The 128847-nt window shown below is 42.6% G+C and overlaps 1 protein-coding gene across 5 annotated transcripts; it reads left to right on the top strand.

Annotated features, from left to right (window-relative positions):
- The first annotated feature begins 11124 nt into the window (after window positions 1–11124).
- On the top strand, window positions 11125–99248 carry GAB3 (GRB2 associated binding protein 3). 5 transcript variants are annotated; one of them, XM_089323682.1, is made up of 11 exons: window positions 11204–11306; window positions 12358–12443; window positions 46477–46780; window positions 50209–50428; window positions 50940–51421; window positions 61921–61976; window positions 62638–62857; window positions 65123–65204; window positions 66220–66322; window positions 95124–95240; window positions 96155–99248. In XM_089323682.1, the coding sequence occupies exons 3-11, from the start codon at window positions 46516–46518 to the stop codon at window positions 96269–96271; spliced, it is 1662 nt and encodes a 553-aa protein (XP_089179808.1). In that variant the 5' UTR covers window positions 11204–11306; window positions 12358–12443; window positions 46477–46515; the 3' UTR covers window positions 96272–99248. The 5 variants fall into 5 exon arrangements, with proteins under 5 accessions (XP_008247681.1, XP_089179808.1, XP_089179810.1 ...); XM_089323684.1 differs by having other exon boundaries at window positions 11207–11306; window positions 50212–50428; XM_008249459.5 differs by lacking the exon at window positions 12358–12443 and having other exon boundaries at window positions 11125–11306.
- The last annotated feature ends 29599 nt before the right edge of the window (window positions 99249–128847 follow it).

Below are 128847 nucleotides of genomic sequence, written 5' to 3'. Positions count from 1 at the left end.
TCAGCACAGCTCCAACTGTTGTGGCCAATTGGGGAGTGAACCAGCAGATGGAAAACCTCTCTCTCTCTCTCTCTGCCTCTCCTTCTTTCTGTGTAACTCTTTCAAATAAATAAATCTTTAAAAAAACATTTCATTATGCTAACAGGTTCTTCAGGTTAGAAATTCATATGGGGGCATAGTGAGAATGGTTTCTCTCTGCTCCATGAGAGAAAGCTTGGTTGAGCTGACTTGATGGCTACAGGTGAATGACTGGGATGGCTGGAAGGCTGGATTCCACTGGAACTGGAGCACCTTGCACTTTGTACCACAATGGCAGCCTTAGAGTAGTCCTATTTTGTACTTGGTGGCTTAGGCCTCCAACAGCAAGTGTTAAAGTGAATAAAATATAAGGCCTGGGGCCAACGTTGTAGCATAGTGTGTTAAGCTGCCACCTGCAATTCCAGCACCCCATATGGGCACCGGTTCGAGACCCAGATGAAGCTCCTGGCTCTTGGCTTCAGCCTGGACTAGCCCCAGCCGTTGTGGCCATGGAAGACCCCTCTCTCTCTCTCTCTTTCTCTCTCTCTCTCTCTCTCTCTCTCTCTCTCTGTGTGTGTGTGTGTGTTTCCCTCTCTGTAACTCTGCCTTTCAAGTAAATAAAAATAAATCTTAAACAAACCATAAGCCTCATCACCTTTTATGATTTCACCTTAGATGTCTCACAGGATCATTTTTGCCATATTCTGTGCTAATGGGATATTCACTCCATCTGTCAATAAATTTGGAACCCTGATTTAAAGCTACCACATTCACCAGGACCTAACCACCTGATGTGCAAGCCAAACTGGTAAGCTCAATATGGAAATCTGCTGTTTTGTTTTTCAATTTTAGCCAGTATGAGGGGATAGGTAGTGATATCTCACCATGATTTCTTCCTTCCTTCCTTCCTTCCTTCCTTCCTTCCTTCCTTCCTTCCTTCCTTCCTTCCTTTCTTTCTTTCTTTCTTTCTTTCTTCTTTTTTTTAAAATAGCAGTTCCTTTTAAAATGTTCACTTTAGTTGAAAGGCAAAGAGGGAGACAGAGAAGGATCTTCTATATGCTTTTTTCACTCCCTAAATATCCTCAATATCCAGGGCTGGGCCAGGAATTCAGAACTCAATCCAAATCTCCCACATGCATGTCAGGGACCCAACAACTTGAGCCATCTTCTGCCTCCCAGGGTGGACATTAGAAGAAAGATATCTTTCTTATATTGTGAACAAAGTATTTAGTAAAGCAAAAGTTTTAATTTTGATGAAGCTCAACCTACCATTTTTTCTTTTATAGATTATAGTTTTGATGTCATGTCCAAGAACACATCACCAGATCCTAGATCCCAAAGATTTTCTCCTATGTTTTGTTCTAAAAGTTTTATGATTTACATTAAAGCTAGCATCCATTCTGAGTTAACTTTTACATAAGATGTAAGGTTTGGGTTGAACTTTTTTTCTTTTTCTTTTCTTTTTTTCTTTCTTTCTTTCTTTTTTTTTTTTTTTTTTGCCTATGAGGGTCCACTCGATTATTGTAGCTTTGTAGTAAGCCTTAGCATTGTATAAAGAGGTTTATGTGTTGCTCTTGTATTCTACAATTTTGCAAAGCTCACTTATTAGTTATGAGTGGTTTTTGTAGATTCCTTGAGATTTTCTATGAAGACATCAGCAAATTGAGACTATTTTTTAATCTCTCTAATCTATATACCCTTTGTTTTTTTTTTTTCTTACCTTCTTGCACTGGCTAGAACTTTCAGCACTGTGTTGGAGAAGATTGGTGAGAGTGCATATCCTTGCCTGTTCCCAGTCCTATGAGGAAACTGTCCAGTTTGTCACTATTAGATGTCAGTCATAGGTCTTCTGTAGATGTTCTTTAACATGTTGCATCCCAAGTTTACCAAGAGTTATTGTCATTATTTGATATAGTAGTATATCAAATGCTTGTTTTCCATCAACTGATATAATCATGTGACTTTTTTCTTTTTCTTGTGAATATAATTGGTTTTCAAATATTGAATGTGCCTATTATCTCTGAGATAAACACCAGTTTATCACAGTATGTAATTATTAAGTATTTGTGAATTCTATTTGCTAGCATTTTGCTAAAGATTTGTGTGTTCACAGAGCATCTTGGTCTGTATTTTCTTTTTTGTTTAACTGCCTTTTTGTGGTTTTGCTACAGAGTAATACTGACTTCATAGAATATATTGAGAAATGTTTGATTTGGGCTTGTGGCAACAATTTCATGTGACTTTTAAAGAAAACAATAGTGGATATGACATCAGAAACTTTTCATGAGCTATGAGGAAGAGTATCATTGATAATAATAATGAAGTACTTATAAAGTCAAATTTCATATTTTAGATGGAAATTAGGTAGCCTTCAGTCTTGGAGTAGCACTTCATAGGCATTCAAGGCCTTTAATTCACATGCTTCATGTATCTATTAGAATAAAAGGTGAGTGGGAGGTAGGAGATATAGGCAGGTATAGCTCTTTCCCCTCATTATTGGCCCTCACACACATGTATAGCTCTCTCACCCCATATCTGTGAATGATCCAGAAGTTTCTTTTCAGGTTTTCTTCTGGAATAATATTTTCCATGTTCATTTTCTTTTTGAATTCCCCCTCTTTTCATAGCAAATATGTTATTTGCATAGCCACCTTGCCTATCATGACATAATTGTAATAGAAACTTCTATAATGGTGGACATTTATTTTTACAAATCCTAGCTATAAGATTTACAGCACCGGGGTTGGTGCTGTGGAGTAGTAGGCTAGGCCTCCACCTGCAGCACTGGCATTGAATCCTGTCTGCTACACTTCTGATCCAGTTCCCTGCTATTAGCCTGGGAGGGTAGTGGAGGATGGTCCAAGTGCTTGGGCCCTTGCACCCATGTGGAAGGCCTGGAGGAAGCTCCAGCTCCTGACTTTGGATTTGTCCAGCTCCAGCCATTGTGGCCAATTGGGGAGTGAACCAGCCAACAGAAGACCTCTCTCTCTCTCCCTTTGTCTGTAACTCTTCCTATCAAATAAATAAATAAATCTAAAAAGACCCACTTGCTATTCAAATTCTCTCCTCCCCCCAATCTGGAGGGCAAAGAAGCCAGGGTGAGAATCAATGAAGGGAAAATAAAATGAAAGCTGCAATGCAAAGGAGGTTGTCTCTTTGTAGAAACTTAGCAAGAGTAACCACACAGAAGCAATATGGATTCATCTTACAGAGAGAACAGAACACTCTGAAAGATACAATAATGATTACTCATATTACACTTTTATTTAACTTCTCTTGTTAGCCTGGAGATGCATGATTCACTGTAAAATTAGTAAGGTTGTGACTTGCACTGAACCTGCTATTCCAGATGTTTTCCAATAACAAATCCATACATCCCCCGGCACCTGGTATGTTCTTTAGTTTCAGTTATCAGAGACTGTGAGAAATACCTTGCTTTCATCTGGTAGGAACACAGAGTAACCTCCAGACTATGTCATAATCTAGGACGATTAGAACTTGACAATTATGAAAATCATGCTGGTCCATTGCACTGATGACATTATGCTTCCTGAACCTGGTGATCAAGGGGTGCACAGACTCATTAAGACACATAAGACACTTTATTAAGATACGTGTTACAGAGTAACAGATAAATCCAATGAAATGCAAGAGCCTCTTTCTGAGTGAAAATTTTAGATGGTCTGGACTGTATTAGGTATTCAACAAGTTATGGTACTTCATACCACCTACCACACAGCATTTATTGTGGTTCTTTGAATTTTGTAAACAACATATACTATAATTGTGTTGTACTGACACATTCAATAAATAATCTATAGGGTTATGTGTTTCCTGGGGATCCAGAGCAAGCAAATGCTCTGTGATTGGTCCTGATCACCTGACCCTTATGGCCATGAAGATCCAATATTCACAGAGCCTTTGGCAGCCTAGGGGTCCATCATATATTTTCCCACTGGTACTTGCCAGTGGCTCTATGTAGCCTCCCAATGTGCCACATAATCTCAGCTGCCCTGGATAAACTGGGTGCTACTTAATCATCCATTGGCCATGTAATTTTCAAAAAAGATTTATCTATATATTTTGAAAGTCAGAGTTACAGAGAGAGAGGGAGAGACAGAGAGAGGAAGAAAGAGATCTTTCATCTGCTGGTTCACCCCCAAGGTGGCTACAACAGCCAGGGCTGGACCAGGCTGAAGCCAGGAGCCAGGAGATTCTTCCAGGTCTCCCATGTGGGAGGCAGGGGCCCAAACTCTTGAGCCATCTTCTATTGCTTTTCTCAGGCATTTATTGGGGAGCAGGATTGGAAGTGGAACAGCTGGGACACAAACCAGTACCCATATGGGATACTGGCATCCCAGGCAACAGCTTTATCCACTATGCCACAATGCTGGCCCTGGCTGTCTAATATTTGATACTAGCATCAAGCAGGTCTTGAAGGTACAGGAAAGTTGCTTTAGCAGGTGACTCCCATCTCTGTTGTCCCCACTGTCACATGACAACCTTTTCCTTTATTCACACTTGTAACATCATAGGAAGTGTCCCATGACCAAGTATACTGCTCAAGGTCTTGGAAGGAAGCAAATGGGAGACTCAATGGGTTGAAATGAGGGCTCTGTAAAAAAATCTCTTTGATACTTTCTTAAAGGTTAAGACAATCAGCAATGAAATAATGAGGCTCCCAGGGACTAGCAACAGTTAAGCATCCTGTGCCACAAGTTTCCTCCTAATGCACTTGGGAAAGCAGCAGAAGATGGCTCAAGTGCTTGGGCCCCTGTCATCCATGTGGAGACCTGGATGGAGCTCCTGGCTCCTGGCTTTTTATCTGACCCAGACCTTGCTGTTACAGTCATTTGGGGAGTAAACCAGTGGATGGAAGATCTCTTTCTTCCTGTCTCTCCCTCTCTCTATCACTTTGCCTTTCAAATGAATCTTTAAAAAAAAAAAAAGAGTTGAAGGCCGGCGCCACGGCTCAGTAGGCTAATCCTTCGCCTTTCGGCGCCGGCACACCAGGTTCTAGTCCCGGTAGGGTAGGGGCACCGGATTCTGTCCCGGTTGCCCCTCTTCCAAGCCAGCTCTCTGCTGTGGCCAGGGAGTGCAGTGGAGGATGGCCCAAGTACTTGGGCCCTGCACCCCATGGGATACCAGGAGAAGCACCTGGCTCATGCCTTCGGATAGGCGCAGTGCGCCGCCCACAGCGCACTGGCCGCGACGGCCATTGGAGGGTGAACCAACGGCAAAGGAAGACCTTTCTCTCTGTCTCTCTCTCTCACTGTTCACTCTGCCTGTCAAAAAAAAAAAAAAGAGTTGATATGTCCACAGGTACTACTAACTTCTCAGGCTTCACCACAACAGAGACTAACACTGAGTGCCCAATGTGGCAACATTCCCTGGAGGTATCAGTCAGACACCTGGTGACAGACTGATGAAATTGGACTACATCCATCTGGTAGGGGTGCCAATTTGTTTACCCTTGAATAGGCATTTATTTTGTTTGTGGACTTTGGTTTATTTTCCTTCTCCTCCCCCTCATATTTAAAAAATTTTTTCATCACACTCCTCAAACTACTTTTTAAAAAAGATTTATTTTATTTTAATTTAAAGGCAGAGTTACATCGAGAGAGGGGAAGAGACAGAGAGAGGGTGTATATGAGATATTTTCCATCTGCTGGTTCACTCCTTAAATGGCTGCAACAGCTAGGGCATGCCCAGGCCGAAGCCAGGAGCCAGGAGCTTCTTCTAGGTCTCCCACATGGGTACAGGGGCCCAGGAACTTGGTGCATCCTCTGCTACTTTCCCAGGTGCATTAGCAGGGAGCTGCATCGGAAGTGGAGCAGCCAGGACTCAAACTAGCATCCATATGGGATGCAAACATCTCAGGCACTGGCTTTACCCACTATGCCACAGCACTGTCCCCATAAACCAATTTTTTTTAAATTAGGGCTTTAAGCCAAATTTCAGGTAAGGTTACATGCTAAGGCAGCTCAGAACTTGATTCATAAAGCTTACACCTAGTTCCATGCGTACAATGCACTCATCTAGCATGTTCATTCCAATCTTTCTTTAGTGTTATATTATGATTCTTATTAGTAGCCCCCTCAAAGCTACCAGGACAGTTTTCAGGGATCACTGTGATATTCAATTTCTAGGCATACCATAAGGATGATGCTGACGGTTCAAGGTCTATTCTACCTAGGATGTAGATGTGTCTAGAAGAAAGATGAGAGTTAAATACCTACTAAAATATTTTAAACCTAAGCAGCCACCAGGACATTCCTTTGATCATGGGCTCAGAATGGGATGCATAGAACATCTCATTGCAACCTGTGCAAGCCAAGGGATGCACCACTGGTTTTGAGTGAGCATCAGCATTATCTCTCCCCAAGTTTTTTTCCACCTCTTTAACTCTCCCCTTTGGTAACATGAGAATAATTTGATGTATTTTAGACGGTGCATTTCCCCATTTCTGGATATTTTCTTACTTTCTTTTTTCTTTCTTGAAAACAAGGATATTAATATCACAAAATGAGGGATTCATGACAATAATCAAAACATGGTGAAAGAAGAGTTGCCATGTACATGGTATGATTCAGTGAAGCAATGTTTATAACTATAAACCCAATGATATGGCACTCACAATTTTTAAAGATTTATTTATTTATTTGAAAGAGTTACAGAGGGAAGGAGGGAAGAGAGAGAGAGAGAGAAAGAGAGAGAGAGAGAGAGAGAGAGAGAGAGAGAGAATGAGAATCTTCCATCTGCTGGTTCACTCCCCAAATGGCCACAATGGCAGGGGCTGGGCCAGACCGAAGCCAGGAGCCAGGAGCTTCTTCCAGGTCTCCCATGTGGATGCAGGGGCCCAAGCACTTGGGCCAAATTACACTGCTTTCCCAGATAACATTAGCAGGGAGCTGGATCAAAAGCAGAGCAGCCAGGACTCAAACTGATGCCGTTCACTCAAACTGGCCCCATTCACACAATTTTTATACTCTTATATATTAGATTCCACAAATACGAGAAAACATTATTTTTGCCTTTCTGGGTCTGGCTTATTTCACTCGGAATAAAATCTCCAGTTCTGTCTAATCTGCAAATATCAGGCTTTCATTCATTTTTTATGGCTGAGTAGTATTCCATTGTGAGTATACAGCACCTTTTCTTTAGCCAGTATCAGCTGATGGACATCTAGGTTGATTCCATACCCTTGCTGTTGTGAATTGAGCTGCTATAAACATGGGGATGCAGGTAACTCTTTAGTGTGCTGATTTCACTTTTTTTTCTTTTGGATATATTCCCAGGAGTGGGATAGCTGGGTCATGTGGCAAATCTATCTTTAGTTTCCAGAGGAATCACCATACTGTTTTCCATAATGGTTCTACTAGTTTGCATTCCTCTCCACAGTGTATTAGAGTACCCATTTCTCCACAGCCTTGCCAGCATTTGTTATTTTTTGATTTTTGGATAATAGCCACTCTACCAGGAGTGAGGTGATACCTCACTATGGTTTTTATTTGCATTTCTCTGATAGCTGATGATCCTGAGCATTTTTTCATGTTTATTGGCCATTTGTATTTCTTCCTTTGAAAAATATCTATCTAAAAATAAATAAAAAAGAAAAATACCTGTTCATATCCTTTATCCATTTCTAAACTGGATCATTAGTTTTGTTATTGTTGAGTATCTTAAGATCTTTATAGATTCTGGATATTAATCCTTTATCAGTTGCATAGTTTCAAATGTTTTCTCTCATTCAGTCTGTTGTCTCTTCACTTTATTGAATGTTTCCTTTGCTATGGAAAAGCTTCTTAGCTTGATGTAATCCCATTTCTCTACTTTTGCTGTTATTGTCTATGTTTATGGGGGTCTTTTTCAAGAAGTCTTTGCCTATGCCAATGTCTTGCAGAGCTTTCCAGATATTTTCCTCTAGAAATGTGATGGTTTCAGGTCATAGATTTAGATCCTTGATCCATTTTGAGTTGATTTTTGTAGAAGGTGTAAGGCAGGGGTCTTGTTTCATACTTCTGCATGCAGAGATTCAGTTTTCCCAGCACCATTTGTTGAAGAGACTGTCCTTTCTCTAGAGATTGATTTTAGCTCCTTTGTCAAAGATTAGTTGTTTGAAGGTGTGTGGATTAATTTCTGGATTTTTATTCTGTTCCATTGTTCTACTTGTCCATTTTTGTGCCAGTTCCAGACTGTTTTGATTACAACTGCCCTGTAGTATGTCTTAAAATCTGGTATTGTGATGCCTCTGGCTTTGTTCTTGTTGTTCAAGATCACTTTAACTATTCAATCTCTTGTGTTTCCAAATAAATTTTAGGAATATTTTTCTAGTCCTGTGAACAATGTCCTTGGAATTTTGATGGGGATCACATTGAATCTGTAAATTGCTTTGGGAAGAATGGACATTTTGATAACATTAATTCTTCTGATTCATAAACATTAAAGCTTTTTCCATTTTTTGTCTTCTATTTCCTTAATGTTTTGTGATTTTCAGGGTAGAGATCTTTCACATCCTTGGTTAAATTTATCCCAAGATATTTAAATTTTTTGTAGCTATTGTGAATGGGACTGATCTTATAAGTTATTTCTCAGTCATAGCTGTATTAATAGATACATATGCTATTGATTTTTGTATGTTGCTTTTATATCCTGCAACTTTGCTGAATTCCCTTATCAATCTATTAGTGGAGTTTTTTGGTTCCCCTATATATAGGATCATGTCATCTGCAAACAGAGATAATTTGACCTCTTCCTTTCTAGTTTGTATCCTTTTAATTTCTTTTTGTTGCTTAGTGGCTCTGGCTAAAACTTCCAGAAATATATGGAATAAAAAGGCGAGAACAAACATATTTTTCTGGTTCTAGATATTAGTGTGAATTCTTGGACTTGTATTATTTTGAGGTTTATTTATTTTAAAGGCAGAGTGACACAAAGAGAGAGAAAGTGAGGAGAGAGAAAGGTGAAAAAGATGCTGAAAGGCAGAGGTTCTGTCTTACAGGCTAAGGTAAATACTTTGATCCTGTGATCACTATATGATGCTGTTTCTCCACAGCCAGAATTATTCATGGGTCCTAGAATCAAGAGATAGAACTTGGAACCTAATAATTCACTCTCAAAGTGTTTCTTCCCATCCCCGCTGGTTGGGAGGTGTTTGTTCCCAAGCGAGGGATGCAAACCATGGGTCCTATTGAAGTGGTTCAGGTGGGCATTGTTGATTACCAATTGTAAGTTATAAATACCAATTCTGGTCTCATGACAGTTCATAAAAGTAAGGAATGTGATAGGTGTATGTGTGTGTAAACTTCTCCATCTTTCTTTTCTGTCTATCTTGTTTGGCTTTATATATTTTTCCTTTAGGTTATAGGGTATTGATGTGGGTTGGTACCTGAACTAGAAGAGGAATGATTCTGTTCTAGAGATGGCTACAGTAGCTAATGGAACTTTTGGTCTTATAGAGGGTGTTATTCAGTTTGTAGGAAGGAGAGTAGCACTGTTTAAGTGTCAATAAGTTGTTGTTGCAATGGAAGGGTTTTTTTTTTTTTTTTTTGACAGGCAGAGTTAGACAACAAGAGAGAGACAGAGAGAAAGGTCTTCCTTCCGTTGGTTCACCCCACCAAATGGCCACTATGGCCAGAGCTATGCTGATCTGAAGCCAGGAGCCAGGTGCTTCCTCCGGGTCTCCCATGTGGGTGCAGGGCCCAAGCACTTGGGCCATCCTCCACTGCCCTGCCGGCCACAGCAGAGAGCTGGACTGGAAGAGGAGCAACCGGGACGGAATCCAGCACCCCGACTGGGACTAGAACCAGGGGTGCCGGTGCCGCCGGCAGAGGATTAGCCTAGTGAGCCGCAGCTCCAGCTGGAAGGTTTGTTTTGTAGATAAGGGTGTGTGTGGATATGGAATAGCAATGGAATAGATATGGAATTAGCACTGGTAATGGTTTTGTTAGTACTAACAAAATTTCCTAAATTAAATCATTTTCTGCTAGAAACACCTTAGAATACATTCTGTTCTCTCCATTGAACCCTGACTGATTATAAACTAGCAAATGAACTGTGCTGTACAAAGCAATTACCTTTCCCTGGATATTTTGGATGTTTAGCAGTAAGCTGAGAAGTCCCTCTGTAAAGCCATTTGTTTCTTCCAACTGTCACTTCCAAGGGAAAAGAGCAATGTAGATCATGGAGTTGCTTGGCCTGATAGTACCAAACATCATATGGACGGGGCCCCCAAAGAGTGGAAAATGGTGCTTCAGAGGGCAGTCTCTTGAGACTGATGGTCATAGATGTCTATAAATGTGTGGCTCTAGACCAATGACATTATCATCCTGCTTGTTTTATTTATTTATTTATTTATCATTCTGCTTGATGATAATAAGGTCCACTTGATGCAGTTTTTGTGCGGATCTGAGGAGCTAATACTTGTAAAGTGCTTACTTAGCACTGAGGAAGGTCACAATAAATGTTAGGTGTTTGTTATTGATATCATTTTGAGTGCTCAGCACACCGTGTACCCAATCAATATTAGATCCATCTTTGCAAGTCTTGGAGTTCAAGAGACCGCATTTGAATTTGGATCATGTGAATTCATTAGGACATCGAAGAGTTGTGCCAGTAGAGCTGATCACTAGACACAATGCTCTTTGGGGGAAGGGCATACAGAGTACTCTGCAAACAATTGAGTGAAACAGGGAAGTCAAAGAGGAGTCTTGCTTTTCTTCCTCCCTGAACTATGCAGTACATGGCTGATGTGGGTGGTATGTGGGCTTTGGCTCTCTTATTCATCTGCCGATCACTGATAGAGATGAGTACAGCAGATCCCGTGCTGTGCTCCCATTAGGTGGTGCCCCTTTTGAGCTCTCTGTTTCATGACCCCTCCACCCGCCTATGCGGGGCTTCAGCTTGGCGATTGGGCCTCTGGGACAGCAGGGCAGAGCGCTCTGTCTGGAGTGCTTGGGTGGTACAGTACTTGCTTGAAGGGGCTTCCCGAGCTTCGAGCTTCGCTGCTTGCTTTTCTCACCCTCTGAAGCCACTGACGGCGGCGCCCATCCTTTCCCCGGGGGCTGCGGCAGACAGAGGCGGGGGTCGCAGCGGCCTCACGGGGCGGCGCTGGGCCAGTGGGCAGGCGCTGGGCCCGCCCCGCCGGCATCCCTGGCCCGACTTCCTCCTGCCGCGGGCGGCCGGCCCAGCTGGAGGAAGCGGCGGCGGCGGCCACGATGAGCGCGGGCGACGCCGTGTGCACTGGTTGGCTTGTCAAGTCGCCCCCTGAGAGGAAGCTGCAGCGCTATGTGAGTAGGGGCTCCCTCGCTCGCCGCCCCTCGCGTCCTCCAGTCCCCGGCGGCAGGGTGGCCCCAGGGAGCCCCGGGACTCTGGGCGCCCCAGGCGCAGCCGCTCCCAGCTCCCGGGGGTGCAGGCGCGGCCGATGGACGGAAAGTGAAATCGCACGTCGAGTCAGGGTCGTTGCTGTTCCCGGCAGCCGGCAGGGAGTCCGGAGCTCTTGCCAGCGGGGCTCAGTGGCTCCAGAAAGCTGTTGACCCTGATGGAGGGGCTGCTCTCTGTGCAGGAGGGGCGAAAAAGCCACCCCGAAACTGCCCCTATCCCTGGCGGGAAGTAGACCTGAGTCTCATCTTTCAGCGAGGGGGGCAGGGCAGGGGAGAGGGACACGGCCCGTGGGAGGGGATGTGCGTGGGCCAGCCGGGCAGGAGGCTGTTGCCTTGCTCCCGCACTGCAAGGCAGACTGTCGAGTAGCTGTCATGGGAAGTTGGTCTCCGGAGCCTTGTACACTAGTGTAACTCATTTCTCATCGCGGAGCTTCTCCACCTTGGCTTTATGCTGACACCGCACTTTTCCAGTGTTAGCGAGAACCGCTGACTTTTTCTACTATGAACTCAGGGACAGTTGGAAGAGCACCTTTTCCTATACATGCCTTTACCGTTTTTAATGTACTGCCCGCAGAACATGCATTCAATAATGTATTGCATGCAGAGCATGCATTCAGTAACTCAAAGTTCTTCTGAAAGACTCTTTCTTGGAGCTACTGAGCGTTCTTCAGCCATTAGAAAGAAAAAAAAAAAACTTCAGTCCCTAGAGAGTTGCATATAAATAGGATTACTTGTTATTTTAAGACATAGAATAGTTTGATGGATCCATCTTGTTCCTAATTCCTTATTTCTGAGCACTCCGGAGCAAGATGGTGCAAAGAAATGCTCTGATTACTACGACCCGCATAGGAAGCAGCCCACCCGCAAGGTGATTGAGCACGTTGCTTACAGCATGCTCTCAAACTGCTGTCCCTGTTGTGGCCAAATTTGACCAATCTTTTCTTGCCCAAATTTCTAGACGTACCATATAGATCTTGAGGAGGACGGATTATAAGAATGTTCTACTGAACAGCATTTTCCAGGGGCTGTTGTTCTACTCAGCAGGTATATATATGAAATGCAGAAAAGTCTCTAGCACTGGGTCTCTACATCAGTGGGTGTTTTTTTGTTTTGTTTTGTTTTGTTTTGTTTTGTTTTTGTTTATTTTTTGTTTTTGGAATCACCAAATTCATAAGCAGGCTCCAGTACCTCTCAGCAAGTGGCACTTGTGTTCCACATTCAGTCTCCTTGTTGCTCTATGAAATACAACAGTTTCACAATACTACTCACTTTCTAGTATGATTCAGAAAAATAGGGAATTTACAGGACAAAGTTTATTGAATATTTTACCCCGATTGGTTTTGCATATTGTCCTACTGGTTCAGGAAAGCGAAGCTGTGTATATCTATGTTCATGAGTGCTTTGTTCTTTCTTAAGTCTCCTCCAGCAACACACATCATCACATTTTTTTGGAAAGTCAGGATACTTTTTGCTGTGAGGCATCTGTTGGGAGAACAGACTTCAAAAAGAAGTCTCTTTTCTGTCATAACTAACCTCTGCAGGAATCCGTTTTGCCACTAGATGGTGATCATAGGTCACTTGTGTAGGGCCTGCATACAAGGTTGCAGCTGCTTTAATTCAGCAGTAATTTCCTTCCATTGACTGTACACAAATTCTGAACAAAGTCCCGGATTAGGCGCTGGGAATATACAGAAAAAAGACTCAATCCCAGTCCTCAAGAAATTCACACTCTAACATCTATAACTCGATAACATAACAGAACTAGTTAGTAGCACAACCATGACAGTAACTCAGTTCTTGGTACTGCTGGGCCCACAAGCAGCACGCCATCAGTGTTTACTGTTACAAATAGAAGCTCATTCTGATTTTAGTCACTTCTTACAATAGTTCATGTTTATTAAATATTTCTATGTGCTGGATACTGTACTGTTTTAATCTCTGGAGACAAGTTCTTTTTTGGAGCTATAACTTGCAAATATTTTTGACCAATCTGTAGTTTTTTTCATGGTATTTATAGTATCTTTTGTAAAATTCTGAAATCCAAAATATCATTTTTTCTTTAGCAGATCATGATTTTAGTAACAAATCTAGAAATTATTCACCTAGTCTAAAATCTCTCCTGTTTTTTTTCTAACATTTTTATAATTTTACATTTTTTAGTTTTGTAAAAGTTGTGAGGTTTATGTCACAGTTCATTTTCTTGCATATGTATTCCATTTGCTATAGTACTACTTATTGAGTACACTGTCTTCGCCATTGGCTTATTTTAACAACTTTGTCAAAAATAAATTCACTGTATTTATGCAGATTTATTTTTATATTCTCTAGTCTGGTTCATTGATCTATTTGTTCATCTTTATTCTGTTTTTCTTTTTCACAATTGTTTTGGCTATTCTATGTCCTCTGCTTTTTAATGTAAATTTTAGAATTACTTTCTCAATTGACTTTATTGACTTTGTATATTCTAGCTTTGCCAAATCCATTTATTAGTTTCAGTACTCTTGTTTATCGTTGGAACCTACAGCACAATAAAATGTTATAGAAATGCTAAAACAATACATACTCGACATTCTCTTGATTTTAGGGGGAAGCCTTCAGTTTTTCACCATTTAAATATGTTAGCTGTAGACTTTTTGTAGGTGCCTTTTACCAAATTGAGGAACTTCTCTTGTGTTGCTAGTTTGCTGAGACTTTTTACAATAAATTGGATTTTGTTCAATGTTTTCCTGAATTTATAAAAAATTTATTATAAATTAAACAGATTTTAGTCTGTTACTATGGTGAATTATACTGATTGAGTTTTGAATGTTGAGTCAGACTTGAATTCCTGGGATAAACCTACTTGGTTGTGATGCATTATTCTTTTCATATATTGCTAGATTTGTTTGGCTGATATTTTGCTTAGGATACTTAGGTATCTGTTCATGTGACATATTGGTCTTTTGTACTCTTTGTCTAGTTTTTATACTGGCATAATGCTGGCCTCATTAAATAAAATGGGAAGTGTTCCCTCCTATCGCATTTTCTGAAATATGTTGTGTTCATTTGGTATTCCTTTGTCTTTAAATTTTTGGTAGAATTCACTACTGAAACTATCTTTGCCTGGACTTTTCTTCATGGGAAGGTTATTAACTACAAATTGTGTTTCATTAATCATTCAGGTAGCTCATGTTTTCTTCAATAAGCTTTGGCAATTTGTGTCTTTCATGAATTTTTAAAATTTCACCTCTATTTCTGAAATTTATTGACATAAGTTTTCTCATTATATTCTCTTATTATCCTTTAAATATGTGTAGGGTTTGTAGTGATGCCTCCTTTTTCACCTCCTTTTTTCACATATGTTTCTGTAATTTATATCTTCTCTGCTTTTTTTTCCTGATCAGGCTGGCTTGAATGTCATGTTTTCTAAGAAAAATGGTTGGTTTCATTGGTCTTTGGTTTCATTTGTCTTGTCTATTCTTTTTCTGCTTTCAATTTTATTGATTTTTTTTCTCTTATCTCCTTCCTTCTGATTGTATTTGGTTTGGTTTTATCACTTTTTTTTTTTTGACAGGCAGAGTGGATAGTGAGAGAGAGAGAGAGACAGAAAGAAAAGTCTTCCTTTTGCCGTTGGTTCACCCTCCAATGGCCGCCATGGCTGGCGCGCTGCAGCCGGCACACCGCGCTGATCCGATGGCAGGAGCCAGGTGCTTCTCCTGGTCTCCCATGGGGTGCAGGGCCCAAGCACTTGGGCCATCCTCCACTGCCTTCCCGGGCCACAGCAGAGAGCTGGCCTGGAAGAGGGGCAACCGGGAAAGAATCTGGCGCCCTGACCGGGACTAGAACCCGGTGTGCCAGCGCTGCTAGGTGGAGGATTAGCCTATTGAGCCACGGCACCAGCCTGGTTTTATTACTTCTTTATCTACTTCTTAAGGTAGAAGCTTAGATTACTGATTTAAGATTTTTTTATTCTTTAATATAAGTGTTTAGTGCTACAGACTTTCTTCTAAGCAATTCCTTAGACACAGCACACAGAATTGGAGATGCTGTGTTTTCATTTTCACTCTTCAAAATATTATTTAATTTCCCCTTGTGATTTCCTCTTTGACCCAAGAGTGGTCCATAAATTTTATGTTTAATTTCCAGATATTGGAGGATTTTCTAGATTTCTTTCTGTTATTTACTTGTTGTTAAATTCCATTATGAGTTAACAACAATTTCTATATGATTTTTTAAAGAGGTATTTATTTTTTTGAAAGTCTCAGTTACACAGGAAGGGAGGGAGGGAGGGAGAGAGAGAGAGAATCCTCCATCCACCTGTTAACTCCCCAGATGGTTGCAATGGCTGGGGCTGGGCCAGGCTGAAGCCAGGAACCAGGAGCGTCTTTCAGATCTCTGCCATGGGTTGCAGGGGCCATCTTCTGCTCCTCTCCAGGTGCATTAGCTTGGAGCTAGATCTGAAGTCGAGCATCTGGGACACGAACTGGCAACTATATGGGATGCTGGTGTCATAGGCAGTGATTTAACCTGCTATACCACGCCAGCCTTTCAGTTTTTCATTTCTAACCTATCAGTGTGCTTATATTTAACATGGGTTCCTTGTATACAGCATATAGTTGTCCTTGCTTTTTTGATATTCTTACCTTCTTTGTTTTAATTAGAATATTTATTTCATTCAGAGTGTGATTTTTAAAAAAGATTTATTTATTTATTTATTTGAAAGTTAGAGTTACACAGAGAGAGAAGAGATGCAGAGAGAGAGGTCTTCCATCCACTGTCTTCCAATTGGCTGCAAAGGCTGGAGCTGCACTGATCCAAAGCCAGGAGCCAGGAGCTGCTGCTGCTGCTGCTGCTTCTTCTTCTTCTTCTTCTTCTTCTTCTTCTTCTTCTTCTTCTTCTTCTTTTTTTACAGGCAGAGTGGATAGTGAGAGAGAGAGACAAAGAGAAAGGTCTTCCTTTGCCATTGGTTCACCCCCCTCTAATGGCCGCCGTGGCCGGCGGGCTGCGGCCGCGCACCGTGCTGATCCGAAGGCAGGAGCCAGTTACTTATCCTGGTCTCCCATGGGGTGCAGGGCCCAAGCACTTGGCCATCCTCCACTGCACTCCCTGGCCACAGCAGAGAGCTGGCCTGGAAGAGGGGCAACCGGGACAGAATCTGGCGCCTCCACCGGGACTAGAACCCGGTGTGCTGGCGCCACAGGCAGAGGATTAGCCTATTGAGCTGTGGCGCCGGCCATCCAGGAGCTTCTTTTGAGTCTCCCATGCAGGTGCAGGGGCTCAAGGACTTGGCCATCTTGTATTGCTTTCCCAGGCCACAGCAGAGAGCTGGATCGAAAGTGGAACAGCTGGGACTCGAACTGGCACCCGTATGAGATGCCAGCACTGCAGGTGGCAATTTTACCCGCTTTGCCACAGCGCCAGCCCTGAGTATGATTATTGAAATGTTTGCATTAAAACGTTAAAATCTGTTATCTTCTAGCTGTTTTCAATTTATTCTGTTACTTGTTTCTTTTGCCCTCTGTTTCTGCCTTCTCATGGCTTAAGTGAGCCCTCCTTATTATTCCATTTCTCTCTATTATTAACTTACCATTCATAACTTTTTTTGTTTGAGTAGTTGCTTTAGAGTGTAAAGTATACATCTTTATTGAGTTTGAGACTTCTTTTATATGGAAGTATATTCTCAATTCCATCCTTATATCCTATATGTTATATATTTTATACTTTCTGCCATACATTTTACTTGTATGTATGTGATAAAAATATAATACATTGCTACTAATTTTTGCTTTATACAATCATTTTTCTTTCTAAGCAATTAAAAATAGGGAGAAAAAACTCATTTATGTATTCCATTTCCAGCGCTCTTCACTTCTGTCTTCAAATTTCTGCTGTCATATTTCTTGCATCTGATGAACTTTATTTACTATTTCATATAGTTTGGATCTGCTGGCAATGACTTCTCTGTTTTGTTTTGTATGAGAATTACCATGTCTCACTCATTTTGAAAAACGTTTTCATTGGACCTAGAATTCTGAGTGAATAGATTTTTAAAAATTTTTTATTTATTTTTTTTTCTTTCAGCACTTTTAAAATACCACTCCATTGACTTCTGGCTTCAGATTCCTCCTAAGAGAATATGATTCTTTCTTTTTAAAAAAGATTTATTTACTTATTTGAAATAGCTTGATTCTTTCTTTTTAAAAAAGATTTATTTATTTATTTGAAATAGCTAGAGAGAGAGAAAGGAGGGGGGAGAGAGAAAGAGAGAGAGGGAGGGAGGGAGGGAGGGAGGGAGGGAGGGAGGGAGAGAGAGAAATCTTTCATCTGCTGCTTCGTTCTCCAAATGGCTGTGACACCCAGGGTGAGCCATGCCAAAGCCTGGAGCCTGGAGCCTCATCCAGGTCTCCCAAGTGGATGCAGGGGTCCAGGGACTTGGGCTATCTTCTTCTTTTTTTAAAGAAAGCTTTTATTTAATGAATACGAATTTCATAGGTACAGCTTAGGAATATAGTAGCTCTTCCCCCCATACCCGCCCTTCCTCACCCTCTCGCATCCCACCTCCTACTCCCTCTCCCATCCCATTCTTATTAAGATTTGTTTTTAATTAACTTTATGTACAGAAGACCAACTCTATACTAAGTAAAGATTTCCACAGTTTGCACCCACACAGACACACGAAGTATAAAGTACTAGTTGAAAACAAGTTTTACAGTTAATTCTCATAGTACAACACATTAAGGACAGAGATCCTACATGGGGAGCAAGTGCACAATGACTTCTGTTGTTGATTTAACAATTGACACTGTTATTTATGACGTCAGTAATCACTCGAGGCTCTTGACATGAGCTGCCTAGGCTATGGAAGGCTTTTGAATCAACAAACTCTGTCAGTATTTAGACAAGGCCATAATCAAAGTGGAAGTTCTTTCCTCCCTTCAGAGAAAAGTACATTCTTCTTTGATGGCCCCTTCTTTCCACTGGGGTCTCACAGAGATCTTTTATGCAGAACCATTTTTGCCACTATGTTTTGTCTTTCCATGCCTGAAATATGCTCATGGGATTTTCAGTCAGATCTGAATGCCTTAGGGGCTGATTCTGAGGTCAGAGTGCTGGTTAGGGTATTTGTCATTCTATGAGTCTGCTGTGTGGCCAGCTTCCCATGTTGGAACATTCTCTCCTTTATAATTCTATGTATTGTTATTACCAAACACTTGGTTCTATTCATGTGATCCCTTTGATACTTAATCCTATCTATATGATAAATTAAACACTTAATATGATCACTTTAACATATAAGATAGAATTAGTACCACACAGCTTAATGGGATTTGGAGTCCCATGGCAAGTTTTTAACTTTACCCTTAGGGGTAAGTCCGTGGGAATGCGTACCGAACTGTGCAGCTCCTTCCTCTCTTATTCCCACTCATATTTTTTACTATCTATTTTCAATTGGATTTATACACCTATGAATAATTCTATGTTAAGTAAAGAGTTTGACCAATGGTATTAAGTAGAAGAAGAACATAATAAAAAAATAAGCTGTTCCTCGACAATAAAAGACAAGGGCTATAGAAGTCATTGCTTCTCATAGTGTCAATTTCATTTCTACATGTTTCCTTTTAGGTGCTCTGTTAGTTGTCATAGATCAGGAAGGACATATGGTATTTGTCCCTTTGGGACTGGCTTATTTCACTCAGCATGATGTTTTCCAGATTCCTCCATTTTGTTGCAAAGGACAAGATTTCTTTTTTTTTATTGCTGTATAGTATTCTATAGAGTACATACCCCATAATTTCTTTATCCAGTCTTCTGCTGATGGGCATTTAGGTTGATTCCATGTCTTAGCTATTGTGAATTGAGCTGCAATAAACATTTAGGTACAGACAGCTCGTTTGTTTGCCAATTTAATTTCCTTTGGGTAAATTCTGAGGAGTGGGATGGCTAGGTCATGTGGTAGGGCTATATTCAGATTTCTAAGGAATCTCCAAACTGACTTCCACAGTGGCTTTACAGTTTGCATTCCCACCAACAGTGGATTAGTGTGCCTTTTCCCCCACATCCTCGCCAGCAGCTGTTGTTGGTAGATTTCTGTATGTGAGCCATTCTAACTGGTGTGAGGTGAAACCTCACTGTGGTTTTGATTTGCATTTCCCTGATGGCTAGTGATCCTGAACATTATTTCATGTGTCTGTTGGCCCTTTGGATTTCCTTTTTTGAAAAATATCTGTTTAAGACCATGGTTGTGCCATCTTCTGATGCTTTCCCAGGCCATCAGCAGGAAACAGGATTGGAAGTGGGACAGCTGGAGCTAGAACCAGTGCCCATATGGGATACTGGTACTGCAGGGTGCAGCTTCACACTCTGAGCCACAGCACAGGCCCTGAGAGTCTGTTCCTTGCAGCCTTTTCTCCCTCCCTCCTCTCCCCAACATTTGTTGGTCACTCCACCACACCTGTAAACCTGATGAACAGTTGCCCATAGATTTAGAGATTTCTTTGCAAACTCAGGTCCTTTATGGTTATGTTTATTTGGTGAGTTGATCCCTATATTATTATGAAGTGAATTCTTAATTTTCTTTGCTTTGAAATCTATATTGTCTCATACTGTTGTATTTTAATTATTTAATTTTAATTTTTTCAGTGTTCCACCCTTAAAGTAGTTTTCTTACCAACTATGGTTGATCTTGCTTTTTATTAAAAAAATCTAACCTGACAATCTTTTTCATTTGGGTTAGGTCATTCATATTTAATATGCTTATTAATATTATCAATTTTCAATCTACTACCTTACTATTTGTTTCATTTGTTCTGTTTTCTTTTTTGTCTTTCCTGTTTTGGATTATTTCTTAGGATTCCATTTAATCTACTTTGGGGCTGTACCTTTTTATGTTTGTTTTTTATTACAGTGATTGCACTAGGCCTTTAGTTTAACTTAGAAGAGTATACTTCCATTTACCCTATTACAGAGTTTGTACTGCTGTTTGTACAACATATGTTATACACCCCGCACTACCTTTTGCCAGTTATCTTTTAAAAGGAAAAATGTGGGGCCGGCATGTGATGTAGTGAGTTAAGGACTACTTGGGACACATACATGCTTTGTGAGAGTTCCTGGGATGTAGTCTAAGTTCCTCCATTTCCAATACAATGTCCTACTAATGTGCTCCCTGGGAATGCAGAAGAAGATAATCCAATTTCTTGGGCCCTGCCACCCACATGGGAGAAGCATATGGGGTTCCAGGCTCCTGGCTTCTGCCTGGTCCAGCCCTGGATATTACAGGCATTTAAGAACTGAACCAGCAGATGGAAGATCTCCCTCTTTTTTCTGCCCTTCTCTCTCTGCAATTGTGTCTTTTAAATAAATAAATACTTTTTGAAAAATAGGAAAATCTTTTTAATTGACCATTAAAGTTACAATATCCAGTGCTCTTTGTTTCTTGCTGTACATTCTTGTCTCTGTCTGATACTACTTTGTGGTATTTGGCAAATTTTAAGTGTTGAATTTCCATTTTTAAGTTTATTTGTTTATAAATATTTGAAAGGCAGAGAGAGAGAGAGAGAGAGATCTTTTATCCACTGGTTCACTCCCCAAATGCATATGATAGCCAGGACTGGGCAGAAGCCATCAGCCAGGAACTCCATCTGGGTCTCTCAGGTGGGTAGCAGGGATACAAGTACTTGTGCCACCATATGCTGCCTTCCCAGATGCATTAGCAGGAAACTGGATGTTAAGTGGAGGTGGAAACTTGAATAAGCTACCACTGTGCCGCAACGTCTGCCCCTCAGGTTTTCATTTTAAAAAAAATATTTATTTTATTTATTTGAAATACAGAATGATAGAGGGAGAGACAGAGACAGAATCTTCTATCCACTGTTTTCATTTTTATTCATTTCCAGATATTTTCTAATTTCATTTGTGATTTATTTGTAACTTAGGTGTTATTTAGAAGTGTGGGGCCGGCGCCGCGGCTCACTAGGCTAATCCTCCGCCTAGTGGCGCCGGCACACCGGGTTCTAGTCCCAGTTGGGGCGCCGGATTCTGTCCCGGTTGCCCCTCTTCCAGGCCAGCTCTCTGCTGTGGCCAGGGAGTGCAGTGGAGGATGGCCCAGGTGCTTGGGCCCTGCACCCCATGGGAGACCAGGAAAAGCACCTGGCTCCTGGCTCCTGCCATCGGATCAGCGCGGTGCGCCTGCTGCAGCGCGCCCGCCGCGGCAGCCATTGGAGGGTGAACCAACGGCAAAGGAAGACCTTTCTCTCTGTCTCTCTCTCTCACTGTCCACTCTGCCTGTCAAAAAAAAAAAAAAAAAAAGAAGTGTGTTACTTAATATCCAAATATTTGGCTCCAAATGTCAGTGGTCCCAAGAGTGAACCAGCGGATGAAGACCTCTCTCTCTCTCCTCTCTCTCTCTCTCTCTCTCTCTGCCTCTCTGTGTAACTCTGCCTTTCAAATAAATAAATAGATCTTAAAAAAGAAATTGTAGCATTCTATACTTTCTATATTTGCTATTTTGTAGACTCTTTTCTTAATAATTTATTTTGGAATTGATCCACATCAGCACATAGAGATATTTCTGATTATTTTTAAACAATTTCATAGTATTGCCCTGTGTGGAACTACCATGAGAGCCTTTTTCTTGTTTCCAGTCTATAAACAATACTGCGTTGAATACCTTTGTATATATTGGTCTTTGTGGTCATGTGTTATTATGTTTGCAAAAATAAATTCTTAGAAGTGGAATTGCTGAGTCAAAGCGCATTTGAATGTAAAATGTCAACAGATATGAAACTACTGTCTTAGGTGGATATAATTTTCACTCTCAGGAATTGTGCATGAAAGTGCTTAGTCCCCTGTACCCTATTCAGTCAAGTGTATTATCAGGTCTTTTGATCTTTGCGAAGTTGACAGGTGATAAATGGTATCTTGTTTTAATTGAATTTCTTAATGAGTCATGCTGAGTATCCTTTCATATGTAAAAGGCATCTGTATTTCTCTTTCTAGAAAATTACCTTAAATGCAACCTAAATTTCAAATCCTTCCTTAGGTCTATTTTGGGGGCAATTTTGTTGATATTCCTGTCAATCCTTAGACTTTTAAAAATGATTTTATTATTTATTTTATTTGAAAGGCAGAGTTACAGAGAAGCTGAGGCAGAGAGAGAGAGAGAGTTCTTCATCCTCTGGTTCACTCCCCAAATGGCTGCAGCGGTTGGAACTATGCTGATCTGAGGCCAGGAGCCACGAGCTTCTTCCAGGTCTCCAACACAGGTGCAGGAGCCCAAGGACTTGGGCATCTTCCACTGCTTTCCCAGGCCATAGCAGAGAGCGAGATGGGAAGTGGAGCAGCCAGGACTTGAGCTGGTGCCCATATGGAATGCTGGCACTGCAGGTGGCAGCTTTACCCAATATGCAACAGTGCCAGCCCCAATCCTTAGACTTTTATCTCAGTCTTTACATTGATATTGATTAGTCAGTATAGGGGCCGGCACTGTGGTGTAGCAAGTTAAGCTTCCACCTGCAGTGCCAGCATCCCATATGGGCGCTAGTTCAAGTCCTGGCTGCTCCACTTCTGATCCAGCTCTCTGCTATGGCCTGGGAAAGCAGTGGAAGATGGCCCAAGTTCTTGGGTCCCTGCCCCCATGTGGGAGACCTGGAAGAAGTTCCTGGCTCCTGGCTTCAGATCAGCACAGTTCCAGCCATTGTGGCCAACTGGGGAGTGAACCAGAGGATGGAAGACCTCTCTCTCTGCCTCTCCTCTCTGTGTGTAACTCTGACTTTCAAATAAATAAATAAATCTTTAAAAGAAGTCAATATATTCAGATGTTTCAAAAATTTAAAATACACATTAAGAAATCTCACTTTCATCTCTGTGTTCATGTACCCCTTCACCTTCACCCGTCAAGTAACAATTTTATTAGTTTTCCCCTCCACCCTTCCAGCATTTATTTATGTAAATACAAAGAAATACATATATAATTCCTCATTCATTCATTCATTCATTCATATACGATAGCTTACTCTACTCGGTATGACATTTTGTTCTTATGCAGTTAGACTCACAGAGCAGGGGTTACTGGGTCTTTGAATATATATATATTTAGTCAATGTTACTGAATATTCCATTTTACATTCCTACCAGCAATGTAAAACAGAATTGTTTTACAGTTGTTTTGTGTTGACACGCATTGGGATTTTATCATCTAATCAGTGAGAAATGATATTTCTATGTAATTTTAGTTTTCAGTTCTTTTATTCAAAAGGAGTTTGAACATTTCTTTATATATATTCATTTTCCATTGTTGGTCTTTTCCTATTTTTCGGAGGTACTTATCCTTTGTCATTTGTGCTTTGACTTATTTTATTTTCTGTGTGTGTGCAAAATTTTTTTGTCAATTTATTTTTTTTCTATCATAATTGAAATCCTTGGTATATCTCTCCCTGAGTCAGTTTTGGCAAATTATATTTTCCTTTGGGACTTTTTTAAAAGATTTATTTGAAGGTCAGAGTTACACAGAGATGAGAGGCAGAGAGAGAGAGAGAGAGAGAGAGAGAGAGAGGTCTTCCATCCTCTGGTTCACTCCCCAATTGGCCACAACAGCTGGAGCTGAGACAATCAGAATCCAGGATCCAGGAGTCTCTTCTGGGTCTCCCATGGAAGTACAGGGACCCAAGCACTTGGGCCATATTCTGCTTTCCCAGACCATAGCAGAGAGCTGGATCAGAAGTGGAGCAGCTGGGACTCGAACCAGCGCCCATATGGCATACGGGCATTGCAGACAGCAGCTTTACCCACTACACCACAGTGCTGGCCCCGGCAAATTATATTTTCCTAGAAAAACATCTATTTGACCCTGATTATCAGTTCTTCTACCTATAATTTTTTTTACTCTTTCCTGGTCATTATGCTTTTCTGCTCTGTCCCCTTTTCTTCCATTGATTTGATTTTTTTTGTTTTCTGTATTTATTGAGTTTTATTTTTCCAGCATACCCCACTTCTTGTTTGTTCTAATTTTAAAAAGGTTTTGAATCCTTCAGTTGTCCTTTTATATTTATTAATTCTTGTCTTCTACTTTGATGTATTTTAGCTGTGAAGAAACTTGCACTGACCACAGAGTCCATATCAGTGTTGTAGCAGTCAGGGTTTTAATTTGAAAGCAGGCTGCTCCTGACTGATTTAAGCAGAAGAGATGCTCACAGAATGTTAAGAGGGTTATAGAGCTAGCTTTGAGGTTAAACAGCCAGGAAAAAACACCCCAGACCACAACTTAGAATGAGTGCTGGTGAGCAGCCTGCTATCACTACTGCCTCCCTGTTCCTTCCCTCTGTGTCAAAATGGGTGGGACGAAATAATGGCACTTTTCTCTAATATTGTCACAAGACTACATGAGTCTGTAAGACTGTGAATTAGAAAAAGACTGATAAATTTATGTGAAATCTATAGGACATCAGCTTGATTGGGATGGTATCCATTTTCCTACTGTTTCCTGGACAGGGGAATTAGTATTCATGTGAATGCAGCAGAAGGGAAACATACGAGAAGATTTTACAGAAATAATTAATGGAATGTGTTGATTGCTTAATTGTAAGGTGTGTGTGTGTGTGTGTGAGAGAGAGAGAGAGAGAGAGAGGAAGAAAAAAAGATTTTGAGCTTGACAGGAGTGTGGATGTTAGCCATGTGACTGACCAACGCCATTTGTTATCTGGACACTTCCAGCGACAGGAAACCAGTTACACAACGGATCATGTGATAACTGCGACTGTGAGAAACTGCTCATGGTGTTACCTCTTTAGAATATGCCGGACACATGAAATTCTTTTTGCTTTGGATGTGGCAGGTTTTTGAGTTCTCCACGTAGTCCTGTATGTCTCTTCTGAACTCCTCCAGACTGCGACTGTGTTTAGGGAGGAGGAGAGGAGAGAAGGATGGTCACTCCTCATCTGCACACTGTGCTCCTGACAAGGCAGCTGCACATTCCATTAGCTTTGTTCTGGCAGCCACACTACACCGTTGACTCACCCTGAGCTTCCTGTCAATGAACTTAGTTTTCCTCTGTGCTTTTCTAAGTTATCTTTTCTCCAGTCCATTCTTGTGCTCTTGGTGTTTTGTTTAAATAATAATGGAAGGAACAGGAGCTTATATTATTATTGTTAATTTTCTTCTTCTTTTTGTAATTGGTCCTTCATGCTGGTCCATCAAGATCTTTTTGGACACTGATTATATTATGTAGGTGCTGTGAGAGGGAGCATGGGAGAAAAGACCTAGTTTCAAGGCAAATCTGTGATACTGATATGTTAGGCTGGAGCACATTGGGTTTTAAATAACTGTGGGACATGCAGAAACCCTTGGCAAAATTTTTTTCAGAGCTCAGCAGAGGGAACTGGGCATGACATGGAGTTTTTGTGATCACTGGGATGTAGGTAGCAATTGAATTCATGGAGGTGGATGAGATTATCCAAGGAGGCTGTGAGTAATAAAAAGGAAAAGTAGCTAGGACAGAGTTCTAGGAGAGACCCACAGTTAGAGAGTAAAGAGGAAAAGCCACAGCAAAGCTGTGAGAGATAAGAAGAGAACTACAGAGAGCCATGGGAGGATGTGCTCCTCTCCCCGACCTTGCTTCCAACAGCTGTCACCTGCAGCTGCCATTTGAGAGACAGCTCTTGGCCTACTAGAGACATTTTTGCTTACACTTCAGGGAGCTGAAAGCTTCTGGGGATTTGCAGGCCCCACCCCTTAATCAGAGCCTCTGAAATAGGAACACACCTGCAATCTTCAGGAGCACTGGGCTTGGCTGGAATAAATGAGGTCAGTGTGGTGATGGGAGGGGGTGGAGATCTTGTGCAGAGCCTTGTAGGGTTTTTTTTTTTCCTAAGACAGAGAGAGAAGCACTGCAGGGTTCTGAGCACAGAAATGGTTTGACATGAATTGTAACATGATCACTCTGGCAGCTGTAGTGACTTTAGGGACTAGGGGCTGCAAGTTGGGGGGCTACTGCAGTGACCCAGGTGAGAGGCAATGGCAGCTCCAACCAGGGAAGGGGCAGTGGGAGGGATGCTTTCTGAAGATAGAGCCAGCAGAATTTTCTGATGGATTGGTTATTCTGTGTGAGAGAAAGAAAAGAATCACAAATTCCAGGTGTTTTGGCCTGAACACTGAGAAGCTACCTTCTGGAAAGATGCACTGTGAATATTAACTGCTCAGTTTCTTCAAAATGTGCTTGTATTATGGACTTGTCATCTTTCCTCTTCATTTCACTCAGAGTTGTAAATGGATTAAGGGAAATAAAACTTGAAGCAGCCTAACAATTGAAAGCATTGAGACTTCCCAGGAACAGTATGTGTGTGTTTTGCTCATGTGTACCATAATTTATCCAACCATTGATTGATGTTTAGCTTCTTCCTGGTTTCTACCATTATAAAAATGACATTAGCATCCACTATGCACATATTTGAATTTTTTTTTACAATGTTACAGTCAAAGAAATCTTTTTTTTTTTTTGACAGGCAGAGTGGACAGTGAGAGAGAGAGAGACAGAGAGAAAGGTCTTCCTTTGCCGTTGGTTCACCCTCCAATGGCCGCCGCGGCCGGCGCACCGCGCTAATCCGATGGCAGGAGCCAGGTACTTCTCCTGGTCTCCCATGGGGTGCAGGGCCCAAGGACTTGGGCCATCCTCCACTGCCTTCCCGGGCCACAGCAGAGAGCTGGCCTGGAAGAGGGGCAACCGGGACAGAATCCGGCGCCCTGACCGGGATTAGAACCCGGTGTGCCGGCGCCGCAAGGCGGAGGATTAGCCTAGTGAGCCGCGTCGCCGGCCTAGAAATCTTGTTTTTAACTAGCAATGCTTAGGTATATGGTTTGGGGCCATTTCTGTTTATTTTTCTATGAAATGCTTAATCATGTCTTTTACCAATTTTCTTTTTCTATGAGATATTCTTTACTTTTAGTAAAGTCAATCTTAAAAGCTACTCTTACAATTTTTCTTGACTGGTTTGGCATCTCAAAATTATTCTCATGCAATAACTAAGCATACAAAATGAAAGGAAAATCTTTTTATAGTCTTGGAGTGGGGAAACTCTCCATATTTGTGGACATTTCCCCCACTTCAGTCAGGCTGGGTATGCCCAAAGCATGCTGGGAAGCCCTGGCTGGGGTGGCTCCAGATCTGCCCTCTCTGTAGACAAGGGCGGTGTTGGAGTGGAAACAGGGATCAAAGTTAGCTTCCTGCCCTTGCAGAGCAGCCCCTCTGTTTACTTGTCTGTCTTGCTGCCTGACCTATCTGCCTGCGAGCACAGGGGCTGTACTGCAGACTCGCTCAGCACTCTCTCCCCAGGACCTGGAGCAAACGACGTCAAAGGAGGGCTTCTTTCTCTTGTAGGTCATGCTCAATCCCTGCAAACACACTGTCCTCCTGCCAAGTAGGGCCTCAGAAGAACGTCCCTCTGACCTGCAGAGTGTGGGGGCGAAACCCTTCCCATCCTGCCCTCCCAGCCCTGGACTTCCCACTTTGACAACATGTGTAACTATTGTGTGACTCACTCAGATCTGGAGCCCCAGTGCTTTGCAAAACCCTTCACTGGAGACACTGTAGCCAACTAATTCAGTTGAGCTTGCCTTCTTGGCAGATAAGAATGGTATCTTGCTGTACACCTAGATGCAGCCCTTGCTACTTTACCAAAAGGCAGCTGCAGTGAAATGACAGTGAGGCCCCCGAAAGGGGGGGGGCAGATGCCTCTTTTTTTGTAGTTATTTCAGTTCATCATCACTGAGTCATGACTTCCTGTCAGAGGTTTCCAGTCCTGGCAGTACTTGGTTCCTATTTCACAAGAAGCTAGCCTGTTATGTTGTGGCTTTCAGTGCTGACAAGAACTTGGTGGTTTGGGGTCTTAGGCCACGAGAACGGTGTAATTATAAATTGAACTGAGGTTTAAATAGCAATTTAACTGCCCCCCCCAACCCCGTGAGCCAGATTTTCACACCAAATGAGGATGCTAATATCACCTTGTCAAAAAGAAAGGTGCGTGATGCAAACTCCTAGCCTCCACAGTGCTTTCCTAACAGAATCTTGACTCCGAAAGCTTTACTATTTGGTCTGTTTTGAACCTTTAGGAACAAATAAAAGCCATGCTCTTGAAACTATTTGTATTTTGACTCAGAAAAAGATGCAGACTTCTTCAATGCATTGTATGAAGTTATGTGACTTTGGTGCAAAATCAGATAAGCAGATTATAGTATAAAAATAAAACTATAGATCAATCCCATTATATATATACACACATATAAAATATATATGAGAAATGAATTCCAGATGTGTCATATTTAACTGTAAAGAAAAGGACAGAACATATTACTAGAAGAGAACATTGTAGAATCTCAATCTAATCTTGGGGTGGAAAAACTGAAGGAAGTGATTTGGATTTTTGCTTTGTGAAAATGGAGCATTTGGGGGCTGGTGTTGTGGCATACCAGATTAGGCCACCATCTGCAGTGCTGGCACTCCATATGGGCCCCCAGTTCGAGTTCCAGCTGCTCCAATCCCAATCCGGCTCTCTGCTAATATGCCTAGGAAAACAGCAGAAGATGGCCCAAATGCTTGGGCCCCTGCACCCATGTCGGAGACTTGGAAGAAACTTCTGGCTCCTGGCTTCTGCATAGCCTGGCCTGGACATTGTGGCCATGTGGGGAGTAAACAAGCAGATGGAAGATCTCTCTCTCTCTCTCTTTTTCTGTGTCTCTCTTCCTTTACCTCCCCTTTCTCTCTCCCTCTCTGTCTCTCTCTCTGTAACTCTGATTTTCAAATAAATAAATATTTTTAAAATGGAACATTTTTATTTATTCATTCATCCAGTCGGTCCTTCAGCAAATATTTAGTGAGCCTCTCCTGTATTCTGAGCACTACATATTTTGAGTACTTCAAAAATAACATAACCTTATAAGGCACATGACAAAATGTGAAATTTTTTTTGTGTACCATGCTTAACAAGCAAAGAGTTCACATCCTTCACCTCTATGGATAATCCTTGTCAGTCATTAGAAAAAGATAAGCATCACAATTGAAAAGCATCAGACAATCTTGTTTGGCCTATGTGACTGCCAGAACTTAAAAACAGGTTTCTGAGAAAGTAATGCGAGAGATTCCAGAGTACCTGTTTGAGTAACTTTCCTCCTTGAAAGTCATTAGGAGGAATGAAAGGAATCTAAAATTGAGAAGGAAAATCCAGCCAACTTATGGAAAAACCCTACATTATATATCCCATTTCCCCTTGCAGATGGCACACTTTTGCTAGAATAAGAGAAGGATTTCTGAAAGATTCCAATGAAAAACCCTGATCTTGGAGAAAGACTGTGGCATGGGGCAATTCTTTGTCCTGGAGGAGAGAGGTAATGATGGAAGAAGAGGCTAAATATGTGCATCTGGGACAGGGAGTGAGGGTAGGGACCAGGCAGCACATAGATGAAATTGAAAGTAAGGCTGGTTAGTTTCCTTGCACCTGAGCATGCCTGTTGATATATTCTGGATCAGTGCTTATTGATTTACTCAGCCAAAGTTTTCTAAATCCTGACTTGCACATGTGTTCTTGGGAGGAAAGGAAGGACATTTGGGTCAACAGCAAAGAAGCCAAGGGATTTTGCCTGGAATCATAAACAAGAAAGGTTTCTTCCTTCTAGAAGATGTGCTTTGAGCCAAGTGAGTAATGAAATCAAGTTGAAATTGAGAAACATTGTTTTCCTCCCCAAGTACCTGGGGATAAGCGTGCAAACAGGCGCCTATGATGAGACAGGAGCTACAGTAGACACTGGTGCCATGTGATCAGTCTCCTGGGCAGAACAGCTTCTGTTGTTTCATGGTTATGTGTTGGCCAGAGACTCAAAGTGATTTTGGCAGCTTCCTCCAGTCAAAGGAGTATTTCATAGTGATGAACCATCGACCCTATAGAAATCCAAGTACGGCTGCAGCTGGCTGCTGGGTTTCCACTGGCCCTGAAGTGTTGGCATCCCTTTCAGGACAGATCATTCCTTCAGCTGTCATCCCTTTTCTTCCCTCCCACCAGAATCACAAGCAACACTTAGGTGTTTGAAACATAGCCATCTCTATTTTTTTCAATATTGTCATAGCTTCTTTAAGAAAATGTGAATCTTAAATCCAGGCAGAATTTATTTTGATTATATGTAGAGTGAGATCAAGATTCATTCGACATGATTTACTGAGCCTTACTTAGGTATAGGCACTGTGGGGACATTTGAGAAGGATTTCCCTTGATATCAAACCTCAGATACCTTATATCTAATAACACAAGAGACCAGATTTTCTCTCAAGGCTTTCCAAATTCATGTATTTTAGGGAAAAATGGGAGGACCTCTTGCTATACTATGAGCTCATTTTTACAAAATGGTGCTGTGTTTTTCTCCTCTCCTGCCAATTCTACTAACTCCTTTCTTTCTGGGAAACTAGGTTCCTTTCTGACTCCTCATGCACTGCCTCACTCTTCTAGCTCTAACCTACATAGCTCTAGTCTATTGGTGGGAGTAACTTGATATCTCACATGAACCAGGCTGAGTTCAAAACCACCTCTGCCCTATATTAGCTCACACTCTTAGGCTGGTTGTTTCACCTCTCTGCACCTCAGTTTCTGCGTATGTACAGAATGCTATAAAATAATATGTACCTTATGTAGGGTCTGTGGTTGGGGGGGATCAGATGATTCCATTTAATCCATCTAAAAGCACTTAGAGAATCTGTTAGTTACTGTCACTAATGCATATTTTGAAGGATCTGTCTTACTTCAAGAGACAGTCCCAGAAGCCCTCACACCTGTGCACTCAGCTTGGGCAGTAGGAGATATTCCTAGAATCCACCCAGGTGTGTAAAGTTAATAGTTTCTCATTTTTGTTGGGGCAAATAGATGTAAGATGGAATATTTTTTAAAAGTTTTTTTTTTATTTGAAAGGCAGGGTGAGAGTGAGGGTGAACGTGAGGGCGAGGGCGAGGGCGAGGGAGAGGGAGAGGGAGAGGGAGGGATACCATGTGCTGGTTCACTCTCCAAATGGCTACAGCAGCTGGAACTGGGACATGCCAAAGCCAGGAGCCTGGGACTCCATCCGTGTCTCCCATATGGGTGCAGGAACCCAAGGAATTGGGCCTTCTGCTGCTGCTTTTCCAAGATTATTAGCAGAAAATTGGATCAGAAGTATAGCAGTGGGGACTCAAACTGGTGCCCTTATGGGATGCCAGCATCGCAGGTGGCAGTTTCACTGACTACATCACAATGCCAGCCCCAAGATGGACCATTTTTAACCATTTGTAAGTATATAGTTCATTGGCATTAAATATCTTCCTGGTGCTGTGCAACTGTCACCACTCTTTTTTTTTTTAATTTGACAGGTAGAGTTATAGACAGTGAGAAAGAGAGAGACAGAAAGGTCTTCCTTCCGTTGGTTCGCCCCCTAAATGGCCGCTACAGCTAGCACTGTGCTAGTCTGAAGCCAGGAACCAAGTGCTTCTTCCTGGTCTCCCGTGCAAGTTCAGGGTCCCAAGCACTTGGGCCATCCTCTACTGCCCTCCCAGGCCACAGCAGAGAGCTGCACTGGAAGAGGAGCAGCCAGGACTAGAACCCGGCGCCCATATGGGATGCCAGCGCCACAGGCGGAAGATTAGCCAAGTGAGCCATGGCGCCAGCCCCTGTCACCACTCTTTATACCTAACACTTTGGTATAAGGGTGGTTTTAGAAAACTTCTCATGCCTTTGCAAGTGCCTCTGCTTACAGGAGCCTCCCCTCAAATATTTTGGTTGCTTGATCTCAGCTCTGTTGTTACTTCCTCTGTGCAGCTTTTTTGAATGTTCATCCAGACTTCATGACCTCCTTTGTGTTTCCATTGTGCTTTAGCCTCCTAGTCTATCACAGAACTTACTGGAGTTTAAAATAACTGTTTATTCCTGAGTTGGTTATACCCATTGTTCCAACCCACCGTTTTGCATCCTGATCACGCTACCCTAATGGATTGGTGACCCTGCCAGGTTTGTCACACCTGTAAATTTGATTATCTGATCTTAATGACCTCTTAAGTTCTGCCACACAAGAAATAATGAGAAGCTAGCCAGGACGTACAGTGGCACTCAGGTTAACGATGCACAAGGTCAGGTCCATGTCATGTAGTGTGTGTCTGTGCTTGAACACGACTGTCTTGGTACACTTATCTCTGCTGAACATTTTTTTTATTTTTAACTTTTATTTAATTAATATAAATTTCCAAAGTACAGCTTATGGATTACAATGGCTTCCCCCCATAACATCCCTCCCACCTGCAACCCTCCCCTTTCCCACTCCCTCTCCCCTTCCATTCACATCAAGATTCATTTTCGATTCTCTTTATATACAGAAGATCTGTTTAGCATACATTAAGTAAAGATTTCAACAGTTTGCACCCACATAGAAACACAAAGTGAAAAATGCTGTTTGAGTACTAGTTATAGCATTAAATCACAATGTACAGCACATTAAGGACAGAGATCCTACATGAGGAGTAAGTGCACAGTGACTCCTGTTGTTGACTTAACAAATTGACACTCTTGTTTATGGCATCAGTAATCACCCTAGGCTCTTGTCATGAGCTTCCAAGGCTATGGAAGCCCCCTGAGTTCACCGACTCTGATCATATTTAGACAAGGCCATGGTCAAAGTGGAAGTTCTGTCCTCCCTTCAGAGAAAGGTACCTCCTTCTTTGATGACCCGTTCTTTCCACTGGGATCTCACCCGTGGAGATCTTTCATTTAGGTTTTTTTTTTTTTTTTCAGAGTGTCTTGGCTTTCCATGCCTGAAATACTCTCATGGGCTTTTCAGCCGGATCCGCATGCCTTAAGGGCTGATTCTGAGGCCAGAGTGCTGTTTAGGACATCTGCCATTCTATGGGTCTGCTGTGTATCTCACTTCCCATGTTGGATTGTTCTCTCCCTTTTTTATTCTATCAGCTAGTATTTGCAGACACTAGTCTTGTTTATGGGATCCCTTTGGTTCTTAGTCCTATCATTACGATCAATTGTGAACAGAAATTGATCACTGGGACTAGTGAGATGGCATTGGTACATGCCACCTTGATGGGATTGAATTGAAATCCCCTGGTATGTTTCTAACTCTACCGTTTGAGGTAAGTCAGCTTGAGCATGTCCCAAATTGCACATCTCTTCCCTCTCTTATTCCCACTCTTATATTTAACAGCGATCACTTTTCAGTTAAGTTTCAGCACTTAAGAATCATTGTGTATTGATTACAGTATTCAACCAAAAGTATTAGGTAGAACAAACAAAAAAAATACTAAGAGGGATAACATATTAAGTTGTTCATCAACAGTCAGGGCAAGGGCTTATCAAGTCACTGTTTCTTATAGTGTTCATTTCACTTTAACAGGTTTCCTTTTTGGTGCTCAGTTAGTTGTCACCTATCAGGGAGAACATATGGTATTTGTCCCTTTGGGATTGGCTTATTTCACTCTCTGCTGAACATTTATGCTAAGGATTCTTCTTCCCAAAGAACATCCCACTACATAGAGACAGGGATTTTTTGCTTCTGTTGACAAGCCATGGAAGCAGATCCTGTGGGCCAGGCCATCTCCAGGACAATCACAGGAAGTTATTCCATGACTGGGACAAATCCCAACTCTGTCTGGCAGAGAGCAGAAGGTTACAGGCCATCAGGCTGAAGGGTCACCAGCTAGTGGCACTGAGCCAGGACAGAGAGGAGCAGTGTAACCTCTTGCCCTTTATGGTCCCTCTTGGCAAGGAAGCAGAAGGTGGAGGGAAAGGGTCCTCTTGAGTAAAGTTCAGCAGAAAATAGAATGATAACAAGAATCCTGTTTCTTCAGTGATTTTTCACCTTTTTAAACACCTAAATGCACCCCAAACTGCCTGAAGGTATCCATAGTGTAACTACTAGGAAGAGTACAGGAGCTCAGCTTAGAGAAACAGCTCTTAGGAGGTCACTAAAAATCTCATAGTTGTTACTGAATGCTTTCTTTTATTTCACGTTCCAGGATCACATCCAAGATTCCTGGGGACTTACAAATGGCAGTCGGTAACTCAGTTGTTAGGTTTTCTAAACACGAACATTTACTAAGAATGTCAATAGTAGTGCAAGAACAAGAAAAACACAGTAGGGGAAACTTGTTTAGAGTCAGAGGAACATGGATGAGGAAGGAAATGAAAAAGTCAGTAAATCAGACGAGAGCAAGTCTTATTCCTCTTTCTTTTTTTTTCTCCCTGTCTTCTAGACTCCAAAGAAGAATGTTTGTACATGAAGGGGATAAAAATAATCCACTTTTAGATGCAGAGCTAAATCTAGGGAAATAGCTTTTATAGTTCCCTGTGACAGAGCAGTCTTTGCTGAAAGTGCTCTAATACATGACTTTGAAGGTAGCAGGCTCTGTCACTCTGTTTTCTCCAGGTAGTTGCCAGAGAACTTCAGGGTATGGCAGGAGCATCCAGCTTGAAACCCTGCCTGGGGGAGTCATAAGCCATTTTGAAGGGTCACCAACCAACTTAAATGGGTGCATACCATATTCCTATGGTGGCTCTGTATTCTCTCTTATTTTTTCAATTCCTTTGGAAAGCCATGAGACTTGTGAGCCAATTAGCAAGTTACTTCATCTGTCTTAGTACCAGTTTCTTTTTCTGGAAAATTCTGATAGTAGCTGCCTTAACTACTTTCTAAGATTATGAATGCAAATTGATACACTCTTAAGGGAAAAAAAAAGCCGTAAGTGAAAGTTCATTTGCCCTTGTTCCACGCAGGGGACTCTGAGCCCTTGATAACACATTACATGGCAACAGTATCTGCCAATCACAAACCAGAAGCTTGTGGTTTAGCCTAGACTCCTTCCTCTCCCTCATGGCCCACATGCAGTTGGTGACTCAGTCCAACCAATTTTACCCCCAACTTGTCTTCCATCATTTGGTCACTGCCAACTCTCTAGCTTCATTGTCTGTCACTCCAGTCCATGTAGCACACTTGTGACAGCAGTTGGCTCGTTGTCCCACTGTGACCATTGTAAGAGAAAGGCCTGGGTGGTATTCATTGCACACATACCACGGTCCGCAGTAAGCATTTGACAGATGTTTTCCCACCTGAACATTCAGTCCATTTACATTTACATTTAAAGTAATTATGGATGCATTTGGGTTGAAACCAAGCATCTTACTTTGTGCTTTTTTATTTGTCCCACCTTTTCTAGATTTCTTTTTCTATAAATTTAAAATGCCTTTTAGAATAAGTATATTTTTATAAACACTATTTTGAAATCACTAGATTGGCAGGAAGTTGTAAAAAATGTCCAGGAGACCAGTGCACCCTTTCCTCAGTTCCCTGTGTCAGCTTCTTGCATGAATCTGGTTCAGTCTCATAACCAGATAATTATGTTGATACAATCAAAAAACTGTTGGTGGTGTCTCCTGCTGTACATGTACTTGTGTGTGTGTCTATGTGTGTATGTACATGCAAGTGTAACTCTGTAGTTTCCTCACTTGTGTAGACTCATATAACTACCCTCTTACAGTCACAGCAGCTTCACTCATTCAATGAACAACCATGCATTGAGTATATAGTATACACCAATACTATTAAAGATACAAGAGACCAAGACAGGTGACAATCCTGCCAACACAGAGTATGAAGTCTTGATCACAAGTTGGAGCTAGCAGCTGGTCATTGGCTGTAGCTTGGTTTCTCTGGCTCTGGCATTCTGCCGGAGACTCTGGATGCTCCCCAAACTAGTTCTTCCAGCTTTACACCTCTCTTCATACGTTATACGAAGAAATCCTCTATGACATCCATTCACCTTCATCTTGAAAGCTTTTCACAATTGGTTCTTAGAAACATTTTTTTTTCTTCTGGTTATCTTCTAATCTGAGGCATTTCCTGCAGCTTGGCCAATAAGACCACTGGAAAAGCAGCTCAAAAAGGAGATCAACACCTGTAAGTAATCAGAACCTTCAGAATGTGAACATTGAAATCCTGGAGCTCTAGATGCTCTCCATCAGGATGATATGGAGCACAGCCATGGGTTAGAAGGGGAACAGGCCCACACAATTTCTGTTGGCAGGTTAAATCAAAATCTGCCATTGCCAAAAAGACAGGATCAAAACCTGGAGTTCCAAATGCAGATAGATGTCAGTTTGCTCCCTCAGCCTGAGTTGGAAAAGCCTGGCAGTGGAGGCAGGTTGCTGACCCGTCCTGTGCACATGCAAAGGAAATGATTTCATAGCTTAGGGATTTCACCACTGCAGAAGGGGCAGGGGGCCAATTCCGCTGAAACAAAGGGACAGTAATCACTCTTGCCAGAAAAGCAGTTTAAGTCAGAGGTGTCTCTTTACAGCCTCAGAGACTTTCAGGATGTTTCTCAGTTCATTTCAGTGTCTTTCAACAATGAATACAATCCAGGCGGGCCACTTCAGTTTTATTGGATTGAATTCTGCAGCCAAAGAAGTGAAACTTGCTATAACCTAGCCAGGTTTATTTTACTGTGCACATGGAATTGAACACAGTAAATAAATAAGCCCATCTTATTAATTGATAAATGTTCATTGTAGATATGCTCTGGAAAGTTATTAGTGGATCACTGTCACATCCCAGTTTAATCCCAAACAACCCATTACAATTTCTAGATAAAGTACTTGCTAGTTTTGAGTGGAAAGATTGGTGGATGGCCTACATTCCTGCTTAGAGACCATGTTGATCTGGTTCACCGTTATACTTCCAAATTCCTAGCACATCAATTTGTGAAGAGTAAATACTGATGATTACATTTGTTATAAACTTACAAAAGTAATTATGCTTCTCAACAGCAGTGTTTTAAACTCAAATGTATGACATAGGGAAGCCATGTATGGAATTCGGTCATTCAAAAAGTATTTACTGAACCACTGTTCTGTGCACTGCTAGGCCCAGGGAATAAAGCAGTGATACAGACAAGGTTTTTGCTGCCCAGGAATTCGTCAACTGCCAAGAAACAAACAAGAAAAATATCAAGAAAGGTATCAAGATATGGTGGAGAATTAAATAAGGTGACATGGTAGAGAATGACTGTGGGGTTGGATACTTTAATTTGGGTGATCAGAAAAGGTCTCTCTGAAGAGGTGTTGATTACATTCAGGAAGCTGAGATCTGAATGACAGACATGCCAAGATCTGGCGAAAGAGGATCCTGAAAAGAAGGAACAAGTAGGGCAAAGGCTCCAAGATGGTGATGAGATTTTTATATATGCTCGGGAACAACAAGATGACCAGTATGGAAGAGCAAGAGAGTGGTTGCAATGGAATGGGAGAGATGGGAAGGGCCAATTTGTGTGAATTTCTAGGCTAAGCATTTTGCATTTTATGACTTAATGTATTGGGAGACCGTCAGGGACTGCTAACCAAGGTAGCAATTTATGATTGTCAAAGGTCCTTGACTTCTTTGTGAATTCATTGGGTGGGTAAGGGTGCTTGTTGAGAGTGGATGTGGGAAGACAAGAAGCTGTTTGAATTGCCCTTGCAAGAGACAATGGTGGCTTGGATGAGGCTGGTTATGGAGTGGGGTGGTGCATAGAGAGAAGTGGATTGATTTGAAATGTTTGGAGATTTGAATAGACAGAACTTACTAATTATTTGGATTTGGAGCATAGACGCAAGAATCACTCCAAAGATTTTGTGTTTAGAAAATGGATGGATGGTGGTCCCATTTACTGAGATATTGGAAGACTGGGAGAAGAGTGGGTTTGGAGTACATACAATCAAAAGCTTCATTTGGCCCTGTTAACTCTGACAGACTTCTTAGACATATAAGTGGGGATGTCAATAAGATGATTGATTATATGGGTGTGAAGTTCCTTGAAAGCATCCCAGTTGGAAAAATAATTTTGTAAATCATCATCAAATGAATAGTAGTTAAGGAAAATGAGACTGGATGAAGCCAGTGAAGGAGAGTGTGTTTAGTTCAGTAAGGGAAGGAGATCCAGAACAGTTTCTATGTGTGCATGTTTCTGATGAGAGAAGGTCCATGTATTTCAGGATGTCCTCTCAGGGGCTCATAGCCCTTAACACATAGAAATTCATTGCTAAAATAGTCCACTTTGAGGAGTGGGCATTTCACCTAACAGTTAAGATACCAATATCCCATATTGGAGTACTGGTTCAGTTCCTAACTCTGGCTCCTGACTCCAGCTTCCTGCTAGTGTAGACCCTAAGAAGCAGTGGTGATGGCTCAAGTAATTGGGTTCCTGCCACACATGTGGGAAACTTGGAATGAGTTCCTGGCTCCCGACCCATTCCCAGATGTTTGGGAAGTGAACCAGTGGATGGGAATCCTCTCTCTCTCCTTCCCTCCCTCCCTCAAATAAATAAATAATAAATTAAAACAATAGTCCACTTGAGACTGTTGTTCTGAGATAGATGTATTTCTCTCATTTTTTAAAAATATCTATTTTACTTATTTGAAAGGCAGAATGACAGAGAGATACAAGACAGGACTGGGCCAGGCTGAGGCTAGGAGCCTGGAACTCCATCTGGGTCTCCCACATGGGTGACAGGGTTCCAAGTAGTTGGACCATCTTCCAGGCTCAATAGCCGTCATTGCAAGCAGCAGATTAACCTGCTGTGCCACATACAGCTCCTCACCTATTTGAATAATAAGCGTATTTTGAGGTATAAACAGCAGGTTGAGAGGTGTTTCATGAAACAACTTTTGATCTCTATTTACCCGAGGCCTCAGACAAACTTGCTATCCAGAATGCTCTTCCTCATCACAGCACCATTACTTCTATCTCCTCATCATCGCTTTCCACCTCATCCTTTCTTATCACACTTTTAGTCGTCATCACTATCTGCAGAAGTACTTGTTAAAAATGCATATGGGAAAAATGCAGAGCCGTGGGCCCCAAGCCAGGCCTGGTGAATGAGGATCTCTGGAGGTGAGGTCCAAGAATGTGCATTTTTAACAGCTCCCTAGGTAATTCTAGCCACACACCCCCCACCCCTGCCTTTTATCTCTGTGCTTCAGATTTACCAATCACTTCTTCAGTGTCTAAGATGTTGTTATGTCCATCCAGTGCATTTTTCCATTTTTATTGTCTATCTCTGTCATTATGTACATGTTTTCCTTTAAGTCTCAAACATTTTAATAGCTGTTCTGAAGTGTTTGTCTCCTTATTACATCATCTCTGTTTTGGGGTCTCTATATTGATTTTCCTTTTAATTATAGATCACATTTTTATGCTTCTTTGCATTTTAGTAGTTTTTTTTGATGCTGTACATTGTAAGTATTACATTTTCAAGTATCTGGATTTTGTTATCGTCCCTTAAGAATTGCTGCAGCTTGATCATGCCTAGGCTTCTATTTAACCTTTCACTGCATGTCTAGGGTAGCCTATCCTCCAAGACTACTTCTACTTCTGAGTTTTTTAAAAGATTTATTTTATTTATTTGAAAGATAGAGTTACAGAGAGAAGGCGAGAGAGAGAGAGAGCCAGTTAGAAGCCAGGAGTCAGGAGCTTCTTCTGGCTTCTTCCTGGTCTCCCACGTGGGTGCTGGGGCCCAAGGACTAGGGCCATCCTCCGCTGCCTCTCTGTACATTAGCTGGGAGCTGGATCAGTAGTGGGGCAGCCAGGACTTGAACTGGCGCTCATATGGTATGTTGACGCTGCAGGCTGGGGCTTTAACCAGCTGCTCCACAGCACCAGCCCCTGAGGTTTGCTTTCTAGAGTCTCTGTTGAATGCTTCAGATCTGTCCATTTTGGCTGACTGGACTTCAAGAATATTCTAGACTCATGTGAGCTCTGGTGGTTATTACCCTTGTGAGTCTCTAGTAGTTATTTTGAATTTACCTCATGGGCTTTCATATTACATGTGTACATTCTAGAATTCAGCCTTAGTGTTATGTGGGTTTCCCTATGTAGATTTTTTTCAACTTTTCTCTACATAGCTCCCTTCTCTGTGGTGGTTTTTTGGCCAACTCAACCACCCAAAATTTTTATCTCAACTTTGCAAGATTTCTGTGGTCCCGAAAATACCTAGAGGCTGAAAGCCACGATAGGCATAGGGTTCACCTCTGTTTTTCCTCTTGTAATAGAGGTAACACAGGGGAAAAATGTGTTGCAGACGTTTTCCTCTGAAGTATTGGGGTATAGGACCTCACCATAGGAAATTGGTGAAAGGGATACAATTCAACCCACAATGGGGGAGTTCAAATTCAAGTCTCAGTCCCTCTTCCCCAGATACTGTGTCCTGTCTCTGTCTGCTGTTTCAGAGGACTCAGGTCAGCTTTTACTTTAACAATTTCATAAAAAAAGAACAGGCCTATGACCTAGACACACCTTCCTGGGGGAGTTCAGTTTTAGCCTCCCTCAGATTTTATAAATGAGTTTTAGTTGGGAAAGCTTGTTTGATCCATCCTGACTTCTGCCCTGACCTGTTGACTTCACAGTTTTCCAACTTAGCTTTCCAAGTTGCTTATGATGTGCACAACAGAGAAGGCCTGAGGGCAGAAGGTCCTCACCTCTTCACCCCCTCTAGTCTGAAGTGTTTGCCTCCATCCTTTGCCCTCTCTACCTCCTGACTCACCTCTGAACTTCTCAGGTCCAGAGCCCTCTGCTCATCTCCCATTTATGCCCCATTGTTCCCTCCTCACCCCTTGTACTTCATGTTGGACCTGAGGTGTGGACTTCTGCCTCTCCTTCTCAGTGGCCCTTTTCCTTACATACACAGGCCTAGCACTCAGTAAATATTGACTGCATGAATTCATGAAGATGCCAACAGAAGAAAGCATCAATTCTGGAAACCACATAAAACAAATGTATGGCTTAATGAGTCACTGTTATGTGAACCCTTTGTGACCACCAACCAGTAGAAAAATAGACCTTTGCCACTCACCCCCCGCCAATGTCCCTGAAGGTGCCCTTTGCTATCACAGCCTTGTGTTGTACTGTAGATCTCTAGACTTTTTCACCTCCCACATTTTATCTCCTTGCCAGCCCCTGATAACCACATTTTATTCTCTGTCTTTGTATATTTGAAGTTTTATGTCCCACATAAAAGTGAGATAATGCAATATTTGTCTTTTCTGTGCCTTGCTTATTTAACTTGGTACAATGTCCTCCAGGTCCATTCATGTTGTAGCAAATGGTGTGGTCTCCTTATTTTTCATGGCTAAATAATACTCTTTTAAAAATGTATGCTGGAGGTAATTACTGTTTTTTTTAAAAGATTTGTTTATTTATTTGAAAGACCAAATTACAGAGAGGGAGAGAGAGACATAGACACACACATACACAGAGGGGGGGGAGGAGAGAGGGAGAGAGGAACAGAGAGAGAGGAAGAGGGAGAGAGAGATCATCCATCAGCTCATTCACTACCCATATGGCTGCAATGACCAGGACTGCACCAGGCTGAAATCAGGAACCTGGAACTCTATCTGGGTCTCCCATGTGGGCGGCAGGGGCCCCAGTACTTGGGCCATTTTCTGCTAATTTCCAAGGCACAGTAACAAGAACCTGGATTGGGAGAGGAACAGCTGGGACTCAAACCAGTGCCCATACAGGATGCTGGCATCATAGGTAGTGGATTAACCTGTGGCACCACAATGCTGGCCTCAGACTGATTCTATCTATCTATCTATCTATCTATCTATCTATCTATCTATCTATCTCTATTTAGAGATAGATTACATTCTCTTTATCCATTCCTTCATTGATGGGCTCTTAGGTTGCTTCCATATCTTGGCTATTGTGAATAATGCTGTCAATACCTTATGACATGGTGATTTTATCTTCTTTGGGTACTAAACCTAGAACAGAGATTTCTGGATTATATGATAGTTCTATTTTCAATGTTTTGAGGAATCTCTGTACCATTTTCTATAATGGCTGTACCCATTTACATTCCCATAACCAGTATGCAGGAGTTCTCTTTTTCTCCACATCCTCACCAACAATTGTTACCTTTTGCTTTTTGACAATAGCCAATCTAACTGGAGTGAAGTGATTTCTCATTGTGGTTTTAATTTGCATTGGCCAATGTTGAGCATCCTTTCATGTACCTGTTCGTCATTTGTACGTTTTCTTTTTAGAATTATCTATTCAGATTCTTTTATTTAATGAATATAAATTTCCAAAGTACAGCTTATGGATTACAATGGCTTCCCCCCCATAACTTCCCTCCCACCCTCCGCTCGCTCTCCCCGTCCAATCACATCAAGATTCATTTTCAATTCTCTTTATATACAGAAGATCTGTTTAGTATATATTAAGTAAAGATTTCAACAGTTTGCACCCACATAGAAACAAAAAGTGAAAAATACTGTTTGAGTACTAGTTATAGCATTAAATCACAATGTACAGCACATTAAGGACAGAGATCCTACATGAGGAGTAAGTGCACAGTGACTCCTGTTGTTGACTTTACAAATTGACACTCTTGTTTATGGCATCAGTAATCACCCTAGGCTCTTGTCATGAGTTGCCAAGGCTATGGAAGCCATTTGAGTTCGCTGACTCTGATCATATTTGGACAAGGTCATAGTCAAAATGGAAGCTCTCTCCTCCCTTCAGAGAATGGTACCTCCTTCTTTGATAATCTGTTCTTTCCACTGGGATCTCACTCGCGGAGATCTTTCATTTAGGTCATTTTTTTTTTGCCAGAGTATCTTGGCTTTCCATGCCTGAAATACTCTCATGGGCTTTTCAGCCAGATCCGCATGCCTTAAGGGCTGATTCTGAGGCCAGAGTCTTTGCACATTTTTTGAAGATTTATTTATTTATTTGAAAGTCAGAGTTACACAAAGAGAGATGAGAAGCAGCGAGAGAGAGAGAGAGAGAGAGAGAGGTCTTCCATCTGCTGGTTCACTCCTCAGATGGCTGCAATGGCCAGAGCTGCACTGATCTGAAGTCAGGAGCCAGGAGCCTCCTCCAGGTCTCCCACGTGGGTGCAGGGGCCCAAGGACTTGGCCCATCTTCTACTGCTTTCCCAGGCCATAGCAGAGAGCTGGATTGGAAGTGGAGCAGCCGGGTCTTGAACCAGCGCCCATATGGGATGCTGGAACTGCAGGCCGCAGCTTTATCTGCTGTACCACAGCGCCAGGCCCCTCTTTGCACATTTTAAATTGGGTTATTTGCTTTCTTGCTATTGAGTTGTTTGGACTCCTTATATATTTTAGATATTAATCTCTTATCAGATGAATAGTTTGTATTTTCTCACATTCTGCGGGTTATCTCTTCACTTTGTTAATCATTTCCTTTGCTGCACAAAAGCTTTATCTTATCATTTATCCATTGAAGAAACTGGGCCTTTGACCTATTTAGCAAAGAGCTCTAAGGCGACATTATTTCTGCTTTTGTATAATCATAACTCTTAGGTAAGGATCTTTAAAACTAAGAGAAGCCAGGCTGGCAATTTTGGATGACTTATCATGAAGACTCTGCTCCACCCTGTTCAAGTTGCTGTGTGACTGTTCTTTTTCTCTTCCATTTTCATGGCTGCCTTCCAGCCTTGCTGAACTACTCATACAACCCTTCATGCCTTTTCCATCTTGATGCCTTTACACTTGCCACTTCCTCTGCCCTGCTTCAGCCTCAGCTTAGCCACGACTTCTTCCTGGAAGCCTCCCCAGACCACGGATCTGACAGAAATGTCTCTCTTGGGTGTTCACAGCATCTTGGTTTTCCCTTATCTTAGCACTTATCTCACTGACTCCACATGCCAGTTTATCCATCTGCCTACTTCCCCTGCTACCCATGGCGTGGAGAGAGGCAGGGCCTGTGGCCAGCTCTCCCAGCTTCCCTAGTTATCTGCACAGTGGCATACATATTTGTGTTTGTTGAATGAATTAACATGGAACTTCTTTCTGTGTTCATTTCGATTTCCTCTTTTAGAATCAATTTTGGGAACTGGAACAAAGTTCCTCTTCACATTTCCCCACAAAAGTGGCTTTTGGAAAGTTTGGGGTATCCCGGGTACCCCATGAAAACTTTTCTTAGCAAACACAAATGGTTTAGGGGCAGGCATTTGGCATAGAGGTTAAGCTGCTACTTGGGATGCCCTCATCCCATATCAGAGTGCCTAAATTTGAGTCCTGGCTCTATTCCTAAATCCAGCTTCCTGCTTATGCACACTCTGAGAGGCAGCAGATGATGGCTCAAGTATTTGGGCCCCTGCCACCCACTTGGGAGGCCTAGGTGGATTTCCTGGCCCCTGCCTTCAGTTTGACTTAGTCCTGGGCATCACAGTCATTTGGGAAGTGAACTGGCAGGTGGAAGCTCTCTGTGTCTTTGTTTGTCTCTATCAGTCTCTCTCTCTCCCTCTCTGTCTCTACCTCTCTGTTTCTCTGCCTTTCAAATGAACATCTTTTTTTAAAGAATGGACTTAATCACACTGCTTTGTCTGTCTCCAGAGTGGCCCAACGTCTTCTCAAAGGCAGAATTAAACCAAGTTTCACAAGCCCCAAGCTGACATGGAGTGACTGCCCTCATTCTGCTTGCTGCTCTTGCCACAGCCTAGAAAGAAGTTGTTGTCATGGGTTATTTGTGACCACTGGCCTTTGCCTGTTCTTTTCAACTCTTTGGGTTCTCTATGACCTCAGATCTCACATTCTGTGAGTAGGGAGAAAGCTGAGGACACTCCAAATTGTGGCTTTTCTTTTTTTCCTCGCCTCTGGTCAAAACTGGTGAGCTTATACAGTTTTGGGCATAAATGAAGCTAGAGATACAAAAGACTTCCTGTTCCAGCGGTCACCATGCTTCCTGGCAGATCCCTGCACTTTCCTGCTGTCACACAAGCCACTGCATGGGAGAGAAAACCATAGAGCTATAAATCTCTCCACTTGCATTTGACAACTAACACTGAGCATCTCCCATCGAAGAAAGACTTGCTATAATCATATCACCTTTCTCTATAGTCAGTTCCCTTTAGCAGAAAGTAAGGACCCGTTGGGGCCAGCTCTGTGGTGTAGCAGGTGGAACTGCCACCTGCAGTGCTGGCATCCCTGGCTGCCTGTTTGAGTCCTGGCTGCTCTACTTTCGATCCAGCTCTCTGCTGTGGCCTGGGAAAGCAGTAGAAGATGGCCCAGGTGCTTGGGCCCCTGCATCCACATGGGAGACCTGGAAGAAACTCCTGGATCCCGGCTTTGGATTGGCACAGCTCTGGCCAGTGTGGCCAATTGGGGAGTGAACTAGCAGATGGAAGACCTCTCTCTGCCTCTCCTTCTCTCTGTGTGTGACTTTCAAATAAATAAACAAATCTCTAAATAAAAAAGAAAGTAAGGGCCTGCTATCCATGTGGCCAAGATGTTGGCATGCAATGAGCAAAGGAAGATAGAAAACTTGAAGAGGTGCCCCACTTCCTTCTCTCAGGCTTCAGGAGGTGGCAGAGAAGTTTACAGATCCAGAGGGTTCTTGGGGCATATGATCAATTGCAGTTAACTTTCCCAAGCCTGGAATCTACAGCCCTTCTTTGTACTGGGCCAACAGACTGTACTGTCTACAGCAAACATTCTAGGTCAAGGGTAGGTGAGATGCCAAGGAACTTCTCAGTAGTTCTCAGTGGCACTGGTTTCTGTGGAATATCAATCTCTTTTCTTTCCTGAGCATGGACTAAGCTTTGCTTGCTCATCTTACCTTGAAATTTAGCTCCTTCCAAGTTTCTGGTTCTATTAAGGAAAGCTTAATGCTGACAATTCCTGCCACTGCTACCACCACCCGCCCCTGCCTTTATGACAAACAAAACCATCCCTGATTGAGAAACACTGTGATTAGGGGGGTGAATGCTGCAGTGTCTGCCATCTTAAAACATTTTCTTAACTCCAAAGCTCAGAGGTATTTTAAAGCATGAATATGCACTAAATTTGTGCTAAGTCTGGACCTTAAGACTATGGGTGTGAACACCATGACTACACTTCCCAATACTGATCCATCTTTAAAAGTATGCACCAGAGCAGATTTGAAAGTGGTGCACGAGTCCTTTAATTCAAAGTATTTCATCATGCAGATGGCTGGTTTTCTTCTTTCCTGCTCTCTTTGTCATGATATGTTCTTAGCAGAGCCTGAGAAACAAGAGCAATTGGTCTGTTAACTCCTTGTTGAATCGCTTCCATGCAGGCCTGGCGCAAGCGCTGGTTTGTCCTCCGGCGAGGCCGTATGAGTGGCAACCCTGACGTCTTGGAGTACTACAGGAGCAAGCACTCCAGCAAGCCCATCCGTGTGATAGACCTCAGTGAGTGCACCGTGTGGAAACATGCAGGTCCCAGCTTTGTTCGCAAGGAATTTCAGAATAATTTTGTGTTCATTGTCAAGACCACTTCCCGTACATTCTATCTTGTGGCCAAGACGGAGGAGGAAATGCAGGTGTGGGTGCACAGCATCAGTCAGGTCTGCAACCTTGGCCACCTGGAAGACCATGCAGGTAAGAGTGGAAGTGGAACTCCCATGTGCTAAAAGGTGGTTTGTACTGAAGAGCTACTTCAATCAAACAGTTCAAGGAGCCGAGACTGCTCATCTGTGTCAGAGCTGTTCACTCCAAATGCAGTACCAGAAATTGTAGCTTCACATGTGGGAAGACAGAATCCATCTATACACTGAGCATTGCAAGTGATCTTGCTGGCTTCAAAGCCCCTTCGTGTCTTTGCTTTCACTCAGCCACAGAGGATACATACAGTGAAAGTTATGATGATTCACATGCTTCTCTAGAAATATCAACTATAACCATATTCCAGAGATTCATGAAACTCCAGCTTTTCTGGTGTTTATTGAGGTGTTCATTAACAAAGGGTAGAAAGGAAGAACTTAGTTACTTATCAAAGGCAGGAAATAATTACTCATATCTCCAACTGCCTCAAGGTCTCTGCAAGGGAAATAGCTATAAGTTTGCTCTCGGCCATTTATGGTCGGGGTGGGGGGGAACAATTGAACCATTAGAAGGCACGTGCTTACTCACTCTCTCTTTTAGTCTCTCTCTCTCTCATAGACACACGCGCGCACACACACACACACACACACATCCATTGCTATACCAGGTATATTGTAACCTTCACTTCCCTTCATAGATTTTTGTTGTTGAGACCCTGGAACTATTTCACCATTCCCTTATCCTCAAAACATGGGATTCTGAATATGGTTTCTTTAAACTTTTTAGTATAATACACAAAACCTTATCTAAATCCCATGGCCTACATTGAATGTCATTGACATATCCCACATTATAACACTAGATGGCAATGGAGAGTCAGGGTTATTTCTTAACTTGAGCCCAAACTAGGTATGTATTCATGGATCATGTTAGCTGTTTCTTTCCTTATCCAGGAGTTATACCATACTATATATATTTACATAATACATTGCCAAGTAACCTAAGGGTAACAGGAATGAGTGAGGCACCACCACTCCTTTCATTTCTTGTAGTTGCCTGCCAACCCCCCCCACTCCCACCCCCAGAAATAAGGGCAGGATCTTCTTCAGCTGAGAATTGAACCTTAAGTACTTTCCTGTGGCTTTTAACATACAATAGTCCACCCTTTATCTGGTGGGAATATGTTCCAAAGCCCTCCCCCCAGGCCCCCTGCAGCAGATTCCTACAGCTGTAGGTAGTTCTAAACCATATGATCACTTTCTTTTTTTTTTTTTTTTTTTTGGACAGGCAGAGTGGACAGTGAGAGAGAGAGACAGAGAGAAAGAGAGACAGAGAGAAAGGTCTTCCTTTGCCGTTGGTTCACCCTCCAATGGCCGCCGCGGCCGGCGCGCTGCGGCCGGCGCACCGCGCTGATCCGATGGCAGGAGCCAGGAGCCAGGTGCTTTTCCTGGTCTCCCATGGGGTGCAGGGCCCAAGCACCTGGGCCATCCTCCGCTGCACTCCCTGGCCACAGCAGAGGGCTGGCCTGGAAGAGGGGCAACCGGGACAGAATCCGGCGCCCCGACCGGGACTAGAACCCGGTGTGCCGGCGCCGCTAGGCGGAGGATTAGCCTAGTGAGCCGCGGCGCCGGCCAACCATATGATCACTTTCTACAACTGTAACTTTGCAATTTGAAGTACAACAGCACACATAGCAGAAATGTCTTTTTCCTTCTTAAAATTTTATGGATGGAAGATTTGTTTGTTGCTACTGTATTTGTTGCAACCTCAGTGTATGCCCTTTTTTCTTTTTGTGTGAAATTAAGAGCTTTCACTCCTCTGCTGAAAGGAAGCTCTTTGAGGTTTCTCTTTGACGTACCTGAATTTGTTGCACTTTGGAGCCATTGTTAAGTACAATAAGGGTTTCTTGAACACAAGCACTGTGATACTACAGCAATAGGTCTGTTAACAAAGCCAGACACTAAATGTCAAATGAGATGCACTGAACAAGGGATGATTCAGAATGCCCTGAGCAGGATGGAGCAAGACAGCAGATTTCATACAACTACTCAGAATGATGGGCAATTATAAGCTGATGACATGTTTATTTATTTCTGTTTTCCATTTAATAGTTTCAAACTGCAGTTTGCCACAGATAACTGCAACCTCCTACAGTGTAGGCACAGATGCATCAAAAAAATTTTTATAGAGTTGAGTCTCCAGCAATGATAGAGTAGTGACTATATTGCATGTGTCTGGCCAGAAGCTCCACTTTTGCATATTAACTCATCTTATCCCCAAACTGGTTCTATGGGATATTTGCTATCACTACCTTCAGTTTACAGAGAAGAAAATTTGGAGAAGGTAGGTGAGTTACTTGGCCAAGTTCACTGTGGTTAGGTAGCAGAGCCTGGAATTGAACCCAGGAAGTCTAGGTCACATTGACTCAGGAATCCTGAACTGCCAACTCTGTTTAAAAGGGAAATAAAATCAGGCTTCCCATTGGCCTTTTCTGACCTAGAGTTGTCATTGGTTCCAGATCCAAATACATTTTTTATTTAAAGATTTATTTATTTTATTTGAAAAGAAGTATTACAGAGAGGGAGGGAGGGAGGGAGAGAGAGAGAGAGAGAGAGAGAGAGAGGTTTTCCATCTGCTGGTTCACTCCCCAAATGGCCGCAAAGGCTGGAGCTGCGTTGATCCAAAGCCAGGAGCCAAGAGCTTCTTCCAGGTCTCCTACACAGGTGCAGGGGACCAAGGACTTGGGCCATCTTCCACTGCTTTCCCAGACCACAGCAGAGAGTTGGATTGGAGGTGGAGCAGCCAGGACTTGAACCGGTACCTATATGGGATGCCAGCACTGCAGGCAGCAATTTTACCCGCTACGCCACAATGCCAGCACCACCAAATACATTTTGAGAGCCATCACAACACCATGTTTCCTTCCTTCCCTTTATTTACACCAGTTGTTAACAGGATTCTTTAATTTGTGTCCTCTGCTAGCATATAAACACTGATAAGGGCAAAGTCTTTGTCTTGGCTGCATCATTGGGATTAGAACAGTTTTGCACATATACTAGATGCAATATTGTGTTGTTTTATATAGAAAAACATAGATATGTATATATATCAGTATATACATAATCCTAAGTGTATATATATATGTATATATATATATATATATATATATATATATTAGGTGAATAAATAATGGTGCAGGGCTGCTGAAAGGCCTTGAAGAAGCTATGTGTAGACAATCTAACTGCAGATTTTTAGGCCAAGAATGCTTGTTTTTTTTAACTCTTAATTGATTCAACACTTCACTCTTGGAACATTGGCCTTCTTTCCCAGACATTGTTTATAGCTTGGGGAAATGGTCTCCTCCATCAGTACAAACACCAGCTGCGATTTGCATCTTCTATTTGGCTTTATAGATGCTGTTTAAGACGTTTGGAGTGAGTGTTATAGTCATTGTTACAGCATTAACCTGGAAATGATTTCTCCAGCAGATTCCATGGAGAGCCTCTCTCACACACCCTCCTCCCTGCAGCCATCCCCTGCCAGCTCCCTTCCAACCGCCTCTGCTGCCAGCTCCTCCTTGCCAAGAGATGACCCAAACACTAATACCATAGCCACTGAGGAAACCAGAAGTGAGTCAGAGTTTCCCTTTCTTCCTGATTATCTGGTTCTGTCCAACTGTGAGACTGGAAGACTGCACCATGCCAGGTATGCTTACACTCAGCCTTCTGTGTGACCTGGGCCTCCTAGCATGCTATCCTCTGTTCACATAACCCATCACCTCCTCTTGCAGAGTCCATTGCTGAGATACACTCAAGGTGATTGACCAAATCAGTCTATTTAGTGGTAGCCTATTCTAGTGGGCTTGTCTGCTCTCACCTCTCTTCCTGCCACCTCCAAGGCAAGGACAGATCACTATCAACCACTATGAAAGATGAAGCATGCACCATACTAAACAAATTGAGTCATGTTTCTCAGCAGTGTGGCTTTCATTTCTAACTTTGTGTCTTCATTTCAATCTGATGCTTATAGTGTGAAAAAAAGCCACAAACCATTTTTTCCCCTGCACCAAGGTGTTGGTGTAACATGGCTGTAGAGGGAATGTGGTATATGAATCGTACAAAAGTGGAAATGGAGGGATGAGAATCAGGCCAGCATGGGCTTTGTGGTGGGTCGATGGCTACATTTCGGTCAAACATACCTATTTCTTTTCCTTCAGTCTACCTACCAGATGTGATAGCTGGTCAAACTCAGACCGCTCATTGGAACAGACTTCATTCGACGATGTTTTTGTTGACTGCCTGCAACCACCACCCTCCAGTAACTTGGTCCACCCCTCACGCCATGGGAATGGATCTCAGGAAGTGCCTTCCACGAGGCCTCATGCTGCTCTTTTCTGGAGTAGAGAAATAAATGGGCCATCCAGGGACCACTTGTCTTCTTCATCACTATTGGAAACTTCTCTAAATTCCACCATTCAGATAGATAGGAACCAAGGTTCTTTGCCCTGTGGGGCAAAAGAACTAGACATTATGTCCAACACCCCTCCTCCACGGCCCCCTAAGCCAAGCCATCTATCTGAGCGGCGCCAAGAAGAGCAGGTCCTGTGGAGGGGGCACAGCAGCAGCAAGAACTCAGAATGCACTACGGCTCCAAGAAGAATCTCTCTATCTGGTTTGGACCATGTGAGGTCATGGAGAGGTAAGTGTCAGATGCTAAGTTTCACATGCAGACAGAGCTTATGCTGATCCTTGGGGGCCTGGCATGCTCAGAGCTTGCAGAGAAGAGGCTGGTGGGTTTGCTGAAAAATAGAAGAAAGGAGCTGGAGTCTGTAGTCTCAGAGTTCCTTGTGCATGTGAGAGAAGTAAAGAAGAGAATGGAATTGAGCTGAGACAAAAGACATCATGTTCTGTCCCCAGTGGGTTCCCAAATCACTCCAGACACTAACAGCTCAGTCTCAGGTGGGAAGCCCACCACAAAGGCAAGGACTGATGTGGGCAAGCCTATAACAAGGGACCAAGACTAAGTAGACTGGAAATGATAGGCAGGCAGCTGGACATAGAAGTGTGCAGTTTGGGGAACAGTCAGGGATGGTGACAGATGTTTGGGAGTCCATGTATGGCATTGAAAGCCCTGAGCCTGGATGAGTTCTCAATGGCAGGCCATGGTGGGTGCCCAGGGAGAGATTTCACATATTCACAAATTGATCTATTACATGATGCTTTTGAAGAGGTCAACTTGTAATTTAATTGACAAAGATCGTATATATTCAACATTTACAACATGATGATTTTGTATGTGTCTGAATTGTGTAATGACTATCCCAATTGAATTAGTTAACATCATCCATTCTGTATATTGGATCCCCGCACTGACTAGTCCCCGTCAGCCATTTGTTTACCTTCTATGAGTTTGACATTTTTAGATTCCACATGTAAATGAATTCATATGATTTTCCATGTTTGATGTATTTCACTTAGAAAAATGTAATAAATGTAATAAATTAATCCTTCATGTACTTACCATTTTTGTGACCAAAACATGTTATGATCATATGATATTTACCTTGATATTATGAAGAAGTTTATTGTTTTATTTTTGAATGCTAAACCAATCTCACATTCCTGGAATTAACACAACTTTATCATGACGAAGCAGCCTTTTTATAAGTCACTACCTTTGTTTTACTCATATTTTGTTTTAAACTTTTTAAAATTAGTGTTCATTAGGGAGAGTTAGCCTATAATATTTTTCTCATAATGTCTATCTGGTTTTGGCAAAAATGTTATTCTGACCTCATAAAGCAAACTATAAAGCTTTTCCTCTTTTTTAATTCTCTGGAAAAGCATATATGTAATTGGTATTATTTCTATCTTAAGTAATTGGTACAACTTACCAGAAAAACCTGCTGAGCTTGAAGTTTGCTTTGTGGAAAGATTTTTCAATTAAGAATTCATCCTCTTTAGTTGGATTTTCTATTCCTTGTTGTGTACCTTTTGATAAACTATATTTTTTCAATGAATTTGTTCATTTCACTTAATTTTCTAATTTATTTCTTGGATTTTCCAGAATATACAGTTGTAATTGTATAGGATGTAACCCTTTCTGATTGGTTTATTTCAGTTAGAACTATGCATTTAAGCTTCCTCTGTATCTTTTTATGGCTTGATAGCTCATTTATTTTTACCACTGAATAATATTCTGTTGTCTGGATATACCATATTATATTCACCTACTGGTAGAAGACACTTAGTTGCTTCCAGGTCTGGTAATTATGATAGAGCTGCTGTAAACATTCATGTGTAGGCTTTTATCTTGAGGTAAGTTTTCAAATCCTTGACATACATACTAAGAAACACATCTGTTGAAATGAGAATTCCTATTGCTCCACCTCCTCCCCAGCATTTGGTGGTGTCAGTGCTCTGGGTTTGGGCCATTCTAGTAGTTGTATAGCAGTAGCTCATTGTTTCACTTTGCATTTCCCTGATGACATATGATTTGCAGCATCTTTTCATACGCTTGACTGCCATCTGTATGTCTTCTTTTGGGTGGTGTCTTTTAAGGTTTGCAGGCCATTTTTAATAAGGTTGTTTTCTTTCTTATTGCTGAATTTAAAGAGTTTCTTGGGGTTGGTGTTGTGGCGTAGTGGGTTAAGCTGCTGCTTGGGATACTCACATCCAATATTAGAGCACTGGTTTGAATCCTAGAAACTCTGCTTCTGATCCAGTGACCTGCTAATTCACCTGGGAAGCAGGGCATGATGACTCAAGTACTTGAGTCCCTGCCACCTGTGTGGAGTTCCTGACTCCAGGCATTGGCCTAGTCCAGTCCCAGCAGTTGGAGCCATTTGAGGAGTGATCCAGCAGATGAAAGATCAATCTCTGTCTCCCTTCCAAATTAACTAATTAATTAATTGATCTTTAAAAAAGACTTTCTTGTATATTTCTGGTAACAATCTTTTGCAAATATTTTCTCCTAGTCTGGCTTATCTTTTCATTCTCCTAACAGTGTCTTCCATACAACAGAATTTTTAATTTTAAGGAAGTCTAACTCATCAATTTTTTTTTTCATGGATTATACCTTTGGTGTTGTATCTAAAAAGGCATCACCAAACGAAATGTCATCTAGATATTTTCCTATGTTATTATCTAGGAGTTTTACAGTTTCTCATTTTATATTTAGGCTTATGATCAATTTTGAGTTAACTTTGTGAAGAGTATAAGGTCTGTGCCTAGATTCATTTTTCTTTGTTTTTACGTGTGGATATCCAACTGTTCCAAGCACCATTTGCTGAAAAGATTACCTTTGCTTCATTGAATTGTCAAAGATTAGTTGACTGTTTTTTATGTGGGTCTATTTCTTGGCTGTCTGTTCTGTTCCATTGATCTGTTTTTTTTTTCCCCCACCAATACCACAGTCTTGATATCTGTAACTTTATACATAGTAAGTCTTGAAATCAGATAGTGTCAGTCCTCCAAAGTGGTTCTCCTTTAATATTGTGTGAAGCATTCTGGGTCATTTGCCTCTCCATACAAACCTTAGAATCAATTTGTCAATTACACAAAATAATTTGCTGGGATTTTGATTGAAATTGCATTGAATCTATAGATCAAACTGGAAAGAATTGACATCTTGACAATATTGAGGATCCTATCCACTTACATGGAATACCTCCATTTATGTAGTTTTTTTGATTTACCATATTTCATCAGAGTTTTGTAGTTTTCCTTAAAAATTTTGTGCATATTTTGTTATATTTATACCTAGGTATACCATTTTGGAAAGTGCTGATATAATGCTACTCTCATTTTAATTTCAAACTCCACTACTTCATAACTGGTATATAGGAAAGTACAAAGGTACTTCAAAGTTCTTGGAAAGATAGAATTAAAAGGTACTGGTAGAAACTCAAAGTATCTACTGATATGATCATATGATTTTTCTTCTTTAGTCTGGTTGATATGAATTACATTGACTGATCTTAAAATGTTGACTGAGGCTTGCATACCTGGAATAAATTCATTTGGCATAAAAATAACTTTATTTTAATGTAATTTTTAAAAGATTTATTTATTTGTTTTGAAAGGCAGAGTTACAGAGAGGCAGAGGCAGAGAGAGAGAAAGAAAGAGAGAGAGAGAGAGAGAGAGAGAGAATCTTCACCCGCTGGTTCACTCCCCAAGTGACCGCAATGGCTGCAACTGTGCTGATCCAAAGCCAGGAGCCACGAGCTTCTTCCAGGTCTCCCCTGCAGGTGCAGGAGCCCAGGAACTTGGACCATCTCCTACTTCTTTCCCAAGCCATAGCTGGATCCAAGCTGGATTGGAAGTGGAGCAGTTCGAACTGATGCCCATATGGGATGCCAGCACTGAAGGCAGCAGCTTTACCTGCTATGCCACAGCACCGGCCCCAACCATGCATATTTTTAAAAAATATACATTTTCCATGAACTTTTTAAAGATCCATCATAGACCATCATGTCATCTGTGAACATATGCATATTTTTATTTATTTTTATTTTGTTTCATTAACTAGTAATTCCAGTCCAATGTGAAAAGCATTGATGGGAGGGATATTCTTGCTTTGTTCCTGATTTTAAGGGGAAAGCTTTGAGTTTCTCACCATTTAGTACATTAGCTGTAGGGTTTTTTTGTAGGTATTATTTATCAAGCTGGGGGAATTTCTTCTATTTCTAGTTTATTAAGAGTTTTTATTTGGATTAGGTGTTGGATTTTGCAAAATGATTTTTCTGTACATATTGATATTGTTATGTGATTTTTCTTTTTTAGACTATTGATGTGATAAATTACATTAATTGATTTTCAAATAGTGAACCAGCCTTATATACCTGAAAAAAAATCCGACTTGACAAAAATCCTCAACAAAATGCTAGAAAAATCAAATCCAACACCACATTGAAAAGATGACCATGGTGCAGTGGGATTTGGGCCAGTGTTGTGGTATAGCAGGTTAAGCTGCCACATGTGATGCTGGCATCCCATATCACAGGGCTGTTTCAAGTCCCAGCTACTCTGGTTCCAATATAGCATCCAGCTAATGCCATGTGGAATATGGTCCAAATAGTTAGGCCCCTGCCACTCATGTGAGAGACCAGGATGTAGTTTCTAGCACAGAACTGGCTGTTGCAGCCATTTGGGGAATGAACCAGTAGATGAAAGATGTTGGGGGGGGGGTGGAAGGGTGGGTGTGTGTGTCCCTCTCTCTGTCTGTCACTCTGCTTTTCAACTAAATAAATAATTTTTTTAAAAATGAGATTCATCCTAGGGATTCAAGGATGGTTTGACATACACAAATCAATAAACATAAAGCACCACATCAACAGAACAGAGAACAAAAACCATATGGTCATCTCAATAGATGCAGAAAAGGTATTTGATAAAATTCAACATCCCTTCCTGATAAGAATTCTGAACTATTTAGGTATAGAAGGAATGTATCACAGGGCTGGCACTGTGGCTTAGCAGGTAAAGCCTCCACCTACCGTGCCAGCATCCCATATGGGTGCCGGTTCAAGTCCCGAGTGCTCCGCTTCTGATCCAGCTCTCTGTTGTGGTCTGGAAAAGCAGTAGAAGATGGCCCAAGTCCTGGGGCCCTGCACTCATATGGGAGACCGGAGGAAGCACCTGGCTCCTGGCTTCAGATTGGCACAGCTCTGGCCGTTGTGGCCAGTTGGGGAGTGAAGCAGTGGATGGAAGACTCTCTCTCTCTCTCTCTCTCTCCCCCTTCCTCCCTCCCTCCCTCCCTCTCTTTCTCTCTCTGTATAACTTTGACTTTCAAATAAATAAATAAATCTTTTAAAAAAAGAGAGGAGTGTATCTCAACATAATAAAGGCCATACATCTCTAAGAATCCACCAGCTAATATCATACTGAATGAGGAGAAGCTGAAGACTTTCTCTCTAAAATCTGGAACAAGACAAATGTGTCCACTTTCACCACTTTTATTCAATATAGTACTGGAAGTCCAAGCCAGAGAAATTACTCAAGAGAAAGAAATAAAAGACATAAATAAATCAGAAAGGAGGAGGCCAGATTGTCACCGTTTGCAGATAACGATTTTATACAGAAAACCTCAAAGACTCTTCCAAAAAGCTGTTAGTACTAATAAATTCAACAAAGTTGCAGAATACAAAGTCAATGTACAAAAAAATCAGCTGCACTGTTATACACCAATAGTGAATCATCTGAAAAAGGAATAAAGAAAGCAATCTCATTTCTAATAGTTACCAAAAATATAAGATATCTAAAAATAAATTTAGCCAGAGACAAAAGAGCTGTACAATGAAAATTGTAAAACATTGATTAAAGAAATTGAAGACAACACAAAGAAATGGAAAGATACCCCAGGTACATGGATTGGAAGAATCAGTATCATTAAAATTTGATGCTACCCAAAGTGATTTACAGGTTCAATGCAGTCCCTATCAAAATTCCAATGACATTTTTCATAGAACTAGAAAAAACTACTAAAATTTTTATGGAATTGCAAAATATTGAGAAAAAAGAATAAAGCAGGAGGCATTCCACTACCTGAGTTTAAAATGTATTGCAAAGCTGTAATTAAAATATCATGATATTGGCATGAAAACAAATTGATAGACTAATGGAGTAAAAACACTAGAAATAAACCAACACATCTACAGCCAACTGATCTTTGATAAAAGTGCTAAAAACATGCATTGAAAAAAGGACGGTCTTTTAGAGTACCAAAAAATGTAATGTATAGGAATGAAATTGACATTTTGAGATTCGATGATTGTTTACAGCCCTTGTCTCTACTGCTGAGGAACAGCGTTTTTTTTCTTCTTACTATTTGTTGAACTCTTTACTTAGTGTAGGATTAATTTTATAAAGTAAACAAAGTAGATCACTGTAAAAATTAACAAAGGGAATAAGAGAGGAAGGAGGAGGAAGGGTGAGAGTGTGGGAAGGAGGGAGGGTATGACTGGAAGTATCACTATGCTCCTAAATCTGTATATATGAAATACATGAAATTTGTATACCTTAAAAATATTTTTAAAAATGAGTGTCGGGGCCAGCGCTGTGGCGTAGCAAGGAAAGCCACCGCTTGCAGTGCCAGCATCACATCTAGGCAGTGGTTCCAGTCCCAGCTGCTCCACTTCCAATCTAGCTCGCTGCTATGGCCTGGGAAAGCGGTACAAGATGGCCCAAGTGCTTCAGGCCCCTGCACCAGCATGGGAGACCCTGGTTCCTGGCTTCGTATTGGCACATCTTTGGCCATTGCAGTCATTTGGAGAGTGAACCAGCAGATGAAAGACCTCTCTCTCTCTCTCTCTCTCTCTCTCTGTGCCTCTGCTTCTGCCTCTCTGTAACACTGTCTTTCAAATAAATAAATCTTTAAAAAAATGAATAATGCTGAGAAAATCAGATATCTGTGCAAAAGAATTAAATTATACCTCTCTCTCACCTCATTTCAAAATCAACTCAAAATGGATTAAAGACCTAAATTTAAGATCAAAAACTTTAAAACTACTAGAAGAAAATTTAGGGGAAGCACTTAAGTACATTGTAATGGAAAAGGATTTTTAGATCAGAATCCGTAAGTATGGGGACCAAGAGCAAAACCAGACAAATGGGATTCCATCAAACTAAAGAATTTCTGTACAGCAAAGGAAATAACAGAGTGAAGAAACAACCTACAGAATGGGAGAAGATATTTGCAAGCTATACATCTAATGAGAGGTTAATATCCAGGATATATAAGGAACTCAGCCCAATAGCAAAAAAAAAAAAAAAAAAAAGCAAAAAAAAAAAAACAATTAAAAATGGACAATAGAGCTGAACAAACATTTTTCAAAGGAAGCCATATAAATAACCAACAGAATCATGAAAGAAAGCTCAATAGTCGGGCTGGTGTTGCGGTGTAGTGGGTTACTCTGCCACCTGCAACACGGGTATCCCATACGGGCACTAGTTTATGTCTTGGCTGCTTCACTTCCTATCCAGCTCTCTGCTAATGTGCCTGGGAAAGCAGCGGAAGCTGGCCCAAGTACTTAGGCACTTGCCACCCACTGAGAAAACCAAAAGAAATTGCTGGCTCTTGGCTTTGGCCTGACCTAGCCCTAGCCATTGCATCCAGTTGGGGAGTGAACTAATGCATGGAAGATGTCTCTCTTTCTCTCTCACTCACTCACTCTTGCAAGTGAGTAAATAAACAAATCTTTTCTTTTTTTTTAAAGATTTATTTATTTCAAAGACAGAGTTACAGAGAGACGTAGAGACAGAGAGAGAGATCTTCCATCTGCCAATTCACTTCCCAGATGGCCGCAGCAGCTGGAGCTGTGCCGATCCAAAGCCAGGAGCCAGGAGCTTCTTCCAGGTCTCCCATGTGGGTGTAGGGGCCCAAGGACTTGGCCCACCTTCAACTGCTATCCCAGGCCATAGCAGAAAGCTGGATTGGAAGAGGAGCAGCCGGGACTAGAACTGGCGCCCATATGGGATGCCGACACTTCAGGCCAGGGCTTTAACCCACTGTGCCACAGCACCAGCCCCGACAAATCTTTTCTAAAAAACATGCTCAGCATCACTGATCATCAGGGAAATGCAAATCATAACCACAATGATGTATCACCTCACTACAGTTAGAATAGCTATCATAAAAAAGATAAAAGGTAACAAGTGTTGTTGAGAATATGGAAAAAAAAGGAATCCCTGTGCACTGTTGGTGGGAATGCAAATTAGTATAGCCCTTGTGGAAAGCAGTGTGGAGGCTCCTCAAAGACTAAAAGTAGAACTACCATATGATCCAGCAACCCCACTGCTGGGTATACATCCAAGGGAAATGAAACCACTCTGTCAAAGAGATATTTTCATTCCCATGTTTATTGCAGCACTATTCACAATAGCCAAGAAATGGAAACAACCTAAGTGTCTAACCACTGATGCATGGATAAAGAAAATGTGGTGTATATCCACGATGGAATACTACTTAGCCATAAAGAGCATGACATCATGTCATTTACAACAACATGGATGGAACTCGAGGTCATTATGTTAAATGAAATAAGCCAAGCAGAGAAAGACAAGTGTCACATGAGTTCATTGGTATGTGGAGTCTAGAAAAAAGGTGATTTCATAGATGTTAAGATTATAATGATGACTACCAGAGGCTAGAGATGGAGGAATGGGGAAAGGTTGATTGATGGGCGCTGAGTTATAGCTAAATAGGAGTAAGAAGTTCTGGGGTTATATTATGTATTATCTTTAGATAATGTACTGTGAATTTCTCCTTGAAATAAACAAATTAGAAGGTAGGATTTTGCAGGTTTTCACCATAAAGAAATGTTAAATATTTGAGGAATTAGATATGTTTACCTTGATTGGACATTACACAGTGTTTACATGTATCAAAACATCACATGATACATAAGTATGTATAATTTAAGATAAATAAAGACATACATTTCAATTGGTCATGGCAAATGGTTTTTTAAAAAATATAAATTGTTAGATTTCATTTGCTATTAATTTGTTGGGGATTTTGGGATATATTGGTTTGTAGTTGTCTTTTCTCTTTTTTAAGATGTATTTATTCATTTGAAAGTCAGAGTTACACAGAGAGAGGAGAGCCAGAGAGAGATAGAGAGGTCTTCCATCCGATGGTTCACTCCCCAATTGGTGACAACAGCCGGAGCTGCGCCAATCTGAAGCCAGGAGCCAGGAGCTTCTTCCGGGTCTCCCACGTGGGTACAGGGGCTCAAGGACTTGGGCCATCTTCTACTGCTTTCCCAGGCCATAGCAGAGAACTGGATCAGAAGTGGAGCTACTGGGATGCAAACCAGCGCCCATGTGGGATGCCAGCACTGCAGGCCAGGACATTAACCCACTGCGCCATAGCATCAGCCCCGTGGTTGTCTTTTCTTAAAATGGCTTCATCTAGTTTGGGTATTAGGGTAAAATGACTTTATAGAATGAGTTAAGAAGTATTTGGTATGCCTTCTGGACATCTCCTTCAATTTAAAAGTTATTGTAAGTTTTCATATCACATTTTTGTCACATTCATCTGGCAAGCTTGTAACCCTGGATTAATCAAACTGTCCTGCACTCACTATGCCAGAGAACATTGCTGTAGGAGATCAGTCATCAATTCATGGTCAAAGACCTCAGTGGTGCCCCACAATGTTACTGCTTCTCTGTTTACCCCATCCTCTTGTTCATCTCAAACATCCAATCTTGCCTCCACCATCTCTAAGCTCAAAGGATCATGTAATAAATGCCACAATCATTTACTTGTTTTATTTACTTTATTTAGTGACTTGTGATTTGGTGCAACAGGTTAAGCTGCCCCTGGCATCTCATATGGGCACCAGTTTGAGTCCCAACTGCTACATTTCCAATACAGCTCCCTGTTAATGCACCTGGGAAGGCTGCAGATGATGACCCAAGTATTTGGGCCCCTGCTATCCACATGGGAGACCCAGATGGAATTCCTGGTCCCCTGCTTCAGCCTGGCCCAGCCCCAGCTGTTGTGGCCATTGAGGGAGTGAACTAGAAGAAGAAATATTCTCTCTCTCTCTCTCTCTCTGTGTGTGTGTAACTCTGCCTTTTAAATAAAATACATAATTTTTTAAGATTTATTTATTTTACTTGAAAGTCAGAGTTACACACAGAGAGAAGGAGAGGCACAGAGAGAGAGAAAGAGGTCTTCCATCCTCTGTTTCACAGTTTCACTCCCCAATTGGTTGCAACGACTTGGAGCTGCACTGATCTGAAGCCAGGAGCCAGGAGCTTCTTCAGGGTCTCCCACATGGGTGCAGGGACCCAAGGACTTGGGCCATCCTCCATTGCTTTCCCAGGCCATAGCAGAGAGCTGGATTGGAAGTGGAGCAGCTGAGTCTCAAACTGGCGCCCTTATGAGATGCTGGCACTGCAGGCGGCGGCTTTACCCACTAAGCCACAGCGCCGGCCCCAGCATGTAAATCTTTAAAAGAAAAATTCCTGTCTCTCTCCATAATTGACAGAGAGAACTGAAGCTGTCTGTTGGGAAATGTGTCCTGACTGCCCAGCTAGACTCTAAAGAACACTTTGCATATACAAACTGTGTGTTATGCTTCTCTGACTCTTTGGAGCTAAGCACAGGGCCCTGGGGTGCATAGGAACTAAGATGTAATTGTGATTGATATTGCCTGGCATTTCTCACCAGTCTGGCTTGTTTCTTGCAGTTGATGTAGAAGGCCAATCCTCAAGACACCGAGAAAAGCGGCTTAGTTTAAACTTGGTAAGTTTGGTACTTTGGTTCTTTTAAGCTTCAATTTTACCAAAACTAAACTGACTTATGCATGTTGCCTTCAGCAGTCTGAATCTCTGGGAACCCTTCCTTTCTCTGCTTAAGACTTGAAGTTGGCCGGCGCCGCGGCTCAATAGGCTAATCCTCCACCTAGCGGCTCCGGCACACCGGGTTCTAGTCCCGGTCGGGGCGCCGGATTCTGTCCCGGTTGCCCCTCTTCCAGGCCAGCTCTCTGCTGTGGCCCGGGAAGGCAGTGGAGGATGGCCCAAGTGCTTGGGCCCTGCACCCCATGGGAGACCAGGAGAAGCACCTGGCTCCTGCCTTCGGATCAGCGCAGTGAGCCGGCCGCAGTGCGTCAGCCGTGGCGGCCATTGGAGGGTGAACCAATGGCAAAAGGAAGACCTTTCTCTCTGTCTTTCTCACTATCCACTCTGCCTGTCAAAAAAAAAAAAAAAAGACTTGAAGTTGTTTGGAAACTCCTGAACTTGGTGTTCTATAAGGGCCTTGCCAGTTCTAAACAATTCTGCTTTTTGAGGTGATCCTTAAGGCATCTCAGTGTACTTAAAGAATTTGCATAAATTCATAACCCTGTGTCTTTCAGTAATTTCCTTGACTGATCTGTGGTTCCCAACCTATACTTGTTCTCTTTCAGCCGTGCAGGTTCTCCCTGATGTACCCCACAGCTTCAGCCAGTGCTGAAGACAGCTACGTGCCCATGAGCCCTCAGGCCACTGTCTGTAGTCTTGGAACCCATTGCAGCCAGGATGACTACATCCCAATGAGCTCAGGAAGCATCTCAAGCCCACTGCCTGAGCTACCTGCAGACCTGGAGCCTCCCCCCGTGAATAGAGATCTCAAGCCTCAGAGGAAACGTAAGGCACTTGACCAAGCCTGCTGTGTAGGGGAAGGGTAGTAAGGTCCTTCCTGACCCTCCCTGGGAAGGAAACTCTAAGAGAAACCATCACAGGGACTGTAAAGTGTAAGGGCATGAAAGAAGTGGTTGGAACTGAATGGGAAGGGCTGGGGCAAGTTGTTACCCTAGATTTTTATTATAAAAGGAATCAGGAGACTTACAGGCAATGTGGCCCTGCAAATGCAGCCTACAAAGTCAAGTTCATTCCAGAGGTCTAATCTTTCGCTGCATCCATAACAAAAGCTCAGGAACAAATGATGATGGATCAGAATGGAACCCACCTGGCATCTACTGATCTGGACAACACTTGACTGTAATCACAATGCTAGTAAGGCAGCCAAGAATGGCCTTTGACATCAATCCCTGAATTTCAGACATGGTCACACACAGTGCATCACTCACTGCTCAGTGTGTGTGCTGTAAGTAGAGCTGTTTGAGGATGACAGAGCAGTTTCTCTGATCTGCCAAGCAGTATGAACAGAAAGGGAGATAGGAGCAGAGGGAAAGAGAAAGAGCAGGACAAAGTGACTTGCTCACTGCATTCTTGCCCACCTTCATCTGCCCAGCAGACTGTGTGATTACAAGAAAACATTTGATACAATAACTATCATTTCTGACATTCCATCTGGTCCATTCTTACCTCTCTTTGCTCTTTGGAAAAACTACCAATTCAAATGGACTTTCCCCAGACTGCTAATTGAATCCTTGCTCATGCTCCCTTGAATTGGAGTCAAACTCCATTTGCATATTTACAGGGTGTGTGTAGTGCTGAGCTGGGTGCTGAGTGAGATGTAAAGATGTGGGAGCTAGGAGAATGCTTTAGCCTGAAAAGGAGGAAGATATATATGTAAAAACCATCTGGAAGAAACAGAATTATGAAGTCAGTACTAAATAGAACAGATTCTGTCTTATGAGTTACAGAGGAAATAAATGTTCATTCTGGTCAGAAAGTATTTCACAAAGGTCTGTAACTTTAAGGTGGGTATTATTGTTTTGCCCAGCTAATTTTCTATAGCAGCACTGTCCAAGAAAACTTCCTGTGATGATGGAAAAAAGACTGTTGAACATTTGAAATGTGGCTAGTGTGATTGAAGAATTGAATTTTAGACTTTAACTTTAATAAATTTACATGTACTGCATACGTAGATAGCTGCATGTGGCTCATGATCACTATAATGGGCAATGGGGCTCTACAGGAACTAGAGTTCTGCAGAGAGATGTTTGATGGACTCAAGGTTGAAGATTTAGTGTTGCATACAAGGGTGGACACCTAGGCCAAGTAAGATGGGGTTTGCGATAAACCTTGGGGCCCAGGCAAAAGAAGCAGGTGGTGAAACCAAGAGACAGCTTATGGGTGGACCTGACATCAGAGTGTCCCACTGCCAGGATAGACCCTGTCCCCAGACTCTGCATGACTCACATGCCCTTTCTTGGCCAGTAGCTTGCCTAGGTCCAAGGCTCCTGAGAAACCAGTTGGACAACAAGAAGGTCATTTCCTAGGCTCTGGTGACATGGAGGAGAATTAGTCTCTACCCATATAGTCTAGTGAAAGAAAGAGATACCACTACTGCAGTGAACAAGTCAGAAAAATGCCCGTCCTCCTGGAGCACATTCTAGACCCAAATCAAATAATCATAGCTGGTATCTTCACAAACTGGTGAGAATCCTGTAAAGGATCAGTACAGCAACCCATGATGAGGGGCCTGACCTTGTGTTGAGCTCAAAGAATGCCTCAGTAAACAAGGGAAACCGAGGTAAGATCTCCAGATGAGTAACCAGGCAAAAAGAGGGAGAAGAATGTTCTAGGCAGGAGTGTCAGGTAAACAGTGGGCTGGAGACAAGGAAGAGTAGAACTAGGGTGATTATCTCTGCCTGTGATAATAAAGGACAAATTTCCTGGCTAGTCATGTCAGGTGTGAGGTAGGAGTTAGGATTCCAGACACTTTCATCCATTATATTCATGCTGTGCATCCAAAAACTTGAACAATACCTGATATACAGTAGGTTTTCAATAAATGTGTTCTTGCCTCTAGTAGGTAATGCAGCCATTTGCACAGTGAGGCATGGGAGAGCAGGACAGTGAAATTCACTCGTACTCAGTTTCTCCTATTAGCAAGTTTGGGATTTGGTGCACTAAGAAAGTAGAATGTCATGGGTTTACAGTCCTTAGATTCTGGCCTTGAACTGAGAACTAATACATTGGCTATTGTGCACTGTTTTGTAGCACGGCCACCACCCCTTGACCTGAGAAACTTATCCACCATCCGAGAGCATGCATCTCTAACCAGGACCCATACTGTGCCTTGGTAAGTCTCTGATTGCTTACATGGGCCTCATCCAGCACAGACACCTCTGGTCTTAAGTAGGCCTCTTTGATTAAATGTGGTTAAAATCCACTTGATCTATTATAAGCCAGAGGATGTGTTTTATAGATCACAAAGGAAGATATATGACTGGATTCTCCAGTGTGCCAGATGCAGGAACACAAGTGCTGTTGGGAATCCAAGGTGTCCTCTCTGTTCATCTCTCAAATCTGCCTCTACCTTCACATTTGTTAATTTCTCTGTCTTTGTAGAGATCTTTTCTCTGTTGTACAATAATCAATCAAAGCTATGCCACAGCTGCTGAGCTTATTTATATGCTGCAATTCTAGTACCAACAGAGATGGGCTCTTCTTCAATCTCAATTCATTTCTCTTGGGAGGAGAGAATTATTGACCCTATCCTTAGTAGAATAAGCTATGGTCCAGGGAGCAGAGCCAACACTACTAACATGGCTTCCAGAAGCCCAACTTTATGAACAAACTGTATCTGCATCTTCTCATATCATCTTTTAGAAGTTACATTTCAGAGTCCTGAGCTTGGCTAAGGTGTTTCTTGGTTCATTCTAAATGCCACAGGACACAATAATTTTGAAAAGCAGAACTGTGCAGGGCACTGTTTTACTAACCAAGACTGCAGAGATTCAGCCCATGGTTCTGACTCAGGAGCAGGATGCAAGGAATACACAGTTTTGCTTTTCTTCCATCAGAGACATGACCACTTTTTTCCCCTAAATCATATGGTGCCTTGGTCTAGTTCTAGAAAGCTCATGAGCTATGTCACATGAAGGGTCAGAAAAAAAGTAGCCCTTATGAATGGGGAACCATTTTCTTGAGAAGCTGCTGGGAAGGCTGTACTTCTCCAGGAATTTCTTTGGCCAGAAGGAAGTTGTGTCTGGAAAGAGAGGACTGAAACTCCATAGGGGCCATGTCAGTTCCTGGCTAGCTCTCAGAGCAGCTGTGAGACATTGAATTGACCTCATCTATATCTTTGTTTTCAGCAATCGAACCAGCTTTCTGTCTCCAGAAAGAAATGGTATTAACTCTGTGAGATTCTTTGCCAATCCTGTTTCCAGAGAAGAGGAAGAAAGCTACATCCAAATGGTAATATTATATTTTCATACTCTTCTCATTCTTCATCCCCATCTGTATTCTTGTGTGTCCATTACAAAGAAAATACATCCTTCAGAAAACTCCATGCAATCTTAACAACATCACTTGATTCTCAGAACAGGCTACAAGCTTTTCTAGGCTGGGAACAAATCAGTTTGAAGCTTCTTTTCTTTCCTACAGTATTAAGCTCCTTAACATTACTTATAGGCCACAGCATTTCAGGAGCATCCAGGGCTGAGACAGGTGTAGTGGGAAAATGGAAATGCCAGCAATCCTTTTAACAAGGCTGTGATGTCCTGTTTGACCCCAGTGGGTCTGTAGTTTCTTAGATGTTCAGAGTAGGCTCTGAAATCACACATATTAGATGTTCCCTTATAGCCCTGTCCTGACTGCCTCTGAGTCTTCCTGAAGGATAAAGCTCTAGGCCATGGATGCATCTTAGCCTCTGTAAGCTCCTGTTATGGGGTTTTTCTGGAGACCTGAATAGAGACCTGACATGTCGATCCTTCTGTTAACCACTGACAGTTTGATTCCTCAGGTCCCCCTCCTGCTCTATGGTCCCCTCTGTTCTCTTCGTCTTGGATGCCAGTGAGAACTTGGGCTTTTGAAGATGGAGAGGTGTTTTTAACACTTCTGGAAATTAGTGGGCACTTTAGCCAGAACTGTGTCCATTCTGCAATTCAGAAATGCAGGGAGCTCTAGAAAAAGCTATTGTTTGAAATACGACATTTTGAAATGAAATCTTAGAAGGACAATATTCAAGGCACTGTGATGACATGCTCTTGAGAAGACAATCCTATCCCCCTAAATATTAACATGAAAGGCAACTAAAAACAGTAATCCATAGTAAAGCAATAATTAAATACTTCATTTTGACTTTTTATTTGATAAAAATTCTGTTATAAGTGTACTTAAACATATGCAGATGGAAAGTGACTCATATACAAATCTTCTGTGGTCTTCTCAATATTTCTCACACTTAGTAATGGCCCTTGGGAAACTTCTAGAAGAAAACAGTCTTATAAAGGATGTAGAACAGCTGTGCTCTGTCTCCAGAGAAAAGAAAAGGGAAGTGAATCTAAAACCTAATGGAAGCAAGTGCAGAGTCATTCCAGACACCAGTAGTTTATTTCTGATCTTTGAAGTTGTGAGAAAAAAACAGCATTTCATTAGCAATGCAGCTGAGGATTGATTGCTTGCCTTAGTTTCTAATCAGTGGCCAATGACTATCTCTGTATACTCCTATGCAATACAACACAGCAGATTAAGAGCTGAGAACACTAGCTGAAGGTAGCTGTGAGGGAATTGCTATATAAAAATGCTTAAAAAGCTATCCTGTTTCATTCAACTATGTGTGTTATGTTGCCTTCTTTAAATTTTTGTTAAATTATAGAAAACTTATAAGAATGAACATAATTTTAATTTATGTAATTTTTTCCCATCACTTTTTCAAGCTCTTTAATTTTTTTTTTTTGGACGGAGTTAGACAGTGAGAGAGAGAGAGAGAAAGGTCTTCCTTTTCCGTTGGTTCACCCCCCAAATGGCTGTTATGGCTGGCGCACTGTGTCAATCCAGGAGCCAGGTGCTTCCTCCTAGTCTCCCATGCGGGTGCAGGGCCCAAGCACTTGGGCCATCCTCCACTGCCTTCCCAGGCCACAGCAGAGAGCTGGACTGGAAGAGGAGCAACCGAACAGAATCCAGCACCCCAACCCTGACTAGAACCTGGGGTGCCGGTGCTGCAGGCAGAGGATTAGCCTAGTGAGCCTTGGCGCCAGACCAAGCTCCTTAATTTCAACAACTTTGTAAGGCTATATAGTAGAACTCTAGACTCATAAATCTTACAGAAATTTTTTTATTAAGGCATTATGGGGATACTTCAAAAAGTTTGTGGAAAGTTGAATTAAAATATAAGTTTATATTGCAAACATTTTTGAAGTCCATGCATAGTTTTTTTCATAATATGCATTTTCCACATTTTTTTAATGTGCCCACATTTACTTCTTTTTTTTTTTAACTTTTATTTAATGAACATAAATTTTCAAAGTACAGCTTATGGATTACAATGGCTTCCCCCCCATAATGTCCCTCCCACCCGCAACCCTCCCCTCTCCCACTCCCTCTCCCGTTCCATTCACATCAAGATTCATTTTCGATTCTCTTTATCTACAGAAGATCAGTTTAGCATACATTAAGTAAAGATTTCAACAGTTTGCTCCCACACAGAAACATAAAGTGAAAAAATAATAGATGATTTTTTAAATGATGATGAAATCAGATCAGATCAGATCTATTGCCATGTTTAATCCCAGTGAGAGTCAAGTTGGGAATTGATAATTTCTTCTTCTTCTTTTTTTTTTTTTTTACAGAAGATCAGTTTAGTATACATTAAGTAAAGCTTTCAACAGTTTGCACCCCCATAGAAACACAAAGTGAAATATACTGTTTGAGTACTAGTTATAGCATTAAGTCTCAATGTACAGCACATTAAGGACAGAGATCCTACATGAGGAGTAAGTGCACAGTGACTCCTGTTGTTGACTTTACAAATTGACACTCTTGTTTATGGCCTCAGTAATCTCCCCATGTTCCAGTCATGAGTTTCCAAGGCTATGGAAGCCCCTTGAGTTCTCCGACTCTTATCTTGTTTAAACAAGGTCATAGTCAAAATGGAGGTTCTCTCCTTCCTTCAGAGAAAGGTACCTCCTTCTTTGAAGACCTGTTCTTTCCACTGGGATCTCACTCACAGAGATCTTTCATTTAGGTCTTTTTTTTTTTTGCCAGAGTGTCTTGGCTTTCCATGCCTGAAATACTCTCATGGGCTTTTCAGCCAGATCCGAATGCCTTTAGGGCTGATTCTGAGGCCAGAGTGCTGTTTAGGACATCTGCCATTCTATGAGTCTGCTGAGTATCTCGCTTCCCATGTTGGATCACTCTCCCCTTTATTGATTCTATCGGTTAGTATTAGCAGGTACTAGACTTGTTTATGTGCTCCCTTTGACTCTTAGTCCTTTCATTATGATCAATTGTGAACTGAAATTGATCACTTGGACTAGTGAGATGGCATTGGTACATGCCACCTTGATGGGATTGAATTGGAGTCCGCTGGTATGTTTCTAACTCTACCATTTGGGGCAAGTCAGCCTGAGCATGTCCCAAATTGTACATCTCTTCCCTCTCTTATTCCCACTCTTATGTTTAACAGGGATCACATTTCAGTTAAATTTCAACACTTAAGAATAACTGTGTATTAATTACAGAATTAAACCAGTCATATTAAGTAGAGCAGACAAAAAACTACTAAGAGGGATAATGTATTAAGTTGTTCATTAACAGTCAGGGCTATGCTGATCAAGTCACCGTTTCTCATAGTGTCCATTTCACTTCAACAGGTTTCCTTTTTGGTGTTCAGTCAGTTGTCGCCGATCAGGGAGAACATATGGTATTTGTCCCTTTGGGACTGGCTTATTTCACTCAGCATGATGTGTTCCAGATTCCTCCATTTTGTTGCACGTGACTGGAGTTTGTTGTTTCTTACTGCGGTATAGTATTCTAAAGAGTACATATCCCATAATTTCTTCATGCAGTCTACCGTTGATGGGCATTTAGGTTGGTTCCAGGTCTTGGCTATTGTGAATTGTGCTGCAATAAACATTAGGGTGCAGACCGCTTTGTTGTTTGCCAATTTCATTTCCTTTGGGTAAATTCCAAGGAGTGGGATGGCTGGGTCGAACGGTAGGGTTATATTCAGGTTTCTGAGGAATCTCCAGACTGTCTTCCATAGTGGCTTGACCAGTTTGCATTCCCACCAACAGTGGGTTAGTGTCCCTTTTTCCCCACATCCTCGCCAGCATCTGTTGTTGGTAGATTTCTGTATGTGAGCCATTCTAACCGGGGTGAGGTGAAACCTCATTGTGGTTTTGATTTGCATTTCCCTGATTGCTAGTGACCTTGAACATTTTTTCATGTGCCCGTTGGCCATTTGGATTTCCTCTTTTGAAAAATGTCTGTTGAGGTCCTTGGCCCATCTCTTAAGTGGGTTGTTTGTTTTGTTTTTGTGGAGTTTCTTGATCTCTTTGTAGATTCTGGTTATTAACCCTTTATCTGTTGCATAGTTTGCAAATATTTTTTCCCGTTCTGTCGGTTGTCTCTTCACTCTCCTGACTGTTTCTTTTGCAGTACAGAAACTTCTCAAATTGATGCAATCCCAATAGTTGATTTTGGTTTGACTGCCTGTGCCTCCCAGGTCTTTTGCAGAAACTCTTTGCCTGTGCCAATATCTTGAAGGGTTTCTCCAATGTTCTCTAATAACTTGATGGTGTCAGGTCGTAGATTTAGGTCTTTAATCCACGTTGAGTGGATTTTTGTGTAAGGTGTAAGGTAGGGGTCTTGCTTCATGCTTCTGCACGTGGAAATCCAGTTTTCCCAGCACCATTTATTGAATAGACTGTCCTTGCTCCAGGAATTGATTTTAGACCCTTGATCAAATATAAGTTGGCTGTAGATGTTTGGGTTGATTTCTGGTGTTTCAATTCTGTTCCATTGGTCTATCCACCTGTTTCTGTACCAGTACCATGCTGTTTTGATTACAACTGCCCTGTAGTAGGTCCTGAAATCTGGTATTGTGATGCCTCCGGCTTTGTTTTTGTTGTACAAGATTGCTTTAGCTATTCGAGGTCTCTTGTGCCTCCATATGAATTTCAGCATCATTTTTTCTAGATCTGAGAAGAATGTCTTTGGTATCTTGATTGGGATTGCATTGAATCTGTAAATTGCTTTTGGGAGAATGGACATTTTGATGATATTGATTCTTCCAATCCATGAGCATGGAAGATTTTTCCATTTTTTGGTATCCACTTCTATTTCTTTCTTTAAGATTTTGTAATTCTCATCGTAGAGATCTTTAACGTCCTTGGTTAAGTTTATTCCAAGGTATTTGATTGTTTTTGTAGCTATTGTGAATGGAATTGATCTTAGCAGTTCTTTCTCAGCCATGGCATTGCTTGTGTATATAAAGGCTGTTGATTTTTGTGCATTGATTTTATATCCTGCCACTTTGCCAAACTCCTCTATGAGATCCAGTAGTCTCTTAGTAGAGTTCTTTGGATCCCCTAAGTAAAGAATCATATTGTCTGCAAAGAGGGATAGTTTGACTTCTTCCTTCTCTATTTGTATTCCTTGAATTTCTTTTTCTTGTCTGATGGCTCTGGCTAAAACTTCCAGAACTATGTTAAATAGAAGTGGTGAGAGTGGGCATCCCTCTCTGGTGCCAGATCTCAGTGGAAATGCTTCCAACTTTTCCCCATTCAATAGGATGCTGGCTGTGGGCTTTTCATAAATTACTTTGATTATATTGAGGAATGTTCCTTCTATACCCAATTTGCTTAGAGTTTTCATCATGAAAGGGTGTTGAATCTTATCGAATGCTTTCTCTGCATCTATTGAGATAATCATATGGTTTTTCTTCTGCAGTCTGTTAATGTGGTGAATCACATTGATTGATTTGCGAATGTTGAACCATCCCTGCATACCAGGGATAAATCCCACTTGGTCTGGGTGGATGATTTTCCTGATGTGTTGTTGTATTCTATTGGCCAGAATTTTATTGAGGATTTTTGCGTCTATGTTCATCAGGGATATTGGTCTGTAATTCTCTTTCAATGCTGCATCTTTTTCCGGCTTAGGAATTAAGGTGATGCTGGCTTCATAGAAAGAATTTGGGAGGATTCCCTCTTTTTCGATTGCTCTGAATAGTTTGAGAAGAAATTGAATCAGTTCTTCTTTAAATGTATGGTAGAATTCAGCAGTGAATCCATCTGGTCCTGGGCTTTTCTTTGTTGGGAGGGCCTTTATTACTTTTTCAATTTCTGTTTCAGTTATGAGTCTGTTTAGGTTTTCGATGTCTTCCTGGTTCAATTTAGGTAGATTGCATGTGTCCAGGAATCTATCCATTTCTGATAGGTTTCCCTGTTTGCTGGCATACAAGTCCTTGTAGTAATTTCTGATGATTCTTTTTATTTCTGTGGTGTCTGTTGTTATGTTTCCTTTTTCATCTCTGATTTTATTGATTTGGGTCTTTTCTCTTCTTTTTTTAGTTAGTTGGGCCAATGGGGTGTCAATTTTGTTTATTTTTTCAAAAAACCAGCTCCTCGTTTGGCTGATTTTTTGTAATGTTTTTTAGATTCAATCCTGTTGATTTCTTCTCTGATTTTAATTATTTCTCTTCTCCTACTAGATTTGGGTCTGGTTTGCTGCAAATTTTCTTGGTCCTTGAGATGCGCTGAAAGCTCATCTATTTGGTGCCTTTCCAATTTCTTGATATAGGTCCCTATTGATATAAACTTGCCTCTCAATACTGCTTTTGCCATATCCCATAAGTTTTGGTATGTTGTGCTGTTATCCTCATTTACTTCCAGAAAGTTTCTGATTTCTCTTTTGATTTCTTGAATGACCCAGTGTTCATTCAGGAGCATGTTGTTCAGTCTCCATGTGTTTGCATACTTTCTGGGGTTTCCTGAGTTGCTAATTTCCAGCTTCATTCCACTGTGGTCTGAGAAGCTGCATGGTATGATTCTAATTCTTTTGAATTTGCTGAGACTTGCTTTATGGCCTAGTATGTGGTCAATGCTAGAGAAGGTTCCATGCACTGCTGAGAAGAATGTAAAGTCTTTAGATGTAGGATTGAAAGTTCTGTAGATATCTGTTAGATCCATTTGGGCAATAGTGTCAATTAAATCTGCTGTTTTCTTGTTGATCTTCTGTCTGGATGATTTATCTATTTCTGAGAGTGGAGTATTGAAGTCCCCCAGTACTATTGCATTGGGGTCTAAGTCTCCCTTTAAGTCCCTTAACAAATCTTTTAAATAGACCGGTGCCCTGTAATTAGGTGCATATACATTTATAATAGTTACATCTCCCTGTTGAATTGAACCCTTAATCATTATATAGTGTCCCTCTTTGTCTCTCTTGACAGTTTTTGTATTAAAGTTTATTTTGTCTGATATTAATATGGCTACACCTGCTTTTTTTGTTTTTTGTTGGCATGGAATATCTTTTTCCAACCTTTCACTTTCAGTCTGCTTGCATCTTTGTTAGAGAGATGTGTTTCTTGTAGGCAACAAATAGTTGGGTGTTGTTCCTTAAGCCAGTCAGCCAGTCTGTGTCTTTTAACTGGACAGTTCAGGCCATTCACGTTTAATGTGACTATTGATACATAGCGACTTTGCCCTGCCATTTTCCCGGAGATATTTTCTAGTATATGCTTTGAGCTTCCCATGCTCTTTTACTGGTAGGTGTTATTCCTTTCCCTTCTTTCATACTGATGGCCCTGTTTCTGTGTTTCTGAGTATAGCACATCTTTAAGTATCTTTTGCAGGGCCGGACGAGTGGCCACGAAGTCTTTCAATTTCTGTTTGCTATGAAAGGTCTTTATTTCACCTTCATTCACAAATGAGAGCTTAGCAGGATATAATATTCTGGGCTGGCAATTTTTCTCTCTTAGCACCTGTGCTATGTCTCACCATTCCCTCCTAGCCTGTAGTGTTTCTGATGAGAAGTCAGCTGTGAGTCTGATTGGAGATCCTCTGAGAGTAATCTGACGTTTCTCTCTTGCACATTTTAGGATCTTTTCTTTATGTTTCACTGTGGTGAGTTTAATTACAACGTGTCGTGGTGAGGATCTCTTTTGGTCATGTTTACGGGGGGTTCTATGAGCTTCCTGTACTAGGATGTCTCTGTCCTTCTCCAGACCTGGAAAGTTCTCTGCTAGTATCTCACTAAAAAGGCCTTCTAATCCTTTCTCTCTCTCCATGCCTTCAGGAACTCCTAGAACCCGAATGTTGGTTTTTTTAATAGTATCCTGAAGATTCCCAACAATATTTTTTAGATTTCTAATTTCCTCTTCTTTTCTTTGGTCTGACTGTATCCTTTCCTGTTCTCTGTCTTCTAAGTGCGATATTCTCTCTTCTGCTTCACCCATTCTGTTTTTAAGGCTCTCTAATGTGTTTGTCATTTGATCTATTGAGCTCTTCATTTCATTTTGATTTCTCTTCACTATAACACTTTCCTGCTCTACTAGTTTCTGCGTTTCATTTTGATTCTTCCTTAAAATTTCATTTTCACGAGAGAGATTTTCAATCCTGTCCAATAAGGATTTCTGTAGTTCAAGGATTTGCTTTTGAAATCTTCTAAATGTTCTTATCATAAATTTTTTGAAATCCATATCTTGCATTTCTTCTATCTCATCATCTTCATAATCTTGGCTTGGGGTGTTTTGTTTATTTGGAGGCATCATAATGCCATTGTTGATCTTGTTCCCTCGATTTCTGTGTTTATTGCTTGGCATGGTTAATTCTGTTTCCCTCACTGTGAGGGTTTTTTTTTTTTTTAATACTATGTCCGTGTTAAGTGGACTGCCTGCTGTTGGAGGAGCCTTGTAGTCTTGAGATGGGTGTGGCCTGAGAGCTCTGCTTGGTTCTTCAGGGTTACAGGTGTGCAAAGGTGACACCCTCAGGTTATGCGTGCTAAATCTCTTTATTTATTTATTCATTTATTTTATTTTATTTTATTTTATTTTTTGTTCAGGAGGTAAGTAATACTGCAAGGCTGAGCAGAATGGATGGTATTTAGCTTCTGCTGGCTTCTACCCAAAGAGTCTGTGCAGGCTTGGTTTCTCCTGCGGACTCCCACTGGGTTGCCTAGGCTACTGAATTGTAGCCTTAACTCTCCCCTTTTATTATGTATATCCCAGCTCTTTGTCTCTTGCTGGCCTTTGCAAGATTGGCGGAGAGTGGAACTTGTCTGTACCAGTATGCCCCCACCTTTTTATTTATTTATTTATTTATTTTTCCTTCTCTCCTGTAGTCAGTGTGTTGGACTTTCCCGCTTCAAAACCCGTGTCCCTGTAAAATTCTGTCTGCCATTTCCCCGCCAATGTCTCCGGTTACTGAGCTCACCTCTGCTTCCAGCGCCGATGTGTGGACTCGGAGCCCTGGGCGTCCCTCCTCTCCCCGCTGGTGTCTTTGTCACATAGACTCCCCTTCCCGCACTGGTGCTCAGACTCTGCGGCTCCCGCAGTTCGGCTTCCGCGTAGTGGGCGACCCTGCTCTCCCAGTAGGTCCTTTGAGTCACAGTGAATAGCTCCGGAAGAGTTTCCTCTGCAATTTTTTCCTGATCCTTTTTCTGAGGCTGCCGTAACTCCGCTTTTATTAAAACTAAATTTTCCCGGACTATCGGTGTGCGCCCTCACTATTCCGCCATCTTGGCTCCGCCCCCTCCACATTTACTTCTAAGCTTAAAAATCATTCAGTGAAACGAATTTGTTCTCTGTTTGCAATTCTAAGAGTTTGAACATGTATATAGATTTGCGTAGCTAGCATGATAATTAGCATCAGAATAGTGCCATCACCCTAAAATATTCTTTCATGTTACCTCTGTATGGCCACACCCTCCTTGTACCTCTGACCCCTAGCAACCATTGATCTGTTCTTCATCACTACAGTTTTTCTTCAAGAATGCCACATAAATATAACAATATATTACCTTTGAGATTGGTTTGTTTCACTCTGAATAGTGCCTTTGAAATTCATCCAAATTGTTACATGTGTCAGTAGTTCTTTCTGTTTTATCAATCAGTAGTATTCTAGTGTATGGATATGCCACAACTTGGTTATCCATTCACCTACTGAAGGCCATTTGGATTGTTTCATGTTTTGTGGCAATTAGAACTGTTAGAAACATTCTTTTACAGCTTTCAAAAATCATTTTTACTATAGTAAAACATACATTACACAAAATTTATCATTTTAACCATTTTAGGTGTACAGTTCAGTGCCATTAAATGCATCCACATGTTGTATAACTATCACCATTATTCATTTGCAGAACTGCTTCATCATCCCAAATACAAACTCTGTATCTATTAAACAAAAACTCCCTAAGCCCCAGTTCTACTTTCTAGGTACTCATAAAAGTGGAATTAGACAATATTTTCCTTTTGTGTCTGCCTTCTTTCATTTAACACAGTGTTTTCAAGATTCCTCCATGTTGTAGCATATATCAGAATTTCATTGCTTTTAAAGCAAATAATTAATTGTATGGATTTACCATATTTTGTTCACTTATTCATCTGTTGGTGAACATTTAGTTTGTTTCTGCCTTTTAGGTAGAACATTTGTGCACAAGTCTATGGTTGAGTTCCTCCTTTTAATTCTTTTTTAAAAATTATTTTGGATATATACCTAGAAGTGGAATTACTAAACCATATGGCATTCTGTTTAACTTTTTAAAGTTAAACCAAACTTGGTTTTCACTACAGCTGCACCATTTTATATTGCTGTCAGCAGTGCACAGGGGTTCCAATTTCTCCACATCCTCACCAGCACTTGCTCCTTCTTTTTTTTTTTTAATTTTTATTTATTTATTTGAAAGGTAGAGTTACAGACAGTGAGAGGGAGAGACAGAGAGAAAGGTCTTCCTTCCGTTGGTTCACTCCCCAAATGGCCGCAACAGCCAGAGCTGCGCCGATCTGAAGCGAGGAGCCAGGTGCTTTTTCCTGGTCTCCCATGTGGTGCAGGGGCCCAAGCACTTGGGTCATCCTCCACTGCTTTCCCAGGACATAGCAGAGAGCTGGATCGGAAGAAGAGCAGCCAGGACTAGAACCGGCGCCCATGTGGGATGCCGTGCCACAGGTGGAGGATTAACCTACTGCACAGTGGCACGGCCCCTCCTTCTTTATTTTTTAAAAATAATAGCCATCATAATGGATGTGAAGCAGTATCTCATTTTTACTTTAATTTGCATTTCCCTAATGGCTAGTGATATTGAATGTGTTTTCATGTCCTTATTGGCCATTTGTGTATCTTTGGAAAAATATCTATTCAAGTCCTTTGCCCATTTTCATATTGGGTTGTTTGGTTGGTTGGTTGTTGTTCACTCATAGGAGTTTTAAAAATATATCATAGATATTAACTCTTTCTCTGATATAAAAGGGCACTTCAAAAAGCTGGAAAAATAGAATACCTGGGTAAATATCCCACTCCAGCTCCTTACTCCAGCTTCCTGCTAATGCAGATCCTGGGAGGCAGCTGTGATGGCTCAAGTAGTTGATTTCCTGCCAGCTACTTGGGGCACCCAGATTGAACGACACCTGACTTTGGCTCGGCCCAGCCCCAGCTATTGCAGCCATGTGGGAAGTGATCCAGTGAATAGGAGCTCTGTCTTTCAATCTGTATTTCTGTCTCTCAAATAATTTTTTAAAAGGTAAGTTTATTTTGGTTCAAAATATTTTGAAATCCATGCATAATTTTTCATAATATACATTTCCATGGATTTTTTCAAGACTACTCAGATGAATTGTAAACATTCTCATTCTGTGGATTGCCTTTTCACTCTATTGATAATGTCCTCTTTTATTTATTTATTTGTAAGGCAGAGTTACAGAGAAAGAGTGAGAGAGGGAGACAAGGAGAGAGGTCTTCCATCCACTGGTTCACTCCCCAAATGACCGCAGTGACTGGAGCTGGGCCGAACTGAAGCCAGGTGCCATGTGGATTCTTCTGGGTGTCCACGTGAGTGATAGGAAGTGAATAGGAAGCTGGATCAGAAGGGGAGAAGCCGGGACTTGAACCTGCTATGCCACAGTGCCAGCCCCCTGATAATGTCCTTTGACACAGAGAAGTTTTAATTTTGATAGTCAAATTTATCTTTTTTCTTCTATTGTCTTGATTTTCAAGCTATATCTACAAGATCATTGTTAAATACAATGTCATAAAAATTTTATTTCTACACTTTCTTTTAAAACTTTTATAGATTTAGCTCTTATGATTAGTCTTTGATGATTTTGATTTTTTTTTCTTGGTATATGGTATAAGGTTAGAGTCCAACTTCATCCATTTGCATAGTAAGCTTTGAGATCAGAAACTATGAATCCTCCACCTTTATTATATTAATTTATTATATTAATATTGATTTGCTGTTCAGGGTCCATTAAGATTCCATGTGAATTTTAGGATAGAGTTTCCTATTTCTACCCCCGAAAAAGCCATTGGAGTTGTTAGAGAATGCTTTGAATCTTCAAATTATTTTGAATAATATTGTTATCTTTATAATATTGTCTTTTTAAAAAAAGATTTATTTATTTTACTTGAAAGTCAGAGTTGCAGAGAGGTAGAGGCAGAGGCAGAGAGAGAGAGAGAGAAAAATGTTTTCCATCTGCTTGTTCACTCCCGAAATGGTGGCAATGGCCAGAGCTGAGCCAATCTGAAGCCAGGAGACAGGAGCTTCTTACTGGTCTCCCACGCAGGTGCAGAGGCCCAAGGGCTTGGGCCAATCTTGTACTGCTTTTCCAGGCCATAGCAGAGAGCTGAATTGGAAGTGGAGCAGCCTGGACTTGAACCAGTGCCCATATGGGATGCCAGCACTGCAGGCAGCAGCTTTACCTGCTAGGCCACAGCGCTGGCCCCTGTAATATTGTCTTCCAACCCATGAACACAGGTGTCTTTGCATTTACTTATGAATATGTTAGCATCTCTCCTGTACTTTCTTTTAGCAGCATTTTGTAACTTTTAGTGTACAATTCTTTGTTTCCTTGGTTAAATTTATTCACATTTTATTCTTTTTAATGCTATTGTAAATCAAATTATTTTCTTAGTTTCCCTTTGGGATTGTCCATTGTTGGCGTCTAGAGATGTAACTGATTTAGGATGTTGATATTGTATCTTGAAACTTCATTGAGTTTTTTTCATTTATCATTAGTTTTTTGTGTAGCATCTTTAGGGTTTTCTATATAAAAATCATTATCTTGATAGTGTCTTTTTTTTGTGAAACTGCACTGTTTTATTTTTTAAAGATTTATTTATTTATTTAAAAGGTAGAGTTACAGAGAAGTGGGGAAGAGGCAGAGAGAGAGAGTGAGAGAGAGAGAGAGAGAGAGCACTTCTATCCGCTGTTTTACTCCCCCAGTGGCTGCAATGGCTGGGGCTTGGCCAGGCAAAAGCCAGGAGTCAGGAGCTTCTTCTGGGTCTCCTACATGGGTGTCAGGGGCCAAGGAACTTAGACCATCCTCTGCTGATTTCCCAGACCATCAGCAGGGATCTGAATCAGAAGTGGAGCAGCCAGTACATGAACAGGCATCCATATGGAATGTGAGCTTAACCTGCTGTGTCATAGTGTCACCCCTGATAGTGTCATTTGATGTACAGAAGTGTTTTTTTTTTCATTTTGATGAAGTTAAGTTTATTTTCTCTTTTATTGTCTTGCTTTTGGTGTCATAGCCACATGACCAGTAAATAAAGATTATTTCACTTTTCCATTTTTACTTCAGATGTCTTCCCTTCCCTTCCCTTCCCTTCCCTTCCCTTCCCTTCCCTTCCCTTCCCTTCCCCTCCCCCCCCTCCTCTCCCTCCCCTCCCCTCCCCTCCCCTTCCCTTCCCACTTGCTTTGGCTAGAACTTTCAACTTTTTGAATAAAAGTAGCAAAAGTAGGCATCTCTATCTTGTTCCTAATCTTAGGAATCTTTTACAGGTTTTTGTATCAATATAAGTTTGCATTTCTTTAAAGGACTTGTTCTTAACCTGGGGTGATTTTGCCCTGAAGAGATATTTGGCAATGTCTAGGGATGTTTTTCATTGCCACAAAGATGAGGTGGAGGGGTGATGCACAGGACAACCCCCACAACAAGGAGCTATCCAACCCTGAATGTCAATAGGACAGATATGTAGAACTGGGATTTCTGGGTCATCAGCTACATGTTTAACTTCATAAGATACTTTACAAAGTATCTTTATCTTTATAAGTAATTTTATAAGATACTGCCAAATTTTTTTCCATAGTGGCTGTATCATTTTACACTCCAGCAATTTATGAAAATTCCAGTTGCTCCACTTCCTTGGCAGTATTCTTGGTATTACTAGTTTTGTTTTGTTTTTCATTTCAACATGGGGATTCTAACATATGTGCAGTGTGCAGTGGTGTCTTGGTGTGGTTTTAATATGTATTTCTCTAATGGAAAAATGTTGTTGAAATTTTTTTAAAAGTTTTTTTATTTATTTGAAATTCAGAGTTACAGACACACACACACACACAGAGAGAGAGAGAGAGAGAGAGAGAGAGAGAGAGAGAAACATCTTCCATCCACTGGTTCACTCTCCAAATGACCACAATGGCCAGGGCTGGTCTGGGCTAAAGTCAGGAACCTGGAGCTTCTTCTGGGTCTCCCATGCAGGTGCAGGGCCCAAGCACTTGGGCCATCTTCCACTACTTTCCCAGGTGCATTAGCAGGGAGCTGGATGGGAAGTAAAGCAGCTGGGACTCGAAGAAGTGGTGCCCGTGTGGGATGCTGGCATTACAAGCAGTGGCTTTACCTGCTATGCCAGCCAGCCTCAAACATATTTTCATATACTTACTTTCTATACACATATCTTTGTTACCTCTTCAATATTTTTTGTGATATTTAATTGGTTGTTTTTTTTTTACATTGAGTTTTGAGAGTTCTTTATACAGTCTGTATACAAGTCCTCTAATGAATATAAGATTTGAAAATATTCTTTCTGAATCTGGAGCATGTATTCTCTTCCATCTTTTATGAAAGCAAACATGTTAAACTTCATTTAAGGGCCGGCACCGCGGCTCACTAGGCTAATCCTCCGCCTTGCGGCACCGGCACACCGGGTTCTAGTCCTGGTCGGGGCTCTGGATTCTGTCCCGGTTGCCCCTCTTCCAAGCCAGCTCTCTGCTGTGGCCAGGGAGTGCAGTGGAGGGGCCCTGCACCCCATGGGAGACCAGGATAAGTAACTGGCTCCTGCCTTCGGATCAGCGCGGTGTGCTGGCCGCAGCGCGCCAGCAGCGGCGGCCATTGGAAGGTGAACCAACGGCAAAGGAAGACCTTTCTCTCTGTCTCTCTCTTTCACTGTCCACTCTGCCTGTCAAAAAATAAATAAAAAAAAAACTTCAATTAAGTCCAATTCATTGATTTTTGTTTCTTTGATTGTTGTCATGTCTATGAATTCTTTTCCTAACTCTAGTTCATTAGGATTTTCTTCTAATAGTATTATGGTTTTAGATTTTATGTTTACCTCTGTGATCTATTTTGTGTTAATTTTTGCATAAGGCTTGAATGTAGTTGAAGTTGATTTCTTGCATACATATGTACAAATGTTCCAGTACCATTTGTTGAAAGTATAATCTCTCCTTCATTGAATTGCTTTTGCACACTTGTAAAAATCAGCTAAGCACATTTGTGTAGACTCTCTAAACCTTTGCATTGTCTATCCCATTGCCCATAGTAAATCTTAAACTCTGGAAGTATATTTTATACAGCTTCATTCTTGTTTTTAAAGATGGGTTTTGTTATTATATTTCCTTTACCTTTCCATATAGATAAAGAAAAGCTGATTCTAAGTGGAAGTCTGGAGATTGTAAGACATTTCCCTGGGCTTTGTGAGGAGCCCAAGCGGCAAGAACTGGGTACCGATATTGGGGGTTAACCAAGAAAACCATCCAACAGGATCACCCTGCAACAAGTCCCATAGCTTTGCATTAGCTTCTTGGTCTTTTAAATATGTGCAACAGTCAGTGATTTCATCTGACACTTCAGTAATGATCAAGCTTGAAGGATAGAAACAACAACAGATCAGAGGAAATAAGAATGATGCTAGAAAGAGAAACTCAACTATTACTAATATTTTCAACAGATGAGCTACTATGACCATAAACCAAGAGAATCTACTAAGTAAATCAAGTACATTAACAGATAAAAATGAAAGTGATAGTATTTTCTCACTAGGTGCAGGAAGAACATTTGATAAAACTCAATATCCACTCAGGAAAAACAATCTCCTAGTAAATAGGGAAAACAAGTTTTTTTTTTCTTAAACCTCATAAAAAGGAATCTTATATAATCTATAGTAGGCATCATACTGAGTGGTTAAACATTAATAATGTTTTCTTTTAAAATCAAGTTCAAAACAAGGATACTGCTTTACTTCTGCTGTGTACTGAAATTCTCGGCCTGTGCCGCGGTTCACTAGGCTAATCCTCCGCCTTGCGGCAGGTTCTAGTCCTGGTCGGGGTGCCGGATTCTGTCCCGGTTGCCCCTCTTCCAGGCCAGCTCTCTGCTGTGGCCCGGGAAGGCAGTGGAGGATGGCCCAAGTGCTTGGGCCCTGCACCCCATGGGAGACCAGGAGAAGCACCTGGCTCCTGCCATCGGTCAGCGCGGTGCGCTGGCCACAGCGCGCCAGCCGCGGTGGCCATTGGAGGGTGAACCAACAGAAAAGGAAGACCTTTCTCTCTCTCTCTCTCTCTCTCTCTCTCTCTCTCTCACTGTCTACTCTGCCTGTCAAAAAATAAAAAAATAAAAATAAAAAATAAAAAAATAAAAATGAAATTCCCATTCAGTGATATAGAACAAATTAAAGAAACAAAATGAATAAGAATTAGAAATGGAGGAAGAAGACAAATAGTGATTACTTATAGATGAAGTGATTGTCTACATAGAAAACTACAAATAGTCCACTTAGAAATAATCAGAATTGGGGCCAGCATTGTGGTGTAGCAAGTTAAGCCACTGCCTATAACACCAGCATCCTAGATGGGCGCCGGTTCGTGTCCTGTCCACTCCATTTCTGGTCCAGCTTCCTGCTGATGGCCGACTTATTCAGACCTTCATCACATGAACATCTCCCCAATCCATATACTACTACTGTCACCACCACTACTGTTACTAACATTTATTGAAAACTATGTTTTATTTATATTAACTCCTTTTATTACTTGGTAAAACAACATATTAGCCCTATTTTGTAAATGAAGTAAATGAGGGGTCTAATAACTTGGCCAAGGTCATACAACTGTACTGCATCTAGAATTGTGATCCAGCTTCCTGCTGATGACCAGTGGATGATGGCCCAAGTGTTTGGGCCCCTGCACCCATGTGGGATACCCTGAGGAGGATCCTGGCTCCTGGCTTCTGCCTGGCCCAGCCCTGGCCATTGCAGCCATTTGGGGTGTGAACCAGTGGATGGAAGATCTCTCTCTCTCTCTCTTTCTCTCTGTGTCTAACTCTGTCTTTCAAATAAATAAATCTTTAAAAAGAAATAATTAGAATTAATTATCTAATAAAATGAATAAAATTGATAAAAGATATTGTGAAGGTTATGCACATAATTCAGTATGCAAAAGTCAGTTAAGTGTCCATACAGTGGTAACAAACAATGGAATTTAAACAAAACCTAACATTTATAGTAATAAACATTCAAAACTTTAGGCATAAATCTAACAAAAGACCAATAAAGATATTGTGGAGAAAATGACTAAGCCTATATTGAAAAACTCTCAAGAGGCCTAAGTACACAGAAAGATAGGCTACATTCTTGAATAGGAAGACTCAAATATTAAAGATATTATATAATCAAATTTTTTGAGGAACTTTCAAGGTGATTCTAAAATGTACATGTGGGACCAAAGGGCCAAGATTCCCCAAGACATTCCATCCTGGATTTGTTTCTGGCTTTCCCTTCTCATTCCTGTGTGACTTCATTACTGGGAAAAGGCCGATTATGCACTTGAGTCAAAACACAAAGAGGAACAAACTGCATCCCTCTTACCACTATATGGTCCTGTCGTTTCAAATGCTTCAACATTAAGATCAAAGATTTATGATTGCAGTAGAAAACGTAGGGAAATAAATGACATTCTCCACATAGGGAGGAATTTCTTCAGGACAACATAAGCAAGAGTCCTGTGAAAAAAGATGGACGTAGTAAATGAAAGATGAGAACTTTTGTTTAAAAAAAGAAATATACCATAAAAACAAGTGAAAATGGCAAGCCACAGGCTGCAATGCTCCATCACATGTGATTACTCCCCAGGATGGATAAGGAAGTAGTCAGGATAAATCAGAAAAATATACATACTTCAATTACAAAAATCAGCTCAAATCAAAAAATCAAAGAAGCAAGTCACACAGGAGAAAAAAAAGACCCTTCTGGGGTATTTTCCAAGAAGTCTTTGCCGGTACCTATATCTTGCAGGGTTTTTCCAATGCTCTCTAGTACTATTTGATGGTGTCGGGTCGTAGATTTAAGTCTTTAATCCATGTTGAGTGAATTTTTGTGTAAGGTGAAAGGTAGGGGTCTTGCTTCATGATTCTGCACATGGAAATCCAGTTTTCCCAGCACCATTTATTGAATAGACTGTCCTTACTCCAGGGATTGGTTTTGGATACTTGATCTAATATAAGTTGGCTGTAGATGTTTGGGTTGATTTCTGGTGTTTCAATTCTGTTCCATTGGTCTATCCATCTGTTTCTGTACCAGTACCATGCTGTTTTGATTACAACTGCCCTGTAGTAGGTCCTGAAATCTGGTATTGTGATGCCTCCAGCTTTGTTTTTGTTGTACAAGATTGCTATAGCTATTTGAGGTCTCCTGTGTCTCCATATGAATTTCAGCATCATTTTTTCCAGATCTGAGAAGAAGGTCTTCGGTATCTTGATTGGTATCTCATTGAATCTGTAAATTGCTTTTGGGAGAATGGACATTTTGATGATATTGATTCTTCCAATCCATGAGCATGGAAGATTTTTTTTTCCATTTCTTGGTATCCTCTTCTATTTCTTTCTTCAAGGGTTTTTTTTTTCTTTCAAACTTTTATTTAATGAATATCAATTTCCAAAGTACAGCTTATGGATTACAATGGCTTCCCCCCCATAACGTCCCTCCCACCCGCAACCCTCCCCTTTCCCACTCCCTCTCCCCTTCCATTCACATCAAGATTCATTTTCAATTCTCTTTATATACAGAAGATCAGTTTAGCATACATTAAGTAAAGATTTCAACAGTTTGCTCCCACACAGAAACATAAAGTGAAAAATACTGTTTGAGTACTAGTTATAGCATTAAATCTCAATGTACAGCACATTAAGGACAAAGATCCTACATGAGGAGTTAGTGCACAGTGACTCCTGTTGTTGACTTAACAAATTGACACTCTTGTTTATGGCCTCAGTAATCACCCTAGGCTCTTGTCATGAGCTTCCAAGGCTATGGAAGCCCCCTGAGTTCACTGACTCTGATCATATTTAGACAAGGCCATGGTCAAAGTGGAAGTTCTCTCCTCCCTTCAGAGAAAGGTACCTCCTTCTTTGATGACCCATTCTTTCCACTGGGATCTCACTCACAGAGATCTTTCATTTAGGTTTTTTTTTTCCCCCAGAGTGTCTTGGCTTTCCATGCCTGAAATAGTCTCATGGGTTTTCAGCCGGATCCGCATGCCTTAAGGGCTGATTCTGAGGCCAGAGTGCTATTTAGGACATCTGCCATTCTATGGGTCTGCTGTGTATCTCACTTCCCATGTTGGATCATTCTCTCCCTTTTTTATTCTATCAGCTAGTATTTGCAGACACTATTCTTGTTTCTGGGATCCCTTTGGTTCTTAGTCCTATCATTACGATCAATTGTGAACAGAAATTGATCACTGGGACTAGTGAGATGGCATTGGTACATGCCACCTTGATGGGATTGAATTGGAGTCCGCTGGTATGTTTCTAACTCTACCGTTTGAGGTAAGTCAGCTTGAGCATGTCCCGAATTGCACATCTCTTCCCTCTCTTATTCCCACTCTTATATTTAACAGCGATCACTTTTCAGTTAAGTTTCAGCACTTAAGAAGAATTGTGTATTGATTACAGTATTCAACCAAAGGTGTTAAGTAGAACAAACAAAAAAAATACTAAGAGGGATAACATATCAAGTTGCTCATCAACAGTCAGGGTGAGGGCTGATCAAGTCACCGTTTTTCATAGTGTTCATTTCACTTTAACAGGTTTCCTTTTTGGTGCTCAGTTAGTTGTCACCTATCAAGCAGAACAAGTGGTATTTGTCCCTTTGGGATTGGCTTATTACACTCAGCATAATGTTTTCCCAATTCCTAACAGGGATCACTTTTCAGTTAAAATTTAAACACCTAAGAATAATTGTGTGTTAATTACAGAGTTCAACCAATGGTACTAGAACAAAAAAATACTAAAATGGATAAAGTATTACATTGTACATCAACCGTCAGGACAAGAGCTGATCAAGTCACTGTTTCTCATAGTGTCCATTTCACTTCAACAAGTTTCCCCTTTGGTGCTCAGTTAGTTGTCACTGATCAGGGAGAGCATATGATATTTGTTCCTTTGAGACTGGCTCAATTCACTCAGCATGATGTTTTCCAAATTCCTCCATCTTGTTGCAAATGACCAGGTTTCGTTGTTTTTGACTGCTGTATAGTATTATATAGAGTACATGTCCCATAATTTCTGTTTCCAGTCTACTGTTCATGGACATTTGGGTTGGTTCCAGGTCTTAGCTATTGTGAATTGAGCTGCAATAAACATTAGGGTGCAGACAGCTTGTTTGTTTGCCAATTTAATTTCCTTTGGGTAAATTCCAAGGAGTGGGATGGCTGGGTTGAATGGTAGGGTTATCTTCAGGTTTCTGAGGAATCTCCAGACTGACTTCCATAGTGGCTTAACCAATTTGCATTCCCACCAACAGTGGGTTAGTGTCCCTTTTCCCCCACATCCTCGCCAGCATCTGTTGTTGGTAGATTTCTGTATGTGAGCCATTCTAACCGGGGTGAGGTGAAACCTCATTGTGGTTTTGATTTGCATTTCCCTGATTGCTAGTGACCTTGAACATTTTTTCATGTGCCCGTTGGCCATTTGGATTTCCTCTTTTGAAAAATGTCTATTGAGGTCCTTGGCCCATCTGTTAAGTGGGTTGTTTGTTTTGTTTTTGTGGAGTTTCTTGATCTCTTTGTATATTCTGGTTATTAACCCTTTATCTGTTGCATAGTTTGCAAATATTTTTTCCCATTCTGTCGGTTGTCTCTTCACTCTCCTGACTGTTTCTTTTGCAGTACAGAAACTTCTCAAATTGATGCAATCCCAATAGTTGATTTTGGCTCTGACTGCCTGTGCTTCTGGGGTGTTTTCCAAGAAGTCGTTGCCGGTACCTATATCTTGCAGGGTTTTTCCAATGCTCTCTAATAATTTGATGGTGTCAGGTCGTAGATTTAAGTCTTTAATCCATGTTGAGTGAATTTTTGTGTAAGGTGAAAGGTAGGGGTCTTGCTTCATGCTTCTGCACGTGGAAATCCAATTTTCCCAGCACCATTTATTGAATAGACTGTCCTTACTCCAGGGATTGGTTTTGGATACTTGATCTAATATGAGTTGGCTGTAGATGTTTGGGTTGATTTCTGGTGTTTCAATTCTGTTCCATTGGTCTATCCATCTGTTTCTGTACCAGTACCATGCTGTTTTGATTACAACTGCCCTGTAGTAGGTCCTGAAATCTGGTATTGTGATGCCTCCAGCTTTGTTTTTGTTGTACAAGATTGCTATAGCTATTTGAGGTCTCCTGTGTCTCCATATGAATTTCAGCATCATTTTTTCCAGATCTGAGAAGAAGGTCTTCGGTATCTTGATTGGTATCTCATTGAATCTGTAAATTGCTTTTGGGAGAATGGACATTTTGATGATATTGATTCTTCCAATCCATGAGCATGGAAGATTTTTTTTTTCCATTTCTTGGTATCCTCTTCTATTTCTTTCTTTAAGGTTTTGTAATTTTCATCGTAGAGATCTTGAACGTCCTTGGTATTGGCTGTGTATACAAAGGCTGTTGATTTTTCTGCATTGATTTTATATCCTGCTACTTTGCCAAAATCTTCTATGAGTTCCAATAATCTCTTAGTAGAGTTCTTTGGGTCCCCTAAGTAAAGAATCTTATCATCTGCCTAATAGCTCTGGCTAGAACTTCCAGAACTATATTGAATAGCAGTGGTGAGAGTGGGCATCCCTGTCTGGTACCAGATCTCAGTGGAAATGCTTCCAGCTTTTCCCCATTCAATAGGATGTTGGCTGTGGGTTTTTCATAGATTGCTTTGATTGTATTGAGGAATGTTCCTTCCAAACCTAGTTTGCTTAGAGTTTTCATCATGAAAGGGTGTTGTATTTTATCAAATGCTTTCCCGGCGTCTATTGAGATAATCATATGGTTTTTCTTCTGCAGTCTGTTAATGTGGTGTATCACATTGATTGTCTTGTGCACATTAAACCATCCCTGCATACCAGGGATAAATCCCACTTGGTCTGGGTGGATGATCTTTCTGATGTGTTGTTGCATTCTATTGGCGAGAATTTTATTGAGGATTTTTGCGTCTATGTTCATCAGGGATATTGGTCTGTAATTCTCTTTCAATGCTGCATCTTTTTCCGGCTTAGGAATTAAGGTGATGCTGGCTTCATAGAAAGAATTTGGGAGGATTCCCTCTTTTTCGATTGCTCTGAATAGTTTGAGAAGAATTGGAGTCAGTTCTTTTTTAAATGTATGGTAGAATTCAGCAGTGAATCCATCTGGTCCTGGGCTTTTCTTTGTTGTGAGGGCGTTTATTACTGTTTCAATTTCTGTTTCAGTTATGAGTCTGTTTAGGTTTTCGATGTCTTCCTGGTTCAATTTAGGTAGATTGCATGTGTCCAGGAATCTATCCATTTCTGATAGATTTCCCTGTTTGCTGGCATACAAGTCCTTGTAGTAATTTCTGATGATTCTTTTTATTTCTGTGGTGTCTGTTGTTACGTTTCCTTTTTCATCTCTGATTTTATTGATTTGGGTCTTTTCTCTTCTTTTTTTAGTTAGTTGGGCCAATGGGGTGTCAATTTTGTTTATTTTTTCAAAAAACCAGCTCCTCGTTTGGCTGATTTTTTGTAATGTTTTTTTTTGGATTCAATCCTGTTGATTTCTTCTCTGATTTTAATTATTTCTCTTCTCCTACTAGATTTGGGTCTGGTTTGCTGCAAATTTTCTTGGTCCTTGAGATGCGCTGAAAGCTCATCTATTTGGTGCCTTTCCAATTTCTTGATGTAGGCACCTATTGATATAAACTTTCCTCTTAACACTGCTTTTGCTGTGTCCCATAAGTTTTGGTATGTTGTGCTGTTATCCTCATTTACTTCCAGAAACTTTTTGATTTCTCTTTAATTTCTTCTGTGACCCATTGCTCATTCAGGAGCATGTTGTTCAATCTCCATGCATTTGCATATGTTCTAGGGATTACTGAGTTGCTAATTTCCAACTTCATTCCTTTATGGTCTGAGAATCTGCATGGTATGATTCTAATTCTTTTGAATTTGCTGAGACTTGCTTTATGGCCTAGTATGTGGTCAATGCTAGAGAAGGTTCCATGCACTGCTGAGAAGAATGTAAAATCTTTAGCCGTAGGATTGAGAGTTCTGTATATATCTTTTAGATCCATTTGGGCTACAGTGTCATTTAAATCTACTGTCTCCTTGTTGATCTTCTGTCCTGTTGATCTGTCTGTTTCTGAGAGTGGAGTATTGAAGTCCCCCAGTACTATTGTATTGGGGTCTAAGTCTCCCTTTAAGTCCCTTAACAAATCTTTTAGATAAACCGGTGCCCTGTAGTTAGGTGCATATACATTGATAATTGTTATATCTTCCTGTTGAATTGATCCCTTAATCATTATATAGTGTCCCTCTTTGTCTCTCTTGACAGTTTTTGTGGTAAAGTTTATGTTGTCCGATATTAAGATGGCTACACCCACTCTTTTTTCATTTCTGTTGACATGGTATATCTTTTTCCAGCCTTTCACTTTCAGTCTGTATGGATCTTTGTTGGAAACATGTGTTTCTTGTAAGCAGCAAATAGATGGTTTTTCTTTCTTAACCCAATCAGCCAATTGGTGTCTTTTAACTGGACAGTTCAGGCCATTAATGTTCAATGTGACTAATGATAAGTGGTAACTTTGCCCTGCCATTTGCCAAAGATAAGTTCTAATATATGCTTTGAATTCCCTGTGATCTTTTGCTGTGAGGTTTCCTTCCTTTACCTTCTTTCATATTGATGACCGTGTTTCTGTGTTTCTGTGTGCAACACATCTTTAAGCATCTTTTGCAGGGCTGGACGAGTGGCGACAAATTCTTTCAATATCTCTTTGCTATGAAAGGTCTTTATTTCACCTTCATTCACAAATGATAGCTTTTCAGGATATAATATTCTGGGCTGGCAGTTTTTCTCTCTTAGTACCTGGGCTATATCTCGCCATTCCCTCCTAGCTTGTAGGGTTTCTGATGAGAAGTCAGCTGTGAGTCTGATTGGAGATCCTCTGAGAGTAATCTGACGTTTCTCTCTTGCACATTTTAGGATCTTTTCTTTATGTTTCACTGTGGTGAGTTTAATTACAACGTGTCGTGGTGAGGATCTCTTTTGGTCGTGTTTATTAGGGGTTCTGTGAGCTTCCTGTACTAGGATGTCTCTGTCCTTCTCCAAACCTGAGAAATTTTCTGCTAATATCTCACTAAAAAGGCTTTCTAATCCTTTCTCCCTCTCTATGCCTTCAGGAACTCCTAGAACCCGAATGTTGGTTTTTTTAATAGTATCCTGAAGATTCCCAACAATATTTTTTAGATTTCTAATTTCCTCTTCTTTTCTTTGGTCTGACTGTATCCTTTCCTGTTCTCTGTCTTCTAAGTGCGATATTCTCTCTTCTGCTTCACCCATTCTGTTTTTAAGGCTCTCTAATGTGTTTGTCATTTGATCTATTGAATTCTTCACTTCATTATTTCTCGTCACTATCACAGTTTCCTGTTCTACTAGTTGTTTCATTTCATTTTGATTCCTCCTTAATATTTCATTTTCACGAGAGAGATTTTCTATCTTGTCCATTAAGGATTTCTGTAGTTCAAGAATTTGTTTTTGAGAACTTCTCAATGTTCTTATCAATTTTTTGAGATCTGCTTCTTGCATTTCTTCTATCTCATCATCTTCATAATCTTGAATTGGGGTGTCTTTTTCATTTGGGGGCGTCATATTGACTTCCTTGTTTTTATTACCTTGGTTTTTGCGTTTGTTATTTGGCGTATTGGAGATATTTGGTTTCTTCACTGTGGTGCTTTTTCTTGTTATACTATGACTCTAGATTAAGTGGACTGTCTGTTTTTGATGGAGCCTTAGAGGCTTGAGATGGGTGTGGCCTGAGAGCTCTGTTCGGTGTGCCAAAGGTGACACTCCCAGGTTAGGCATGGTAGATCTCTCTCTCTTTCTTTCTTTCTTTTTTTTTTTGATTCAAAAGGGAAGTAATTCTGCACAGCTGAATGAAGTTGGCGGTAGTTAGCAGGCAAATGATATACCCACAGGAGCCAGAGATCGGAAACTCTTTCCCAAGGACCACACAGGGAATCTGTTTTGCCCTCAGAGTGGGCTCAAATTCTCCTTCAGTCTCCCACTGGGCTACCAAAGTTACGGAATTGTAGCATCTCTGGAGAGTACTCACGTGAATTCCGTGAATTCTCTCCTCCACCGTCTCTTTTTTCACAGTCTCAGTTCAGTAGCACCACAAATTCACTAAGTCCTAATGTCCTGTTAATTCACCCCGCCCAGAGTCAGGTTTTTCTGCTAGGCTCAGGGCCGGTGCAGACCTGAGGTCGCTCTGCTTATGACGTATGTCCAAGATGGCGCCTGCTCTTTGTCTTGCTCGCCTTTGAGAGGTGAGCGGAGAGAGAGAAACCCGTGTCCGTATCAGTCACTTTTCTCTCTCTCTCTCTCTCTCTCTCTCTCTCTCTTCTAGTTAGCCTGGTGAACTTTTCCCCCCCGGGGGTCGTTCCCTCTAGTCTCCTCTTTCCGCTTGCCTGCTGGTGTCTCGGGCTATTGAGGTTTGGCTCACCTTGCGTTCCAGCGCTGGTGTGTTGAGTCTGCCGCTGGTATCCCGAACTGTGGGCTCCCATGCTCTCCACGCAGGTCCACTGTGAATCACTCGTTCCGGAAGAGTTTCTTCTGCTGTTTCTTCCCCTACTCTTCCTTGAACCTGCAGTATCTCCACTTTTATTAAACTGTCTCTCCCCGGACTATCAGTGTGCTCCCTTCCTATTCCGCCATCTTGCCCTTCAGCTCTTTAAGGTTTTGTAATTTTCATCGTAGAGATCTTTAACGTCCTTGGTTAAGTTTATTCCAAGGTATTTGATTGCTTTTGTAGCTATTGTATGGGATTGATCTTAGAAGTTCTTTCTCAGCTGTGGTATTGCCTGTGATACAAAGGCTGTTGATTTTTCTGCATTGATTTTATATCCTGCTACTTTGCCAAACTCTTCTATGAGTTCCAATAGTCTCTTAGTAGAGTTCTTTGGGTCCCCTAAGTAAAGAATCATATCATCTGCAAAGAGGGATAGTTTGAGTTCTTCCTTCCCAATTTGTATCCCTTTAATTTCTTTTTCTTGCCTAATAGCTCTGGCTAGAACTTCCAGAATTATATTGAATAGCAGTGGTGAGAGTGGGCATCCCTGTCTGGTACCAGATCTCAGTGGAAATGCTTCCAACTTTTCCCCATTCAATGATGTTGGCCGTGGGTTTTTCATAAATTGCCTTGATTATATTGAGGAATGTTCCTTCCAAACCTAGTTTGCTTAGAGTTTTCATCATGAAAGGGTATTGTATTTTATCAAATGCTTTCTCTGCATCTATTGAGATAATCATATGGTTTTTCTTCTGCAGTCTGTTAATGTGGTGTATCACATTGATTGATTTGCAAATGTTGAATCATCCCTGCATACCAGGGATAAATCCCACTTGGTCTGGGTGGATGATCATAGGAATGGAAATTCAAATCAGTATGATAAAACTTTACTGGTATTGGGTTAGAAAAACATTGAAAAGTCTGTGCCAATGCCAATGTTCATCAGAGTAGAGAGCCATAGGAATTCTTATACACTCTGGGACACATGTGTTGGCACTTTGGGAAATGGCTTGGTGATTTCATATAAAGTTGAAGGAACTCAAATACCATCACTGCGCAGTTCTATATCCTGTGCATGCATGCTAAAATTCTCCCACAAAAGCACAAACACTTGTGGGTAGCATCACTTGTCAAAGGCTTACAAACTAGGACGAACTCAAATGCCCTTTGCTGGCAGAATGGTTAAATAAATCACATAACAAAATGATCTGTTCCCAGTAAAAATGAGTTAAATGGGGCTAGTGAATCAATATATGTCACTGTATAAGGCATTTTATTGAGCCAAAGTCGAAGCCACAGAAAACACATGCCATATGATTCTGTTGCTATGATGTGGCAAACCAGGCAAAACTAAGCAGTATATTATTTGAAGATACTTGATACTTGCCTATTTAGAAAACTATATTTAAAAACAAAAGTTGGGGTGGGTGCCGGAGTCCAGCACCAGCCAGTCCGGGGGTTCCCAAAGGTCTGAGAGGTGTCGGCGCAGGAAGAAATGAGACACACTCACAGCAAGGCTGATGGCATGGATCTGGCTCTAGAGCACCAGACTTCATTTTTATAGCATAAGTCACATAATGATTCTTCTTACAATAAAAAGTCTGTTGTCCATTTTCATCTTGTTACAATTTCTTTGATTTTCAAGGGCATAGTCAGAGCATGGGTTACAATCAGCAGGTGCGAGATAACGGGCTGCCCACACAAGCCAAGGCCTGGAGTGTTGTTGAGCTATGCAGAAATTGGCTACACAAGCTAGAATATTACCTTCCTAATCTAATCTTTACTAGAAGCCCCAGTGTTCAAAGCAGGCCCTTTTTTAAATGAATCCCCTCTTTTGCAGTTCTTTCTGTAACTCTTTAATTTCTCTATTGCACTCATCGAAAGGTTCACTTAGATCTATTCCACAGTTTTGACAGCCAAACCATTGTTGTATTTGTAGCACCTATTGAATTAAAGCTTTAATAACATTTATCTTTATTCTAGTGGGAAGTATGCACCAGGGAGCCTGTTGCCTTTTAATTCCTTTCCACAACAGCTCAACCTTGCTTAAAGCATCAACCCCTTCTCCTACACTAACATTCTGCTTGATTAAAATTCTACAAAGCAATGGACATTCTGGGGATTATGAGACTAAGTGCTCTTCCCTAAAATTAGAAATACAGCAATCATTATTGGGACCACCAGGAAGTTCCGGCTTTCTTATGCAGTGTGTAGTTCCCAGCAAACCTAAAACCACCAAGAGGACCGCAGCTGTTGTTCTCACACCTTGCTAAGACAGACCTTCTTCTCTGACTTTGTCAGGCAGCCAGAGTTGCCTTGGCCTTGCCAGGTGGGGGACAGGCACTTGATACAATTGTTAAGACGCTACTTGGGACATCTGCATCCTATATCAGGGTACCTGAGATTGAGTTCTGTTTGCTGTTCCAATACAGCTTCCTACTAAGGCACCTGGGAGGCAGCAATGTCCGAAGTACTTTGGTACCTGCTATTCATGTAGGTATCCCAGATTGAGTTCTTGGCTCCTGCCTTCAGCCTCATCTAGACGTGGCTGTTGCAGGCATTTGCCGGTGAGCCAGCAGATGGGAGCTTTCTCTATTATCTCTATCTCTATCTCTATCTCTATCATCTCTATCTCTCTCTGGTTATGCCTTTCAAATAAAAAAATAAACATTTTTAAAAGAAGAGCAATAAAAGGGTGGTAAACACAGAATTGTGAATGGTGCTTCTCCTCTTGGCAGGAGAAAAGATAGTAGAGGGAAGTAGTCACTGTGAAGGTCTAGGCAGCAGTCCACTGCTGAAGCAGGACAATGAGTCTCATCTGTGTTCTAACTGTTGTGTGTAATGTATCTTTGGGATTCCTTTGCTAGAAGTTTAGTGAATGTAGTGGATCTTTTAAAGCGTTTGAATGTCATGGTTTTCTGGATCCATAAGGTAAATTATTAGTTGAGGACAGCGTTTCCATGGCTAGCATTATTCAGCTGAGCCCTGTGATGTTGGTTCGTAGGAGGAGCACCGGATAGCCAACTCCCTTAGCAGCAGTGTTCTCACATGGACCAAGAAATCCAGCCTGGATTATTTGGCCCTGGACTTCAATTCAGCATCACCAGGCCCTGCACAGCAGGTAAGAAGACCTTTGTGTCTAAGAATTCCAGGTGATTCCATTTCAGCATAGAACATGGGTGCTCTCTTTAGAAGGTCTTAAAGACACAGCCGCACATAATGAAGAGTGTTAAAAGTCATCCTAATCCTCCTTCCAGAGAGAGCAAAATCAGGTTCATTTCCTCCAAGAGTATGAGCTTTGTGTGTTTGTTCTTCACAATTGGGATCATAAAGTGTAGAAGAAACTTTCTCAGAGTTGAGGGTGGGGCAGTGAGCAAGTATAGAGCTCATTTGGCTTTAGGGAATGGTGAAAATTCTAAGCTGGAAGTGGAGCCCCTCAGTAAAGGTCCTCGAATGCCAAGTTTGGGAATTTGGACTCCTTTGGGTGGCATTTTCCTCCATTACATGAGGATCAGAAATAATAACCCACTCTTCAAGGGTGAGCCTAGCTATTAGCTAGTATCATCCACTGCACAGTGTGAGGCCCAGAACAAATGGATGACAGCTAAATATTTTGGACCAAGGGATAATCATAATACAAACTGTGTCTAACAATATATTTTTTGGTGAAAAACAGCAACTCACTAGCCAGAGTGCACAGTAAGTGTGTGTGTGTGTGTGTGTGTGTGTGTAGAGCAAACTGTATAAGGCTTTCCTTCCCTTTTTTTGAAAAGCTCCTATATCTCCTCTACCTTTAATATCATCTCAAGCAAGCAGAGTATAGCTGGTCAGTAGAGTGTTCTGGAGCAGTGCACACAAATGACACAAATGCCATACAAGTCAGTTTGGGTGGACCGCACTCAAAAGCTGCACCCCCACTCAGCTGCATACAGCACCAGAGGCCCTTGCACTTGTGGTATCCTAGGGCCTTTGTGTTTTGGGTAGTCTTCAGTGCATGGACCAGATGGCACAAAATATTTTGTTCTCTCCCTTCAGAAATTTCTCCTTTCAGAAGAGCAAAGAGTAGACTACGTGCAAGTAGATGAGCAGAAGACACAAGCTCTTCAGAACACAAAGCAAGAGTGGACGGACGAGAGGCAATCCAAAGTGTGAGAGACGTGAGCTGAGGCCATGTGCCTAACAGAGAAGCTTGGGGTTCAGTCTGTGTTTTTTGCTGAAACCACACCAATGGCCAACAGAGGAGTAGAGAACTAAAAGAGAATGTGGAGTTTCCATGGTCTTGGCTAGATCCTTTAGGGAGTGGTCCAGTCATACCTACCCCTCCCCTGCTTCCGTTCTGCAAGTGCCCACAATCACAGGAGGCAGACATGGAAGATTCCACAGCTACAGACTGGAATATAGAAAACTCTATTCATTCAGGCAGGGTAGCAACAATAAAAAGAAGACTTGGTAGGACATTTTTACCAAAATTCTGTTAAAAAATCTCTCAAAGGGAGTATTTAGGGCAAAGACTGGGACCAGCATTGCAACCAACAAGATGACATCATTTGACTTCAATGCCTGAAATTCTGACCACTCCCCAGTCTTTTGATCATAATCATAAGTTAAACTCGCAACAGGACCCCTGGAGATTATGTTGTCCTAAGCCCTAAAAACACAATTGAGGAGATCAAGCGCAGTGATGATAGCAGAATGTGTACTCCACACTCCAAAGGCTCCATCAGAGCAATCATTTATATCTCCAAAGAAAGAACTAAAGTGGCAGGAGACATGGCTGGAAGGACACAGCCATTAAGCAGCTACCTATAGCCAGGTATTCTGTTGCTGCTGGCCTTTTCCAAGTATGCTTTCACAGACATCATGTCATCTCATCCTATAAAGACTTTGGGAGCTAGGCATGCCAGAGACTGTCACTCCCACTTTGAGGCAAAACAGAAACCAAAACTGAGAACTGGAAGAAGGAACACCTCGACAGGAAGCACTCACAGAGCTGAGCCACAGAGCTGCTTACAACAGCTTTGATGCTTGAAATGTATGTGTGTCTAGTGAAGGCTGCTTTATGCCATGTTTAGCTGGAACTCTAACATCATCCATCACTGCAATTAGAAATTCCTCCTGATGGATTAATGTGAAATCCATTCTTGGATCACACTACTATGCAATGTATTTCCGTATAAGCTGGCTAATGCTGGCAGAGGAATTTTTGCCACCTCAGAGAAGGCATAAGTCATCCCTGGTTGTCCTTTGATGGACTCAACCAAGTTTTTGAATGATAGAGAAGGCAAAACAAAAACAAAAGACAATGAATTTTCTTCTTAGGTTCCCTGGCACTTTTTCTTTTCTGCTTAAGAAATGTCTAGGTCCTGAGAGTGCACAGCACACCCCACCCTTGCTTTATGGGTCAAGAGGCCCAAGGGACCCAGAATGAAGGGCTCAATTGGGCATGAGTTTTCTTTAATGCCCCTTCTTGATCCTTCTTTTATACCTGCAGCCAGAAGATGTATCTGAACAACTGAGAATTAAGCAAATACCAGTCTGTGAGAAACAGTGTAGTTGGGGTAGTTGTAGATTCTTCCATAGGGCTTCAGGCTTTCAGAATGCACCAAAGGTAAGCAAATCCAAAGTCTTGGTTTTTCAGATCATACAATAAGTCATTTCAATTTTCAAAGCAGTGGACTCTGGGAGCATCATTTTCTTCCTAGGAGAAATTAGCAAGTCATCAACTGGGCTCACTGTCTTTAATTAGCCTGGATGAAGCAAGAATGGGGCTCCCCACTCCCCAATCCCAAGCCAGCTCCATGTCACCACACAGAGTACAGAGTCTGAAAGGAGCTGCTTGCTCCCCCAAGTGACCAGTATAAAGCCAGAGTGTCAAGCAAGAAGCCAGGGCTGCAGACTGCCAGTCTCCACAGATGGTAGTTTCCCTACCTGTGGGGCACTTATGTTTGGATTACTGATTAACTGGCAAAGGCTGGTGTAGAAAAATTGTAGCCCCAAGGGAAAAGGACCACAGTGGATTGAGGATAGCAAAGATGTTGTTGCTGAAATTGTATCAGCAGTGAAAGTAACCCTAGAAGTTAAGACAGTCAAGTCCCATATCAAAGTGCCTGGTTCAATTCCCAGCTGCAGCTCCTGATTCCATATTCCTGCAGACAGTAGGTGGCAGTGATGATGGCTTAAGTGATTGGGTTCCTGCCACCCATTTGAGAGACCCAGATTGAAGTCTAAGCTCCCAGCTTCAATGTGGCCAACCTCTGACCATCATGGACATTTGAGGAAGTGAACCAGCAGATGGTGGGCACTCACTCTATGTCTGTCTCTGTCTCTCTCTAACTCTCTGACTCTCAAATAAAAATAGAAAAAAAATTTAAAAATGAGTTTTGAAAAAGGTAATATCATCCTTCATTTCCAGGGTATATGCAATTATGTCCTGCTTTGACAAAACTGCTGAAGACTGGCTCTGTGAAGGCATGATAATTCAGGGAAGCAAAGTACAGGTAGTTTTTGAGCTGACAGCAGCATATGCTCCTGACAAAGGCATTGTTAGTCAGAACTATGCCAGCCAGATCTTGCCTTGTGGTGGAGATAATTGATGTGTACATAAGAGAGTATTTTTTGTTTGTTTGTTTCTGACCAAGGACCTGGAGTTTTCTAGAGAAATGATTCTAGAGACGATTCTGACTCCAGCGCACATTGAACAGTGGACACCTTCCCATCAGATTTGGGAATCAGTGGAACAGGGCAATGCAGCAATTAATCCCATATTGTTTTCTGTAGTTCCTTTTTGTTGTTTCCTTCTGTCTCATTTTATTAGGAAATCCCTCCAGATAAAGGCTTGTCCAGTGCAGGGGATGGAAGGGTCTCAAGCCTGCAATCTGGGAAGGCCACAATCCCAAGAATGCTGGCAGTTAAGCTTTTTTTGGGGGGAGGTAGGAGTCCTGAGGCTCCGCACAGAGTCTGGCAAAAACGCACAAAGTGACTCAGTGGATGTCACTGTCCAGGCCACCTTACCACCATCTCTTCCATCCTCCTCCCCTACCATCTCTGTACCCACCATTTAATTGATTTTTTGAATTCCTTTTGTTTTTACTGTTTCATTTGTGACATGAATAAAAGTCTTATACGGAGATATCATGACTTAAGTGCTGTCATTTGTTTTAAGTGATGACATCTGATGTAAACAAAGAACACATTTGAAAAACTGAATATTTGAAAACAGACTTCAATAGCATTTTCAGATACAAAAATTTAACCTTACTCATGTGCAATAGCCTACACGTGTTATCTCCCTGCTCAAACTGTAGGTTGACATCTTCCTTTTTATTCACCAGAAGCTAATGTAAATAATCGGCAGTAAAGTCACCTTCTCTCCCTGACATCATGTGTAACATGACTTTTATCATTGCTTACATGAAAAAGGAACAGCCCCTGATCTGCCTTTTCCCAGCAGGGGTCTCCCTGGTCACCATCTCTCTTTTCTCAGCTGCTCTGGGTGCTGGGTCAGTGTCATCTGTGGGCCACAAAGTGATGCCAGGCTACCAAAGTAGGCATGAATGGGGGCAGGGGAAGGGGGACAGACTTAAGTTAGGGGGAATAGAGGCCCAGGGGATCCCAGGCCTGAAAGGTGTAAAATTCTTTGCCCCTGGTGAAGTATGAAACTGACAGTGAACACTTTTTCCTCAGACACACACACACACACACACACACACACAAACATTCCAGACCAAGCCCCCAACCCAAAGAATAGCACGTTGGCCAGCAGGGCTGACCTGAGAAGCAGGGACATTGAAGTCTAAGCTACAGGGTCTTTGAGCCCCTGACCCATTATGCTCTGGCCCCTTACTTACCCCCTCTAAGCTTCCTCCTTCTCCTTTATTTCCCTTGATTTTAAATTGTGTTAGTTACTTTTTCTTTTTCAGTATGTTATTTGTTTTATAAATTTGGTTTTTATTTTCTGTGAGAGAGTATGATATTAGTGCCAGCTGCACAAGTGGGCTCACAGGGATAGAAAGCAGAGCTCAGATACACACCCGAGCACTTAATTTATGACAGAGGAAACACTGGGACAGGGTGGACAGCCTTTTTAGTAAAGATGCTGTGTCACTGGATGAGTAACCTAGATCCCACTCTGCTTCCACTCTTAAACATCAGTTCCAGGTAGATCTCAGTGGAAGAGACAGGACAACCTGCTCCATCTGTTCCCTTTGTTGGACCAGGTCCATTGTGCTGTTTTGGGCTTGCTTTCACAGCCAAAACTTCAAGTTTAATCAGTCTTAACCATCGTTTGCCCTCATTTAAAAGAACACAACCTAACTGCTTTATGTCTCTCATAAAAATTCAAATAATTGGCCGGCGCCGCGGCTCACTAGGCTAATCTTCCGCCTGCGGTGCCGGCACCTGGGTTCTAGTCCCGGTTGGGGCGCTGGATTCTGTCCGCGTTGCTCATCTTCCAGGCCAGCTCTCTGCTGTGGCCTGGGAAGGCAGTGGAGGATGGCCCAAGTGCTTGGGCCCTGTACCCCATGGGAGACCAGGAGGAAGCACCTGGCTCCTGGCTTCGGATCGGCACAGCACCGGCTGTAGCTGCCATTTGGGGGCTGAACCAACGGATAGGAAGACCTTTTGCTCTGTCTCTCTCTGTCTGTCTAAATCTCTGCCTGTCCAAAAAAAAGAAAAACATTAAAAACCTTTAAAAAATTCAAATAATTTTCATTTTTTGTTCTTCAATTTACATTTTTAATTCATTTTCATTCTCTATGTTGATAGAAGTCAGTATGGTGCTTACTTCTACTGGGGAGGTTATTATTGACCAAAACTTCCTGGAATGATGGAAATGTTCTGTATCTCAGTCTGGGAAGTGGTTGCATGGATACATATAAAATTTATTAATCCATGCAGGTAATATTTGTACATTTATTGAATGTAAAGTATACTTTAACAACCAGTTGATATTCCCAGGGCATTAGGAAGCTAATGTAAGAAATGCAACTCTAAAAAGTATGAAAAAGTACAGAAAACTTTTATTATTTTTTAAGAATCCAATCTGGGCTTTTTTTTTTTTAAAGATTTTGCTTATTTTTTTTTAGAGAGGTAGAGTTACAGACAGAAGGAGAGACAGAGAGAAAGGTCTTCCATCTGCTGGTCTACTCCCCAAATGGCCAAAACAGCCACAGCTGGGTGAATGCAAAGCCAGGACACAGGACCCTCCCTCTGGGTCTCCCATGTGGGTGCAGGGGCCCAAGTACCTAGGCCATCTTCTACTGCTTTCTCAGACCATAGCAGAGAGCTGGATTGGAAGAGGAGCAGCCAGGACAAGAACCAGTGCTCAGATGGGATGCCGGCACTGAGGTGGAGGCTTAGCCTACTCTCCATGGCGTTGGCCTTGAAGCTTTTTTTTTTTTTTTGGATAAAGATTTATTTATTTATTTGAAAGGCAAAGTTACAGAGAGGCAGAGGCAGAGAGAGAGAGAGAGACAGAGAGAGAGAGAGAGAGCATCTTCCATCCACTGGTTCAATCCCCTAATGGCAACAACAGCCAGAGATGGGCCAATCTGAACCCAAGAGTCAGGAACTTCTTCCAGGTCTCCCACCTGGGTGCAGGGGCCCAAGGACAGGGGCCATCTTCCACTGCTTTCCCAGGCCATAGCAGAGAGCTAGATCAGAAGAGGAGCAGCCAGGACTCAAATTGGCATCCATATGGGATGCCAGCACAGCAGGCGGTAGCTTTACCCGCTAAGCCACAGCACCAGCCCCATGGCCCTGTAGCTTTTATTTCTTGAGTATGGAAGTCGTTCAGCAGAGGGACACACCAGACAGAAGCAAGCAATATTTACTTTGATTCAATACCTGCTGCACAATAGGTACTCTTGTGGGCGCTGTGGACACATGCATGAGTCAAAGATGTCTTTTTTTAAGGAGCTCACATTATGGCAGGATGTGGTGAAACTGTTTAGTGCTCCACCCAAATCCTCTGGGACCCATTTTTCTATTTGGTGTGCTCCTGTGCAGCCTCAATGTACTGTTGCTCCAAACGGTTCACTCCCCTGGGATTTTTTTTCTCAGAAGACAGACCCTCAGGTTGCTAGAGCTGCTTTACCTGCTAGAACAGAGAGCTGGAAGTGCCTTTGAGTTGACCTTCTGAGGAATGCAGCAGTCAATAAAGCCCAGCCCCAGGGGCCCCTTCTTGTCTCTGAACCATTTATGTTGTTCACCACAGATCTCACTTCATGTAACAAAAAAGAAAAGGGCATCCAGATCCTGCAGGATTTGTTTCTTTTCATTCCTCAGCACCTGACTGCAAGTCCCTAGACTCCATTGTCATTTAACATGCTTAAGTTCCTCTCCCCTGCTCCGCCCTAGCCCCAGCTCCGGTCCCCTCCTGCTACAGCAGTGTCCCTGGCTTGCAGAGACACACACCTCCGGGCCAGACCCGCCCCCTCCCCTGCCTGAGCCCAGCGTACCTTTCCCGTCGATTTCACCCCTTTCCAGACACAGAAGTAGACCAGCACCCAGCAGGCCAGCAGACACAGGGTCACCTCCCAATTGAGGGCCCCCGGCACCTCCAGCCCCCCTGAGAGCCACAACACTTTGTTCCTAGGAGAGGGAGAGCACAGGTGGGCTGACTGGGGTCTGCCCCGAGGGGTCATGGCTCTTTCCCCCTGAAGCCTGTCGAGATGGTATGCAAGGATCCTGGGAGACCCTGGCGGGTGGGAGGTGGTGTCGTTGCTGATTGCTTGAGTTATAACTTGTTACAGGGGTCCCCAATGGCCCGGGAGACCAAGAGAAGGGCTGGAAGCAGTTTGAGTTGGGGGTGCAGTGAGCAAGTGGGGGCTGTAACTGGGGAGTTAGGGCAGGGTGGGACCTGAGCTGCCAGAGTAATGGTGTGGGGTGACCAGCTTGAGCGGAGACAGAGGCAAGGGCAATACTATCCAGAGTGGCCTAAAAGTATGAGGTGGCGAGGTTGCAGACAGCAGGGGCAAGCCTCACAGGAAGGAGATCTGCGGCACAGGAAAAACAGGTAGTGTGGATGGTGTCTGAACTGTATGTCTTAGTTACTATTCTAGTGTCTTAGTTTCTTTTTACCTACAACACCTCTCCATTGTTCCTGGGGTTGCAAGAAAGATTTGGAGATTTGGATTTTTTTTTTTATAATTCTTTTTTTTAAACTTTTATTTAATGAATACAAATTTCCAAAGTACAGCCCATGGACCACAATGGCTTCCCCCCCATAACGTCCCTCCCACCCGCAACCCCCCCACCTCCCACTCCCTCTCCCCCTCCATTCACATCAAGATTCATTTTCGATTCTCTTTATATACAGAAGATCAGTTTAGCATACATTAAGTAAAGATTTCAACAGTTTGCTCCCACACAGAAACATAAAGTGAAAAATACTGTTTGAGTACTAGTTATAGCATTAAATCTCAATGTACAGCACACTAAGGACAAAGATCCTACATGAGGAGTAAGTGCACAGTGACTCCTGTTGTTGACTTAACAAATTGACACTCTTGTTTATGGCCTCAGTAATCACCCTAGGCTCTTGTCATGAGCTGCCAAGGCTATGGAAGCCCCCTGAGTTCACTGACTCTGATAATTTTTAGACAAGGCCATGGTCAAAGTGGAATTTCTTTCCTCCCTTCAGAGAAAGGTACCTCCTTCTTTGATGACCCGTTCTTTCCACTGGGATCTCACTCGTGGAGATCTTTCATTTAGTTTTTTTTTTTTTTTTTTCCCCCAGAGTGTCTTGGCTTTCCATGCCTGAAATAGTCTCATGGGTTTTCAGCCGGATCCACATGCCTTAAGGGCTGATTCTGAGGCCAAAGTGCTGTTTAGGACATCTGCCATTCTATGGGTCTGCTGTGTATCTCACTTCCCATGTTGGATCATTCTCTCCCTTTTTTATTCTATCAGCTACTATAGGACTTTTTAGGATAGAAAAGAAAACTCCAAAATCAAATATTCCAAACTAAAAAGTGGAAGGATTTCCAATTTTGGAAGTCATTCTGTATCATTCTCATTTCATTCTGTTGTTAAAAAGAATCATTATGAGGGGCCGGCGTTGTGGCACAGTGGGTTAATGCCCTGGTCTGAGGTGCTAGCATTCCATTTGGATGCCAGTTCGAATACCGGCTGCTCCTCTTCTGATCCAGCTCTCTGCTGTATCCTGGGAAAGGCACTGCCTTTCAAATAAATAAAATAAATCTAAAAAGAATCATTATGTGGAAGGGGGGAGGGAGCGGGAAATTGATTTGAAAGAGCAATACAGAGGGAGAGAGGGAGGGAGGGAGGGAGGGAGAGAGAGAGAGAGAGAGAGATCTTCCTTCCACTGAGTCACTCCTCAAATGCCCACAACAGCCAGGACTGGGCCAGCCAGGAACCAGGAACTCCATGCAGGTCTACCACGTGGCTGGCAGTGACTCAAGTACTTGGGACATCTTCTGCTACTTTCCCAGATACATTAGCAAGAAGCTAGATTGGAAGCACAGCAGCCGGGAATCAAACTGGCACTTGAATATGGGACATTGATGTCCTAAGTCCTAGCCCACTGCACCAAAATGCCCACTCCTGGATTTTTTTTATTTCTAAATGCATCTAGGCCGCGCCGCGGCTCAGTAGGCTAATCCTCCGCCTTGCGGCGCCAGCACACCGGGTTCTAGTCCCGGTCGGGGCGCCGGATTCTGTCCCAGTTGCCCCTCTTCCAGGCCAGCTCTCTGCTATGGCCAGGGAGTGCAGTGGAGGATGGCCCAACTCCTTGGGCCCTGCACCCGCATGGGAGACCAGGAGAAGCACCTGGCTCCTGGCTTCGGATCAGCGCGGTGCACCGGCCCGCAGCACGCCGGCCGCGGCGGCCATTGGAGGGTGAACCAACAGCAAAAGGAAGACCTTTCTCTCTGTCTCTCTCTCTCACTGTCCACTCTGCCTGTCAAAAATAAAAAATAAATAAATAAATAAATAAATAAATAAATGCATCTAGAGCTTTGTTCTGGAAAGCTGTAAGTTACTTTGAAATAGTTTGATCCTTTTGAATCTTGCTTTTAGGATTTGCTTTGTGATACTAGAACAGATTTTAATATAGGATTAATATAATTAATTCACAATCTCCAGTGTTTGGCAAGGCAGTAGTTGGGAACAAGGACTCCTTAAAACTGTCAGTTAGAGTAGTTTTAAAATCCATCTGGACAGTTTTTTTAAAAAATATTTTTACTTATTTATTTGAAAGTCAGAGTTACACACGTGCACGCACGCGCGCACACACACACACACACACACACAGACACTGAGAGAGGTCTTTCATCCACTGGTTCACTCCCCAAATGGCCACAATGGCCGGAGTTGGGCCGATCTGAAGCCAGGAACCAGGAGCCTTATTTGGATCTCCTATGCAAGTGTCAGGGGCCCAAACACTTGGATCATTTTCCATTGCTTTTCTCAGGCTAGAATTGGATTAGAATTGGAGCAGCCAGGACATGACTGGTGCCCATATGGGATGCCAGCACTGCAGGTGGTGGCTTAACCTACTATGCCACAGTGTTGGCCTGAGAATCCATCTAGACAGTTATTGGCATTTTCTGTTAAAGATGTGCATACCCTTTGGCCCACATTTGGGAGTTTGTCAGAAATTTGCATATTTGAATAGAATAGAATCCACCAAATTATTAATTTCAGGATCACATAAAATTGTAAGAATGTTAATGTTCATCAACAGGGAATGTTGGGTAAAACAGTGCTTCACTGTCCTAGACAAACAAACGGTAACAAAGATGGTTGAGCCCAAAAGTTCAGATGCTGCTTGGGAGGACTGAATCCTATATCACAGTGCCTGAGTTCCATTTCTTGCTCTGTTGTTGATTGCAGCTTCCTGCTAATGCACACCAAGGGAGACAACAGGCAATGACCTAGGTTTTTAGGCCTGTGCAACTCATGTGAGAGATGTGGACTGAGTTCCAGGCTCTAGCTATGGCCTTGCCCAGCACTAGTTGTTGGGGAATATTTGGGGGAGTACATCAGTGGATAAGAGTCTCTCTCTCTCTCTCCTAAAAGTAAATAAAATAAACTAATACACAGAGAGAGATTAAAACAAGTCACAGATCTCTGCATATGGGCCAGGGCCAGTCCTGTTTTAGTGATGCACTCAGGCTGTGGGAACCTGTAGGGATGTGCATGGTTGCCTGCGTGGAATGAGCCATTTCCACTGTCAAGAAACTCATTTATAGGCAGAGGTATTATGGAAGGGAACTTCCCTTTCCTACATTTCAGATTTTCAGCTCATTTAAATATTTTCATCAAATACATATTCCTTTTGAAATAAAAAGATTTACTTTGGAAAATTATCATCTACTCAATTAACTTAAGGAAGTTTGTTTCCTAGTCTTGTTACTTCAAGACATTGGAAATGGATTTTGAATGTGATAAAATTGTGTCTTTGCCACAAAAGAGGGCACCTGTTGGTTTTGTCACCCAGTATCCATCTGTTCCCTTTCTCCAGGTTCAGATGTCCTTATTACCCTACAGGAAAACCCTCCTATTGCCTTCAGCAATTTACTTGTGGTAGAGTCAACTTCACCCCTGACCCCAGCATTGGAGATGAGGCTCAGGCCTAGCCAATAAGAGCACTGCACTCCTCTACCTATGGTGATCTCAACCAAGGCAGTGACACTTGGAAAGCTGCAAGGGGGTAGGCTGGCACTGGTTGGAGGGGAAACTGGAATGGGAAGGCAGATGTCAGAGAACCAAACCCTGGATCCAGCTGTGCCTGAAACTGAGAACTGCCCTTGGACCTTTCAGCCACACAGACACAAATGTTCCCACTTTGAATTAAGCCAATGTTAATGCTTTTGATGGTTCTTTCACTTTTTTAAAATTTCATTTAAGGCATACAAATTTCATGTATTTTCTATATATGCATTCAGGAACACAGTGATACTTCACACCCTACCCTCCATCCTGCCCATGCTCCCACAATTCTTTCGCATCCCTCTCTTATTCCCATTCTCAGTTTTTCTAAATCTCTGTTTTCACTTTACTTTATACTCGTAAGATTGACCCTACACTAAGAGTTCAACACATAGTATGAAGGAAAAAACACTGTTCCTCAACAGTCCAGACAAGGACTATAAACAAGCATCAAATCTCAAAATGTCAAATTCACTCCTATAGATTATGTTTTAGGTCCTCTATTACTTACCACAGATCAGGTAAAACATATGGCATTTGTTTTTGGGACTGGCTTGTTTCACTAAGAATAATGGTTTCCAGTAGCACCCATTTTGTTGCAAATGACAGGATTTCATCTTTTATTGCTGTAAATTGTTCCATAGTGCATATATACCATAATTTCTTTGTCCAGTCAACAGTTGATGGACATGTGGGTTGATTCCATTTCTTAGCTATTGTGAATTGTGCTACAATGAATATGGGGGTACAGATAACACTTTCATATGCTGATTTATTTTGATTTGGGTAAATTCCCAAGAATGGGATGGCTGAGTCATATGGTAGGTCTATATTCAGATTTCTGAGGTATCTCCCTACTGTCTTCCACAGTGGCTGTATCAGTTTACATTCCCACCAACAGTAGATTAGGGTACCTTTTCCACCACATCCTTGCCAGCATTTCTTGTTTGTTCATTTCTGTATGAAAGCCCTTCTAACTGGAGTGAGGTGAAAGTTCATTTGCATTTCCCTGATGGGTAGCAATCCTGAGCATTTTTTCATGTGTCTGTTGGCCATTTGAATTTCCTTTTTTTTTTTAAAATGCCTGTTTAAGTTCTTTACCCATTTCTTAACTGGATTACTGGATTGTTTTGTTGTTGTTGAATTTCTTAAGCTCTTTAGAGATTCTGGATATTAATCCTTTATCAGATAGTTGCATAGTTTGCACATATTTTCTCCCATTCTGTCGGTTTCCTCTTCACTTTTTTTTAACTTTTATTTAATGAATACAGATTTCCAAAGTACAGCTTATGGACTACATTGGCTTCCCCCTCCCCCCCCCCCCCCCGATGACTTCCCTCCCACCCGCAACCCTCCCCTTTCCCGCTCTCTCTCCCCTTCCATCCATATCAAGATTCATTTTCAATTTTCTATATATACAGAAGATCAGTTTAGTATACATTAAGTAAAGATTTCAACAGTTTGCACCCACATAGAAACACAAAGTGAAATATACTGTTTGAGTACTCGTTATAGCATTAAATCTCAATGTACAGCACATTAAGGACGGAGATCCTACATGAGGAGTAAGTGCACAGTGACTCCTGTTGTTGACTTTACAAATTGACACTCTTGTTTATGGCATCAGTAATCCCCCTATGATCCAGTCATGAGTTTCCAAGGCTATGGAAGCCTTTTGAGTTCTCCGACTCTTATCTTGTTTAAACAAGGTCATAGTCAAAGTGGAGGTTCTCTCCTCCCTTCAGAGAAAGGTACCTCCTTCTTTGAAGACCTGTTCTTTCCACTGGGATCTCACTCACAGAGATCTTTCATTTAGGTCTTTTTTTTTTTGCCAGAGTGTCTTGGCTTTCCATGCCTGAAATACTCTCATGGGCTTTTCAGCCAGATCCGAATGCCTTTAGGGCTGATTCTGAGGCCAGAGTGCTGTTTAGGACATCTGCCATTCTATGAGTCTGCTGAGTATCTCGTTTCCCATGTTGGATCACTCTCCCCTTTATTGATTCTGTCGGTTAGTATTAGCAGGTACTAGACTTGTTTATGTGCTCCCTTTGACTCTTAGTCCTTTCATTATGATCAATTGTGAACTGAAATTGATCACTTGGACTAGTGAGATGGCATTGGTACATGCCACCTTGATGGGATTGAATTGTGTATTAATTACAGAATTAAACCAGTCATATTAAGTAGAACAGACAAAAAATACTAAGAGGGATAATGTATTAAGTAGTTCATTAACAGTCAAGGCTGTGCTGATCAAGTCACCGTTTCTCATAGTGTCCATTTCACTTCAACAGGTTTCCTTTTTGGTGTTCAGTCAGTTGTCGCCGATCAGGGAGAACATATGGTATTTGTCCCTTTGGGACTGGCTTATTTCACTCAGCATGATGTGTTCCAGATTCCTCCATTTTGTTGCAAATGACTGGATTTCATTATTTCTTACTGCGGTATAGTATTCTAAAGAGTACATATCCCATAATTTCTTCATGCAGTCTACCGTTGATGGGCATTTAGGTTGGTTCCAGGTCTTGGCTATTGTGAATTGTGCTGCAATAAACATTAGGGTGCAGACCGCTTTGTTGTTTGCCAATTTCATTTCCTTTGGGTAAATCCCAAGGAGTGGGATGGCTGGGTCGAACGGTAGGGTTATATTCAGGTTTCTGAGGAATTTCCAGACTGACTTCCATAGTGGCTTGACCAGTTTGCATTCCCACCAACAGTGGGTTAGTGTCCCTTTTTCCCCACATCCTCGCCAGCATCTGTTGTTGGTAGATTTCTGTATGTGAGCCATTCTAACCGGGGTGAGGTGAAACCTCATTGTGGTTTTGATTTGCATTTCCCTGATTGCTAGTGACCTTGAACATTTTTTCATGTGCCTGTTGGCCATTTGGATTTCCTCTTTTGAAAAATGTCTGTTGAGGTCCTTGGCCCATCTCTTAAGTGGGTTGTTTGTTTTGTTTTTGTGGAGTTTCTTGATCTCTTTGTATATTCTGGTTATTAACCCTTTATCTGTTGCATAGTTTGCAAATATTTTTTCCCATTCTGTCGGTTGTCTCTTCACTCTCCTGACTGTTTCTTTTGCAGTACAGAAACTTCTCAATTTGATGCAATCCCAATAGTTGATTTTGGCTTTTACTGCCTGTGCCTCCGGGGGCTTTTCCAGAAACTCTTTGCCTGTGCCAATATCTTGAAGGGTTTCTCCAATGTTCTCTAATAACTTCATGCTGTCAGGTCGTAGATTTAGGTCTTTAATCCATGTTGAGTGGATTTTTGTGTAAGGTGTCTCTTCACTTTTCTGAGTGTTTCTTTTGTAGTGCAGAAGCTTCTGTTTGATGTAATCCCATTTGCTGATTTTGACTTCGATTGCCTGTGCTTCTGGGATATTTTCCAAGAAGTCTTTGCCTAGGGCAATGTCTTGTAGGGTTTCTGCAATGTTCTCTAGTAAGTTGATAGTATCAGGTCATAGAAGTAGGTTCTTGATCCATTTTGAATGGATTTCTGTGTAAGGTTTAAAGTTGGGGTCTTGCTTCATACTTCTGCATGTGGACATCCAGTTTTCCCAGCACTGTTTGTTGAAGAGACTGTGTTTGTAACAGGGATCGATTTTAGTTCCTTTGTCAAAGAAAACTTGGTTGTAGATGCTTGGATTGACTTCTGGAGCTTCTATTCTTGTCGCTCCCCCTCTTCGTGGAGGAACGACACAGGACCCTGCGCTGTTCTTTCTGTCTGCTCGGCCCTCCCCGGGTTTGCTGCTGGTTTTTCCCGGGTTGGCTACTATCCCTTCCACCTCCGTGGAAGGGCAGTTCCCCCTGGCCACATTCCCCACTTCCGCAGGGGAGCGGCACACCGCCGGCCGGCTTTCTCGGGGGCTGCACGGGTTCCCTTAGATGTTCCCCATAGATGTTCCTGGTGCATGCCGTCTCTCTCCTCCTTTATAGTCCTCCTCCGCCAATCCCAACTCGGCTGCCCACACGCCGAGTACGCTGCTCTCCAATCAGGAGCAAGTCCTACAGTTAATTGGTTGAACTGGAGGCAGCTGTGCGGAAGCTGTTTACTTCTCTCCCAACGCCACATTGTGGGAGAGCAAATACACAGAATAAGTCTTAATTCCAGTAACTCAGTCTAGTCCGGTTTGCTCCCCACAATTCTGTACCATTGGAATACACATCTGTTTTTTGCCAGTACCAGGCTGTTTTGATTATGACTGCCCTGTAGTATGTCATGAAATCTGGTATTGTGATGCTTCTGGCTTTGTTTTCACTGTATAAGCTTGCTTTAGCTGTTTGGAGTCTCTTGTGTGGGAGTCCAGCTTCAGCCAGTCCGGGGGTTCCCAAAGGTCTGAGAGGTGTCGGCGCAGGAAGAAATGAGACACACTCACAGCAAGGCTGATGGCATGGATCTGGCTCTCGAGCACCAGACTTCATTTTTATAGCATAAGTCACATAATGATTCTTTCTTCTTACAATAAAAAGTCTGTTGTCCATTTTCATCTTGTTACAATTTCTTTGATTTTCAAGGGCATAGTCAGAGCATGGGTTACAATCAGCAGGTGCGAGATAACGGGCTGCCCACACAAGCCAAGGCCTGGAGTGTTGTTGAGCTATGCAGAAATTGGCTACACAAGCTAGAATATTACCTTCCTAATCTAATCTTTACTAGAAGCCCCAGTGTTCAAAGCAGGCCCTTTTTTAAATGAATCCCCTCTTTTGCAGTTCTTTCTGTAACTCTTTAATTTCTCTATTGCACTCATCGAAAGGTTCACTTAGATCTATTCCACAGTTTTGACAGCCAAACCATTGTTGTATTTGTAGCACCTATTGAATTAAAGCTTTAATAACATTTATCTTTATTCTAGTGGGAAGTATGCACCAGGGAGCCTGTTGCCTTTTAATTCCTTTCCACAACAGCTCAACCTTGCTTAAAGCATCAACCCCTTCTCCTACACTAACATTCTGCTTGATTAAAATTCTACAAAGCAATGGACATTCTGGGGATTATGAGACTAAGTGCTCTTCCCTAAAATTAGAAATACAGCAATCATTATTGGGACCACCAGGAAGTTCCGGCTTTCTTATGCAGTGTGTAGTTCCCAGCAAACCTAAAACCACCAAGAGGACCGCAGCTGTTGTTCTCACACCTTGCTGAAACAGATTTTCTGCTGTGACCTTGACAGCCAGCCGAAATTGCCTTGGCCTCTCCACTCTGTTTCAAAATGAATGTTAGCTTAGTTTTTTCTAGATCTGAGAAGAATGTCATTGGTATTCTGATTGGAATTACATTGCATCTGTAAATTACTTTTGGTAGTATGGACATTTTGATGATATTGATTCTTCCAACCCACAAACATAGAAGATTTTTCCACTTTTTGTGTCTTCTTCTATGTTTAATGTTTTGTATCAATGTAAAGATTTTTGTCTTCCTCAGTTAAATTTGTTCCAAGATATTGAATTATTTCATAGCTATTATGAATGGGATTGTTCTTAGAAGATTTTTCTCACCTATAGCAATTTCTGTGTGTACAAAGGCTATTGATTTTCTGTGCTAATTTTATATCCTGCCATTCCACTTTACCAAGTTCTTCTATGACATCCAATAGTCTTCTAGCCGAGTCCTTTGGATCCCCTATATACAGGATCATATCATCTGCAAAAAGGGATCATTTGACTTTCTCCTTTCCATTTTATATCCTTTGGGTTATTTTCCCTTGCCTAATGGTTCTGGATAAAACTTCCAGGAGTATATTAAATAGCAGTGGTGAGAGTGGGTATTCAATTAGATGCTGGCTGTGGGTTTGTCATAAATTGCCTTGATTGAGTTGAGGAATGTTCCGTCTATACCCAATTTGCTTAAGGTTTTCATCATGAAAGGGTGTTGCATTTTATCAAATGCTTTCTCTGCATCTATTGAGATAATCATATGGTTTTTGTTCTTCAGTTTGTTAATGTGATGTATCACATTGATTTGTGAATGTTGAACCATGTCTGCATACCAGGGATATATCCCACTTGGTCCAGGTGAATGATCTTTCTGATGTGTTGTTGGATTAGATTGGCTAGTATTTTGTTGAGGATTTTTGCATCTATATTCATCAGGGATACTGGTCTATAGTTCTACTTCTGTGGTATGTTTTTCTGGTTTAGTAACTAAGGTGATACTGGCTTCATAGAAGGAGTGTAGAGGATTCATTCCCTTTCAATTGTTTTCAATAGCTTGAGAAGAATTGGAATTCACTATTTTTAAATGTCTTGTCAAATTCAGCAGTGAAGCAATCCTGCCCTTGTCTTTTATTTTTGGCAGGGGCTTTATTATTGATTCAATCTCCTTCTTGATTATTGGTCTATTTAGATGTTCTATGTCTTTATGACTCAGTTTTGATAGATTGTATATGTCCAAGAATTTATCCATTCTTCTAGGTTTCCCAATTTGTTGACATACAGCTATTTGTTGTTGTCCCTGGTATTTCCTTTTATTTCTGTGTTATTTGTTGTTACATTTCATTTTCCATCTCTGATTTAATTGATTTGGGCCTTCTCCCTTTTTTGGTTAATTGGGCCAATGATGTATCAATTTTGTTTATCTTTTCAAAAAGAAACAGCGCTTCATTTCACTGATCTTTTGTATTATTTTTGTTTCAATTCTGTTTATTTCTTCTCTAAGTTTAATTATTTCTTGCTTCCTCCTAATTTCATATTGGTTTTTTTTTTTCCACTAGACATGCATTGTTAGCTTATTTATTGGTGCCTTTCCAATTTCTTTTTTTTTTAATTTTTTTTTTGACAGGCAGAGTGGACAGTGAGAGAGAGAGACAGAGAGAAAGGTCTTCCTTTGCCGTTGGTTCACCCTCCAATGGCCGCCGTGGCTGGCACACTGTGGCCGGCGTACCACGCTGATCCAATGGCAGGAGCCAGGTACTTATCCTGGTCTCCCATGGGGTGCAGGGCCCAAGCACTTGGGCCATCCTCCACTGCACTCCCTGGCCACAGCAGAGAGCTGGCCTGGAAGAGTGGCAACCAGGAAAGAATCCGGTGCCCCGACTGGGACTAGAACCCGGTGTGCCGGCACTGCAAGGCGGAGGATTAGCCTGGTGAGCCACGGCGCTGGCGCCTTTCCAATTTCTTGACGTAGGGACCAATTGCTAGAAATTTCTCTCTTAACACTGCTTTTGCTGTATCCCATGACTTTGGATATATTATATTGTCATATTCTTTCATTTCCAGAAATCTTTGACTTCTCCTATGACCCACTGTTCATTCAGGAGCATGTTCTTCAGTCTCCACGTGTTTGCATATGTACGAGAGATTCTTGAATTGTTCATTTCCAGCTTCATTATGTTGTGGTAGTCAAGAGGCATGATATGATTTCAATTTTTTTGAATTTGCTGAGACTTGTTTCATGACCTACCGCGTGGTCTATCCTAGAGAATGTTCCATGCACTAGTGAGGATAATGTGTATTCTGCAAATGTAGGATGAAATGCTCTGTAAATACCCGTTAGGTTCATTTGGTCTATAGTGTGGATTAAGTCTGTTTCATTTGTGATTTTCTGTCTGGTTGATCTGCCCATTGCTGAAAGTGGGGTATTGAAGTGCCCCATTACTATTTTTTTTTTGACAGGCAGAGTGGACAGTGAGAGAGAGAGACAGAGAAAAAGGTCTTCCTTTTGCCATTGGTTCACCCTCCAATGGCCGCCACGGCTGGCGCGCTGCGGCCGGCACACCACGCTGATCTGAAGGCAGGAGCCAGGTGCTTCTCCTGCTCTCCCATAGGGTACAGGGCCCAGGGACCTGGGCCATCCTCCACTACACTCCCGGGCCACAGCAGAGAGCTGGCCTGGAAGAGGGGCAACCAGGACAAAATCCAGTGCCCCGACTGGGACTAGATCCCGGTGTGCTGGCGCCGCAGGCAGAGGATTAGCCTATTGAGCCTCAGCACCAGCCACCCCCATTACTATTGTGTTCTAGTCTATGTCTTCTTTTAGATCCATTAACATTTCTTTTTAAAAACCAGGTGCTCCATAATTAGGTGCCTATATATTTATTATAGTCATGTCTTCCTGTTGATTCGTTCCCTTAATCATTACAGAGTGCCCTTCTTTGTCTCTTTTAACAGTTTATGTGTTAAAATCTATTTTGTCTGATATTAGGACGGCTACACCAGCTCTTTTTTTAGTTTTCATTAGTATGGAATATATTTTTCCATCCTTTCACCCTCAGTCTGTGTTTATCTTTGTTAGTGAGGTGTGTATCTTATAGGAAGCAAATAGATGAGTCTTGTTTTTTAATCTATTCATCCAGTCTGTATCTTTTAATTGGAGAATTTTGGCCATTTACATTCAAGGTGACTATTGATAAGTAACAACTTGGCCCTGCCATTTTCCCATAAATATTCCTGCTGTTTACTTTGGATTACTTTTGTCCATTTACTGGGAGATTATCTGCCTTCACATTCTTTCATAGTGATGACTCGCTTTCCTTTTTTTTTTCTTTTTATTTGTATCTGATAAATACAATATCAGGAACGTAGTAATTCTTCCCATCATACTTGACCTCCCACCTAGTCTCCTCCCACCTCTTCCTCTTTCCTCTCCTGTTTAGTCTGAGAAAGGAAAAGAAAGAGAGAGAGACAGAAAGAAAGAAAGAACGGAATAAAAAACTAAGAAAACTGTTCCTCAACAAGATGGTAATCTTCCTGTGTGTAGCATATCCTTAGACATCTTTTGTAAGCCTGGATAAGTGGTGACAAATTCTTTCAATTTCTGTTTGTTATGGAAGGACTTTATTCATCTTCATTCATAAATGAGAGCTCTGCAGGGCACAGTATTCTGGGCTGACAGTTTTTTTTTTTTAAGACTCGGGCTATATCTTGACATTCCCTTCTGGCCTATAAGGTTTCTGATGAGAAGTCATCTGTGAGTCTAACTGAAGATCCTATGAAAGTTCTGTGAGTCTAACTGAAGATCCTATGAAAGTATTCTGGCACTTCATTCATACACATTTCAGAATCTTTTCCTTATGTACTACTGTGGAGAGTTTGACTACAATGTGTCGTGGTGAGGGTCTTTTCTGTTCATGTCTGTTAGGAGTTTTATGTACTTTGTGCACTTGATGCCCCTTTCTTTTTCCAAATTAGGGAAATTTTCTGTGACTATTTCATTAAATAGGCCTTCTAATCAATCTTCCTCTTACACACCTTCATGCATTCCTACAATCTGTACCTTGGGTCATTTGATCATATCTCCAAGTTTTTAATTTTTCTTATTTCTTCTTTTTTGGTCTGAGTGGAAAATGTCCAAAGTTCTGTCTACTAGCTTGGATATTCTTTCTTCTGCATGATGAGTTATATTGTTAAAGATTTTCACTATATTTTATGTGATCTATTGCATCCTTCATTTCTAACATTATTATTTCGATTTCTTTTCAAAATCTCAATTTCATGGGAGAATTTTTCACTCATGCTATGTATGGATTACTTTAATTTGTGAATTTGCTTCTCATTGCTTCTGAATAATTCTATGATTAATCTTTTGAATTCCCATTCAGGGATTTTATCAATCTCTTCATCTTCACATTCTAATATTGAAATCTTGTTGTGTTCCTTTGGGAGAGGATCTTGTTGTCTTCCTTATTCTTCTTTCTTGAATTTCTGTGTGTATTTTTAGGCATTTGTGGAGATACTTGTTGGTTTTTTTTCCCCTGATTGCTTTTTTTTTCTTTGAACTATGGCTCTGTGGCTTAGTGGAGTGTCTTGTTTTCAGTGAATATCCAGAGGTGTGTGCTGGGTGTGGCCAGGGTGCTTTGTTCAGTGCTCCAGGGTGGGGCAAGTATCCAGGGTGACACCCAAGTTGCATGTGGTAGATCTCTTGTTAACAGAGATCTTGTCACCTCTGTTGATGTAATTACACTCTCACCTCCTCTCTTCCAAGGTGATTGATGCCCAGGTGTTAGCCCTCAGTGGGTACAGTCCTCATCCATGCTTCTGTACAAATGATCTGTTCAGTCCTTGGTGTGAGCACAGATACAGCTGCAATGACTCAGCCTAGGCTATCAGGGGGCAGTGAGCTTGTGGAGATGCACACATGATTGCTCAGAGACCCAGCTGCACCCTGCACCCTCTAATGCAGTCGCAGAGTTCCCACAGTCTCAGCACACAAGGCTCCCACAGTCATGGGATGCAGAGGATCCACTCCACCCCACTAGCCTGTCCTGTCCATGGAGAGACTGAGACGTTCCCAGAGCCAGCGTCCTGTGGGTGCTCCACCTAGGCGACTTGAGACCTGGGGCCTGTGAAATGTTGCGATGCTGGGAGAACCTCACAGTCCTATGGGGGTGTCCAGCTGCCTGTCAATCTCCCCAGCCAGAATCAAAGACGGTGGATCATGCTGATTATTCCCTCTGGTAAAATCCCTGGATCACAGGCGTGCACAATAGCCACCGGCCACAGCCCTAACTCGTTTCACCGTCACACCTTTTCCCCGCCGGTTACGAGGCAGGCATGTGCAAGAATCTCTGCAGCCGGTACTGATTCAGAATGGCGGCTTTTCCCCTCCCATTGCTGTGTGCACGCCCCCGAGCTACCGCTGGTGCCTATGCTGAGAAGACGGCATCTTATTCCAGCCAGGTGCAGGGCATGCGGGCAGGAGCGGGGACAACACTGACTTATCCAAAATGGTGCCCGCCTTCTCTCAGCCAGTTGCTGGGTGCTGTTGTGGGGGGATGGGGAGAGTGAAATGTGCCCTTTCCTTTTCTGCTGTGGTTAGCAAGCACCCTGTTCCCCTCAGGGCTCCAGGCTGCACTCAAAGACAGTGAAGTCCGCTAGACTCTCCCTTCAGCTGCATCACCAGTGGCATAGGCCGCTGCAGTCTGATCTCACCTTGCTCTCCAAAGCTGGTGCTGTCTCAGGCTCTAGGCTGCTGGGGTCGTGTGTGGTGTCCAAGCTCGTTGCTGTGAATCTGCGCCTTCCACACAGATCCACGATGTCTCTGCTGCTTCTGCAGAATCTCCACTGCAGTTTTCCCTCCAACTCTCCCCTGAGAATGCACATTTTCCACTTTTTTTTCTTTTACTATTTTTCCCTAGCCTGGAGCAGTCTGCCCTTTCCCTATTCTGCCATCTTGGAATCTCTCTTGTTTCATTTTTTTTAATCCCATGCGATAGAAAATTCTTGACTATTTATCATTACACTGAAGACCCATGTGTTTATTTCTTGATTTGCCTGGTGCCACCTGAGAACTTGGGCCTTCTCTCCCTAAAGGGAGAAATACGCATGGTTTCTGGCCAAGGGTTAACTCCTAGCTGAGAAGCCATCACGTTGTATTCTGTTAGAAAAGCAGACAAATGAGACTTGTGGGTGAGAACCGATAGAGAGGGGAGCGACTGCAAGGGAGTGGCTGGGGAAAGGGACAAGCAGACGAGGCATCGGGATTTGCCCTTCCCGGATGGTGCTGCCGCCACTGGCCTGGGAGTGTGGGATCAGTCCCTCCCACCCTTGGGAGTCAGGGTGATGTTTTAGTCTGTTCCTTCCTCTCTCACACAGGAAAGCCACAGTCAGCCTGTGGCCTGGGCCCTTTGGACAGACTGCGGAGGCCGGAAGACCTGCACACTAAGTCAGGTTGTGCCACGCTTGTGTTTCACAGCCTCCAGTGAGCTCTGAGCGAGCTCAGAGCCAAAGCCGAAGCCCTGACAGTGGCTTGCCAGCCCGAAGTTACCTGGCCCGAGTCTTCTCTGGCCTCCTCCCCTTGGAGTCTCCCCCGGCTCTCTCTGCGGCTCAGCAACACTAATTTCATCACCATCCCTGTCTCAGGGCCAGTGCGCTGGATTATCCCCATCCTCAGCCCTGTTCTGCCAGTGTGCATCTGCCTCCCTCAAGTGTCACCTTCCCGAAAAGCTTTCCTGCCCCCCCCCACCGTTTTCAGTTCCATCCCTCCTCCTCTTCCCTCTGCTTTGTGCTCTCACCCCATGCTCCCACAGGGTCCAAAAAAGGCACTAACGAAGGGGGCCCAGGTGTGCAGGGGGCATCGTGGCCGGCGCCCTCCCCACAACACATGACGTGGGGCTCAGCCCTGGACTCCCTTTGGAAGTGGCCGCTCCATGTGTGCAGAGGACAGCTGCACAGAGACGAGCGCCCTCCTCGCCGCGTTGGCCACCCTTAGCTGTCACTGAACAGGATGCTGATGACGTGCTGCAGCTTGTGGCAGTCTCTGCTTCCCACAGGATGCTTCTCGGTCCAGAGCAGTGAGCACCTGGGAGAGAAGAGGTTGCTGGGGCTGGGCTCTCCGGGAGGGGCCAGCTGCTCTCCCACCCTGTGCTGAAGTTCCCACTTCTCTGCAAGCTGCCCTGCTCCATCTGGCCCAGCCCAGCCCAGTCCGCTGCCTCTGGCCCCTCTCACAGGACATGATCCAAATATGCCCCTCTGGACAAAATGTACAAAAATCTTCAATATATTTAAATGTGCGGGATGTGCTTTTGTTTCATTTTGGATGTAGATTTTGTTTGTTATGAAAAGTCCCTCACATTTTAAAATTATAAAAATGTTGGCTGCTCTCTCTATACTCTCTCTTTGTCTCTCTGAATATTTTATTTATTCATTTGAGAGGCAAAGTTACAGAGACAGTGGCAACAGAGACAGGGATATTCCACCCTCTGGGTTCATTCTCCAAATGGCTGCAATGCCTGGGGTTGGTCCCTGCTGAAGACAGGAGTCTGGAACTCTATCCGATTCTCCCACCTGGGTGGCAGGGGCCCAAGGACTCGGGCCATCTTCTACCGTCTTCCCAGGTGCTTCAACAGGGAGCTGGATCAGAAGTGCACCCTGCACTACAGTGTGTTCCCCTCAAAGTGTCTTAAGGGTCAGGAATGAAGGGTTTGCAAGTGCCACCTGCCGTCTGTTCCATGCATAGCACCATTTCCCTGCTGTCATCAGCATGCTGAATGTCATCAATAGGGTCTCACTGTCAGTCATCCTTACACTGCTCCCCTTCTGTGGCTGGGGACAGCTCTCCTCTTGAGGACAGCAACTTCCGCCTCCCAGCACACATGCCTTCTCCCCGCTTCATGTGGGCAGGGACTGTCCACAAGGCCCATGGGGCAGGCGTTCAGCCCGGCCCTGCCTCTCTGCTGTCGTCACCTTCTTCCACTTGGTCAACCAACACGCCCTGAGTGACTCTCGTGGGCCAGTCCCTGGGGAAGCAGCTTGTTTGCGTGGGGACCCGGTTTCCAACTCGTCCTCTCTGTCCTTCCCCAGCCCCTGCAGCCCCTGCCTGCCCCGTGGGTTTTGATGGGCAACTGTCGACGCCACATAGCCCTGTGGGGGAGATGCTGCTGTTGCCTCTGTGTCCTGGGTGAGCCAGCAAACGGAGGCCTGCAGAACCAAAGCATCCTCACCTGTGAGTGTAGGAGACTGACTGTTCAGATGGAGCTGAGGAGGCTCCTTGCATTTCTCCAGAGAACGAGGTTGTGGGGGCATGGGGGGCTCCTGTCACCGGGAAGGAGTGGGTGTACGGGTTTTGCCCAGGGTACCACCAACAGGCCCGTGAGGGCAGTGCAAAAAATCCAAGGTGCCCCTTGACTGCTGCTGGGGGGCCCACGCCGTGCCCTCGCTCTGTCCCGCCAGGCACTTACTCTCCCACTGCACAGAGCTCATTGCCAGGCACAGTGAGGAGCACAAGGTCACCGCCGTTTGGAGATGTGTGGAGCACAAGAACGGGCAGCGCTCCTGAGTGTCTTTCCAGCGATGGTCATGACCATGGCCTGTCCCACATATTCTGTTACACCATGGCCTCGACAGCTTCCCAGTGAGCGGTGGGCTCCGTGCCCCTCCCTGGGAGTCTGGGAGCTGGTTCCTCTGGAGGAGTATGGCAGCAGTGATGCCCTGTGTTGTCCGGGGCTCACCCTGCTCCCAGAGGAGCTTCCAGATGGCTGTGTGGAATACTAGCGCGGAGGCCAGTGTGCTGTGAGGACGGCAAGCTGAGTGGAGAGGCCACATGGAGGTGTTCTGGTCCACAGGGCCCAGCCTAGCTGCTGCCCTGGGCAGACCATACATGTGTGGGTGAAAGAGACTGCACATGTGTGGGTGAATGAGATGCACGCACGCAGGTGAATGAGGTGCACACGTGTAGGTGAATGAGGTGCACACGTGTGGGTGAATGAGACCACCCACACATGGGTGAATAAGAATGCACATGCAGGGTGAAAGCGACTGCACACATGTGGTTGTTTTTAATGATTTCTATCTCTTTATTGATTTTCTCATTCAAGTCACCAATTGTTTTCAAGACATCACTTTAAATCTCTATCTGTGTTGCGTTGCTGTCCCCTTGTCCCACCAGACAAGCCTCAGTGATGACGGGGATTGTCGCGCTGATTGCTATGGCCACGTGACTGTGCGATGAGAATGGGTCCTTCCTCCTGCTGGGTGTGTGTGATGAATGCTGAGGTGTGTAGCACCACAAGACCTAGTCCAAGCACTAGGGAATGTTGAGTGGAACTTGCCGCGGTCCCTTGGGGTGAGTACAGATTGTGCTGGGGAAATTGCACTGAAAGATGTGGGTCTGGAGCAGTGGCATGCAGGTAAGGTCTTTCCTATGTCCTGCAGTAACTATGTGCCAGTGACTCTGAGAACTGTAGTACGGAGTCGCAGACCTGGAGCTCCAGGATGCAAGGACTCACAGGTGAATGCCAGCTATTCCAGGGACTGCAGACGGGCAGTTACCTGCCTGAAGCAGAGGAAGATAGCCTAGGCCCTCTAGATGCCACGGGTGAGTGTGGCATACTCCAGGGGTTGCAGCACCAACAGTGACAATCCCAGAATTCAGTGTACAGAGGGGACTGTCCCCAGGTGCTTCAGGACATGCAAGGGTGATGCTGCGGCCTGTGCCCTGGCCACCCAGCACCTTGTGCTAGAGCTGCAGAAGGGGCGTCCTTGGAGCTGATCCTCCAGGACTGTGTATAGGCTACTGCTGGCCCAGAGCCTCAAGAAGCCCAGGGGAACGTCCCTAGATCATGAGTGAGCAAGTGTAGCTCCCTGGAGCTTGTGCCCAGTAGTGTCACAGCTGCAGGACTCGGGGCAGCCTGCTCAGTTCCCTGGGAAGAGCCCTAGCTCCAGCTGTGTGGCCTCTGTTGTTGAAGGGGGCCTCCTACGCTTGCCTAAAGCACAAGGTAGTTCAGAAGCCCAGGTCTGGGGCCTTGTGGGTGGAGGGAGGCAAGGTAGGTTCCTTTCTTGGAGCAAAGCAAATTAGATTAAAAGTCAGGGATCCCTGGGAGATTCTCATGGAGCTGGGGCTGCTGGTCTGTGGAGGTGTTGGTGGTGGGGGTAGGACCCAGGAACTTTCTGCTTACTTTTCCTGGCAGCGGGCAGCCCCCTAGCCAAGAAGGAGCCAGGCAGAGTCGATGCTGCAGCATGTTCTCTCTCTCTCTCTCTCTCTCCCACCCTCCCTCTCTCCCTCTCTCTCTCTCTCTCTCTCCACCTCTCCCTCCTCCCCCCCTTCCAGCTCCCTCTCCCTCTCCCCATCCCCCTTCCAACTGTGTATCTCTATCCTTCTCCCTCCCCCTTCCCCTCTCCTCTCTCCCCCTCCTCCCTCCCCCTCCCTCTTTCTCTTTCTCCCTCTGCCTCTCCCTCTCTCTGTACCCGCCCCCTCCCCCATCTGCCTTCCCCCCTCTCCCTCTCCACCTCTCCATCCTCCACCCCGTCTCTCCAGCTCCCTCTCTCTCTCACCCTCCCCCTTCCACCTCTGTATCTCTATCCTTCTCCCTCCCCCTCCCCCTCCCCTTCTCCTCTCTCCCCCTCCCCCCTCTTCTCTCCTCCCCTCTCCCCCTCCCTCTTTCTCTTTCTCCCTCCCCCTCTCCTCTCTCCTCCTCCCCACTCCCCCTCCCCCACCCTCTTTCTCTTTCTCCCTCTGCCTCTCCCTCTCCCTGGACCCGCCCCCTCCCCCGTCTGCCTTCCCCCCACTCCCTCTTTCTCCCTCTCCCTCCTGCCCCCCTCTGTCTCTCTCTCCCTCTCCCTCTCTCTCTCTCTCTCCCTTTCTCCCCCTCCTCTCTCTCTCTCCCTCCTCCCCTCCCGTCTCTCTCTCTCTCTCCCTCTCTTTCTCCCTCTCCCTCTCCACCTCTCCCTCCTCCTCCCCCTCCTCTCTCTCTCTCTCTCTCTCTCTCTCTCCCTCTCTCCTGGATCCTCCCTTCCGGTCCTTCTGGTCATCTTCTGTGGCCGAGGTAAGTGCAGTTCCCGTCTATTCAGCCATCTTTCTCGGCTCTCAGACATTGTTTACATGCTGCTCCACAAACCTGCACCATACATTTCCCCTTCTGGGTTCTGGCACTCTCATCCCCAGTGTCTTCCCGCTACCCCCTTCCCAGCCATGCCTCCCGGCCCATTTCCTAGCAACACCAAAGCCTTTCCTGCTGGCTGGCAGGTAAAAGAGTCCAGGGAAAGCCGTCTTCTGTGCCCAGCCTTACCCAGTCCATCTCTCCCAGTCCGCCTCCCCCAGGTCTGCTGGCTCCCAGCCCTACAGGCCTCACCTTCCTCCCTTCTCCCACACCCACCTCTCCTTCCTCCTCCCCACCAGAAGAGAGCTTACAAAAATACAGACACATCGCTTTAGAGCCCTCTGACTTTATTGACATCATGGGTATGAGAGTGAGTCTTCGGGGCTAGCAACGTCTCCAGAGCTGCCTCCGGAGACACGGGCCAGTTGCATCTCTTCAGTATTTCTGATGCACAAGGCATTGCTTGGAGAGACCCACTTACACAGGCCTTCGGGTTCCTGGTCTGCCTTCGGTCCCTGCTTCTTCTTAAGCCCCCTGCGGTAGATGACGATTATTTGAGACTTGGGCGCCGTTTTGGGTCTTGGGCTGTGTTGCAGGGCAAGCTTCACTTTATTCATGATTCTTTTCAACTGTAAAGAAACAGAGGGAGCACAGACGGGATGTTAGTTCAGAGGCAGCGTGTGGGGCAAGACAGGAACAGGTGAACGGGAAGGATGGTTTTCTAAAAAGAGGTGCGGGCCGAGGAAGGGCTTTGTGCCAAACGAGGAGAGGCTGGGGAGTTTTGGGTGGCGGGGTGGGGGTGGGGGTCAGTGGTGAGATAGAGGGCCACGGGAAGTATTCTGACCTTTTCAGCCTCTTCGATGTTGGGATCAAGAGGAATACTCTCTTCCATCCCTTCCGTGATGCTTAGCCTTGATGGGCTGGCAACTGCAGCCATTGGTTCCTCATCACTGAGAGCTTCCTCTGGCTGCTGTGCCTCAAGCTCATCCAGCTCAGCCATGGCTACCAAGAGTGGTCTGCACTAGGGCTCTGGACCTCTCTAAATATATGCTCCGCACAACAATGAAGAGCCAACAACCTCAGCTTTCATTGGTCAGCAGGGTGTGCCCCCCAGCCAATGGGAGTCTTCAGATGCCTCAGACATCATAATGTACAACTGACACTTCTGATGGGTGGGGGAGGAGGAGGCCAAGGAGGCCCAACTCTTGCAGTTAGAGGAAGCGGGGGGGGGCATTTCCCCAGCTCCCCTCAAGGAGCACTTCCTAAAGAACTTTTCTCCTCTTTTAATTGCCTCTGGTTCAGTTGTGCTTCTGCGTCACATGGCAGACAGCAGGTGTCTCCTCCAACACTTTCCCGTGGCCACTCTTTCCACTGGCTCATTCACTTCTTTCCCACCAGGCATCACTGTTACTGCACATCATATCTAAATCTCCTCCAAGCTAAGGAGGCTGTGTTGAAGCCTCGCGGAAGATCTACATTGTCCCACTTCCCTCTTAAAGGCCTTTCACTACTTGAATACCATCAGGCATTTTCACTGCGTGTGTGTGTGTGTGTGTGCCCAAGCATGCATGCGTTACTTGGAAAGGGACTCTAGACTCTGCTTATGTGTAAAAGTGTCCTTTTCTAGAAAGCCTCAGATCAGTATCGTCAGTGTTACAAACCTCCGATGGCAATAGCTGACTTAATCCCTGGGCTGTGCTACAGGGGTGCCAATGGAAGGAAGATCAAGATCATTTTTGCAGACAGAGCCATAGACAGCAGCAGAAGCATTTCTCTAAGGTCCTAGTAAGACATCTAATTTTAGGAAAGAAACCATGGGAGGAGCCTCTATAATGCACAAGTTTATCAAAATTTCTCCCTGAGCTCTGTATACAACAGAGTCTAAAGCACAAATGATGAGGAAATATAAATGGGAATATGTCAAAATGTTAAACTTTTTAATTATTTTTGTTTGAAAGACAGAGTTACAGAGAGAGGTAGAGACAGAGAGAGAGGTCTTGCATCCGCTGGTTCAGTCCCCAAATGTTCACAATGGCTTCAGAAGCTAGAGCCAGAAGCCTCTTCCGGGTCTCCCACATGGGTGCAGGGGCACAAGGGCTTGGGATATCTTCCACTGCTTTCCCAGGCACATAAGCAGGGAGCTGGATTGGGAGTGGAGCAGCCGGGACCAGAACTGGCACCCTTACGGGACTCCAGGGCTGCAGGCTGGGGCTCTTTAACAGGTTGTACCACAGCACCGGTCCCAAAATGTTAAATGTTTGCTCTGTACACAGTGCTGTGAGGAAGGTGAGAAGCCGAGATGTATGTTAAAATTCGGGGGGCGGGGGGAGCAGTGCAAGAGGGCAACAAAGGAAGACCCACTTCTGCATAGAGACAACCACTTGAACAAAAACTCACAGTGATCCCAGGTCACCATCACTAAGAGAGCTGAGGAAGCCAGGTGAGAGACGATAGTGTCTGCTTCTTATCATAGTAAGAGGAGACATATTGAAGAAAGCAGGAAAGAAGGGTGCCACATCAACCCTCTCCCATCCCAAGAAGCACAGCATGGAGAGAGGTAGCTCACTTCCGACTCAGGGGAGGCAGAGGTACCTAAGATCATAGATTTGACACCCGTGCCCAGCCTGCTCTGGTGCAGCACAGTGCCACGCTCCGGGTATGTACCTGAAAGACGATCCTTTGGGCTCTCCTTAGCCAGATGGCCAAGGGATCGCCTCAACCACCCCTCCCCCAATCTTTGCTAGATAGCAGGGAGAGACTCCAGTTGCTGGGAAGTAGGCAGGAAAGTGATCTCAGGACATTGATTTGGGGCTCAGTACCAGGCCTGCCACGGTGACACACCACATGAAGCTCAAAGGCGGCCTCTATCCTCAGGCTACTGCTCAGAGACGGAGCCTCTAGACGGGCCCCAGACTCAGGTGGGTAGATCTGCTATGGTGGGACAGACCTATTTCCGTGGATACCGTTGTCATCTTGACAAACAAACCCAACCAACTAGGACTGAACGTTTCAAATGCTCAGATGAAGGTCCCAAAATAGCTATTTCAGGGGAAATTAATGAACATCAAGAGAACACAGGGAAATGATTTAATAGTCTATCAGAGGCTTAGAGAGATAGAAGTTTGGAAGTACTTTGAAATAAAATCCAACAGAAATCCTTGAGCTGAAAAGTACACTAAGTGAAATTAAAAGTGTGATAGAAAGTGTCAATAGTGGAATAAATCAAACAGCAGCAAGGATTAGGGGGCTTGAAGACAACCTATTTAAAAATACACAGGATGTGCTTACAGGAAACTCACTTCACCTTTAAGGACACACACACTCTGAAAGTGAAAGGATGGAATAAAATGTCCTTGTCAATGAGGTCCAAAAGAAATCAAGACTAGCTATACTTAGAGTGGATAAAATGTTTTTAAAATGAAAAAGCAGCAAAAGGAAGACCATTATATAATGATAAAGGGTTCAGTTCAGCAAGAGGAAATAGCAATTCTCAGTATATGTACACCCAATATTGGAGCGCCCAAATACTTCATGAAAATACTAACATGACCAAAAGCGAGAGAGAGACTCCAGTACAATAATATCGGGGTCCATAACACACCACTTTCAGCAGTGGACAGATTATCCAGACAGAAGAAACAGAACTTAAACCACACCCTAGACCTCATGGACGTGTACAGATCATTCAACGTCTACAGAATACACTTCCTCTACTACAGCACGTGAGATAGTCTTCAGTATTAGATCATGGGGTAGGCCACACGAAACCACTCTCTACTAACTTTTGTTCTTATTTGAAAAAAAGATTTATTTATTTGAAAGGCAGAGAGAGAGAGAGACAAAGAGATCTTCCATCCGCTGGCTCACTCTCCAAATGGCTGCAGCAACCAGGGCTAGGCCAGGCAGCCAGGAGCCAGCAGCTTCTTCCAGGTCTCCCATGTGGGCGCAGGGGCCCAAGCACTCGAGCCATCCTCCACTGCTATCCCAGGCACATTGGCAGGGAGCTGCACTGCAAGTAGAGCAGCCAGGCTTGAGCTGTGCCCATGTGGGATGCTTAACATTCTATGCCACAGCGTCAGCCCCTCAACTAATTTTAGAAAGGCAGAATGATCTCAAAGAAGCATACTATCCCTGTATTTTAACTAAGTAGAAAAACAAGAGCAAACAACCCCCCACATGATATCGTCCCTGCTCAGAGATGACATGATCTTATATATAGAACCCCCAAATTCTCCACCAGAAACTGCTAAAATTAATAAACAAATTCTGCAAAGTTGCCGTATACAGAGTCAATGTACAAACACTAGTAGTGGCATCATTGCACACTAACAGCGGCTCTTCTGAAAAAAATAAAAAAGCCTATCCCATTTCTAATAGCTAAAGAAACCTACAAATTTACCCAGAAAGGAGTAAAAGAAATCTACCTTGAAAAGTACAAAATATGGATTAAAGAATTTGAAGGTGACCCAAAACGTGGGAAGACATCCTGTTTACATAGAGGGCAAGAATCAGTATCATTAATATGTACAATATATGATGTGCAACTTGGTGCAATCTAAATCACAATACCTATGGCATTTGCCACAGAAGTAGGCAAACTGCTACTAAGATTTGTATGGAATCACAAAAGATTCCAAATAACCATAGCATTATTCATCAAGAAAGGATAAAGCAAGAGGCATTACGCTACCAGATTTTGACATGCACTAGGAAGGCACAGCAATGAAGACAGCATGGTATTAGCGTGAAAACAGAAACACAGACCAATGGAGCAGAATACAACACACACTTCTCCAGCCAACGGGTCTTTGACAAAGGTGCTGAGAACATACATTGGAGGAAAGACAGTCTTTCCAACAATTGATGCTGTGAAAATTGGATGGCCACAGGCAGAAGAATGAAACCAGAACCTATCTCTCACCATGTATCATAATGCCACACAAAGTGGATCAAAGAGCCAAATGTAAGACATGAAACCATAAAATTACTAGAAGTAAAATGGGGGAAGTGCTGGCCCTTTAGTGTAGTGGGTGAGGCCGCCTCGTGTGGCACCAGCATCCCCTATGGATGCCAGTTCAAATCCTAGCTCCTCCACTTCCAGTTCTGCTCCCTACTAACACACCAGAGGAATGCGGTAGAAAATAGCCCAAGTACTTGGGCCCCTGCACCCACATGGGAGGCTTGGAGGAAGCTCCTGGCTCCTGCCTTCAGAATGGCCCAGCTCTGGCCATTGCGGCCATTTGTGTAGTGAACCAACTGATGACAGACTGATTTTTTTCTCACTCTGTCTCTGTCTCTGTCTTTCTTGTCTTGTCTTTCTGTAACTCTGCCGTTCCAATAAAGAAATAAATGTGTAAAAGAGAAACAAAAACATAGGGAAATAGCTTCAGGACATTACAATGGGTAAGGCTTTTTTTTTTTTTTTTTTTTTTTGGATCAGATCCCACAAGCACAGGAAACAAAAACAAAACTAGATAAGAGATTTCTTCAAACTAAAAAGCTTTTATGCAGCCAAAGCATCAATCAATAGAGTGAAGAGACAACTTACAGAGTGGGAGAAAATATTTACCAGCTATACATCTGACAAGGGAATAATATTCAGAAAATTTAAGGAATTCAAACAAATCAATGGCAAAGAAGAAAAAAAAAATCTGTCCAAATAATTCAATCAAGTAACAAACATTCTCCAAAACAAAGACGTGGAAATGGTTAACAAGTAAAAATGTTGAACATGGGGCCAGCACTATGGCAAGAAGGTTAAGCCTCCACCTGCAGTGTCAGCATACCATATGGGCATGGGTTCGAG

This window comes from Oryctolagus cuniculus, chromosome X, assembly GCF_051225735.1.
Source record: "Oryctolagus cuniculus isolate XC-2025 breed Fujian yellow rabbit chromosome X, ASM5122573v1, whole genome shotgun sequence".
Classification (NCBI taxonomy): Eukaryota; Metazoa; Chordata; class Mammalia; order Lagomorpha; family Leporidae; genus Oryctolagus; species Oryctolagus cuniculus.
This window is presented reverse-complemented; position numbering and strand designations above follow the sequence as displayed.

What these genes read in the sequence shown, in the direction of transcription:
- GAB3 (XM_008249459.5), top strand. Translation starts at nt 11,235, where the DNA reads ATGAGCGCGGGCGACGCCGTGTGCACTGGTTGGCTTGTCAAGTCGCCC. An exon ending in GGAAGACTGCACCATGCCAG is followed by an intron (nt 50,429 to 50,939) that starts GTATGCTTACAC and finishes CTTTTCCTTCAG; the next exon opens with TCTACCTACCAGATGTGATA. An exon ending in AAGAAAGCTACATCCAAATG is followed by an intron (nt 66,323 to 95,123) that starts GTAATATTATAT and finishes GTTGGTTCGTAG; the next exon opens with GAGGAGCACCGGATAGCCAA.